The sequence below is a fragment of the Zootoca vivipara genome, chromosome 14 (assembly GCF_965207765.1).
Source record: "Zootoca vivipara chromosome 14, rZooViv2.hap1.1, whole genome shotgun sequence".
Taxonomy (NCBI): domain Eukaryota; kingdom Metazoa; phylum Chordata; class Lepidosauria; order Squamata; family Lacertidae; genus Zootoca; species Zootoca vivipara.
In genome coordinates this window covers 32,952,051-33,091,686 of record NC_142597.1, presented here as the reverse complement: position 1 = coordinate 33,091,686, position 139,636 = coordinate 32,952,051, and the positions used below count along the sequence as shown (strand labels likewise).

The following is a 139,636-nucleotide window of genomic DNA, read 5'->3' as shown; positions in this document are numbered from 1 at the left end:
AAGATGAGGACAGAGAAACGAAATCCTTTCTTCACGTAGAGCGTACTTGAACCATAGAATCATAGAGTTGGAAGAGACCACAAGGGCCATCCAGTCCAACCCCCTGCCAAGCAGGAAACACCCTCAAAGCATTCTTGACATATGGCTGTCAAGCCTCCGCTTAAAGACCTCCAAAGAAGGAGACTCCACCACACTCCTTGGCAGCAAATTCCACTGCCGAACAGCTCTTACTGACAGGAAGTTCTTCCTAATGTTTAGGTGGAATCTTCTTTCTTGTAGCTTGAATCCGTTGCTCCGTGCCCGCTTCTCTGGAGCAGCAGAAAACAACCTTTCTCCCTCCCATAAATGACATCCTTTTACATATTTGAACATGGCTATCATATCACCATGGCTATCATATCACCATGGACTTCCCTTCCGCAGGAGGTAGTGATGGCCACGAACCTGGGACTCGGCTACATTAGTCAAGAAACAGCGTCTTGAATGCGTTATAAACATGCAACACCAGGTGGTGCCAGAGAAGGGGGGGGGAATTAAGCAATTCCCCATAGCGTTTCCCCCTCTTTTGTTACAACGATTTAATTTCTTATATATTTAAAGCATCCCCCCCCACCGGTGCGTAGATCCACCCCCAGATGGCTTTAAAAGAGGATTAGGCAAATTCATGGAGGAAAGGGCTATTGATAGCTGCTAGCCACGAGGGCTATGCTCTGGAAACCATGGGAGGGGAGAGGGCTCTTGTGTTCGAATCCTGCTTGTGAGTTTCCCACAGGGATCTGGCTGGCCACTGTGAAAACGGGTGTTGGACTAGATGTGCCCCCAGGCTCTTCTTAGGCTCCTAAGTCTTCCCTTCTCCCCAACCGATCTGTTTTCGGGAGGAGGAGGAAGGAAGCCGTTTACCACCAAGAAGCAGCAGACATTCAGATGGGTGATCCCACGCTTGGTAAAGGTCACCTTCTTGAAGCCTTGCTGTTCGAAAGATAGCCACTGAAACTTCCTCCTCTCTGGTGGGTTAAGAGCAAACCTTTCAGCATCTTCACACATTCTCACAACGGGTGAGAATGTACAACCTCCTCTTGCTTCTGCCCAATGACCCACCCACCCACTTGCTATTTCACATTGTGCTCTGACAAAAGTATTTTGGCATGCACAGCTCCCTAATATATGCATGCTCTCCAAATATAATGAATTTTATTCGTTTATCTCCAGCAGTATAGGCATTTCCCCTAATATATACTTTTTGTTTTTTCTGGTTGGAGAACTGCACGGCAATATTTGGAAAGGGTGAATTTTGAAGAATGGCTCTGCACTCTTTTGGAAGGCAAGGATTATTTATATTTTTATTTATTTCATCAGATTTATCTACAGCTTGATATAGCAGCGTATGAGCGGTGTACAAAAAGGATAAAGCGACTAGGGCCGGCTCGAAGGCAAGGGGCTGCAGCGCCCGCCAGACAGCTGTGCTCGGAAACAGGGGGGGGGGCGCCGGAGGGATAGTTCGCACCACGGCACCAGATATGCTTAAGACGGCCCTGAAAGCAACAATATCATCACCAGCAAAAGCAGCTGTTTTAAACACACACAAACAATTAAAATGAATGATAAGATAAAGCCAACATTCTACAATATCTGGGTAGGCTTGCCTGGACGACAGACATTTTGAGCAGGCTCGGGAAAGAGCATGGGCGTAGGCAGGGAGGGCAGGAGGGGGCAGTTGCCCCCCTAGAAGCAGGGCCGCTGGCCAGCCTGCCCCGCCGCCCGGTGTCGTCTCCTTTCTCCCTGGCTGGCTGTGGGGCGGGTGGAGAGAAAGCCAGCCAAATGCTTTGGGCGGCTCTGGGACTTTCCCTCCACCCGCCCCACAGCCAGCCAGCTAGAAGGGACGTCTCCCTTCTCCCTTGCTGGCTGTGGGGCAGGTGGAGGGAAAGCCAGCTTTCCCTCCACCCGCCCCGGCGATCGTGAAGGGGGAGGAGGGGATCGGAACAGCCCGATATCGGGCTGATCCTGCTGCTCCCTTGCCCCTGCCTGTCGAGGAGGGGGAGGAGGGGGTCGGAGCAGCCCGATTTCGGGCTGATCCTGGTGCCCTCTTGCCCCTGCCTGTCGAGGAGGGGGAGGAGGGGGTCAGAGCAGCCCAATTTCAGGCTGATCCTGGCGCCCCCCTCGCCCCTGCCAATCACGGAGGGGGAGGAGGGGGTCGGAGCAGCTCAATTTTGGGCTGATTCGGGCGCCCCCTCGCCCCTGAACGACCATGGCTTTCCTTGCCCCACTGTGGCCCCTCCCCCGTGCCTTGGCCCTGCCCCTTGCCCCCCCTAATTTTGATCCTGGCTACGCCCCTGAGAAAGAACACAGCGGAAGCGTGGCTGCTTGGCGTCAAGAGGCAAGGAGTTCCACAGTGCGGGTGCCGCCACACTAAAATACTGATTTCTTCCAAATGCAGCTCCGCAGATCGAAGCAGTTGAGTGGGCTTACATGGGGGAAGGCGATCTCACATGTAAGCTGTGAGAATTAGGGTGGTTCCACTTTAAACGCACCCTGGACCCAGATATTCCTCCCACTCCAAATCTAAGTTTAAGAAGGCAGCAGCATTAGGTGCGAGTGATGTGACCTGGTGCTCAGTAAAGGCTGGCAGAGGGGGAATAAAAATCACGAGGGGGAATAAAAACCACCCGCAGCTTTGTGGATTCATGAGCCATTGGGGGCAGCGAAGCCACCCAAACAAGACTCCCAGGGAGGGTGAATTAGGGTAGCCAAAGCCTTGCAAATCTCCTTGGATGGATCCTCCCTACGAGTCACAAGGACCTGAAGGGGAGAACTCCCAGATCTCTCGCTGTAGTGTAAATATTTTTTTTCCTGCAAAATCATAGCAGGCCCCAGGAAAACGTCCTCTGTCCAAAGCTTGACTCATCGAGAGCCAGTTCAGGCCTGCCTAATGAAAACGGTGGGGACATTGAAGTCAGAATTAATGGGCAGCTGCGGAACCTGTGAAAGGATCCGTGAAAAACTTGGCTTGCCTCCGTCGGCTGACTCAGCAAAGAGGCTGGAAACAAGCCGGGGGGGGGGGGTGCGGCGAAGTGGCTCCACAAGGGGGGGGGGAGGAGTCTTGGACGCTGGGTGGCTAGGTGGTCCAGGTGTCGTAGAATGGGAAGGGACCGATTCTAGCATCTAGCGCAACCCCCTGGGACGCATCAGACTGGGGCTTTCAACCAGGGCTGGCTCTCAAGAGGCGTTTTTAAATGACACCTCCCATCTCCATTGCACATCACCGCTCACAAAAATAAAACAATGGGACAAATTCCAGTGGCGCAAGACGCTCCTTATGATCGGGGAGACCAGGGTTCAAATCCTCCTCTCAGCCATTAAGCTCACTGGGTGACCTTGGGCCAGTCACTTGCCTCCCTGCTTAACCTACATCGCAGGGTTGTTTGGGGGATTAAATAGGGAGCAGCAGAATTATGGATGCCCCCTTGAGCTCCTTGGTGGGAAGGTGGGATACCATTCAATGAATGAATGAATGAATGAATGAATGAATAATTCAATGACTCCATATCCCCAATTTCCAGGCCCATGAAAAACAGTTGTAGCCGAACTCTTGCAAGGAGGCTAAACGAGGTTCACATCCTGCACCAAGGAACCTGGTTTACGCTGATACCATCATCTGGGAAGGCAGAAGAATGACAGCTGGGAAGGGAAGGTGGATTAACCTCCTAACCCGGCCAGATGGCTGGGCATCCGCTCTTCGACCCAGACTTAAGAGCTGCCCCAGCTAACTCACATGTAAATACTCTGCAGCGCAGGTTAAATGCTGCCAAGGGATTATGGGACCATGGAAGGATGGTGGGTAGAATGGCGAGAGAGCCGAGCAACGAGACAATTGGGGGAAAGTTTTCCTAAAGGAGGAGAGGATCTCACTTGATAGAGACAGGCACAGAAATGGGATTTGCCAATTTCATTTAAACCAGGCATAGGCAAACTCCGGCCCTCCAGATGTTTGGGACTACAGTTCCCATCATCCCTGACCACCGGTCCTGTTAGCTAGGGATGATGGGAATTGTAGTCCCAAACATATGGAGGGTCGGAGTTTGCCTATGCCTGGTTTAAACACGGGAACAGATAAATCAGTCAGTTTTTGCTTTACTCGAGTTTCCCATTTTTCCAGTCCTAAGTTAAATTCAGCACATCTGTTTCTGTATCATTTGCGGGTGTGTGTGTGTGTGTTTTAAAAAAAGACAGAATCCTCACAAGAATTCTCCAGAAATTTAGTGTGCATTTCTCCTAGGCCACATTCGCATGGAATATTCAAGGCACTGCGATGTCCCTTTGCATTCTGGGAGCTGCAGTTCGTTAATGGAGCTGAGGGTTGTTTTATCATCATCATCATCATCATCATCATCATCATTAAAGCCTGTTAAATAAAAATAAACAACTCGTGATCTTTCCATCAGTTCTGCTAGGAGCAAAATGAGGCTTATTTCCTAGTTAGCATCCTTAGGATTAAACGAAGTAATACTCTGAATGGGTTTCTCTTACTTAACATGCCCTGAGCTGACACTCTAATCGCTCCACCCATACGATTATCTTTGCCTTCGCTTTCAACAGTACTGTTTTCACAGCTGGCACCGGACTTCAGTGGGCCCTCGGTGTGGCATCGTGGGAAGACCCTGCATGGCGCCAGCCTCCCCCTGCTAGGCTGGCACCCTTAACTGCCAGAGCCCCTGTGCCACATGGTGGTACCTCCTTGTCCCTCCACCCCACTGTCATGAGCCCCACAGAGACGTCTTGGCAGGGCTGGTCGGAGGTTATAGAATCATAGAAATGTAGAGTTGGGAGGTACCCCCAAGGGTCATCCAGTCCAACCCCCTGCAATGCAGGAATCTCAACATGTGAGGAGGAGGAAATTGACAAGAGTGCAGAATTGGATCCTGGGGGAAAGCCTTAAGAACCCATCAGGAATGGTGATGGTGCAGGCTTAAGGACCTCGCTTTGAGCGACAAAATTTTTAATTTTCCCTTTTCCAACCTTCATAGGATATGTTTAAGCAGAGTCTGGATGGCCAACTGTCAGAGATTTTTTAGCAGTGATTCCTGTGGTCCAGGGGGTTGGACTGGATGACCTTTGGGGATCCCTTCCCAATTCTGTTATTCTATGCTTCTGTGATCTTTTGGAAGAGCGAGCGCACAACAAAGCAGGAAAGGGTGCTGGTTTCAAACCGGAGAGATTGGCAACCACAACTGCCAGTTGCTTCTGAGGAAGTAGAGGAAGGAAGGGGGCGGTTGCTAAAAAGAATCCCAGAGAAAAGCGTGCAGTGCTTGCAAGGCAACCGTGAAGCCATTTCTCTCTCATGAGCACCCTGCTCCTTTTAAGAGCTGGGTAGGCTGGAGTCTCCTGTCCCCTTCAGAGGGGTGGCAGCAAACCCTAGAGTTTGAGAGCCTTCAGAGGATAGGTGCCTAGGTGGGGTGTGGAAAGAAAAGGCCACACATTTGCATTGTGCCATGCAAAGTGTTGGAAGTGCAACAGCAAGGATCATTCAGTTTGCAACTAAATGGTTAATTCTGTTAGTCTTAGCTAGCCAGGAGGGGAGGAGTGGGTGGAGGTGTTGCTTAGCAACCAGGTAGAGGGGCATGATCTTCCCTTGTGAATCTCTGAGGGATTCCCCACCCCACCCCACCCACTTCTGTATGTGTGCTTGAATGCCTTCCTGCTACGTACAAGGCCCGAATGAAGGAAGACAAAACCTCTACATCCTCCTCACATTAGACGCAGGCTTATTTCCCCAGTTTGCTCAGTACAGTATTACTTAAGTGAGTTTGCCAACACAAAGTTCTGTAGTTTAGGAGTCTCCGACATGGAGCCCTCCATATGCCCCATCAGCCTCAGCCAGAATGGCCAATGGTGAGGGATGATGGGAGTTGTAGTCCAACAACATCTGGAGAACACCATGCAGCCTTCCAGGCCTCTCTCCCAGGCCACGCCCCTTCTCTACAGGCCACGCCCCTCACTGTCCCAAGGTAAGATTTGCATTCCTTGCTCGGACCCCTTTGGCCTCTGGTCCCGCCTGCGAGTGGCATGTGGCCCCTGAAATGTTTCCCGGCCGGAAATGCGGCTCCTAGAATGAAAAAGGTCCCCCACCACAATCCAGATACAGGAAGGATCTATTGTACTGGTGGTTGTTACATTTATACATTTTCTCTAAAGAGCTTAGGGTGGCATACATACAGGTGAAACTCGGAAAAATAGTAATGCAACTTATTATTTTTAATTTTTCTTTTAATTTTTACAAATGCTTGCTTTTGGAAATTCCGCAGTAATAAAACAAATAGTTACAATAATACAAAAATAAACATCGCTATTACATTTCATTCATTCCATTCCATTTATAATTGACCCGCCTAACGACAAATAATTACAATTACAACAAATAAAGGCGTGACATATCTTGCTTTGCATGTCATGCATCTATATCCCATATATTGGTTTCACCTTTTAAGTTGCGTTCCTGAAATAAATGCACTTTTCGGCGACATTCCAATTTTCCGAGCTTCACATGTACCTTCTCCGTGTTACCCACACAACAACAACAACCCTGTGAGGTAGGTCAGGCTGAGAGGCAGCGACTGAGTTGCAAGGTCACCCAGTGGGCTTCATGGCTGAGGGGGGCGGATTCGAACCCTGGTCTCCCAGGTCCTTTTCCAGCACTCTAACCGCTACACCACACTGCCTCCCAGTACTTCTTCTGACTTGGGATTCAGACCAGAAGGCTCAAGTCCCGGCTGGCGTTGGGGGGGGGCACAGGAAGAAGCTGCTCCCCTTTCTTTCACCTCGCTGCCAACCCACACACGGCTTCCAGTCGTGAATTAAAGGGTCTGCGCTCTGTGAGTGTGACGGCACCACTTTGAGGCTGCGGTTTCGAAGGCAGGGAAGCCTCTGGCCGCACAGTGTCACGGAAAAGGACTTGGCAAGGATGTTGTTGAAAGGATGATGGATGGCTTCGAGGAAGAGCGGGGAACATTTCCCCCACGCCCACCCCATATAAAAAAGAGTTGACTCAGCCTTAGCACCCGAGTCCAGCCGGAGCGTCCTCTCCTGGTGTCTGCTGCAGCGCCGAGGCTATAAAAATGCAGACCCTGCTGGAAAGGTTGTGTGTTTTGTGTGTGTGTGTGTGTGTGTGTGTGCAACTTGCAAGAATAGCCTGCAGACTTCCCAAAACAGATTGTCAATTAAAAGAGGCTTCCCTGAAAACACATTGAGCGTGCAAAAATTAGATCTCCCAGTTTGTGGAAAGGTGGGAGGGGCTGGTCTTGCCCTCTGCTTAAATGAAAGGATTTGGGGGGATGAAAAGGGGAGTGGTGTGGGAGAATGGGCTTGAACTGAGAAGGCCTCACCAACCCTGGGAACAGGCTTTGGGTTTAACGTCTGAGTCACTTGTGCCGAGGCTGCGTTCCGTAGTCACACACCGTGTATTTAAAGCGCTATGATGCCACATTAAACAGTCATGGCTTCCCCCAGAGAACTCTGGGAGCTATAATTCGTTAAGGGTGGCTTAGAGTTGTTAGGAGACCTCTCGATTCACCTCAAAAAACTACAATTCCCAGAGTTCCCTGTGTTGTTGAACCACTCTAAGAACTTATCTTACTTACTTATTTTGGTAGACCCTCCTTCATCCCACAGGCTACCAGGGCAGTGAAATATTAATCAAATTACTGCATTGACCCAACAATGTATTTCAGCAGCAACAGCAAAATATAGCTATGAGACTCAGACCTCCCCTGAAAACCTGTGTGAACAGATGTGTCTGAAGCTGTCTTCTGAAAACCACCTGCGAGGGGGACAGTCAGGAATTCCACCGACAGGGGAACACCACAGATAAGGCCCCACAACACACCACCATATAATCAGAGTTGTTGTGATCCGGAGTCATGGGGGTCAAAGACCCATGTACAGTGGTGCCTCGCAAGACGAATTTATTTCGTTCCGTGAGTCAATTCGTTTTGCGAAAAATTCATCTTGCGAATCGCAGTTTCCCATAGGAATGCACTGAATTTTTTTTTTTGCCCAACCGCAATTCGCAAGATGAATTTTTCGCAAAACAAATTCGTCTTGCGAGTCACCATCAGATCACAAGACGCATTCATCTTGCGAAAAATTCGTCTTGCAGGGCATTCGTCTTGCGAGGTACCACTGTATTATATCTGCAGCAGGGTCCCTGTCTTCAGCTTCCTATAGCCACCCAGTGGGCATGAAAGGCGGCTGCGAATAAGTTTTCTCGCCCTTTATGTGCTGTCAAAAGCCAACCAGGTTGAAAGGAGGGAAGTCAGCCCCTGAGGGTGGGCTCCTTGGGTCTCTCTGCAGCAGCCACATGGGAAGAACACCACAGAGTTGTTAATTCAAAGTTAAGCATTTACATAAGAACCAAAGGAGGGGCTGCTGGATCAGGCCAATGGCCCACCTAGTCCGGCATCCCTCCTGTTCTCACAGTGGCCAACCAGATGCAAGTGTGAAATCCACAAGTGGAATTTGATCGCCCAAGCCCTCTTCCCTCCTGTGGCTTCCAGCAACTGGGATTCAGGAGCACTGCCGCCTCGGACTGTGGAGGCAGAGAACAGCCAGCATGCTTGGTAGCCGTTGACAACCCTCTCCTTCTTTAGGAACACAGACATGTTTGAAGTCCCCGGGATTCAGGTTCGTTGGAGAACCCCTTTCGGTCTTATATGAGAGGGAGGAAACTTCTACCAATGCAGAATATGATACACATCTCTACCTTGTCTCCTGCATTGCGGAGCGTTAGACTAGATGGGCCTTTGGGTCTCTCCCAGTTCTACAGCCCTCTCATTCCCTGCTTACTTGCCTTCACCGCCACCCCAGCTTTAAAGCTTCATGCTGCATGTGGCATCTGCACAACAGGGACCAAGGAGCTGCCTGCGGTCCCAGCCTTGAGTCGGAGCCTGTTTGCAAGTCCTTCCATAGCAGAAGGCAGGGCCCTTCAGTGCCACCCAAACGGCTTCTGTCTTTGTGAACGATGGCGAACCTAGCAACAGCCGCGTTCTCTTCTATATTTGCGTTGGGGTTTTTTTTCAGGACTAGCAGAAACGATGACACACGCCTCGAGCGAGCGTTGCAAATTCGTTACCGAGGCCATCTGAGCCTCCCACTCGCCGTGTTAAAATTAATTTCCCCTCTTTTTTCTTTCTTTTTTTTTTTGAAAAAAAACCCTGTTTACATTGATTCCACCACACTCCCTCCCTCTCTGCAAAATTGCCCATCTCCAGCCACTGGATCAGGCAGTGTTGAGATGGCTTTGCTAGAAAGCAGAGCCTCGCGCCAGAAATAGAAGAGGCGTCTTACTGTCGAGTGAGGGGATCAGCGCTAAGGGGCTTAGGACGAGCCGCGCCTCCCTCTTTTCAGTTAAGGTAAAGAAGCAGTGTCAGTGTACTAGTGTGGAACTGCAGGGCAGCATGAATCACAGAATCACAGAACCGTAAAGCTGGAAGGGACCGCCAATGGTCATCTAGTCCAACCCGCTGTAATACAAGATCAGAACTAAAGAAGGCCTGTTATGTGGCCTTAAGTCTCTCTCTCTAATCATCACATACCCTCCAAGTGTCCCGATTTTCCAGGCACAGTCCTGGAATTACAGAAGCCATCCCGGTTTCTGATTTGATCCCAGAATGTTCTGGGTTTTGTTTTTTTCTTTTTCCCTCCCCTCCACATCTCAGAGAACAATTAAAAGTGGTGGGTGCGTGGGTGCAAAAACAGAGTCCTTCTTATGCTGGAAATAAAATACCTGCACCAAAGGAAGGAAACGGTGAAGCTGGCATACGAAGCCCTTCCTATAATTTTGAAGGAAAAGGTCACCACTCCGCTTTAAATCCTTTCATTCCCATGCTTAGGCAGCCAGCCATTTCTTAGGAAACACATGGAGTGTTTATTCCTTTGTTGTAAATGGAGCCTTACACTGTCTGCTCAGGAATCCCACTGCATTCCATGCAGCTTGTTCCCAGGTAACTAGGTAAAGACTGGGCAGCCTTACACTGCAATCCTAATAATTTTTTACTCAGAATTAAGTCCCAATGAGTTCAATAGGATTTTACTTTCTGGTATGTTCCTATTGGCGCTGTGGTTAAACCACTGAGCCTAGGGCTTGCTGATCAGAAGGTCAGCGGTTCGAATCCCTGTGACGGGGTGAGCTTCCGTTGCTTGGTCCCAGCTCCTGCCAACCTAGCAGTTCGAAAGCACGTCAAAATGCGAGTAGATAAATAGGAACCGCTACAGCAGGAAGGTAAACGGCGTTTCCATGTGCTGCTCTGGTTTGCCAGAAGCGGCTTTGTCATGCTGGCCACATGACCTGGAAGCTATACGCCGCCTCCCTCGGCCAATAATGCGAGATGAGCGTGCAACCCCAGAGTCGGTCACGACTGGACCTGATGGTCAGGGGTCCCTTTACCTTTACCTTTACTTAATTTATTAATCGCCTTCTAAACCACTGTCTCAAGATCATCTACAAACAAGGTAATTCAAAAACAGCTTAGAAGCACGAAAACAGCAAATGCATTTAGACAAAAACTAAAACCCTAACGAATGGGCACTCGTGGTAAAGACCCCTTTATCCCACTGTGAAAGCCTGTTGGAACAAAATTATCTTCACTTGTTTCCAGAAAGTGCATTCCTTGGCAGGAATGCTATTCCGCAGAAACAGGGCAGCCACACTAAAAGCCCTGCTCCCACATGACCTGGAAGCTATACGCCGGCTCCCTCGGCCAATAATGCGAGATGAGCGTGCAACCCCAGAGTCAGTCATGACTGGACCTGATGGTCAGGGGTCCCTTTACCTTTATGTTCCTATTGGGGGACATGGGTGGCACCGTGGGTTAAACCACTGAGCCTAGGGCTTGCTGATCAGAAGGTCGGCGGTTCGAATCCCCGCGACAGGGTGAGCTCCCGTTGCTCGCTCCCAGCTCCTGCCAACCTAGCAGTTTGAAAGCACGTCAAAGTGCAAGTAAATAAATAGGTATCGCTACAGCGGGAAGGTCAACGGCATTTCCGTGTGCTGCTCTGGTTTGCCAGAAGCGGCTTTGTCATGCTGGCCACATGACCTGGAAGCTGTGCGCTGGCTCCCTCAGCCCATAGAGCGAGATGAGCACCACAACCTCAGAGTCGGTCACGACTGGACCTAATTGTCAGGGGTCCCCTTACCTTTATGTTCCTATCATTCTCAGTTCTTCTTCTTCTTCTTCTTCTTCTTCTTCTTCTTCTTCTTCTTCTTCTTCTTCTTCTTCTTCTTCTTCTTCTTCTTCTTCTTCTTCCATCATCATCATCATCATCATCCCATCTTTTCCCCTGACAGGGACACAAGGCAGCTTACCCCTGAAATCCTATTTCATACATTCCCTTCCCTCGCACCTTTTTTCTTTACAACAATCCTGCAAGGTCGGTTTGGCAGAGAGGTCTTTGCCGGCTCAAGGTGACCGATTTAGATTTGTATATTATTCCTGTGCGTGTGACGAGATCAAACATGGGAGAAGCTTCTCCTGATGTCCCTATTTTCACCAGAGAAATGTTGGAGGGTATGCCATTCCTCTGAGCACTTGAGTCAACCTTCCTTTCACAAATATGCGAGTCAGCAATATGGCCATCTCCTTTCTCCATTCTCCCTCCTCCTGCACAGCAGTCCACACACACACACACACACACACACACACACACACACACACACACACCGGGAGTTCTCAACAATATGACATCACTTCTTCTTTTTTCATTTTAACTACTTTGCCAGGAAAGCAAAATGACCACTTTGGAACCAGCTCAAGCAACCATTTCGACAAAACAACTGAAGGAATGAAAATGGGATTTGGGAAGGGGGTTGTGTGTGCTTCTTAATGTTTCCACTTACGACTTACCTCTCATTTCATGCCTCTGCTTTTTAAATTTCCTTCTTTTTTGCAGCCATAGTCATTTTGCTTTCACAAGGCATAAGCCAATTGCTGTGGTTCCTGTACTCGGGGAGGGTTGGAATAGATGACCCCTTCTAACTCGGCAATTCTATAATCCTAAACCACATGGAGCGCACACACACACACACAGAGAGAAAAACCACATACGGAACATGGAAGGGCAGCACTCGCCTTTTCCGAAACAGGTTGCAAACTGACGGACTCACAAGCAAAAGGGAACAAGGAGGGGTTGATGTGAAGTGTCGGTGCTGACCTTTAAAGCCCTAAACGGCCTCGGTCCAGTATACCTGAAGGAGCGTCTCCACCCCCATCGTTCTGCCCGGACACTGAGGTCCAGCGTCGAGGGCCTTCTGGCAGTTCCCTCACTGCGAGAAGTGAGGTTACAGGGAACCAGGCAGAGGGCCTTCTTGGTAGTGGCGCCCACCCTGTGGAACGCCCTCCCACCTGATGTCAAAGAGAAAAACAACTACCAGACTTTTAGAGGACATCTGAAGGCAGCCCTGTTTAGGGAAGCTTTTAATGTTTAATAAATTATTGTATTTTAATACTTCTGTTGGAAGCCGCCCAGAGTGGCTGGGGAAACCCAGCCAGATGGGCAGGGTATAAATAATAAATAAATAATTTATTTAATAATAATAATAATAATAATTATTATTATTATTTGCTCAGAAGCTAACTTTCTGATCCAAACCCTTCCGATCGGAGGAACTTCTTCCACAGATGCTGGTGGTTTTCTTCAATTAACAACACCAGTTGTGATGTTTAAGGCCGTTTGACTTGGTCAGAACCACAGCGGCTGCTGGGGAACCCACCAAAAGTCCCCAGGCCTGTAAATCACACAGACATCCCCTCGCTTTAGCTTTATGCATGCGTAGAAATGAAGACACGTTCTCAGAGGGAAAGCATGTCTGTATTATCAAAGGACTGATACCGTGAGAAGGACAGGGAGCCAACTCTCTATCAGGCTCGCTCAAGGCCGAGTTTTTCCTGCACAAACATTCTTCACATGTTCTTTAGACAGTCTTTTGAGAAAGTAGATTTTCCTAACAATAACCTTTCACACGCACTAGTTACAACTTTTCACATGTAATCCACCTATTGTAAAGTCATACCTTGGTTTAAGTACATCTCCGTTTGAGTATTTTCAGTTTAAGTACTCCGCGGACCTGTCTGGAACGGATTAATCCTCTTTCCATTCCTTTCAATGGGAAAGTTCGCTTCAGGTTAAGTACGCTTCAGGTTAAGTACAGACTTCCGGAACCAATTGTGTTTGTAAACCGAGGTACCACTGTATACGTCAATATGTTTATCCATCACACTGGTTGAGGTGAGGACTTCTTTGACCCAGGAAAGGAAGATACTGCAGGACTTAAACACCTCATGTTGTGGTACCAGAATTTGTGGTCTCTGGCTATCATGGAGGAAATAACTCATGCGTTTCTCAGAGTAAGGAACATTTCTAGGCCATTGAATGCAATTTTGTTTCTTATGTGTCAAGTTCAGATATACTGTACAAAGCTCTCGCCCTCCATAAAATGGTGAAGTTTGGCTTTTATTGTGCATTTTGCTGCTGTTTGTTTTCCCTACTTCATGTGCTCTCTGATTATTTAGAAAATGCAGCCAGTGAGCCAGTGGTGTAGTGGTGTCGTGGTTAGTGTGTTGGATTCAGACCTGGGAGAGACAGGGTTCAAATCCCCACTTGAGCCATGAAACCACTTGGGTGTTCTTGGGCCAAGTCACTGCCTCTCAGCCTAACCTACCTCACAGGGTTGTTGTGAGGATAGGATAAGGAGGAAGAAAACCACGTATACCATATTGAGTTCCTTGGAGGAATAACAGGATATAAATAAAATAAAATAAATCTAGCCTTGGTACTATTCTTATGTTCTGTAACTTTGATTATGTGTTTTATTTGGTGGTGGTCTTTTTGTAATTTTGATTTTACATTAACAAAAAACTTTATTACAATTTTCAGAAAAGAAACTAATTTATTTTCCTTTAAAAATATACTTCCCCCGCCCCCAAATTCTTCCTTAACTCTTGCAGAATGTCAGCCCTTCCCTGGAGAATATTCAGTGAAACGTCCTCCCTGATTATGCCACCTGTGAACTTTGGGCACAACTGTAGATCCACTTTTGATTTTGTTTAACATTATTTTAAGATCAGTGAAGGTAGAAACGGGCTTAGCTCCTACTTCCTGCCCTCCTCTCATAACCCCCACGACTTCCTTCACCCACCAATATGGACCAAGCACCAAGCTTCATTCAACACTAGCAGCTTAGGACCAAGTGTTGCTTGGAGATGCAAAGAAGCCCCAAAAATATATAAGAGCAGTCTTGAAATCAGTAGTTAAAATCAGTGCGATTTGAAAGTTTCAGTCCACCATCTTGATTCACCTGGTTGTATCTAAACATAGAGGAAAAGCCTGCTTATTGACCTCAGGAACCAACATGCAAAATTTTATGAAGAGCAGTGGAATTTCAAAAAGTTCAGTCCGCCATCTTGATTCAAAATGGCGTCCGAAAATAGACCAAGTGCAGCCTTGACCCAGCCTAATCTACCTCACAGGGCTTTTGTGAGGATAAAATGGAGAGGGGAGGATGGGCCATCTAAGCAGTTGAACTACCGGTAATTGGCAGAAAAGTGGGAAAGAAATGCAACCAACCAATAACTGATGACAAAGAATATGCCTTGGACAACCTTCTTGTGGCGCTTGCTCAGATTTGATTGATTTTAATTCCTTCCTCACAGCCTACTAGTGATTCCTGGCATTTGGTTTGAGGGATCAACTGGCTCAGGAGTTCCTTTCTCAAAGACCATCCTGATTAAATGAGTGTTTGGACCAAGGACTTGGTTGGACTTGGCTGTCAGAGTCATTTATCCATTTAGGAGGTTTTGAACGGGACTGAGTCACTCGCCAGAGGCAGCCAGGAGCCCAGGTTCCAGCATCCACCCAAAGTGGTTATGGACGCTCACGTGAAGGGACAATTGTCGCGAGCTCAGCCAGCTGGCAATGGTCCACCTGGCTGCAAGATCTGTAGGAGGCTTGAAGCTGGATTTTCTCAGTTAGGCCTGTACTCAGATTCTGGCTGGAACGACTGAGGCAAGTCCCAGGTCCAAAGGAAACAGTTCTGTGCCTGAGCGAAAGAGGTGGATGAAGGAATATTAAGACGTTGCCCTATACAGAGTCAGACCATTGGCCATCTTAGCATTGTCTACCTGAGGGGTTTGAAGCCTTTTGTAACTCAAGAGCTACACTCTCATGTGGGCTCAGGACAGTCATCAGAGCCAGTGGTTAGAGCAGTGTTTCCCAAACTTGGGTCTCCAGCTGTTTTTGGACTACAACTCCCATCATCCCTAGCTAGGAAGAACAGTGGGCCAGGGATGATGGAAATTGTAGACCCCAAAACAGCTGGAGACCCAAGTTTGGGACACACTGGGTTAGAGTGTTGGACCTGGGAGAGAACAGAGTTCAAATCCCCACTTGGTCGAATCTCACTGGGCAACCTTGCGGGCCAGTCGCTGTCTCTCAGCACTAACCTACCTCGCAGGGTTGTGGTGGGGATTAACTAGGGAGGGAGATACTCACGTACTCCACCTTGAGCTCCTTGAATGCAATAATAATAATAGTAATAATAATAATAATAATAATTTATCTTCCCCTAAATAACTATAAGGAGGCGTGATTCTTACTAGGAAGTACCCAGTGAGGGGGAGCTGATCTTTTCTCCCATCCACCCTGTGATTGGAGCAGAGTTTAGGAAAAATCCTGCATTAGTACTGAGAGTGAGTTCCTTCCCACCCGAAGACTCTTAGTGGGACACAGTGGGAGAGCGAGCAAACCAGTCTCCTTTCTCTGGGCACTGCCTTCCCAGTAAGGCTCATAGGCCCCCATACGCTAATTATTCAAGGAAAAACAAGAAAGGTAACTTCAAGGCTTGTCATGACCCCCACAATTGGTCAGTGGTCAGGACACTGACACAGAGGCTACGGCAGTCATCCCCAAACTCGGCCCTCCAGCTGTTTCGGGACTACAACTCTCATCATCATCCCTTGCTAACAGGACCAGTGGTCAGGGATGATGGGAGTTGTAGTCCCAAAACAGCTGGAGGACCGAGTTTGGGGATGCCTGGGCTACGGTGTCGCCAGCCAACAAGCCAGGCTGGAGTCCTGGCTCTGAGACTGGCAGGTGGGTGGCCTTTGAACTGGATCCCACAGCACCCATAGGATGAGAGCTGGGCCCTCATGGGTGCCTATCCTGGACCCAAGGAACGGTGCACCTTGCTCAGTGCTGCAGCGCTTTGTTGTTTAGTCGTTTAGTCGTGTCCGACTCTTCGTGACCCCATGGACCATAGCACGCCAGGCACTCCTGTCTTGCACTGCCTCCCGCAGTTTGGTCAAACTCATGTTCGTAGCTTCGAGAACACTGTCCAACCATCTTGTCCTCTGTCGTCCCCTTCTCCTAGTGCCCTCAATCTTTCCCAACATCAGGGTCTTTTCCAAGGATTCTTCTCTTCTCATGAGGTGGCCAAAGTATTGGAGCCTCAGCTTCACGATCCGTCCTTCCAGGGAGCACTCAGGGCTGATTTCCTTAAGAATGGATAGGTTTGATCTTCTTGCAGTCCATGGGACTCTCAAGAGTCTCCTCCAGCACCATAATTCAAAAGCATCAATTCTTCGGCGATCAGCCTTCTTTATGGTCCAACTCTCACTTCCATACATCACTACTGGGAAAACCATAGCTTTAACTATACGGACCTTTGTCGGCAAGGTGATGTCTCTGCTTTTTAAGATGCTGTCTAGGTTTGTCATTGCTTTTCTCCCAAGAAGCAGGTGTCTTTTAATTTCGTGACTGCTGTCACCATCTGCAGTGATCAAGGAGCCCAAGAAAGTAAAATCTCTCAGTTATTCAAGCCCCTTCATGGATCAATGCCTTGTCGTGGCGAAGGGGCTTGAATAACTCAGAGAAGCTATGAGCTATGCCATGCAGGGCCACCCAAGATGGACAGGTCATAGTGGAGAGTTTTGACTAAACGTGATCCACCTGGAGAAGGAACTGGCAAGCCACTCCAGTATCCCTGCCAAGAAAACTCCAAAGACAACAGGCTGCAGCGCTTACTCCAGGTGAAAGACTGGAGAGCAGGAGAAGTGTCCATTTTCTGGCCAGAGGGCTGACCCTTTAATAGTCCTCTGAAAGGGGTGGAAGCTAGGAGAGGGGGGCTGAAGTCAGGGCTGAAAAGGCCTGTTTCCTTCCAGCCCTCATTGGATCCTGTTGCCCTTGAGGAGCTCTCCATGGTTCTGCCTTGCCCTGTGGGCTCCTCCATAAGACCAGAAGAGAACCTAAGAAGATCCTGGCTGGATCAGGCCAGTGGTCCATGTAGCCCAGCATCCTGTTCTCAGTGGCCAACCAGATGCCCCTATGGGGAATCCGAAAGCAGGATCCGGGTTCAAGAGCACTCTCTCCTCCTGTGGTCTCCAGAAACTGGTATTCAGAAGAGGACATGGCCACATATTAAGTGAAGGGTTCTTTTATCCCCTGGGATCCACTACCAGGGTAATATCCTACTTCTGTTCAGGGAGGCTTTTAATGTTTAATAGATTACTGTGTTTTATTTTTCTGTTGGAAGCCGCCCAGAGTTGCTGGGGAAACCCAGCCAGATGGGCGATGTTGTTGTTTAGTCGTTTAGTCGTGTCCGACTCTTCGTGACCCCATGGACCAGAACACGCCAGGCACTCCTGTCTTCCACTGCCTCCCGTAGTTTGGTCAAACTCATGTTCGTAGCTTCGAGAACACTGTCCAACCATCTTGTCCTCTGACGTCCCCTTCTCCTAGTGCCCTCAATCTTTCCCAACATCAGGGTCTTTTCCAAGGATTCTTCTCTTCTCATGAGGTGGCCAAAGTATTGGAGCCTCAGCTTCACGATCTGTCCTTCCAGGGAGCACTCAGGGCTGATTTCCTTAAGAATGGATAGGTTTGATCTTCTTGCAGTCCATGGGACTCTCAAGAGTCTCCTCCAGCACCATAATTCAAAAGCATCAATTCTTCGGCGATCAGCCTTCTTTATGGTCCAGCTCTCACTTCCATAGATGGGCGATGGGTGGGGTATAAATAAATTATTATTATTATTATTATTATTACTACTACTACTACTACTACTTCTGATGCTCTCCCTTCACTGTCACCTGTTTAGCAACAAGAGGAAAACAGCAAAAATTAATAGGGCATCTTTTAATGGAAGATCACCTTTCTATAGCTAAGTATTGGGGGAACATGCAAGGAGCTCCTTTAACCTACTGTCACCCAAAGGTTTGGTCTGTTTATGGAATATGTTTGGTACATTTATGGAAAAGTGGACACATAAGTTTAGCGTCTTGCGCAGCATTTCAAAGCCCGACAAATTTATTAAAGTATGGTTTAACTCTGTTACGTGCATATACATTAAGGATAACAACATCAACCACCCACCTCAATCACCATGTTCACATCCTGCATTTAAAGCACTATGATACCATTTCAATCAGTCACGGCTTCCCCAAAGATTTATGGGAGCTGTAGTTCAATAAGGGTCCTGGAAGTTGTTAGGAAACCCCCTAATAGTTCCCAGAATTCCTTGGGAAGAGAGCTTTATTGTTAAACCACTCTGGCTGCTGTAGCTCTGGGTTCTACAATTCTGATTTTTATCTTTCTGGTTTCTTCACTTGCCGTCAGGAAGGATCGAGAGGTTAAAAATTGGGCTGGGTAAATGTTTTGAGCTGGGGAGTCTTTCCATTGGTCGTATTCAGTAAAGCTGCAGCTTTTTACATTTACAATAGTAATTAGGTGTTTGTTTGTTTTATAAAAAAGCAGTTGGAAGGACTGTAGAAACTTCCAAGTGATGGAGGAAGGACCTGATCCGAATTGCAACCAGTGTTCAGGCCCAACCCAACTCTTGCTTGACTAGACTTCAAGCTGAGTTCATTCAGAACTGGGCCTACCCTGTTTCCCCCTTTTTAAGGCGTAGTCATAAAGTAAGCCATGGCAGGATTTTTAACCTTTTGCAAAATATAAGACATACCCCGAAAATAAGACATTACCTCCATGCCATGTGGAGTGAGACCGCCGAGCACCCCAGCCAGCCAGTGGGACCCAGTATGCCAGCTGCGGCAGCAGCAGCAGCAGGAGGAGGCCTGCCGCCCCGCCGCCTGGAAACGGGTGCTGGAGCGTGCGGAGCGCCCAGCACCTCAAAGCGCCCGGCAGCGGCACATGCAGCGCCCAGCAGTGCCCTGAGCCAGCGGCCTGGCCCAGCCGAGGAGACCATAAGGTACCGTAAAAACCGTAATAAATAAAAAAAGACATCACACCGAAAATAAGCCACCCTGTGGTTTTTTGAGGGGAAAAAAGTAATAAGACGGTGTCTTAAAAAAGGGGAAACACAGGTACCTTCTCGTCAGCATTTCTGCCCTGACTTCCATCTGCAAGCTCTTTGGAAGCCCTCAAAGAACTTGGGCTCAAGTAGACTCATAAAAAGAACAAAACACCAAGGCACAAACTAAGAGAATGCAAAATAATTGGGGTCATTTCAGTCTAAAGGCTGCACAAAAATGTAACTTTGGTGCCCGGGCATTGATTCAATAGGCTTCCATAATCTGTATTGTTTCAGAGATGTTGAGCCGGCCAGATGCCACCCATTACAGTGCCAAGGGAACTTTCCTCATTGCCAACGGAAAGAAATTTACTTTGCACATTCCATGACTCAGCATTAACACCAATAGCCAGCTTTTCATAATGATCTTATTATATATATTCCCTCTTTTCTCCCAAGAAATTCGAGCCAACATACACGATTCCCCCACTTTCCCTCTTACAACAGTTCTGTGAGGTAGGATTGGGCTTGCTGATCGGAAGGTCAGCAGTTCATAGAATCATAGAGTTGGAAGAGACCACAAGGGCCATCCAGTCCAACCCCCTGCCAAGCAGGAAACACCATCAAAGCATTCCTGACAGATGGCTGTCAAGCCTCCGCTTAAAGACCTCCAAAGAAGGAGACTCCACCACACTCCCTGGTAGCAAATTCCACTGCCAAACAGCTCTTACTGTCAGGAAGTTCTTCCTAATGTTTAGGTGGAACCTTCTTTCTTGTAGCTTGAATCCATTGCTCCATGTCCGCTTCTCTGGTTCGAATCCTCATGACGGAGTGAGCTCCCGTTGCTCTGTCCCAGCTCCTGCCAACCTAGCAGTTCGAATGCACGCCAGTGCAAGTAGATAAATAGGTACCACTGCGGCGGGAAGGTAAACGCCGTTTCCCTGCGCTCTGGCACTCGTCATGGTCCTCCATGCGCCAGTAGCAGCTTAGTCACGTGACCCGGAAAACTGTAGACAAATGGCCTGAAAGTGAGATGAGCACTGCACCCCATAGTCCCCTTTGACTGGACTTAACCGTCCAGGGGTCTTTTACCTTTTTACCTTTATTATTATTATTATTAATAATAAATTTCTTTTATGAGTCACTTCCCATGAGGCATCTCAAAGTGATTTACAAAGTAAGCCGACCAAGAGTGTGTGTACCAGCCTCACCTGTTCTTGATTACAGGTAACTGTAACCAGGTAAATAACCGCCCTCATTTTTTGTTTCGGAAATGACCTGTGGAACTGAGCGTGATGCAGTTGGAAGCTTTTTCCTACTGGTGGATCTCCCCCCGCTTCCTTTGTAAATGCGCCCATGAAAAGTGTTTTGATGGCTGCCACCATAGACCAACCTAGCCTGGGGAAAGCCCTAGAATGTTCCACTTTTTTGGCTGGGGGGATTTTAATTCTCCCCCGCCGACGTATAGGAATAATAAAAAAGAAGGAAGATTTGGATGTACTTTCCATAGCTTAGAGGACACTGAACTTAACAGAAGCATGTGGAATAAATCCTGAGATCACAAGTGGACTCTAGTGCACAAGGAAGATTGTAGCCAGGAAATCAGAACATGTGGACATCCAATCAAGCTGAGTATTGGAAGATTAGAATCATAGAACTGTAGAGTTAGAAGGGGCCACAAGGGTCATCTAGTCCAACCCCCAGCAGTGCAGAAATCTTTTGCCCAATGTGGGACTCAAACCCACGACCCTGAGATTAAGAGTCTCATGCTTTACCGACTGAGCTGTCCTGGGAATAAAAGGAAGTCCTCCTTCACACTGCACATAGTTAAACTATGGAACTCTCTCCCACAGGAGGCAGTGATGACCACCAACTTAAAGGGCTTTAAAAGAGGATTGGACACATTCATGGAGGAGAAGGCTATCAATGGCTACTAGCCATAATGGCTATGTGTTGCCTCCATGGTCCAAAGCAATAACGCTGCTGAATACAAGTTGCTGGAAGCCACAGAAAGAGAGCACTCTTGTATTCGGGTCCTGCTTATGGGTTTCCCACAGGTACCTGATTGGCTTATTGATTTTATACACATGGGGAAATCAAGAAATTCCCGCTATACTCACTCCGCACATGTGGAAGAACCAATGCTGTTATCCTTCTGAAATTTGGCAGGAATCATGTCTTAAGAGGGAGTTAACTTGCCTGCAAATTTCATCCACTTATGCCCCAAGGGTTTTTGTTGGGGTTTTTTAGGGGAAATAATGTAGCAACACCTGAAAGAGGCAGATCATGCATTGTAAGCCAAGAAAGACTATCATTCAAGAAAGACTATCAATCTGTGGCTCTCTTGGTGCCACAAGGTCCTAGCTCCTTAGGGAAGAGCCCCAATCTGCAGCATTGCTGGCTCAAGTTTACCAACCGCTGGAAACCACAGGAGGGGAGAGGGGTCTTGTGTTCAAATCCTGCTTGCGGGTTTCCCACAGGCATCAGGTTGGCCACTGTGAGAACAGGATGCTGGGCTTGATGAGCCATCAAGCAGCCAGGCTGTTCTTATCTTCTTAACGTCACGTTGCTCATAAAAAATATATATGGCCATCCCCCCACCATTTCTTTTTTAAGAACACGCTTATCTTCTGCTTTTCCCCTTGACTTGGTGGAAATAAATAGCAGAAACCTCCAAACAGCTAATTATTCCCTAGACAAGGGCAATGCCCACGTCTGATACGGCTTGGTAGGACGGACCCTAGAGCTGACTGTTGACATTCCCCCGGCTAACCTCAACCAACTTCCTCCTCTCATCTCTTATCTCCCAAGTCCAGGGTGGCCTTGCGGAAATGTGCAGCCCACTCATAGCAGCTGCGTAGAGACAGATTTGCAAAGGAGTTGAGATGTGGGTGGGAACAGAGGAAACTGCTTTCCGCCCAATCAGAACCTTGGTCCATAGAGCTCAATATTGCCTACACAGATTGGCAGCAGCTCTCCAGGGTTTTAGGCAGGGGGGGGGATATTCCCAGTCCTACCTGGAGATGCTGGGATTTGCATACCCCTCTACTGCCCCAAGACATCCTGGTTCTTCCCACGAGAGGACAACAGCCCAAACGGCCGCTGCAATCCTGCACAGATGTGGGCTGCACTTTTTTTCCAGGCACGGCACCTGAAAACACACATTTTTCGGGTGCCAAGCAAAATCGCTGCCCTGAAGAAAGCACTCTTCGAGGCTGCAATGTTTTGGGGTTCTGCTTCCGAAAAAGCATTGGGGGGGCAGCGATCTTATGCAGATGATGTGACTCACACAGGAGTGCAGACCCAGAAGATGGCACACCAGATTTGGGCTGCATCGTGTTGACCTGGACCATACGATGCAAAGCTATCAGCCTTGTCCCCAAACGTCTAGTGGCCGCTCGCAGTGGCTTCATATAAACATTAAGCGACATTGGAGATAAGGTCGTGCCTTGTGGCACCCCATAACCTACCCACCAGAGAGCTGAAAAGCACTCTCTGGGCTCAGTCCCGTAGGAAGGACTGGAACCACTGTAACACAGTGTCCCCAAGACCCGGTCCAAGAGGATACCACGGCCAATGGTATCAAAAGCCAACGAGAAATCAAGAAACAGGAGCAAGGCTGCACTCCCCTTACGCTACTCTCTGCAAACATCATCCATCAGGGTGACCAAGGGTGACTCAGCCCCATGACTATGCCTGAACCCGCACCTAAATAATATTGGATGCACCTTTAATAATTAGCGACAACAGTCATGGTGGTAGGAATTGAGTAGGAATGATTCCTTGGTAGCGTATACATTTCTTACCCTTTTTATTTTTTAATAACCATGCTCAGGTTTGACCATGAAGCCCTTACCCTAATTCCCAGCATATACGCCAGATAAAAGGCCTTGACCCAGTCACGTGGTTCCATGAGAAGATGTTCGGGTGTTTGCATTTCTTTCAGCCATCACAAAGTTCCCCAGGAAATGAGAGGAAGGGAATTGGCTCCTTGGGGAATCAGCCTGGGAAAGGGGGGGAGGAGGAGGAGGAGGAGGAGGAGGGATTAAATCCTGGATTGATCAGAGGGTTTGGGGTTCAAGAGAGACATATGGGACTCCGCCAGGGGGTGCGGAAACACTGGAATCTGCAGCCCCAGAGCATCCTTCTTTAAATTTTTTCTTTCTGTACTTTGCTTGGAGAAATTAGACGGGCTTAAAACCCTGCCATTTTCTTTAATGAAATAGTTGCCTTGGCAACCATCTTTGTCACATTAGGGCAACGTGCCGGTGGAGACAGATGCTGAAAGTTGGGGCTGAGGAGGCAGCCAAATGAACAGGTGGTCAAAGGAAGAGGTTAGCCGATGAGCAAGGTGTCGGCGCAGTGAGTGGGGTCAGGGCTTGCCTCGGGTGGCAGGTGATAGGGGGTGGTCGAGTGGACTGGATAGGCTAGTGGCTCAATATCAGCAGGCTCACCTTACATTCTTAAACACTAAAGGCTCTTGTGGTACCTTTGAAGACTAGCACAATTTTTGATGGCATACATTTTCGTCAATTGCCCTCTACACCCCATTGGGTGGATCTGTGAAGTGGACCTTCCTATAGGGTCCAGAGCTGGGGAACATGTGGTCCTCTCTAGCTGCTTGTTGTTTGCTGTTTAGTCGTTTCCAACTCTTCATGACCCCATGGACCAGAGCACGCCAGGCACTCCGGTCTTCCACTGCCTCCCACAGTTTGGTCAGACTCATGTTCGTAGCTTCGAGAACACTGTCCAACCATCTCGTCCTCTGCCGTCCCCTTCTCCTTGTGCCCTCCATCTCTCCCAACATCAGGGTCTTTTCCAGGGAGTCTTTTCTTCTCATGATGTGGCCAAAGTATTGGAGCCTCAGCTTCAGGATCTGTCCTTCCAGGGAGCACTCAGGGCTGATTTCCTTCAGAATGGATGGGTTTGATCTTCTTGCAGTCCATGGGACTCTCAAGAGTCTCCTCCAGCACCATAATTCAAAAGCATCAATTCTTCGGCGATCAGCCTTCTTGATGGTCCAGCTCTCACTTCCATACATCACTACAGTACTGGGGAAACCATAGCTTTAACTATATGGACCTTTGTCGGCAAGGTGATGTCTCTAGCTGCTACTAGACTACAAATCCCACCATCCATACTTCCACGGTCAAAAGTACAGTAGTTTGCTTCCGAACACCAGATATTGGGAATTGCAGGTGGGAAGAGTGCTTTCGTGTTTGGACCTTGCTCGTGGGTTTCCCACAGGCACCTGCTGGGCCATTGTCTTTTTAAATATGATTTTATTAATTTCCAGTACATAACAATTACAAAAAAAGAGAGGGGGAAAATACAAAAACAAAATCCCAACTCGCCCCCTCTCCCCCGATGAGGACGGATCAATCTAAGTTTGCCAAAGTCCAATCTGTCATTTAGGTTGTTGCCATTTCAGTAAAGTATTTTATAAAAGGATGCCATATTTCAAGAAAGTTATCTACACCAGTGTTTCCCTACCGGGGGCCATATGGCCCCCTTGGAGCCCCAGGATATTCCAAGGGAGCCACAGGTGAAAAACGCATAAATGGGAGGGGGCATACAGGGCAGTCTCAAGCAGGTCGCGCGCCCTGGTGCTGAGGGGCGGAGATCGCTCCGGCGTCTCTGCCCTTGCAGGGTGCAGCATGGTTTCCGCGCAACTTTGCCGCGCGGCGCCCTGCCTACTGGCCCGGCGCCCTGGTGCGCTGCGCCATCGGACGTCTACCTAGAGCCGGCCCTGGGGGCATAGCACAAGGCTAGAGGGCCACAGGCTGGGCCCCTTTAGGCAAACTTACCTTCCTGTGTGTCCCTTGCCTTGGCCTCTAACTAGGCTTTCCTTCTCTCATCGACGTCCCCAGCCCCAAACTTGACCTTGCATTGTGACCTGACCATCCTGTAAGTGGGCTCTGATTCCTGGCACCCTTACCTCCTCAAGAGGGCTTCAGTCAGGCTTACATAAGACCTTGCCACAGTTGGCAGGAGGCGGCTGTCGGAGAATATGTTGGGCTTGATAAGGCCACCGCTTCAGAAGTCCTTTCATGTAAGACGGTCCCTCACAATGGAAAAGGCGGCTGCCAATTTTCCAATGTGTAACAATCATGGAGATGGAGAACTCAGACTTACTGTGAGCTGGGCTCCTCTGGGAGGAAGGGCGGGGTTTAAATTTAATTAATAAACTATAAATAAATTAATTGAGATGGACTCCCTTTACACACATACAAACATACAACATTTTATTTCTGTGCTGCTGCTAAAACCGGGGCTTTTTTTCCCCAGCCAGAACTTGCCAGAACTCATTTCCGGCACATCTCAGGTGGACGCCATTCTAAGAGAACAAGGGAGAAGTTTGTGGGGAGCTGCAGAACCATCGTAATGATAATTTATTTCTTGTCTCCTGCCCACCTGGCTAGGTTGCCCCAGTTACACTGGGTGGCTTCCTTTAAAAATAAAATAAAATAAAAAATAATTTTTATTCAATTTTCCAAATAAACAAACAAAAGAAATAGAAAAACATTTTTTTTATACAATTCATCTTATGTTCACCCATCTCATTTCATTTCGCTCTGCCGAGCTATGACTTCCCTCTCTCCCGTCATTCGGCTTTATTTCTCACTCTTCTCTCGCAGTTCCTTTTTACCCACATTTTAAACCAGTTCGTAGGATTTATTTCAGTCCTGCAAGTGTCTTTAAACTTCTACAGTTTTTCTCCATATAGTCAATAAATTTACTCCATTCCTTCTGGAACTTTGTCTCTCCCTGGTTTTGGATCCCGCAGGTCAACTTTGCTAACTCTGCATAGTCAATCATTTTCGTCTGCCACTCCCTCAATCATCGGTATCTCTTGCGATTTCCATTTTGGGGCTAATAAAGTCCTTGCCACGGTTGTAGCATACATACACTGGGCGGCTTCCAACAAAATTGAAAACCCACACTATTACGAACAGAACAAAAGTAGTCGTAAAAAGTAAAACATCAAAAAAGTACACAATCAAACTGAACTATTTCCACATAAATCGTAACGCGATCTAAAATGAAGATGCAGGAGGGGTTCTGGTGCTGTGGGGCTTCTTGCAGGTATCCCACAGGCCCCCGGTTGGCCCCTGTGGGAACAGGATGTTGGACTAGACGGGCCATTGGTTTGATCCAGGAGGGCTATTTGTATGTTCTTATGTAACTCACGAGAGTGGTGCCAGTTTGGCTCTGTTGACTCCTGGGGTGGCAGGAACGGGTGGCAGGAAGAGGAGGGAGAAAAAGCTGTCTGAGGGCTGTCCTCTGGGTGAAGAGCTCCTCTGTTTGCAGGGCTGTCTAAGTCAAAGCAAGTTCAGATACAGTGGGACCTTGGTTGTTGAACGTAATCCATTCCGTAAGACCACTCGACTTCTGAAACGTTCAGACAAGCAAGGCTCAATAGGTGGTTGGCAAAATCCATTGAAAAAACATAGAGAGACGGAAGCATTCACTTCCGGGTTTCCGGCATTCGAAAGCCGAAATGTTCGACTCCCGAAGTGTTTGACAACCAAGGTTCCACTGTATAAGGGAGGGATTCAGGGACCTTGAATTGGTTCATCATCACCCTAGACCAGGCAAAGGCAACCTTGGCTCTCCAGATGTTTTGGAACTACAACTCCCATGATCCCTAGCTAACAGGGCCAGTGGTCAGGGATCATGGGAGTTGTAGTTCCAAAACATCTGGAGAGCCAAGGTTGCCTATGCCTGCCCTAGACCATGGGTAGGCAACTAAGGCCCGGGGGCGAGATCCGGCCAAATCGCCTTCTAAATCTGGCCCGCATGACGGTCCGGAAATCAGTGTGTTTTTATATGAGTAGAATGTGTGCTTTTATTTAAAATGCATCTCTGGGTTATTTGTGGGGCATAGGAATTCTTTCATTCCCCCCCCCCTTCAAAATATAGTCCGGCCCCCCACAAGGTCTGAGGAACAGTGGACTGGCCCCCTGCTGAAAAAGTTTGCTGACCCCTGTCCTAGATCAGTGATGTGGGAGGTGCTGGTGGACTCCAGCTCCCAGCATCCCTCTGCGCTGGCCCCACTGGCTGGGTCTGATGGGGGCTTGAGCCCAACATTTCTAGAGGGTGGCTACTAGGGTGATGACTTTTTCATTTCTTTTCTCAAAAATTATTTCCTGTAGCACAAATGGATGAACTTTTGCCTATTAATGACTAAAATGAGGTGTATTCCATTGAAATATTTAAAAAGGTTACGCACAAACCGTTTTAAATTTTTTTGTATGCCATTTTACCATTTCATAAAATTGTATTAACAATTCTATATATATTTCGTATCAAATATGGACACAACACCACATTCCACAATGGGGAGTGTTCTTAGCAACATAGGGTATACAAATGTCACACCTGCGCAAGGTAAAAGCCCCTTTTTGGGACCTCAAAACTCAGCCAGCAGACCCTGCCGGGCATGCTGGGAAAAGAACCTACAGGAGAGGTAGCAAAACATTGTCCTCTAGCGGTGTCTATACTGTTACTGCAGCTAAAAAAAGCTTCCTTGTGTGTTTGATGACCCTAAATAATGTATATATGTGGCAGTGAGAGATTTTACCGTACTTTCTTGGGCTCCTTGATCACTGCAGATGGTGACAGCAGTCACGAAATTAGAAGATGCCTGCTTCTTGGGAGAAAAGCAATGACAAACCTAGACAGCATCTTAAAAAGCAGAGACATCACCTTGCCGACAAAGGTCCGTATAGTTAAAGCTATGGTTTTCCCAGTAGTGATGTATGGAAGTGAGAGCTGGAGCATAAAGAAGGCTGATCGCCAAAGAATTGATGCTTTTGAATTATGGTGCTGGAGGAGACTCTTGAGAGTCCCATGGACTGCAAGAAGATCAAACCTCTCCATTCTGAAGGAAATCAGCCCTGAGTGCTCACTGGAAGGACAGATCCTGAAGCTGAGGCTCCAATAATTTGGCCACCTCATGAGAAGAGAAGAATCCTTGGAAAAGACCCTGATGTTGGGAAAGATTGAGGGCACTAGGAGAAGGGGGTGACAGAGGACGAGATGGTTGGACAGTGTTCTCGAAGCTACGAACATGAGTTTGACCAACTGCGGGAGGCAGTGCAAGACAGGAGTGCCTGGCGTGCTATGGTCCATGGGGTCAAAAGAGTCGGACATGACTAAACGACTAAACAACAACAACAACAACATGTGACTCTAAGGCTTGGGTTATATCTGCTTGCAGTGACTTCAAAAATGGTAAAAAACCTGATAAATTTTTTTAATCATTTTGTGCGTGAGGTTTTTTTTTTATCAAATCTCTTTGAAAGTAAGATTTTATCTAATCTTTAATGAAAGCTCATCAAATTATGATACAGGGAAATGAGGTTGTAAAAAAGTCATCACCCTGGTGGCTACTCATAGGTGCCATCTCGTGTCGAAGATCGCGGGTGCCCGCAACCAAGGGCTTCCACTTTGCCCAGCCGCCACAAATATATTATTGTGGGTGCCAAAGTACCCCCCCCCCGGAGTTTTCTCCAGTGCTACAGACTCTCCATCCCTGCCTTCGGCTGACGGTTCACAACCTGCTGATAGCTGACTAACCCCCCCCCCTTGTATTAAAATGGCGACATTCAGAAGGAGCTGACCAGGTTGATGTAAGCAGAGGCTGGGTAGCCATCTGTTAGGGATAATTTAGTTGAGATTCCTGCATTGCCGGGGGTTTGGCTAAATTACTCTCGGTTATCCGAGATCTACATTGATCTACAGTACATTGATCTACATTGGCTCCCAGTACGTTTCCGAGCACAATTCAAAGTGTTGGTGCTGACCTTTAAAGCCCTAAATGGCCTCGGTCCAGTATACCTGAAGGAGCGTCTCCACCTCCATCATTCTGCCCGGACACTGAGGTCCAGCACCGAGGGCCTTCTGGTGGTTCCCTCGTTGCGAGAAGCCAAGTTGCAGGGAACTAGGCAGAGGGCCTTCTCGGTGGTGGCGCCTACCCTGTGGAACGCCCTCCCAACAGATGTCAAAAAGGAAAACAACTACCAGACTTTTAGGAGACATCTGAAGGCAGCCCTGTTCAGGGAGGCTTTTAATGTTTAGTAGATTATTGTGTTTTATTCTTCTGTTGGAAGCCACCCAGAGTGGCTGGGTAGACCCGGCCAGATGGGCAGGGTATAAATAAATTATTATTATTATTATTATTATTATTATTATTATTATTATTATTATTATTATTATCCCTTCCAAATGTACAATTCTGGGGCGACCATATCTGGGATAAACTTCCTGTGTTTCTGAAGGAGTCCCTGCTGTGCATGTCCCTTCAGATTAGAAAAAAGGCTTATTCAGAGCAGGGATTCATACAGAGACACAGCATGAAGCCTCGTCCTTCAAGTGGTTTGGACTTCAATTATTGAATTTAAACTATTTCTCGTGGCAGATGAGACTCTGCTTGAAAATCACAACGCTGGACATTATTCCTACAGGATATTTTTGCCTGTCAAAAAAGTTCCACTTTGGTACAATTCCCTCCCCCGCCGACAAAACAACTCAAGGACCACCTAAACAAATTGTAAATCAATCTGACCTCGCAGTTTCCACAGGAACTAGGCAGGCCCGGCGGGACGGCTCGTGCTTTATTCTCGGTGGCCTCGCGAAAACAATGTGGCATTGTTCAAAGTCTTGCCGGGCCAAAAGACGCAGAAGCAGAGCTTGCCTTGGACACCAGGGCTTTCTCAGACAAGTCTCTTTGAGCAGGAAGTCCCGAGTCCTTGATTTTAAAAAGCTGTTCTGAAAAGGTACACACACACACACACACACACACACACACACACACACACACAGAGCCAGCGGTTCAACTATATGCAATCTCACCGATGGAAAGTTTGTGCCTAGCCTGGGTTAGGCGGTGCCAGGGTTTGCTCTCCGCTCTGCAGTTGGCTGAGCTCTGCGGTGAGCCTAAGAACCCAGTAAGAATCCTGCTGCATCAGCCCAATGGCTGCATAATAGCCCAGTTGGTTAAGAGCATGGTGCTGATAACGCCAAGGTCGCAGGTTCAATCCCCATATTTCGGCATTGCAGGGCGTTGGACTAACTCAAGTTTTCCCAAACCTGGGTGCCCAACTGTTTTTGGACTACAACTCCCATCATCGCTAGCTAGCAGGGCCAGCGGTCAGGGATGATGGGAACTGTAGTCCAAAAACAGCTGGAGACCCTAGTTTAAGAAACACTGGACTAGATGATCCTCAGGGTGCCTTCCAGCTCTACGGTTCTATGGTCTAGTCCAGCATCGTAAGAAGAGCCCATCTGGATCAGGCCAATGGCCCATCTAGTCCAGCATCCTGTTCTCACAGTGACCAAATGCCTTTGGGAAACCCACAAGCAGGATTCGAACACAAGAGCCCTCTCTTCTCCTGTGGTTTCCAGCAACTGGTCAACTTGAGCCAGCAGGCTGAGACTAATCTCTAAGCCAGGGATGGGGACTTTGTGGCACCAAGAGGGCCAGAGATTCTGCACCCCTGAATGAGAGTCTTTCTTGGCTTATGGTGACTATTCTGTCTCTTTTTCAGAAGTTGCTACATTTTTTCCAGAGGTGGGGGGCAGCAAAACTTTGAGGCGGAATGAATGAAATTTATAGGTAAGGTCCCCATGTGAAGACATGAATCCTGCCAGATTTCAGACTGATATTGTAAGTTCGGAGTGAGAGAAAAAAGGGAATTTCTTGGTTTCCCCTTGTGTTGTTTAGTCGTTTAGTCGTGTCCGACTCTTCGTGACCCCATGGACCAGAGCACACCAGGCACTCCTGTCTTGCACTGCCTCCCGCAGTTTGGTCAGACTCATGTTCGTAGCTTCGATAACACTGTCCAACCATCTCGTCCTCTGTCGTCCCCTTCTCCTTGTGCCCTCCAACTTTCCCAATATCAGGGTCTTTTCCAGGGAGTCTTCTCTTCTCATGAGGTGGCCAAAGTATTGTAGCCTCAGCTTCAGGATCTGTCCTTCCAGTGAGCACTCAGGGCTGATTTCCTTCAGAATGGATAGGTTTGATCCTCTTGCAGTCCACGGGACTCTCAAGAGCAGGCACCCCCAAACTGCGGCCCTCCAGATGTTTTGGCCTACAATTCCCATGATCCCTAGCTAACAGGACCAGTGGTTGGGGAAGATGGGAACTGCAGGCCAAAACATCTGGAGGGGCGAAGTTTGGGGATGCCTGCTCAAGAGTCTCCTCCAGCACCATTATTTAAAAGCATCAATTCTTCGGCAATCAGCCTTCTTTATGGTCCAGCTCTCACTTCCATACATCACTACTGGGAATACACTACCCTAGTGTATAAAATCAATAAAAGGGGGTTGCTGAGGAAGGGAACACAAGCACTGCCTTATACCGAGTCAGACCATTGGTTCACCTTGTTCAGTATTGTCTAGACTGATTGGCTGTTGCTCTACAGTGCCTTAAACTGGGATCCCAGCCCACCTGAAATTTCTTTGAATAAAGGAAAGGGTATGTGTATATGTGTGGCTGTGAGAGAGGGATTGGGGACCCCCCTTTCACTCTGCAAAAAAAGGAGGGGAAACACATCCATCAAAATGGAGGTCCTTGGTTTGCATGAAATTTGCATAAGCTAATGTTTTTGCATCAGCTAAATTTTGCAGCCATGCTACGTTTTGCATAAGCCAACGTTTGCATCCACCTAAGTTGGCTTTTTGAGATAGAGATATAGAAATAGATTTAGATTCCAGGAAGCACCCTATTCCAGGCATAGGCAAACTCGGCCCTCCAGATGTTTTGGGGCTACAACTCCCATCTTCCCTGACCACTGGTCCTGTTAGATGTTAACATCTAGATGGCCAAGTTTGCCTATGCCTGTTCTATGACCTCCCCAGAGATTCTATGTAGTTATTTGCAGCTGGCTCCTGCCAGGCTGAAAGTTGCAAGTTGCATATGCTGCAACAACAACAACAACAACAACAACAACAACAACAACAACAACAGACATTCTCACCCACTTGGTGATTCAAGCCTCCCTCTGCCACCTGGAGGGGCCAAGTAAACCCGAAGACTTCAGGCCAGGCAGTCCCGCACACGGCAGATTTCTCTGATTTCTGTTCTAATCTGATTGACTCCAGCTCCCATAGTCCATTAGCTGGTGAGAGCTGAGAGTCCAACAACATCTGGCGGGCTCCCTATGTGTGATGCAGATGCAAATAAGGATGTAGTGGTGTAGTGGTTAGAGTGTTGGACTAGGACCTGGGAGACCATGGTTCAAATCCCCACTGAGCCATGAAGCTCACTGGGTGACCTTGGAGACGGGTCACAGCCTCTCAGCCTAGCCCAGCATGCTGTTCTCACAGGGACCAACCAGATGAAGTCCTTGGACATAAAGGAGGGATAGGAATGCAAGAAATAATCATTAAAAAAGGACATTTGTGTCCCTGGTGTTTCCCATTCCCCTGCCAGAAATGGAAGGAACTCGATCGACAAAAGAAACGTCAAGCCACCTCCAACCTTTGCTGCCAGATGACTCTGATGTCTTGAAATATTGATTTGACCTAAATGCTCCTTGTTTCGTATTTTTTGGCTAGTTGCCGGGTTCCTACAGGAAGTCCTACTTGGAAAGGGAAGATATCCGAGAAGCAGATTCAGATGGGCTCAATGCGGAAGTTCTGCTAAGCCAAGTATTCAGCGTGTGCCGCTGTCACCTCTCCAGCATTTGCACAGGGGAGGAGAAGGAAAAGGGATACCCTCCCCACTTTGCATAGTAGGGAGCGGGGAATTCTCAAACTGGGCCAACACCAAGACTTGTGTGCTTTCAAAAACATGAAACGGCTTGCCCCCGCCCCCCAACAAAATTTCAGGGAATGGGAGATGCTGCTCAGTTTACAGTCCTTTCTTAACCACCTATCACCATAACTTCCCATGGTATGTTCCTACTATATAAAAATACAAGATTAAAATCAGTTAAAAACTATGTGCAACCAAAAGAATAGGGCAGGTATAGGCAAACTCGGCCCTCCAGATGTTTTGGGACTACAACTCCCATGATCCTTAGCTAACAGGACCAGTGGTCAGGGATGATGGGAATTGTAGTTCCAAAACATCTGGAGGGCAAGTTTGCCTATGCCTGTCATAGAGTAATAGAACTGTAGAGTTGGAAGGGACCCTGGGATCATCCAGGAATATGCAGCTGTCCCATCCAGGGATCGAACCTGCAACCTTGGCATTATCAACACTGCACTCTAACCAATTGAGCTATCCAGGTCGGTCCTCCTCTGCCTTTCCTCTTCCAGTTAACCTCGTTCTCCAGGGCTCAGTGATGGGAGGGAGCACAGACGAAGAAGCACCAAGTCTTAGGTTTGGGCCCTGCAATCTGTGGGTCTGGGGTGCTCCTGAGCTGGCACCCCTATAAACCTATGAAAGTTGTTCTTTTTCTGCAGGATCAAAAAGGAACCGGTCACTCACTGCCTCTTGGGCAAGGTCGTTTTTAAAAACACAGGCAGTTTCAGCTCAGGCACGTCAAGCTAAGTGAGGCTAATCTAAAAATGGCTTTTAAAGAAACAGCGTTCACAAAAGCCACCATTGCTCCAGGAAACACAGCAGCAGAAGGGGCTCAGGAGAGAACAGCTGCTTGTATTCTGCAGCTGGGGACCTTCACCCTGCGGATGGGGGAATGGCTGCACCAGGCCTCATGTTAAGATCGCAGTTCAACAGGGAACAGGCAGGAGCATCCTTGGCCATGAGAGCTGGCCTTTCTCTGCAGGGATGCATTAAAGCAGACATCCCCAAACTTCGGCCATCCAGATGTTTTGGACTACAATTCCCATCATCCCTGACCACTGGTCCTCTTAGCTAGGGATCATGGGAGTTGTAGGCCAAAACAGCTGGAGGGCCGCAGTTTGGGGATGCCTGCATTAAAGGAAGCTGGTAAGATCAGGCTGCTGGACTAGATGAGCCACTGGCCTGATCCAGCAGGCTCTCCTTCTGTCAAAGAGCTCAGAAACCCGGGTTCAACCCCCCACTAGGCCAGGAAGCTCAATGGGTGACCTTCGGACAGTCGTTGCCTCTCAGACTAGCCTAACTCACAGGGTTGTTAACCTAAGAAGAGTCTGCTGGATCAGGCCAGTGGCCCATCTCATCCAGCATCCTGTTCTCAGTGGCCAGTCAGGTGCCCCAGTGGCAAACCCACCAGAAGGACCCAAGCACAAGAGCCTTCTCCCCTCCTGTGGCTTTCAGCAACTGCAATTCAGAAGCACCCCTGCCTCGAACTGTGGAGGCAGAGCAGAGCCATCACGGCAAGTAGCCATCAATAGCTTTCTTCCCCATGAGCCTTCAATGAGGGAGGATTAAATGTTTTGGGGGAATAGAGGAGTGGGGACTAAGAACCATGCATGCTGCCTTGAGCTCCTTGCAGGAAAAGGTGGGGTATAAGGTAAAGGTACCCCTGACCATTAGGTCCAGTCGTGACCGACTGGGGTTGCGGTGCTCATCTCGCGTTATTGGCCAAGGGAGCCGGCGTACAGCTTCCAGGTCATGTGGCCAACATGACAAAGCTGCTTCTGGCGAACCAGAGCAGCACACGGAAACGCCGTTTACCTTCCCGCTTGGAGCAGTATCTATTTATCTACTTGCACTTTGACGTGCTTTCGAACTGCTAGGTTGGCAGGAGCTGGGAGCGAGCAACGGGAGCTCACCCCGTCGCAGGGATTCGAACCACCGACCTTCTGATCGGCAAGCCCTAGGCTCTGTGGTTTAACCCACAGCGCCACCTGCATATAAATGCAAACAAATATTAAAGTTTCACATCACACACAGACCCAGGCTCAGCAAGAGGGTTTAGTGAAGTTCCATTCATGCCTTTGAAACCCCACCCAGAACTGGGGCAGCCCCACTTGTGGATGAATGCTGACTATGGAGAAGGGCTGCTCTGCACCCGTATGGCAGTGCAGCGTGGAGGGTCAAGTACCGCAGGTGGTTTGAGAAAAGCTGGCTCTGAAACGTACCAGCGGCAGTGGGCTGCTGTCAGATTCGTGAGAGCTCGTTGCTATGCTAACACCGATAGCAGCCTTTCAGCACCAGGCTTGGTGTCTTAGCTACAAGGGGGAGAGGGAGAGATACCGCAGAGAAGAAGGGAAAGGCTTAGCCAGTCTGGACGGAGACCAAGCCAGTAGAGCATGAGACTCTGAGCCCCAGGGTTGTGGGTCCGAGCCCCATGCTGGGCAAAAGATCCCTGCATTGCAGGAGGTTGGACTGGACCACCCTTGTGGAAACTTCCAACTCTACAATTCTAGGATTCTGTGATTCGGTGGCACTGAATTTGAAAACCAGACACAACATTGACTCCATGGAGAGAATGAATAGTGCAGTACAAGCTTTGGGGTTGAGGGACAGGCACAGGCTGTCGCATTCAACCAATTCCTACTCAAGTCAATCCACTGAAATTGCCAAACCTGTTAGTCGTGTGAAACTCCTATGAATCTAGAGAAGGGCCGTAACTCAATGGCAGAGCATCTGCTGTGCATGCAGGTCTTCCAAGGTTCAATTCTCGGCATTTCCAGGCAGGACTAGGCAAGATCCTGCTCTGAAATGTTGCAGAGCTGCTGCCAGTCAGTATAGACAATACTGAGCTCAATGATCTCAGTATAAGGTAGCTAATGGTCTATCTATCAACTCTCTCTCTCTCTCTCTCACACACACACACACACACATTCTGTAGGACTAGCGTTGAATACCACCCCAAATTCTATATTCAGAAGAGCCTGGAATCATTTTATAGAATGTAGCGTAAGGTGAGGGTTGTGGGCAGAGAGAGGAGATTTAAGGGATGGCAAGAACAGGTGCAGTGTCTGAGAGAGGGGAGTTTGTTGCTTTGAAACCCGGCAGAGGCGAGTTGAAGCGGCTCACTGGCAAACAGGAGCCCATGAAAGGCCATAACCTAAAGCACATGCTTATTTTATCATCATCAAATTTATATACTACCCTTTATTGGAAGATCCTGGGGCAGTGCAGATTAAAAACACATGAAAGAACATCAATGATACTGTATAGATTCCCTGACCAGTTTTTCCATACGTGACATTTCCACTTAATAAGGATCAGGCTGTCAGAGATGCAGAACACCCTCTTGTGGGCATTTTCGCCACTCAGAAGGGACTGGGCTGGGGGAACTTTTTCAGCCGCAGCGCTGGATCAAGAATTAGTCCAGACTCTTTTGTTACGGGCCAAGTGGGGGTGCTGGCCTTGCCAGAGGAGTGGTTGGCTCCAGGCAAGGATCTAGTGGGTTGGAAAGGTTTCTAAGCTGGGTTAGGGGAGACCGAGGAAGAAGATCCTCGGAGAGCTCCTAGTGGGATATACGGAATGGGTTAGGAATAACTTTCTGGCGCTAAGAGCTGTTTGACAGTGGAAGGGATGACCTAAGAAGGTGGTGAGCTCTCCTTCGTTGGAGGTGTTTAAACAGAGGTTGGGTGATCAACTGTCGGGGATTCTTAGCTGTGATTCCTGCACTGCAGCAGAAGGGTTGGGCTAGATGACCCTTGGTGTCCCTTCCCATCCTATAATGCTATGTGATTTCTGCGCTGCCCACCCCTCCCCTCTCTGCAGGAGCTGCAATTAAAGCTCCAAAATCCAAACTGCTACAAATCCAGCCAACTTTGCAGAACAGCATAAACTATGGCTCCACCCGCAGCAAAATAACCACACACACATAAACAGGCATATCCTTGTACTTCCATTTTTAATAGTTTTTTTTTACAATATATCTCTCCATTTGCATATATCCACTGCATCTATATCTTCTTTTCCTTAAAATACACATTAAACCAAACAAGAATAAATCTAAGGGGTTCCTTTTAATAATGTTAAACCAAAAACGGAGGACCCCCCCCTTCCAGAAGTGATTAGATTTCATGACGCCAAAATAAAACAAAGGAAAATTAACAACCACCCATTTCAAATGTTTATGTCAAAAAAGAGAGCTATGTTTGAATGTCGGTGGTTTCTTAACAAGATGCAATTCGACACACACAATAATCGTTATAGGCACAATTTATTCTCTTCCCCCTCCCTCATTCAAATCTGGGGTTTTGCATTTTCCTGAAACTGCTAAGGATTTCTGAGGAACTGGGATGTTAAAATACTTTAGTTCAATTCAAAACCTACCTCTTCACACTGCTGTTCTAGTAAAAAGGAAGCTCATAAATCTCTTTAATTTTATTTTATTTATCTTTGAGGTGTGGGGCAGAAAAGAAAAAGAGCAGCCAATGTAAGGCAATGGCAGAAGTCATCTTCGTCACTGGATTAGGAAGTTCCAGAAAGAAGCGGGGTTGAAATGCAAGGTCTTTACTGGCTCGAAATCCCTTCACCGGGTGTAGGGAGCAAGGACTGCACAGGGGCCAGTCCCAGCCAATCAGAAATGGAAGTGAGGACAGCAGCCATGACAGAGACAATGAGAGGCCTTTTGTACAGACCATCACTCTGCAGAATGGGTCTTTCTTTGGGGGGGGGGGAGGTTGTTGTTGAAAGGGAGCAGTGGGAGAATTAAAAAGAAAAAAAGGAGTGGAGATTCCAGCCGTTGCGTCCCTTGACGAGTCCCAGTACCCTTCCAACAAGTTGCTCCTCCTGCAACTGACATCGCCAGAGGTCAAAAACGTTTCACAAAAAGTGATCCCTGTGAATCTCTTTGGATGCAGCCAGGGTGAGCTCCACAAGACCCCGGCCATTTTGCAGTAATTGACCCTGATGCACCACTGATAGGCTTAGCAAGACCACACAGAGTTTTGCTTCTCGCAGGGGGGGGGGGGTGGGAAGCTGCCCAAAGAGTCACCTTTCCTAAAAACAAAACAAAAACCCCAACCCTGATATTGTGGGTTGTGTACATGAGAGATAAGGCGCTATGAGCAAAGAGCCACCCTGGAATGGGAGAAAGCTGTGGCCCAACACGTATTGTTGGACTCTGCCCCAACCCAGCAAGGTGGGTGGTCTAGTATGATGGGAGTTGTAGTCGAAAAACACCTGGAGGGCCCCGAAGCAGAGCTCCCGCTGTCGGAGGGAGGACTTCCTGTAGCTGTGTCTCCAGGGAGCATGTCCTGCCCAAGCACCATCTTTTGCGGCATCTCAAGCCAGCAGGGTTCTTCTTGCTCCTTTTCCGAGCCACATTCCGCCAGCCTTTAAATACAGGCTCTCCCCGGAACAATCCTTTCCGTCTCATCGCCTCTCCAGTCACTGCCGCAATCACCTTCCTTTCACTCAATGAAGTCATGGAGAAACCTGCCGCCGCCTTTAAATATTGTCACGAAAACTACAGCATGGGTCCCCTCCCCCCCCCTGTGGTGCGCTCTCTGCCCTTGGGCAGAGGCAATGCTCTTTGGGAAGAGTGTCCCCTTGCCAAACAGGGCCGGCTACCTTGCTGTTCCTGCTCACCCAGCTGCACCGTTCCTCGGAAACTCCAAAAAGAGACATCAAAGCAGAGGAGAGATGTCTCTTGCCAGCATGGCAAAGGGCAAAGGAAATTAAAAAAAAATAAAGCTAGCGACTTGGGGGCAAATGTGCAACACCCTTTTCTTCCTGCCACACACAAGCACCTTGCTTTTCATGCCCTTGGAGGGGAGAAGCAACTCCTCCATCCTGGCTCCCCCTCCCAGAACAAGAGATTAAAGCCCATTTATTTCACCCAATAGATTTACCCTGCGCATTCCACATTCAGGAGGAACTATGTGGTTATTGCTGTGTGAAGCCAGACGGGTTAATTCGCTCATCGCTCGAGAGCCGGACACATCCTGCACTGCCAGCATTCAGAGTGGAGGGGAAGAGAATTCCCACTGCCTGCCTCCGTTCCCCCTTTCAGATGCCATCTTGGAAGAAGCGCCTTTCCCTTTAATCGTGGCTCATCGCAGAGCATCCAGGACAATTTCCAGGCCACAACTTCTACTACGTCACAGACAAGAAACTGTGGCTGCCAGCAGCATGAGAGCATCTAGCGGCTGTCTCTCACCAAGGGTCTCCTCCAACATTCCTCCAGATTCCTCCTCCTTTTTCCTCGGCTGGGGTTGCAGCCAGCTTTTCAGAGAGGAGGGGGGGAAACCCAAAGCAGCATCATTGAGGATTCTTTCAGCCTTGCTATACTTCCAGATTCCTCCATTGCTTCCTTGGCCAATCCAATTATCATGGGCCAGACCCGCTTTTGAGTTTGAAATGACGCTACGACCAGTCCATTTCAGTTCCTTGTTCAGCTTATATAAGGAGGGGCGAGCGGGGGTGGTGGGGAGATGGCAAGAGGGTGGGGTGGTAGCCAGAAGGAGGACCTTCGGGGGAGGTCTTCGTTCCCTCTTGTTCCCCCCCCCCATATCATTCTTCCGAAATTCAGAGAAAGTAAATACTGTTCCACAGACATGCTACAATAGAAGTGCATACATAACTCGAGGTGACGCGCAAAGGTGCTCCAGAGAGAGAGTGCGCCCCTTTTTCCTTGGAAGTGCGCTGTTTGCTTTTACAGAATCTACATCGGGGCGGAAAGTTGACTGGCTGGCTGCCCGCGGAGTGCACATAAACGGAAGCAGAAGGGACCCCTCTTTTCCTTTCTCTGGTACCCGCACCGGGCGAAGGATGCTCACCCCCATGGTTCCTACGGGCAAGGACCATCCCCGCTCCGAGCTGGAAAAGAGCCTGTGGTTAAACGTTCCAGGGGCTCGTCGATTTGTTGGGGTAGTTAATGGCAAGGCTAAGAGCAGCGATGTTTTTCAGGGCCTGTTTGGGAAAGAAAAGGAGCGTTGAGCATCAAGGCTTGCTGAGGTTCAGCATATTCCCATTCAAGGAGATTTCTCCGGAGAAGAGGAGACTGGGATATGATAATGAGAGCTGTTTTCAGATACCTGAAGGGCTGTTACATGGAAGATGGAGCCAGCTTGCCTTTTGCACGATCTGAACCAATAGATTCAAATACAAGAAAGGAGATTCTAACTAAACATTAGGAAGAACTTTCTAATGGTATGAGCTGTTTGACAATGGAGTGGGCTCCCCCAGAAGACGGTAGACTCTCCTTCATTGGAGGTTTGTAAGCAGAGATTGGATGGCCACCAGTCAGGAATTCTTTACCTGTGATTCCTGCATTGCAGGATCCTTGGAGTCCCCATCCATTCTGTTTTATGATCCTAGGACAGGGGTCCCCAAAATTACCTGGCTTCAGGCTGGTGCCCGCTGGGCCGATGGTTTCGGCGGGCTGGAGGGTGGGGGAGCGCGTGTGAGCGTGCACCCATACGCTATTTCCGGCGCACTTCTGGGTGGGAGGAGCGCTGGGAATAGCTTGTGCGCATGCGCACGGGCCTCCTCCAACCTGGAAGTGCACCGGAAATGATGCTAGCGCATGCGCGCAAGCTATTTCCGGCGCACATCCAACCCAGAAGTAGGCAGCTGTGTCGCGCTGCTAAGAGCGGGCGGCAGGGGTTGTTGCGGGTCGGATAAAAGAGGCCTTCGGGCCATATCCAGCCCATGGACCTTAGTCTGGGGACCTCTGTCCTAGGAGCACAAGAGCAGCCCTCTCCCAACCTGTGGCTTTTGGTATTCAGAAGCAGTTACTGCCTCCAGTCATGGGGGCACAGCACAGCCATTCTGCTTGAATAGCACTTTTCTGCTTTGCAAGCAACACGGGGGCGCTCTGCCTGTGCCCACCACCAATCATGGAGCCTCAAGGGCAATGGCAGGTGCGAAGCTCAAGGGAATCTCCAAGCATGCAAAATAGTCTTGTGAGGACAGTGGGGGAGAGCGAGCGCTTCCCTACCCCCCCTTCTCCAATTTCATGGCTCCTGTTCTAAAAAATGGATTTTTGCCTGGGAAGTCATAATTTTGTTGACAAAGGGACAGCAGTGTGCCTAGAGAGGGCCATCATATGTTTTATTTGGGCACAGGGCACAAAATACTGATGTAATGCACACCTCAAGTTAAATGGAAGCAGAAGGTTTGGGGAGTGTACCCCCAAAACAGCAGGTGGGAGAGTGAGGCAAACAAGAAGAAAAGGGGGTTAACTTTGTGCCCTTTCTATGAACCTCCCAGAGAATTCTGGGAACCATAGGAAATCAGCTGCTGGACCAGATGGGCACAACCCAACAGACTTCCATTTGTATCAGGGACAGGGGGACCCTGCAGATGTTGCTGGCCTACAACTCCCATCACCCCCTGGGCCCACTGGCCATGCCGGCTGGGGCTGATGGGAGTTGGGAGCCCAACGTCATCTGGGATTGGGAAAACAGCCCCACCCCGACCCCTGTCCAGCCACCAGTCAGGCTCAAACTAAATCTGCTTCAGATTTAGAAGTCGCATCACGTGCCCAACTGTTTATTCTCATGGCGCACCTGACTTTTGAGTTTCAAAATTTGTCTTCTTTTGGTAAAATAATGTGAATTATCTCGAGCCCAGAGGAGACAAGAGCCTGCTGTGGTCTTATGAGAACGATGCCCAATTAAAATGCTCCCAAGAGCTTCACCCCTCCCCATTCCTAATACTTTCTGTCTCCCTGTGGAATGTTTCTCCCTTGCCCAAACTCAAAACTCTGCTCCTTTGCCTCAAGAGTCTCCAGGGCACAGCAATTAATGCAAACCCGTCACAAAAGCAGCCTCTGCTGAAGAAGTTTGGGGACAGGAGGGAAGATCAGCAGGGGCTCCTGGAGGCTTTACCTGCGCTGTACAGCGGTGGAGATGGTCTTCCGTATTTAAGGCAAGCAAGTAATCCTGCAGAGATCCAAGTTCCTAAAACCAGAGAGTGTGAATGAGAGCTAGGAGCAAAATCCAGGAACAAGCTTTCACAGCAAGTGCGTTTTCATAATGGCATTGCATGAGGGAAAGAAACTAACTCACCCATGGATCCCAACATCCAGAACAAGTTTTGCAAGTTCTTTTCAAAGGTACGTGGGGGGGGGACGACTACAAACTGATCCTGAATTGCAAAATGCTTCAATAGGACCAGAGTGCTCTTTTCAAACACGTTTTGAGAATGGCATTAAAACAGGAGCCCTCTAAAAGCAAAGTCATCATTCCATTACAACTGGTGGGAAAAGAGCATGACTAATTTCAGTCTAATCGCAATCTGTACCCAATAAAGCCCTGGTTTTTCTTAAGTAAAACAAAAAGTGAAGGGGAGGGAGGAAGGACAGTCTAAACCAGTGATGGCCAAACTTGACCCTCCAGCTGTTTTGGGACTACAACTCCCATCACCCCTAGTTAACAGGACCAGTGGTCAGGGATGATGGGAACTGTCCCAAAACAGCTGGAGGGCCAAGTTTGGCCATCACTGGTCTAATCCAATAGCTTGGCAGCTGTTCCCAGCACCAGGGAGAAGGGAGAAGCGCTTACACCAACTCTGCTCTCGGTGACAAAGAAAAGCTCGGTCAGCGCCCGGTGCAGCGGGAGGAGGATCCCCGACTTGGTCACATCGTGGCGCATGCTGTTCTCCATGCAGCTGAAAAGGTGCCAGAGCGGTTTCAGCAGAGTGAGGTCACAGTCCCTGAAAGAAAGAGGAGGGCTGAGTTCACAAATTGGCTGCCACTCTGAAGAATAGCTGTCCTCAGTCCCAGTCTGATTGCAAAAGCCCTCTTCACTTTCTAACTACATAACGTAAGTGCCCGCCAGATCAGGCCAGCGGCCCATCTAGTCCAGCATCCTGCTCTCACAGTGGCCTGTGGGATTTGAAAACAAGAGGTCCCGTAGTTTCTAGCAGCTGGTATTCAGAAGCACTGCTGCCTGCAACTGTGGAGGCAGAGCAGAGACATGATGGCTAACAGCCATCGGCAGCCATGAAATTGTCCAATCCTCTTTAAAGCCATCCAAGTGAGTGGCCATCGCTGCCTCCTGTGGGAGGGAGTTCCATAGTTTAAAGAGGAGCTACCACCTTCCCTAGGTGTGCTGATTTCTCAAGCTCCTGATTGGAATATATTCATGTACTAGCGGGAACCGGCCATGCGTTGCTGTGGCCCAGTCAGGGCCCCTGTACCCCAGTGGAGGATGGTAGGATACCCCCCCTGTTGTCCCTGGGGAGTGTTGGCCCCTCCCCCCTGTATCTCCACACCTGGGAAGGAATTTATTTGTATTTTTTAGACTGTGGGCCTGCAGGGCAGGGACTGCATTGATCGTATGTAAGCCACTCTGGAAGCTTTTCTGGCTGAAGTGCGGGGAAAACAAATGCTCTAAAGAAGCAAATAATAAAAGCAGGTGCTTTGTACGAGGGCCTTGAATATATCCCAGTATTATCTGGCTTACAGAATGACTCTTCTGGTCGCTGATTTTAAAAGCAGAGGCATTTGCATGATAAACCACATCCTACCACTTCCTTGAAGTATTAGCTTTCCCGAACACTGTGGGTAGACCAGGCCTCCAATGGCCAAGTTCTTTGGCAAATGGGCCAGAGCTTATGGAGAGAAGGAGTAGCAACACAGTCATTTGTGGCTCAAATCTGTTTCAAATGACATTTCTTTTGCCTTTATCACTAACCAAGCCCATCTTTCTGCACATCAGGCAGGGGAAGCAGATCTCAGCTTAAAAGAGTAGCCTTCAGAATCATGAAATAATATTTCAAAAGAAATCACGAGACACAAAAACATTCCTATCTTTGTGGTGGGGATGGGGGGGATTTATGTTTTGTTTTGTTTTTTTGCTTTTCATGAGGACTGGAAGCTTAGTGGGGGGAAGCAAAGCTGAGTCTGGCAGGCATACCTCTCACTGCAGCACTGGACTATCCTAAGGAGCAGGTGGATGGCCTTCAGTCGCTGGTGGCCAGTTTGCCTGCAGGCCACACCCACCTGCCACTCCCAGATTTTGGCCAATGGGATGTGGGGGACGACCCTTTCCTCCGACAGCATCTGCTTCAGGATCTCGAAGCCTGGAATTCAAAATACGTACATTGCATACTCCGTAGTGCCATTCTGCTAGTCCAATAAGATGTGCTCCTTCTCCTCACTGCATATACAGTGTAAATGACACAGTCAAATGCTAAGCAGGTCATACAAATTGTTTAGAGCTGGTGTCTTTTGGTCTCTTGTCTTAACAGACTGTCCTGAAGCGAGCCATGGATACTGAGGAGACCAAACTACCATTTCCAGTGAACTGAATAAACATGGACCTTACAGTTTCAAAATCAGGTTTTTGGGGTTTTTTAGGTCTTTGTGTTTCTTAGCACTTCCTACGTTTTTCTGCAAGAGCTATGTTCCATAGCCTAACCCCACTGTGTCGCTAGAGTTGAGTTAGTAGCTGCTTCCCAATACAGTATTGTGTCAAGAGATTTCTAGCTGCAGATATGGAAAAGTTTTAGTAGGTTCTGAAACAGAAAGTCCTCTATAAACATATTTAGTAAAGCTAGCCTCAGAACAGGTTGTATCACTTGTCCCGTAATAGAAGAAACTTCTTACTCTTAACCCTAACGCAGGTACTTATTGTCTAAACCAGCCTTTTCTCCAGATGTTTTGGGCTACAACTCCCATCAGCCCTAGCCAGCTTGGCTGTACGGTGCTGGGCGCTGATGGTAAGCCCAAAAACATCTCGAACAAGCAAGGTAGGCAAAGGCTGGCTTCCATGTTTTCAACCACGCCCGTGCATAGAACTATGCAAAACCAACCAACAATTAAAAAGGCGGAAATCGAAAGAGCAGACCAATAAGCAAAGGCAGCTAGTAAATAACAGTTGATTTATTAAGGGCAACGAGGGGGAACGTGTAGCTTCTGGATGATGCTGGACCCATCATCATCCCTGACCTCTAGCCATGCTGGTTGGGGCTAATGGCAGCTGGAACCCAGGAACATCAGGAGGGTCATAGGTTTCCCAGCCCTGAGTTAAGATATTGTAAACTGCCCTCCCTCAAGGGTTTGCCCCAGGTGGCACATAGGACAGTGAACTCTTATGGAATTCATGGCAGAGAAGGCTACTGCAGCCTACAAGCCACGACGTCTATGCTCTCCCTCCACAGCTTCTGAATACCAGTTGCAGGAAACCCGCAGGAGGGGAGAGCGCCCTTGTGCTCGGGTCCTGCTTGTGGGTTTCCCATTGAGGCATCTGGTTGGCTGCTGCGAGAACAGGATGCTGGGCAAGGTGGGCCACTAGCCTGATCCAGCAAGCTCTTCTTAGGCTCTTATAAATGAATGCTCCCATTTGCATGAATTGTAATGTTTTATTTCAAACATCCTTTCGACATCAAGCTTTTGCGCTCTGCACAGAAGAGGCACGCATGCTTGTGTTAACACCTCCTTGGGTTATTGTCCCCTCTCCTCCACTGCCCAGTGTGATCTTGAGAAAGAAAAAACAACAGGCTTTGCTCCAAGATTCCCGTCCCGTCACAAGGAAAGCAAGACGACAATGATCTTTTGACTCGTGGCTCAGAAAAGCACTTACCTGTCTGGAACCTCCCCAGGTGACCTGCCGTCACTGTAAACTTATAACCCCATTCTGTGTTGCTCATGTCCGTGGTGAATCGATAGTAGAGGGTATCCCCTGTTACAAGAGCCAAGGAAAGCATTCTCTTAAGCAGGGACACAGACAATCTCGCTCAAAACGCACACTATAAGCAAAGGGGCAGGGGCAGTTTTGAGGATCAGGCAAGCTGCATGTCTGTGTTTTCGCTGTTTTTAGGATTCCTGGCAGTATCCTGTGTTACATGGAGCAGTATCACCTCATTTAAAAAAAAACACGTTAGAAGAAGAAAAATGTCATGGTCTAAAGGGTTTTTTATAACTGAGCAAGTACTGTCTCCTGAACACACCTCAAACACAACCCTAAAACCATCTCGACTTTACAAAATTCAGCATTGCAAAGGAAATTGCTCAAAGATTTCTGCACTGAGGAGCGGTTTGTTTTTCAAAGGTAATTTGCAAGACAAAACAGGATTCTGATCCCAGATGCTGAAACGTCTGCTATTAGCAAATCGCTAATACGTTGCCATGTTTTCTGCATCTTTTAAAAATATTTTTGACAGGCAACATGTTCTGAACAAAGGCAGGATTTTATGGAACTCTCTCTACATTAATAAACCTCTCCCCGACGATGCTAAGGAAGCGATGACTCACAGCGCAGGACAAGACATATGGTGTTTTTTGTTCTCTGCCAAGCTAAAAGAACGAAACACATGAGAGCTAAGGGGTGGTGGGGAGAAGAAATTAGGTCAAAACTGAGCCCACTTCAGAAAGGGGAAAGGGAGAAAGTTAAACTGTGGAACTCGCTCCCACAGGAGGAAGTGATGGACACCAATTTGGATGGCTTTAAAAGAGGATGGGACACATTCATGGAGGAGAAGAGGGCTATTGATGGTTGCTAGCCATGATGGCTATGCTCTGCCTCCACAGCTGGCGGCAACAATGAGGACAGAGGAACTACCAAGAGGGCCTCCTCTGCTGATCTCAGCACCCGAGAGGGTCTGTAGGGAAGGAGGCAGCCTTTCAGGTATTTGAATGACTTGGCACTCCAATACAAATATGGCGGGCCCTAAAAATATACACCTCAAGTGTCAAAAGCCAGGGTATGGAGAGGGCCTCCTCTGTAGTGGCCCCGGAATTGTGGAAACTCCCATCTTCCAAAGAAGCACCTTCATTGTACAGCTTCTGGAAGATCCTGAAGATGCACCTTCTTCCCCTGACTTTTGACACCTGAGTTGTATATTTTTAGGGCCCATCAGATTCGTATGATAGTAAACAGCTTTAAACTGTTTTTAATGGTATAAAGAGGTGTGGGATATAGTTACTAATGATAAATTAACGTGCTAATTTAAGGTAAGGCAGGGAATATGCAGGAGGAGTAATGATTTTGAGGAGATATGGAGGGTATTTGTAGAATTTGTACTGTTAAAATGGAAAGGGGTTAAATCATCGTAAGAGGTGTGGGAAGTTTTGGGAGATTGGATAGTTATAATGGAATGGTCTCGGAGGTGGGGGTGCACATTTTTACATTTATTTATTTATTTGCCTTTATTAAAATAAATAATAAATAAACAAATAAATAATAAACAAACTGTTTTTAATGTTGTTTTGATGTCTTGATGTCTTTGATGTCCCTCCATACTCTTGGAGGGAAGAGCAGGTAATAAAATAATATAAAAATATGCAATTCATCCTTCAGGAGGTTTCAGCTATAGTCTCTCAAATAACATTGCTGAACCCACTTGCTGGCCCACTGAGGACACCCAACGAGTGACCAGTAAGGCTAGTTCTTTTTCTTCTGGCAGCTACAAAATTGGAGATGTCTCGCCACTGGAGAGTCTGTTCTGCATTCATGATGGACAGTTGGGGAGGGGGAAGTGTTGGGTCTGATGTTGTCATAGAAGTTAATGCAGTGGAACAGACTGTGTAGGGAGGTGACAAGAACCAACTCCCTCTTTTTTTTATATAGTATAGGATGGCCACTGACAATATTTGTCAACCGGAGATAAAAGATGCTCCTACTAAACTGCCAGTGTCTCAAACTACGCTCTTGAGAGACTTGCTTCTGCCCTGTGGAAGGAGCCCCTTCATCTGAGCATCACAGTTCATGTACGCCCAGTTTCATTTAGTACCTAGACGACTTTTGCTTCTTAAGCTGTATCAATGTTTCTGGCATCTAAGTACTACCAGAGAGTGTCAGCACTATGTTTGCTAGCTTATTTAAGGGTCTCCCTCCCCTCAACAATGCTGCGAAACTTTACCTGGGAGCTCGAAGTCTGTCCACTTGTGCGGAGGCCCGCTGAAGGTGTGGCGATCATGGATGAAGTCACAGCTGCTGGCTACAACCAGCTCATCACAGCCCTCTTCAGTGTTACACTGAGAATCAAACTTGACGGAGAGGTATATAGCACCAGGGATGTGAACCTTATCCTGCGGGAGAGAGCAGGTGCCCAAGCTTAACAGAGGACCAAGACGCACCACAAAGACAGCTGAGCGCATGTGAGGAATTGGGTTCACAGCCCATCACTGGAGGCAAGGGCCCCAGAAAGCTGCTCAAGGTGAGAAGCTGGGAAAGGTTCCTAACCACCACTGTAAACAAAAACGGGAAGGAATCCAACAAGAGAGAACGCTGGCTGACTCAAAATTAGAATGGCGGCCGGGGTGGGTGTTTGGAGTGACAAACCTGAGGACACAGAAGAACCTTGGTTGAAAGGTAAACACCGAAAGGGAAATGCTATTCTATGGATTCAAGTATCATATCCTGAATCTGCAGGCTGGGAAGTGAGGACCAGCTTAGTTTAGTTCTCGCAGCAAACAAGCTAAAAATGAAAGGCTCCGATGAGCCTGGAACACCAAGAGGTGGCTGCTCTTCAGAACAATTCACTCCTCCAGCTTCTCCTCCATATGGATTTTTCTGCGCTGAGGGTGGCTGAATCATCCCAGGGCTAAGATGCACCAGAACGACCCATGTTCTAAAGAGGACTCTGCTTGTTCTGCTCAGGAATGATTCACTCCTCTGGAGGTCTCCATGGTGCATTATTAAGAGCTGAGACAGGTAAGAGTGATTCATGTGGAGAAAAAAGGTGGGCTCCAGGGGTGGGAGGCTCCTCTAGCCTGTGGGGCAAACTTGGGCCTCCTCATTTGGCCTGCCGGGCCATTCTGGGGAAGTCATACCTCCTGCTCCACAATGTCTTTGCACAATATGTCAAGTGCAGTGTGGATAAGGGGAAGGCTTCAAAGGAGCAATCGAGAGGTTAAGATGGGCTCCTGGTTTCTTCGCTGGAGCAAGGCACACTCAGACCCACCTCTCAGCTGATAACTGGTAGGAGCACACTTTGCCCAAAGAGGGAGAGGCATTTTCCATTCAACAAAAACCTCTTCTGCCTCCCAGCGCTGCTCTTTGGAGCTGCCCCGGTGTGGCTCCTTCCCACCTCCCACAAAGGAGCCACAGGTTGTTGCACCCACTTGCAAAATTCCCTTGTGCAGAGGTTCCCAAGCTTAGGAACTGCAGTGCATATGCCACCCTCCGAGCATATCTCATTTCCACCTACACATAAATTATCTCAGTCATCCAACCCACCTCAGAAGGTAGGCAAGAACTGCTATACCCCGTTTTGCACGTGGGGAAACTAAAGCCAAGACCCTGTTACTCATCTTAAGGGTTTTTGCCTGGATGGAATGTGTCCTTGTACTCTGATGATGTCGCTTGCTTGCAAGGGTGGAGAACAGAGAGGGTTGTGTGAGGGCATGTCATAACTAGCTGGCACCTGCTGCCTGCCCACTCTTGCCTCTGGCCACGCCCACCACTGGCACGTAGCCCCATCCCTGCCCAGAAGAGAATGTGGCTGAAAAAAGGTTTCCTGTGCCTGTCCCACTTGGAAACCTGCCTTCGTAAGTAAAGCCATTAAGGCCATTTTCTCTCTCCTGTCCATGTCCTTGCTCTTGGTGAGCTGCCACCATAATTTCACACAGGTGATGTCAAACTGCTGGGGGGGGGGGAGTACCTCAAAATTTGTGTTGTTGTTATAGGGGTGCTTGGACTCCCGCACTTGGACGGCCATCCCGGGCTCCTCCATGAACTGACAGGCCGTCAACGCCATTGTCGCCAACATGCTTTCGTTGCAGCCACGGAGCACTTTCAGGAGAATCTGCAGAGAGAGAGCACAAGTTAAACCAGCTTCAGAAGGCGAAGGCTGGTTTGCAAATGCAGCACAGTTGGTATCATCGTCACTCCATCAGCTCTGCTGAGGCAGGCCAGCCCCATCAGACTTCTCCCCTCAACTGGCACCAGGGGGCAGCCATTCCCGCAAGCTGCCTCTGTGGGAAATGGGGAGCAACAGGCTCATTCCACCAGCTTTGCTGAAAGACCAGCTCCGTCAGGCACCTCCCACCCTTGAACTGTGCCAGCTGGTCAATATGAGAACAGCCCTTTAAGAACTGGTTCCTCAGCTTGATTTCCCTCCCTGTCCCTTTTCCATGGTGTGCCATGGGGGTAAGCTTGTGGGGCAGGGACTGCCTCGTTTTAATTGGTTGCATGTATTCTCTGGCAGCTTTTAAAGAGCCCTCTCCAAAGTCTTTCAATATGCCGGGGAGGGGTGTGTGTGTCTCTCTGTGTGTGTTTCTTTCAGGAAAAAACTGCTACCTTCTCGCACAGCTGTTTCTCCTCCAGCTGCAAAAGCATATCCAGGATGTACGTCATGTGAGCCGGACCGCTGAGCTCCAGCATCTCCTCGCTGATCGCCACGTCGTCGGGCCACTTGGCCAACAGCAAAGCAAGGGCGTGCCTCGCGTAAAGGACGGCGGTGGCATCGTTGACCCTGTAGAGGTAGCCGCGCACGGCCTTCTTGCTCCTGGAGTCCAGCTCCTTGTGCAGGAGGACGGAGCTCTTGGTGCGACGTTGCTTGGCGTAGCTGAGCTGCAGGTCGCTTTCCGTGTTGGTGATGAGCTTCTGGGTGATGGGGTTGGATTCTTCTGTGGCCTTGTTGCAGGGGGCAGGCTTGGACTGTAAAACAGGAGCAGGCTGCAGAGATTCGGGGTTATATTTCACTTCAAAATCCAACACCACTTACCACTCTGGGGCTTTTCTAGGCAGATACAGCCCACATATTTTGGGGAGGCTGTTTTCCATAGCTACCATGGACTAGAAACTAACATTACTGTGAGCCAGCTGAGGCTGAGGGACAGCCATTCTTAGCCCAACTGAGCATCCTGGCTGAGTGGGGGTTTTAAACTGAAGTCTCCCGTGCCCTAGTCTAATCACTACACTTTACCGAATCAGCCACACTCATTTGCCACCAGAGACTTGTGTGCCTCTTAACAAAATGATGACATGATGAATCTTTCTAAACTGAATATTTATGTATTGCTTCTTCCTTCTTCTGTATACTCCCAGTTCCTGGGATTCTGCAGCAGTTTGAACATGCTGGATTCATTGCTATTTGCCCACCTGAATACTTCCAAATGTTTTATTTTTTGTGCATTATGTTAGGTGCTCCTAGTACACTGACGTACGTGGAAGACTCACCAGACATGGCACAATGATCATGTCCGTATCGAGTGCTTTGGAACTCTGCTCCTCCGACCGCAAGCACTTGCTGGGCTGCCATTTCTGAGCCAATGTCCGGATCCTCTCATCCGTTGTCACCACGTCACCATCAAACCTTTAAGGGCACACCCAAGCATTTTGCAGTCAAATTCCAGAAACGTAAATAAAAAACCAGGATCTTTGCATGAAAAGCCTTCTCCATTTACATTCCCAATGCTACTTCCCGTGGAAGGCTCTTGTTTGCTGAAATCTTGAATACGCTGATTGCAAAGCAGTTAAGTATTTAATGCCTCACAGCTTTAATTTGCAAGATGCAAATGGCGTGGAGAGCTGAGTTGGTTGACAGCAAGAAGCCAACCTACCACTTAGCTGCTCTCCAAGGGGAAGGAGTATACAGCGCAGGGAAAGCCTACAGGCTGCCCACTAGATGATGATGGACTCCAACTCCCAACATCCCCAGCTACCAACATGGTCAATGGTCAGGATTATCATTATTCTACTTAATTGATTAATCGCCTTCTAAACCACTGTCTCAAGATCATTTACAAACAAGGTAATTCAAAAACAGCTTAGAAGCACGAAAACAGCAAATGCATTTAGACGAAAACTAAAACCCTAACGAATGGGCACTCGTGGTAAAGACCCCTATATCCCACTGTGAAAGCCTGTTGGAACAAAATTATCTTCACTTGTTTCCAGAAAGTGCATTCCAGAAAGTGCATTTCCGCAGAAACAGGGCAGCCACGCTAAAAGCCCTGCTCCCAAGTTGCCACAAAGTGGGTTTCTGAGGCCTTTGGAACTTGCAGGAGAGAAAGCAGTGAGCTACTGAGACTGCAAGGGATGAGGAGGTCGCTCAAGCAACCTGGTCCTAAGCTGGTCCTAAGGTGGTGTCCGACACACATCTACAGTGGATCACATTGGCTGCTCTTGTTATAGTGGAAGAACCTGACACCAAGGCCTGCGCCTGGACTACCTCCTTGGCTGACTCACTTCAGAGCAGGAATGCTCCTCTGCACAATGTAATTCCCTGAATGAACTACATTGGGTGAATACTGTCCTTTAGAAAGGTACTCAACTCTTCCTCATAACAGTTCATTAAAACACACACACAAACAACCCCTTCTTCCCCATCCCTCTCCTGGAAAGGTGGTATCCATAGTGCTCTTTCCCTCTTTTATTTATTAGTCCTTTTATGTTGTTATCTCACCTTTCTTCCATCATGGAACCCAAGAAGGCAGACATGCGTTTCCTAGGCAGTCACCCACCCAAAGCACTGGCCAAGACCCCAGATGTGCTCAGCTCCAGCAAGGTGGTGGCCTCATACACCTTCAAAACATGTCCTTTTGTTCCAACATTGATCGGTCAAGCCAGTGCATGCACCCACCCAGCTTCTCATTTCATTTCCAGCTAGCCTTGGGAACTCCTTTACCTCTTCTGGACCTCCAGGAAGAAAGAATCGGTCCTTTTCATTTGCAATTCGTACATGGCCCGAAGGATATGGAGAGGGGCGTCAAGGGCATCGTGGGTCATCTGGAATTAAGTTCAACAGGGGTAAAAAGCGAGGAAAAAGGTCGGTGCTTTTACACTTTGCTTCTGGGGGACAAAGCTTCAACAATGGGTGTGTGAACTGCACATGCTGTATGTGTGAGTCAGCCTTTGGAAGTCCCAAATTTGAAATTGGGTTTCATGAGCACATTTAAGCGATGCATTCATTAAGCTTTCTTTGTTAGTATCTTGTGGGGCCACAGAAAGGGGAGTTCCTGTTGCCTAATCTATCAGTTCATCCTGAGAACCATCAGAACTTCACCCAAAGCTGCTGAACAAAGATGTAAAAACAGCATCAGCAACTGTAGTCCAGTAGTAGCTCAAAGACTAAGGGGTTTCCTCCTATGGACTAGAGTTCATTTCAGAGAAAGACAATTCACACATCTGACGAAGTGGGCTCCAGTCCTTGGGTCTGGACATGTTTGGAAACTAAGCAACTGCACAAAGGTAAATGTTACACTTCTTGCTCCGCCCACTTTTGCTTCTGGCCCTGCCCACCACTAGCATGTGTTCCATCCCCCAAAGGCTCCTTAGAAGGGAATGTGACCCCACAGGCTGAAAAGGGTTCCCCACCCTCAAAATAAGGCCTGATCTGTGCAATGTGAGCTAACATACTGTACTGCTTGGTGGCCTGGGGTAGCTCAGTTGGGAGAGCATGTGACTCTTAATCTCAGGGTCGTGCGTTTGAGCCCCACATTGGGCAAAAGATTCCTGCATTACTGGGGGTTGGACACTTGTGGCCCCTTCCGACTTCTACAATTCTGAGATTCTTGCCTGTTGCTAAAGTCCCCCACAACCCACCAGATAAATGTCAAAAGCGTACCAGGAAGCATATTTTGGTGGTTTCGTCCAAGCCCTCCAGTGGATCGAGCCTGTTCTGGTCAGCATCCGTGGGAGTGACAGCAGACTGATCCAATGCTTGATCCTGGTCCCTTTCACCAAGGTCTGGGCCCTTGTGATCCGCCAGGGAGCTTATCTCCTTTTTCGAGGAGTAAAGCATGATTGACAAGATCTACAAGAGACAAAATGCAACTTGAATGTTGGTGGCAGACCAACCAGACCTTCGTCAACCTGGTACTCTGGGTGGTTTCCAGCAAATAGAAAAAATAATAAAATGTCAAACATTAAAAACTTAATGATACATCCCAGCCAGCATAGCCATATCTGATCAGAGTTGTGGTCCAAAAAATAAGGAAAGCACCAGGCTGGTGAAGGGTGCTATAGAGCCTTTTTGGCAAATGCCTTTAAATGCAATTGCAGCCAATATCTGAATCAATGCAACATACGTGGCTGCCCTGTACAGAGTTAGGCCATTGGGCCCACCCAGCTTAGCACTGTCTGAAAGGACTGGCAGGAGATATAGGTTATTATGTTGATATGGCAGCGTGGGAAAGTCTTTGGAAAGGAGATTTAAAATTTACAGCATGCTTACACATTAAAAGAAAACCACATGAAGATGATGTATAGATGGTATTTGACGCCTAGCAAACTGGCAAATGTGTAAGTCTAAATCCATTATATGTTGGAAGCATAAAGAGAAAGAGGGTACTTTTTTCACATGTGGTGGTCTTGGAAGGTTGCAAAAGCCTTCTGGGAAGTGATTTATAATGATCTGGGGGGGAGGAATGCTTAAAATAAATAAGATCAGCATATTTATCTATCTATGCTACCACGGCTGCCCAAATGATATATGCACAAAACTGGAAAGAGGAACTGACCCCAAAAAGAGATGACTGGCAACTAAAATTGACGGAATAAGCAGAGATGGCAAAACCTAGCAGAAGATTCAGAGATCAGGATGATAAACTCTTTGTAGCAGAATGGGGAAAATTTATTGAATATATGAAAACAAACGGAAACATTAGCAGGATTGATATAAACATGGGCAGTAAGGATTTTAAGGGAATTAAAAACAGATAAATGGGTAAAAAGGATAAATTCAGATATGGAGTAAGAGAATCTGATGGAAAAATAAGAAACTGCAGAAGAGGAGGGAGGGAAGTCGCAGAAAACATTACTGGATTTGTGTGTGATTTATATTTATTGTTGAATAATGTAAAATGAGAAAAAGTGAAATAAAAATGTATGAAATGACTGGCAGGAGGCTCAAGAGGAATTAGTCCTGTTTAGGTGTTCAAAATAAGGCTCAAAATGAACACAGTTAAGAGTCTCCCCTCCAGACCTCCATAATTGATGCATGAAAGGTCACAAGAAGAAGAAGAAGTCAAGATTGGTGCAAGGATCTCCTCTACACCCCTGCATAGCTTGAGTCCTCGTGTGTTTTCTTTGGAGGACTGGAAAGAGCTACCGCAGATGAGCAAAAGGAATCGTTTCAGATGCAGGGGATCAGTAGACCCGCCAACTTGGAGAAGCCCCTGCATTACCTCCAAGTCTCGGAGAAGCCAGGTCTTACTGAAGCCTGTTCCTTTGCTGCACTTCTTCACCAACAATTTAAGCAGACCCGTCTGAAGGAAGGCGGTGCGAATTTCTTCAAAGGGATGCATCTGCCAAAGACAGGGGAGAAAAGAAAAGAAAAACCTGTTGAAACCAGATGTATCGCAGTCCAGATGGAAAACTGCTTGCATGATGTGACTTTCATGTAATCTTTACATCTTAAACCTTACACTTGGCTGCATGAATTATACTCTTTGAACCACTTTTTTTCTGCCTCTGAACAACAATATCATATTCAAAAGGCATTGGGTGCACGAAAAAAATAGGGAGTGACCAGGAATAATGCAAATCTTCTTCCAGCACCTTTTCTGAGGTTTGCCCCCTTTTTTCTTTGGACTGAGATTGGCACCATCCTACTTTCTTCTACAGGCCACTTCCAAAGTCAAACGGATTTCACGTTTGTTTCCCCCTCTTCCCGTTCTTTTCCCCTTGTGTGCTATGTTCTCTCTTTTTAGACTGTAAGCCTGAGGTCAGGGGGCATTTAGTTTTAATGGCTTGTCTGTAAGCCGCACTGGGAGCCCTTTCAGCTGAAGAGTGGGGAATCCTAATGCTCTAAACCAGGGTTTCCCAAACTTGGGTCTCCAGCTTTTGTTGGACTACAACTCCCATCATCCCTAGCTGGCAGGACCAGTGGTCGGGGATGATGGGAGTTGTAGTCCAACAACAGCTGGCGAACCCCTGCTCTAAATAAATAAGATGTAGTGAAGACCACAGGCTTCGTCGCCTATATCCACCACATATAGTACCTGCCACGCTATACTGTACCTTAAGCGTCCTGTATAGCCCCTTCAGGGCAAGAGATAAGACCCAGGTTGCTTCCACAGCCTCTGCAAAGCTGCTGTTGATGCTGGTCTGGAGAAGATGGCTGGTGATGAACACAAAGTGCTGGAGGTACTGCCGCAACTGGCACCGAGACTCGTCATCACCTTGTCCGCATGGCTGAACCAGCTGGAGGTCTTTCACTAGAAAGGAGAGGAAGGAGGTGACTGTGTAGGTCTCTGTTGGGGATCATGGCTTGGTTCAGTATTCGGGCCAACCTTGACCCAACACCCCAAGTGCTACACGGAGAGCATCAACCGAAACATTAATTCTGTTTGCTTAAAAAATAAATAAAATCTACTATACATAAAAGTGGAATGCTGATTGTGCATCAGAATAACCCCAACGCAGGCAGCAAGGTAGAATGTAGAGATTTTGTGGCGCTGCAGCATTTATTTTGCCAAACATGCCACTGTTTAAGCATCACCTCTGAGCTTCTAGCAAGGTAATGCATAAAAACTGTGATGTGTGCAAAGAACAAAACACCTGAAACCCATTCTCAAATCCCATTCCATTAATTTCCTGCAACCATGAAAAATGAGCTGCCTTAGAAATAATAAAAAGAAAATAGGATTCATGGGGTCTTTGTGTTGTGTGACCATCACTCTCATTCATTCATTCATTCATTCATTCAAACATTTTTATTCCTTCTGCCTGCCAAGGTCATTTTTACTTGTGATCTCTGGCATCATTGCCTTTATATGGATTTTTAATGATGTGTATTTTGTTTGTGGGTTGGTAGCATGCAACTAAGTTCCATTCACAGCAGACCCGTTGAAATTAATGAACGTGACCTCATTACAGCCATTCATTTCTACTTTGAGTAAAGCTTAATTTGAATACCAACCTGGGTGTTGCATTCATTTTTACTGTTTGTATTCTAACATGCTGTTGTGGTGCTGTGATTTTAAACTGTTGCCCTGAATGGCAAAAGGGCACCAGAAGGGCAAGGCAGAAATTTCCATGTGAAGGAAGTTAAACAATTCATTCATTTGTTAACCATCTAACACACGTCACTTTAAAAAAAAAAAGGAAAAGTGTGTGTGTGTTCTAGCCCTTGTGACTGTGAAGGCAGCTAAGAATGCAAAACCCAAGTGGTGCAAGAAAGGGGGATCATGCTGAGATTAAGCTGAAGAAAGTGGTGTAGAACCTGCTTTTCTCTTCCGTGTTTTCATGTCCACAACCACCGCCCTGTTCTTCTCTGTGAAGTGCTTGAGGATGATCACGTTGTGGGCCTCATTTGCGTTGTCCATATACACAGACCGGGTCCCCATGCACAAGACCTGTAGGCAGGAGGGAGGGAGGGAGGGAGGGAGGGAGGGAGAGAGAGAGAGAGAGAGAGAGAGAGAGAGAGAGAGAGAGAGAGAGAGAGAGAGAGAGAGAGAGAGAGAGAGAAGTCAAACTCCAGGCAAGGATTGACCACGACTAACTTCTATGCAAAATGCATTTTTGTTGTTGCCATTGTTGCAATTGTGGCAGCGCCATCTGGGAAATGGTTCCGCAGCAGCGGTGCTTTAAAGCTCAACACACTCACCTCTGGAAAGCCGACAAGTACCAGTAAGGTAAAGATGTTGGTGTGTTTCAACTGGAAGGGCAGCTGCTTGATGCAGTGGTCTGTGAACGCAGCAATCACACTGTGCCACTGTGCAGAGGCGTTCAGGGCTCGGAGGATGTCGGCCATAGTGCATGCCCAGTCTAGGCCTACACGGCTGAAAAACAAAAGTTTGGGGGTTTCTTAGGCTAAGCAGCCCATTTAGCTGTGTGTCTGTGTGTGCTATCCATGCACCAGTGAAGTTTCAAAAATGAGAAATGACTCCAATGATCAACCAAAAGGCACCCTTCCCTCTGATGCTTAGCAGAGATTCCTTAATCAAGGGTGGCAAAGCTTTCTTGAAAATGACAGCTGGCCTCCTCCCATAGAAACAGCATGCTTGGTACACTCTAGGGCAGTGGTCCCCAAACCTTTTTGGGCCACTGCCCCCTCCATGGGTCCATAAACTCATCCCCATTGCCCCCTGCCTGATAAAAAGCATTATTCAGAATACTGGAGTCGTTTACCTGGCCCACTAAGGATGATAATAACACAAACAAAATCAAAACAGTAATGATTAACTGCACATTCATTCAAAATCCAATCAAAACTATTTAATTAATTCAACAAAACTGATGAACTACATCCAGCGATACCAGCTATTACCAATAATGAGATACTGTATCCTGTGACAACTCAGAACCGCAAATACAAAGAAACGTGACTATAGCTTTGAAAATCAAGAGCAGTAGGTGTTTCACTTCAGGCTCTAGCCCCACCTCCGATGCCACCCCTGCCACCCCACTGCCTCTTAACACCCCCTTGGTAATTCGACCACCCCTTGGGGGGGGGGGTACTGCTCACTGCTGCAGCGCAAAACCGTCATCTTCTGAAGACCTACGAAGCTTAACCACAAACCGTAACAGCCTCCACTAACCAGCTCATATTGCCAGGATGGAATGGGGAGGGGGTAAATGCTCCCTCACTATGCCAGAGTCCAGGCTGGTGCAGCAAAGAGGCCTGGATCAGGCCCACTGTAGTCATATGACAACAGCAGGGCCTGCTAGGGACTCAGTGGATCCTGTGCTTGCCCAGTGCTCCAGTCCGTGGGGGTGTCTTGCACTGGCTATTGCAGGCGGGGAAACCGGCTGCAATAACTTCTGCCCACCTACCATTCCCTAATCCAGAGGTAGGCAGGATTAGGCAGAGGAAAACTTTTCTCTATGTACCTGTCCAGGCAAACTGCTCCCAAGCTGAAGAGGAGATGAGTCGTCTTCCATCCTTCTGGCACAGAGGACCCATCGGCAGCAACGAGGCCGTGCTTGGCTGATAGAACTGTGGTCACGGCAGCGTCTACTTCTGCAGGCATCAGCCTCCGAATCAACTGGCCTAGGAGCCCCAGGGTTAAGTGGTAGGTTTCATTCAAATGGCCGGCATTCGAGATCACAACTTGAAACATGAGCGGGAGGATCTGGTCCAGGTTCATCAGAGACATCGTCGAGTCCTGCAGAGAGGGGAGAAGGGGGCAGGAAATCAGAGGACTGGGGGTGTGGTCCACTCCTTTTCTCCGTTTCCAGTTTTTGCCTACTTCCAGCTGGGAATGGACTGCTGTGTTTGTAATGGGTGTCAAATCAACACCTGGCCTTCAAGGCAAGAAATGTTCAGAGTCAAGAGCACATAGCTCTTTCCTGTCCTCACTCAGTATGTTTCCTGCCTTCATCCAAGGTCTATCCAGATGTTTATTCACCTCTGCTTTTTGGGAGCAGGCCCAAGGTGGATGGATCAGCCTCAGGCTGTCCCGTTCAGCAGTCAGCTGCACTCTCCACACCCAGTTCCAGGTTCAGGTGGTTTGGTGGAGTCCCAAGGATGGGAAAAGGACAACCCACCAACCAGTTCTTTCTCAAGCCTCTGCCCTCTTCTCCTCCAGCTGCTTTACCCGCATCCTCCTTCTTGCCACCCAGGAACTCCCTGGCTCCCCTTCCCCATTTGTGCATATTCTTACGGATTGCAAGCGAGGCAACATGGCAGCCAGCAACCCAAGAATCCTCTTCTGGGAGCACTCGGCAAATATCTCCTCTTGGCTGGGCATTGCCTTCTCTTCAGCTCGGCATGGAGTCAAAATGTCGGTAACTTCAGCGTCTGTAAAAAAATAAAATAAAGCAACATAAATTTCTCCAAACTGCAGAATTGTCATTACTGTTGAGGTAGCTGGTTCACAGTGCTTGGCTTTCTCTCGCTTTCGGCACTGACCATGGTGCAGCATTACATCTGCAATGTGATAACCATGGTTAGCTTTAACTTTCCTTATGCCCTGCAAGATCAGAACAGAGGACCATCCGGTCCAAGAGTCCTGTTTCCTACAGCAACCAACCAGATGCCCCTAGGAAGCCCCTCGCAGGAAATGAGTACATCATGGTTATTCACCAGCAGATGTTATTTAGAGGCATGTCGTCTCAGATCCCTGAGGATAGAGTCATGGATTGATCTTTGAGTACATTGTCAGCAACATGCTAGTGTCACACAGCTCTACTTCTCCTTTATATCTGCAGGTGAGGCACTGGATGTGCTCTTGCCTTGGTAATGGGCTGGATGGGAGCCAACAAACCGAAGCTCAACGTATGATTGAGCTGGGTGGTTCCCTAGACCAAATGGATGAGAGATGGCCTGCCCCTGATGGGCTTACACTCCATCTGAAGGAGCAGGTACATAGTTTAGGGGTACTCCTTGCTGGGGGCTCAGGTGGCATCAGCTTCGGGTGGTGGTCCAGCGGTGCCACTATCTGGACAGGAATAGGCTAACTTCTGTTGCCTATGCTCTAGTAACCTCGTAAGTTAGATTGCTGCCACACGTTCTACACTGGGCTGCCCCTGAAGATGGTTCAGAATATTCAGCTGGTGAAGAATTTGGTGGCCAGAGGCAAGACAGTTTGAGCACGCTACATCGATCCTGAACCAACTGCACTCCAAATTAGTTTCTGGGCCCAATTCAAGGTGCTGGTTTTAACCGATAAAGCCTTGAATGGCTCAGAACCGCAATACCTCAAGGACCATCTCTCCCCACATGGAGCAGCCCCAGACCCTGTGATCATCATCTGAGAGCCTTCTTTGTGTGCCTCCCCCACAAGAGGCCCAGAGTGTGGCTCCCCACTCATGGAATGCTCTCCCCAGGGAACCTCGCCTGGCATCTTCATTATATAGCTTTAGGCACCAGGCAAAAGTGTATATTATTATTATTATTATTATTATTATTATTATTATTATTATTATTATTACTAATTTGGCTGATTAACATTCTATGTCCTTCTAAACGTGTTTGTAGGAGGGGGCGGTGGTTATTGATTTGTTCTTGTTCTTATTATGTATTTTGGGTTCTCGTTTTGTATTTTTATGTTGTGATCTTCGGATGAATGGCGGGCTACAAATTTAATAAATAATAATAATAATCCCCCTTTAAAAGTGCACTGTGTGAAGCAGCACTTCTTCGAAGCATCTAGCCTCAATTTAGCCAGCCCTCCAAGCCACCTTGGGAGGCCTGTGCACTCCCTCATCTGCACTCCCAAGCACAGCATCGCTTCCTATTTGCAGTTTAGTGCTAATCAAGGCTTACTGCAATGTTCATATTGGTAAACTATGACTAGCACTTACCTTTCCTCTATTAAGTTCTCTGAACATGCATAAACTTCTGCTCAGAAATTATTCCCTCTCCTTTCACCAACTCATTTCTCCACATTTAAGATAAATATAGTTTGTAAAGCTGCTGGCTGGGGTTGTCTCTATTTTAATCTTGAAAGGCACTTGGTACATTTTAGGCAATTTTAAAATGATTACTATTGACTACATGTTATTACCAGCTGCAGGCGCAAAGTAATTTTGATACCAAACAATGGCAGAGCCACCGACTTAGAAGAAACATGTTCAAATGATAAAGGAGAAAGACATTTAAAAACAGAGTAGTGACTTGTAATTCTAGGAACCAAAAAGGAAGTAATCTTTACCTGCAGATATAGATTCCTTTGCTTGAAAATCTGAATTAAGGGCAAGCTTCTCTCTCTCATATGTTACCACCTCTTTCTTCAGCGGAAGGCCGTTGGAGGGCTTGCCCTCTGTTTTCACTTTCTGTGTTCGTTCGGTATCGGCAGAGGCCTGGTTTTCATCAGCGTTTCCATTCCCCTACGAATAAAGGAAAGGCGAAAATTGCAACGGTGCTCTTATGCAGTTGGCAAGCCTGACTTGTCAAAAGCTACAACAAACAGCAGGGTGGAGCACCTGCAGGGTTCAACTTCACCAAACTGGGCTGCCTTAAGAAGGTTCTCTCCCTTCAGCCAGAGGGATTTGTTTCCACTGAATCCTGATCCAGGTGGGTCCCTAACTTCCAGAGAGCAAGGAATTTGATAAGGCTGCACTCCATCCTTCCTGGGACGGAGGAAACTCCCCAGCTGAAAAGCGAAGGGAGTGGGTGGTGGTGGTTGGCAGTGTATATGGGCAGGAAAGAGGACATGTGCGCTCAATGAATGGGTGCGCTTGCCATGCTCCTTGCGAGATGAGACCTTCTTCCCTACACCTGTGAACTATTAGCTATCAGTCTGAAATTAACACAAATCTTAAAATTTACGCAAAACCAAGGTGAAGTCAGATTCAGGCCCTGGGAAGCCATCATTCGTTCCACCCATCGCTTATGCCTCTTTGTTAACAAAAATAGGATTCTTCATCAATGACAATATTCACATGTGAAGGTATACCCCGATTAATCATTTGCTGTGAATGTGGAGCTCACTCCTACCTTCTAGAAAACAGGAGTCAACATCCTCCTGTTCTGCCTTATCTGCTTATAAGCTGCAAGAATCTGCAGTGCAGGGTAGCTTTTGCCTACCTGGTATATCCTACAGCTGTTTTGGTTTATAACTCACAGCAGACCAAGCCAGCGTGGCCACAGGATGCTGGGGCTGAAGAGAGTTGTAGTCCAAAACATCTGGAAGGTACTATGTACACAGAAGTTGATATAGGCAGTCATTACAGCTGCACAGAATCATAAAAAGGGACACCAAAAGAGGGACCAGTTTGAAGCATCCTTTAATTTAAAAAAAAGCATTTACACTGAAGCATTTTAAATATATATATATATTTACGTTGCAATGGGTGAAAGATGCAGACGTTGCCTTATCGGTTTCCATGGCTCTCTCACCAGTGCTGTCTGTGGAATTTTCAACTGATAGTATCCCCTTTTCGGGTAAAGATTCACTTTCTGGCAACATGCAGAGCAGAGTGAGGCTTTTCAAACCTGGATGTGGGGGAAGGAAGTTAAAGATGATCCAAAAGCAGAACATGAATGGACCAGATCCTAAATGTGTACTGGGGTGAGGGTAGGGGAAAAGAAGGAAATAAATCCAACTCTCATCATAATTAGAGCAAGCTCTGGAACTTGAGGGTTAAGAAAATGAACTCTGTGCCTCCCTCACACACACCCAGCAGTGTTCCAAGAATCCAGACCAGCTCATATGGGGTTTACTGCCACTGCTGACAGCCTCCCTTCCAAATTATCCTATTCCCTAGCCACCAGGGATGGGGAAAGGCAGCCTTAGGGACTGCACAGCCCACACTGGGTAGGGAGTAGTTTAGCAAAATGAGCAGTGCAGGTGCAACATGTTTTGACTGTGGGAGTTTTAAATGCTGGAAGAGGGTGTCCCAACAACCCCGCCCCTCCAAAAAAATCATTTATTGTTTAAATTTCTTAGGCACTTTTTCCCTATGGCAACTCAAAGTGACTTACAATATTTTAATCAAAAAACACATACACCAGCAGAAAACCAACCCGTACAATAAAACATCCCACCCACGCAAAAAGTTACCCTCTGCAATCTCCACCCTGAAGCAGAATCCAGATGCAGACCTTACGGCAGGGTGCAGGGAACCCCCGGTCCTCCATAAGCTGCTGAACTACACTTCCCATCAGCCCCAGCAGGCATGAACAGTGGCCACGGATGAGGGGAGTTGTAGTTCAATAACACCCAGAGGGCCAAAGGCTCCTTACAGCTTCATATCAAAGCAACAGGCCTTAGCACGTGTGCAGAATCCGTGCTTGCATCTGAGCAGCCATGCCCTGGCCTTCACCTTTCCCATGCTGCACTTTCACCAGGCAGTCCCCAATCAGCTGGATGCACTCCTGCTGCAGGGTCCTGGCGTGGGCGACGACCTGGGGGTCAAGCGCCTCCTCGCCATCCCCTTGCTTGCCGCTCGACAAGTCGGCGCTGTAGAGAGCCAGGGCGGAGAACAACAGCCAAGAGTAGTTGTGAAGGTAGGGCTGGATGAGCCGATGGCGGTCACTGATCCGGATGGTCATCATCGGGTGCGCTGTGACGCTGTGGGTGGGCAGGTGGCTAAAATGGAGGGGAGGGGGGAAGAAGAGCAGAACTTCTTGTTACGAAGGATGGTTGACACCTGCTACTAGCAAAATGTCAACAGGATGGATGTGACCACCTCTAGGCGCAAAGTGGGGCTGTGCTCTGCGGGGCGCATGGGCACAATATAAGTCTCTGCAACCTAGATTGTCATCTCCTTTCTTGCTTCTTATTTTCTGAAAATGCTTACAACATACAATCCTCGTATACCCCCAACCCCCTCAAGAAATGCTCCATCCATATGGGCTCTGCATGGTTCCTGTCACTGGAAACAAATTCATAGGGTAAGGATGTATTCAAAGGTACGCTATTCCTAATGTGTCAATTCCAGCTAATTAGTAGATCTGGGGGTGGGGTGCTAATAAAATAAACCAGGTACATCCGGCAAGTCTGTAGGCTCCTGATCTACTCAAGGTAGATCAGGAGAAGCGCTGAGCAAATTGCACCTGTGGATTAGCCCAGATTTGCCCCCACCCCTCCACCTGATAATGCCAAAAAGCAGAGGTGCCTGATCACGTTAAGATTCAGAAGGTTACGAAGGCACAGTACCTCTCGGAGTACTTCTTGGCGGAGTAACACCCAAAGCAAAGGTCAAAATCTTCACACACGTTGCAGTTCATGCGCTGCCCAACGATAATGCCCTGGCAGTGGTCGCAGGCATATTCCATGTTGACCATGTCATGGTTCGCCTCGTGGCCTTCGGGTCTCACTCCGCCTACATGGGATGCAAAGGGACAGCAACAGGTGTTCAAAGCAACCATCGTTCAATCTCTATTGCAGCAGAACTGTTGAATAAAGCGCTTTCCTCAGCCTCTGCTGCCTAGTACCTTCCAGATCTTTTGAACTACAGCTCCTATCAGCCTCAGCCAGCACAGGGGGCATAAGCTGTCTTTGACAATTCCAGGTCCCCTTGGAGCAGAGGAATGGGGAGCCGGTGGCCCTCCTAATATCGCTAGAATGCAGCTCCCATCAGCCCCAGCCTGTATGGCCAAGGGTCAGGGATGATGGGAGTTGCAGTCCAGCAACACCTGGAGGGCCACAGCTTCCTTATTACTGCACTAAAACACAAATAAGCTTGGGTTGGTGAGAGTTGGGAGTTTAGAGAATAGCTAGAGGGCTGCAGGTTCCCCATTCTTGCCCCCAGAAATAGAAAGAGGAGAGGCAGGAGAGAGAGAGAGAGAGAGAGAGAGAGAGAGAGAGAGAGAGAGAGAGAGAGAGAGAGAGAGAGAGAGAGAGAGAGAAGAGAAGGTAAAGGGAGTCCCTCTTCTCTGCTGGGAAAACGGGCCAGTAGTAGCTGATGAATGTACTGGGAATCCACGTAACTTCAATCCATCTATACACATACACACCACAACCTGCAAATTATAGAATTTCCATGTTTTACACCCTACCCCTCCTTTTTCTTGTGTGGGCAATATTGCCTGTTTCAAAATTCAGAAAACTGGTGCCATATATTTTTTAAAAGTTACTGCAAAAGGATCTCTTTGGATGTCTACTTAAAAAAAGAAAAAGGAAAAGAAAGTTGTTAAACTACAGAAAACTGATCACCCCCTTTGAAGAAGAAACAATGTCATTTCTGGCCTACGGGCTTACCCAAAAAGCACGTTTTGCAAAGATCCATGTCGTTGCACTGCAAGCAGCGGTAACGATGCCAAGGAGCGATCTCATCGCACCCATCACAGGATATGTCCACGTGTAACAGGTCGCAGTAGCGGGCAATGAACATGTGCATCTGGAACGAGACATGGAAACATTGTTCACAAGCTTGGTTTGCATAAAACTTTAAACGATAAAATGCTACTATATTGGCTCTGCCCACTGCAGGTCCAACTCAAGAGCCATCATCTGCAGCGTGGGCAGATCAATATATTTCTGATGGAAATCATTGAATTAAAGAGTTGGAAGGGGACCACGAGGGTCATCTAGGCCAACCCCCCTGCAATGCAGGAATCTTTTGCCCAATGTGGGACTCAAACCCAGGAAGCTGAGATTAAGAGTCTCGTGCTCTACCAACTGAGCCATCCTAGCAAGCCCAGTTTTGCATGTATTAATTAGCCTAAAAGCAAGCTACAGTGGGGGAGAGCGTTGCTCTTGTGCTCGAATCCTGCTTGCAGGTTTCCCACTGGTATCCAGCTGGCCACTGTGACAACAGGATGCTGAACCTGATGGGCCACTGGCCTGATCCAGCAAGACAGCTCTTGTGTTCTTAAACCCATTATGTCCTGATTATTCATTAATCTGCAACAGCCAAACCTCCAATATGATTTGGACTACAACTACCATCAAGGCAGCTGGAAGTGGCAGTCCAAAGCTAGAAGACACCAGTTTGGAAAAGGCTGATCTACAATTATTTTTTAACCTACCCCAAAAAAGCTATGCATTTGCAAACACATTTTCTCCCAAAAACGCATCTCAGAATGCATGTTATTCTTAAATGCATATTTTTAATGTGCATTTTGCTTTGTTCTTTGAGCTTTGAACAGCACTGCAAAATCCAGAGAAGGGCAAAACCTGAGAGGTGACTGTGTTCCAAGCCACAATTAACTTCAGGAGGCACAGCATCAGGTCAGTCCACATTACAAGAAAATGAATTTCTTACAAGCTACAATGCCTCTAGATCAGGCATGTCCAACAGCTCAATCGTGATTGATTGCTGGGTGCCCTCGGTCGATCCCCCCCCCCAGCTAAAAACTTTGGGTCTTCATCCCCCCCCCAAAAGCGCAACAACTTTGGGTCTTCCTCCCCAAAAATCCAATGGGTAGATCACTGCCAGTTATTTTAAAGTGGGAGTAGATCGCTGTCTCTTGGGAGTTGGACATGCCTGCTCTAGATAATGGAACAGGAACTGGGAAGAAAGCCCATCACAGGGAAACCTCAGGTGGGAAGAACATGAGTTTTGTAAAGCCTGGAGGGCTTTGGAAAGAAAGCAGATGGATGCAGGATTGCTTCTCGGAATTTTGCGCTCTCTCTCTCTCTCTCTCTCTCTCTCTCTCTCTCTGCACAAACAGAGCTCTCAATTAATGCCAAGAGAGAACTTGATTTCAGCCCCAATGAGGCTTCTGCATATACAACTCTTCCAGGTACAAACAAAGCTGGTTACACACTCCCCGCACCCCCAGATTCAAAGCTATCCTGTGAACTAAGTACCTAAGCATGCACATTCTGAGTTCCCAACTCTATCCCCCTATCAGTGTTTTCAGCCAATGACTAAAATGTGTTTTTTAGTCATGTAGCTCTGCTGCGAAAGGGTTTTAAACCAGTTGAACCATATATTTTAATGAATTTCTGGTATTCTCCTCTCACCGCTTCCGCCCCCACATTTTGAAAGTCTCACAATCATAATAATATACTAATGTTGTTCTTATACGGTTGTTTTTAATTTGCTGGCTTGGGTGGATTTGATCCCGAAAGGCATCTTATAAATATTTAAATGCATAGGTAACATAGAAGGCAAGTCAAAAATTGACAGCTAGCTAAAAAGTCGCAAGAAAAGGAAACATAAATATGCCTTCCGAATCCCAAATGGTGGGGGGAACAGATTGCATGCTCCCAGGGCCACTGGATGGACTTCATAGTTCAGCAGGTTTGAAGGAACATCTTCCAAAGCCAATGTCAACCATCTGCCTTCTTGTGTTCAGGATACATCCTCCCTTTACCCCATTCCCACAATGTCATCTCCGGTTTTCAGAGTAGGGTCCTTGGGCCTCTCATACGTGCCGCCCCAACCCCTGCTGGCTACAATATGCCCATCCATGCCTGCCCACTTCACCAGCTCTGCTTCCACCTGCTCTACCTCTTGAGCCCTTCCACCAAACCCAGACAAAAAGTTCTCATTCTAATGACCTTCCTCTGCTTCTCTGGGTCAGCCTGGCTTATCTTGTCGCACCAGCTTTCAAAGACTCCTTCTTGACACTCGTCCATCCACTCAGAGTTCTGCTTGTAGTCTGCGAGTTCCTCTTCCTCGCTCCACTGACTAGGAACAAAGGCACAAAATAAAATGCTTTCTACTTAGAACGGCAGGACCAAAATAATGGGGGGGAAAGGATTAAAAGCCATTTGATTCAAGTAAAAAGAGGCTTCAGGTGAATATGCTTCAAATATCTTAACTGTAGCCTGGTGTTCCAGATTAAGAGCCGAAGAGAAGAATTGTTCTGTGAGTCGCCCACACTTGCGCAAGTTAATTTCATTCATTTCATTATTGTACAGGATTCCCCCTGTCCCTTCAATCTGGAGAATGTGGCAAGCATGGAAGCTTGGGGGGGGGGGCAGGGACATCTCTTCTACAGTCCTGCTGTTCTTTTGAGGGTCTGCATCTCAGAATCGCAACAAGCACAGGTCAATGCGTGGTCAGGAATAAGATCCTGCAACTTAGGGAGAGTGGAAGGGGCCTGAGAACACAGCACCACTGAGGGAGGGCTTTCAGTGGTAATGCCCTGGTTTGTGGGGTGCCCTCCCCAGGCAGGCGTACATGGTGCCTCTGCTGTCAACCTTTCAGCATCATGGGAAGACCTTTTCATTTCCCCACGTTCCAGCATTTTTTTTAAAAAAAACTGTTTTCTGTTGTTGTCTTGCTATTTAATGGTCAAAGGTTTTATCTCTGTCTATGTTCTATTTTTTAAAACTCAAGTCAACTATTTTTTACACTTTCACATGATCACATTTGTTAATGGGTGGGTGGCACAGAAAAACTTTGTATATTCCCATTTGTTTTCATAATTAACACAAGCACTAAACCTATCAATTTAACCCTCTTCAGGTTGCCTATTAAAATTAATGCTTTAAAAATAATTTGGTCTTCTTCCAAAGAATCTCCTTGGAGTGCCTGCTCTGAGTGTCCCCCATTGAATTATCTGAGGCCAGTAAGAGGGGTTTTTTTCGGTGCTAGCACCATAATTATGGAACAGCCTCCCCAGGGAGGTTTGCCCAGTGCCAGCTTTGTGATATTTCCGGCGACACCCAGGTCTTTTAAAGAGCTGGTGCAGTATGACCTCCTATGTTTTAAAATCTGTTTTCTAACTTTGGAGGAGCAAGGATGTAGGTTTTGATTTCATGGTTTTATGACCTAATTTGCATTTCAAATGTGTTTAGAATTGTTTCCTGTTAAACCACAAAGAGAACTTTATGCTGTACAGCATACGAATGCCATTAATAAACAAAGTTTTAAAAAGTGGGCTACTCAAATGCCTAGCCCTACTGGAAACGCACAACCCCTATGAACCATAGGAACAAATGTGGAATCCTGCAATGCAGGCAGTTGATATATTAATCCAAACAACAAACATCTCAGTCTAAGGGGAAAAAGAAAAACAAGGCATCTGTATTTTTTAGAGAAAGCCAGCACTTGTAAGAAACAGTAACTGCTTTGGGAAATATCTTTATTTTGCATTATTTATTCACTTGTCAGATTTCTATCCCACCTTTCAGCCAAGATCCCCTCAAGGCAGTTCTGGGCAATTCCTACAAATGCACCAGCTACTTCCCAGCCAAAATTATTTCACAGACTTTTAAAGAATCAGAGTTGGAAGAGACCCCGAGGGTGATGTAGTCCAACCCCCTGCATTGCAGGAATCTCAACAGGTGGTCTCCCATCCAATTTGAAACCATACCAGACCCTGCTTAGCTTTGCAAACGTGCTAGTCATTTTGCTGCGGCACCAATAGGAGTGTCAAAGCAAAACAAACCCAGGTACTTGTCCCAACTTACCAAACTATGCTGTCATGTGTACTTATGTTCTCTCGTGACATGCTGATAAGGAGGTGTGGCAGCTGTATATCAACAAAGAAGGAAAGGTCACTTGGCTCCCAACCCATGTCCAAGAGGTGAAGGAGAGACGTCTGCACGCAGGACAAGGCAGGGAGCAACGATCTAAACGAACAGGGAAGACAAACCAGGGCAGCGCAATTAAAACACGGAGGAGCTGCAAGGTTGCAGGTGGCAAAAGCGAGGGAGAAGGGACAAACGGCCTTAATTTCATTTGGGGGTAAAGGGGGCTATGACCAAGGGAGAGAACATGATGGAATTTGCACATAGTGTGGAGGAAAGCAACATTGGAAACAACCTGATTTTTCTCCCTTGTTCATAATACAGGGCTTTTTCTGTGGCTGCTCCCCTACTGTGGAATTCCTTCCCAAGAGAGATCAGACTGACTCCTCCCTCCCCTTGTTATCCTTCTGCCAGCAGGCTAAGCAAGACCTTCCTCTTCAGACAGGCCTTTGAATACTAAGGTGCAGACGAAGACTGACCACTGGGCTGCTGTCAGGGCAGACTGCATTTAAATTGCTGGTTTTAAATGTGTTTTATTAGTTTGCTTTTTGTAACTTTGGGTTTTATAATGTTTTTAACAGCTATGAGCTGCCTTGAGTCCCAGCCTGGGAGAAAGGCAGGATATAAATACCTTAATAAGTAATAAATGATACTGAGAGCTCAGAGTGACGCAATAAAATAGATTGATAGCACGTTATGGTCAGACAATGGGCTCCTCACACAACACCAGGGACAATTACCACGGTGGTTGGAGTAAAGGAGTCTTACAAAAAATAAAACAAAGGATCTTGTATGCTTTAAGAGAAAGAGAGAGAGAGGGAGAGAGGTCCATACTTCTCATCGAGGTCGTTAAATCCTTTCAGAGCGTTGACCAAAAAGAGAAGAAGCTGGTAGTAAGATTCCCGTATTTCCCGGTGCAGCTCAGCCCCACAGCCTTCTAAGTGTGCAAAATAGCTGGAAAAGAAGATATATAGGCTGTTGAATTGCATTTTATAAGCCTGCCATTGTGTAATATGTCCCAACAACAATAGCTACTTCAATCTACCATTGCACTGACACCAGAGCAGAGGGGCAATGAGAAGAACCAAAATGTCCCCCTGCAATTTCTTTCTGTTGTTGTTAACTCTCAGCTCTGGTTCAACCTATGTTATCTCCACACCAGATCCAGCCCACCTGCCTGCTTTCCCTTTCGCAGCAAAATCTGGGATATATAATTAACACACATACATCAGGGTTTTGCTAATATTTGTTAAGGCTTTCGTTTTCTTAAAAAAATAACAGCCTGGTTTAAAATCAAGCCTGAAAGCAATACGAAGCCTGCGCGTATGAGCTAATAAAACTGAAACGTCAGTCCTCCACTGTCATGTTTATTTAACATAAATCCTCCCTTTTTCTAAACAAAGCATTGAATGTGGGTGGGGGAAATACATAACTTGAGCTATTCCCAAGACCATCCATTAAAATATTACAATGCTAAGTGTATGACAGGTTATCCGTATTTATTTAAAAAATAGTTTTTATTAAATATTCTCTTTGCAGGGTGGATAAAAATCAAAGATTTTTTAAAAAAAATCAAAAAAATCGGATTTTTTTTATTTAAAAGAAAGGTAAAAGAAAGTCCTTCTTCATGCAGCGCGTAGCTAAAGTATGGAACTCATTCCCACAGGAGGCTGTGCGGACCACCAACTTGGATGTTTTTTTAAAAAGGACCGGGCAAATTCATGGAGAAGTCTATTCATGGGTACGAGCCACAGTGGCTCTGCCCCGCCTGCAGGTGGAGGCGGTATAATGTTTCTGAGCACCAGTTGTGGGAAACCACGGGAGGGGAGTGTGCTCTTGTGATCAAATCCTGCTTGCGGGTTTCCTAGAGGCATCGGGTTGGCCCCTGTAAGAACAGGGTGCTGGAGTAGATGGGCCAACAGCCTGATCCAGCAGTCTCTTTTTATGTTCTTACTTACTGGGGCAAATTTTATTTGCCTCTAAAATCAAGCTCTCTCCTTCCTGTATTCCAGCCACCCAAAAACTGGTGCCTCCAAATGTTTTGGACTGCAGCTGAAAAATGCTGGCCTTGGGTAAAGGGGTAGCCATACTAAGATAGATGGACCAATGGCTTGACTGGACGCATTCCGCTCTCTGCTAACCTGAGCAAAAAATGAACAACTGCCTATGCCTTAAGTGCAGCTTCCCACGTCTTACTTTGTGAAGTCTTTTTGGCAAGCCAGGAGTTCCAGCAGGAAGATGATGCAAGGTGGGGTGAAGCAGTGAGGCTGGCTGAGGGATTCTAGGCACTGGAGGATCATCTTCAGCACTTCCAAGATGCTTTTGGCCTGAGCTTTCCTCAAAGCAAGGACTTTCAGAACACTAGGAGAAACACACACACACTTTCCAATTAAACATTTTCCTGCATTGGCACAAGGGGATGGTGCAGTAACCCACACCGATGAGCTTCTCCGTCAAAAGAGAACTGGTGACGTCAAGAAGCCTAACAAAGCGGCAAGCGGTGGGTAAAACGTGGCAGCAACGTGATGACAACACACTACCTGGCTTTATGGTTTGTTATAACAGGGTTTCCTGATATATACACAAAAGCAAGAAACGCTCTCACATACACTAGCCCACCGGGATGGAATTCTTAACTCAAGAATATATTTCTATACTTTTTTGTACTGCTTAATATAACGTAACCCCTAGGCAGTTTACGTAACGTGTTAGAAACACAAACAAATACTTCTCACAAAACATTCACTGTTGAGCATATATTCTGAGGCAAAACACACCTTGTGCCATACTGCGGTTCCTCGTATCTGATTGGCCACTGTGAGAACAGGATGCTCGACTAGACTGGCTATTGGACTGATCTAGCGGGGCTCTTTCTTATGCTCTCATGGCATCCTATTGTTCAGCAATAAGCACCACAGGCCAAGAGGTAGGAGCCGAACAAGCAAATCTCAAACGCGCCTTGAGGTCTTTCTGGAGCCTCTATTTAATGAGACGTTTGGTTTTTCTTTCACCCAGAGTCTTACCGGCACAAAATTGGATCTGGCTCACCTTTCATGAGAAAGAGATTGGTCCTTAATGAAGTCCAAGGTGTGTTTCAGGATGGGGTATTTCTCCTTAATGCTGGGCACAGGCCTGGACTCCTCCATGGAGCGGAAGGAGAGGAGCCGGAGCCTCCCCCGGCTGAATGGAGGCTTCCGAGTGGGAGTGGAGGGAGGGGACAAGGCATCTTCTTGCTCCGACAAGTTACTATCAAGGGATTTGCTTTGGGACACAGGAGACACTTCTGTCTGTGGCGAGTCTGGCACCTGCTTCCTCTTTGAGCTGGAGGCGGCCTGACCTGCCTCTGGAAAAACAAAACCAGTCATTCCAGAGATGGGGGAAGAATCCGATGCTTGGAAATCCGCTTCAACGACAGAGCTCGTCCTCTGACGTCTGTCTTTGTGGCATCGCCCAAAGTCCTCCACGTGATCCGAGTCGTGGCCTTCTGCCTTGGTCCGTGCAGGCAGAAAACTGAGCAAGAGATGACTTTTCTGGATGCACTGTTGCGCTGCAATAGAAAGGCAACAAGTGCATCATGAGAGCGGTGCAACTGGGCTCCTCCTTCTGCTCTGTGCATCTCGTAGCAACAGATGAAATGTTAAGTATTTCATAAGTGCACGGCCTACCTTACAGCTCTCGCTGTAGTGTGGCCTGCCACATGCATTGGGTCAATGACATGCTGGGGACAGCATGGGATTCCAGAGGTGTCATGACGGCCACAAAGTCCTGAGCTGCCCCAGACTTAGCGGCCTTGGTGTGAACGTTGAAGTCCTCCAAGACCATCAATGCAGGCGTTCTCAACATAATTACCATTTATTACCTGCCCTTTACTCCAGGACAGGTTACAACAGTAATATTAAAACACAGTAATAAAAGGTGGGTTCTAAAAAATATACAGTGGTGCCTCGCTAGACGAAATTAATTCGTTCCACGGGTCTTTTCTTATAGCGAAAAATTCGTCTAGCGAATCCCATAGGAATGCATTGAATTTCTTTGAATTTTTTTTTGCCCATAGGAACGCATTAATTGAATTTCAATGCATTCCTATGGGAAACCGCGATTCGCTAGACGAATTTTTCGTAAAACGCATTCGTCTAGTGAGGCAAGCTCCGCTCGAAAAATCCTTTTGTTAAGCGGAAATTTCGTTAAGCAGGGCATTCGTTAAGCGAGGCACCACTGTACATCTCAAGTGTCAAAAGCCAGAGTAAAGTGGTGCATCTTCAACATTCACAAAAGCTATGTAATGATGGTGACAAAGACAACTGGGGAGGGAGTTCCACAACTTATGGGCTACCATAGAGAATACCCTCTCCCTTGAGCTTCTGAGGGCAGAGAAACAACCAAGAGGGACCCCTCCACTGATCTTAGCAGCTGGGGGGGGGTGTATAGGGGAGGAGAGGATCGATCTTTCAGGTATTTCACATCATCCGTATTTCACCATCGTCCGCTCAGGCAGGAAGACTGCTAGACGATGAGGTGGGCAAGAGACCAACAGACCAAAGCTGTCCTGGGTGCCCAACACAAGGCACAGACACTCTAGGTGGACAGGAAGCCTGGAGAGAAAGATTGAATTCCTATATACTGCATGTCAAGATCCGGGGTTCAAAAACCCTGGGAACCAGCCCAGAGTTGTAAACGAACCCACAGTCGCCTGGGCCCAGTGACAAGAGCTAAAAATGAGACTCTTTTTTCCTTCAGAAGCAATAGCACTGAATACACTATACACAATTTGGCAAAAGAACCTACCCCACATACAACAATGGGCCTACTCAAGGCCTCAGCCATTAAATGTTACGTAGGCAGCCATTACCCTTTATTTTGGGTATGTTTGGGAGTCCTGATTCTCCAGGCTATTCCTCCAAAAACCTGCTGTCCTCACCCACCCCAACAAATGATCTAAGACTACCCTTCTCCCACAGAGTCCAAGAGTGTACCCCTTCAATAATTTGAGCAGAAGTGAAAAACTCCACTCACAACTCACACCCAAAGTAGAAACAAACATGAACAGCAAAGCTGAGGTTCAAATCTAAAGAACAAGATCTTGATAGAAAACTCGACAGACAGTCCACATTGGCTAAAGGGAGGAAATGGACTCGGTTGTGTAAATCCTAAACTCTGAACACTTCCTGCCAGGGGGTGATATTCATCAAAGTGGCTGTCTGCTGCCCATGGGAAAAGCAAGAGGAGCAAAGAGAGGCAGAAGCACAATGACACTTACCAAGGGACTCCGGGTTCACCTCGCTCATCTCAATGGCCTGCTTCTCCTCCCCATCGCTTCCCTGGTTCACGAGGAACTTCTGTTTCATTTCTAGCTGTAGAAACACACGTATTTTTAATAGAGTTTAAAGTACTTTCAAAATTTGCCAATCCTGGAAATATTTTTTATGCAACCATAGAACTGCAGATCTGAATGAGAGTCACCAGATCATCTAGCCTAACCCTGCAATCAGCTTGCTGAACTGTGAAATGAGTCCGCCAACAAGAAGCTCCGCTCCAGAAATAAACAGGTTGCATGGAAAACCAGAGGGGAAATTTTAACTGCTACTGATTTCCTGCCTCAGAAGGTCTTCCTTGTGTGAATGAACGCCAGCATGCACACTAAACACAAACATGCACATACAGATGACTCTGTTTGCCGGTTTCCCCACTGGACTGGTTCACATGTCACAGTTAGAAACAAACTTATGGCTTATTGTGAATGAGCAGTGTGCCAGTTCACATTGCTCAAATCGTCGCTGCCCCAGTACTCCTCCTTTGTCAAGCTGGGTGGAAGTAATTCACAGCACTGGCAAAATAGAAAAAAAATTCCTTCAGTAGCACCTTAAAGACCAACTAAGTTTTTATTTTGGTATGAGCTTTCGTGTGCGTGTGCATGCACACGAAAGCTCATACCAAAATAAAAACTTAGTTGTTGTTTAAGGTGCTACTGAAGGAATTTTTTTTCTATTTTGCTTCGACTCAGACCAACACGGCTACCTACCTGTCACAGCACTGGCTTAGAGATATACACGAACCAGCACACCATGAGCAGAATCTCAAAGGTAATTTTCCTCTGTGGTTTACCATGAGATGCAAAAGGGGCCGGGGGTGGGGGGAGGAACATGTGCACATAACTAATAGTAATAATAATAATAATAATAATGGTGGTGGTGAAGATTATGATGCAGGCTTCATGGAGTTTCTTATACATGTAGGAGGTATGTAACTTGTGAAGCAAACCTTCGTAAGTATGAACTGCCTTCAGTATCGGGGGTGCTCTGCCTCTGAAAACCATATGCTGGGAATCACAAGTGGAGACAGTGCTGCTGGACTCAGACACTGAGACCAGGGTGTACAACTGGACAGGCTTTGAACCAGGCCCAGCTACAAGGGCTCTCCTTGCATTCTGAACCAGAGGACTAGCTGAGGTGCTAAACCTGGGCGTGGGCTATATATAGCACTTCAGACCACAGATAGGAGCTCACGTGGAAGATTGCAGCTTCACGTGTAAAACTAGCATCTCAGGGAGAAGGATTCTAGCTTCTCCCTGACACGTTAGCTTTCCACGTGGAGGGATATCTTTCTTGCGTGGAAGTTCACGACAACACCCATCTGCAGCCTAGTGGCAGAGCGAAGGAAAAGGAGTAGGCCTGACTTGACAAGGTGGATAGAGGAGGTAGGGGGGACAGCCCATTTGATGCTACTTAAATGAATTCAGATGCTTAAAATAATCTTTTAGAGGGATTTCTTTGCACAGTAATGCTGAGACCGACTCAGGAAATGAGGAACAAATGGGGGAAATTGTATGGCAACTATTTTCTGGGCCCCAGGGTAAAGAGAGGAAATCTTACCATCCATATTCTGATCCCGTCGGCCAGGGAATATACCTGTGCAAACTCTTCGCCCAAAGGTGTTTTGCCTCCACTGTTGACTGTGGGGAAAGGAAGAAGAGATTTCTAAGCCAACTTGAAGGTGTAACGAAAGAATTGCAGAGGCCACAGTGGACTTCTGCCACCACCTCAAACCAATAAAAGAAACGTGGTTGTCTTTGGGGGCCAGTTTATACGAACAATGGAACTGAGGGCCAAAAATCTCCCTGGACTGGATCAACTTCAGCCTGCAGGTGGAAGATCAAGTGTTTGATGATTGCATAGCCGCAGAGGATAGGGGTGGAGGGGGAAACAACCTGCCCAGCTCACAGAAACTTTGACAAAGAGAATAGCTCTCTGAAACATTTTTCTATACACAGGGGAGATTGGTCCCCACCTACCATACAGCATGGAGTGGTTTGCCACTTGTTTCTGCTGCTTGTATAAAATGGCCCCCTAGGCTCACTTAGGTATAAAAACACTTCTGTAGAGACTTCTGTAGACAATGTCATAAAATATCAGGGCGGTGTACAACTAAAACACCATTTAGGGCAATACGTACAAATGATTGTTAAATTGACTGGCTGATCAATTTAAACAGCTGCAAAGGCCTAAGAGGTCCCTAAGAGATGCCTGAAAGTCAAAAGCAAGGGTGCCAGCCCCACATCACGGGGCCAGTGACACTAAATGCCCAACTTTCAGCAGAGGCCAGTCAGACCTCTGGAACACACATAGGGAAACTCAACTCGCCCTGATTTTTTCCAAACTAAGGGGCTGCAGGTTTTTCACATGTACATAAAACTGATGCGAGCAAAGTTGTAAATATTATTATCTAGAAAGAACGTACAAGTCACACTTTTACAACTGAATCATGTAAATATGAGCAGTCGTCTTCACTGCGAATGTATGTTCACTAAGGTAGGAGTTACCATATTTCTGAAGCTTCCCATACAAATCTGGAGAGATATAGACCAGAGCAGCAAATGTAGACTGGACAGCTTGATCAATAGTGGAACCAGCAACTATATCAGTCTTTGGGGCCTGTTTTTTACATGCCTGCACGAGTCCTTTGAAAAGCTCAGAATTTGGCCCACAGAACTCCTGGGCAGAGTCTGACTTTGCGAAGTCAAGGAGAAAATTGTGACAGTTGTTGGCATGAGAGTTTGTGGCCTGAAAAGAAGATTAGAAGAGATTTAGTTGGTAACAGTACACTCTGATTTAGTGTTACAAGCATGAGCCTTGTCTGCCCTCTACCTGGGCTCATATGCTTCCTCCCTTCCCTCTTGGCATAGTCACAAAGAGACAAGAATTTTCCACTTCCATTTTATATTAACTGTAGTTGCCATATTTGATGTGACTGAAAGGGAGTAAGCAAGCTATGTTATGGGTAAGAAAACATTTGGAGACATCGAGAAACTTGGAAAATGCAACAAATCATGCTGTAGAAGCTTCAAAGAGAAATGTAGATTAAGCACTTGTGTAGCAAAGCTGATGGTGTGAAATGAGGTGACAACAAAAGGGTCTAAATGCAGGTGTCAAATAGTGTTGCTTTAATGATGCTTTATGACTGAATAAACTAATGTAATGAAGGGAAGGGTTTGATTGTTTTGCGCTTCTATACCTATGCATATACTGTGTTTAATTCCTTGGTAGAGACTTCCACACAGGGGGTTCTACCTTGCGCATGCAATCAATGAACATTACTGAATTCTTCGTCTTGTTATTATTGACCCACAGTAAGGGAACCTCCTAACTCCCCCCCCCCTACTTAAATCCTCACAGTTGCACTAGAGGAGAAGCAAGATAACATGTGAGCCTGGAGAAAAGCTAGGGCTGCTCTCAGTACTGTAATGCCAAACTATGGTTTAGCTTTCCGTTTTAATCGAAAGAAACAGATCCCTAAAGGAGCAGGTATGCAACCAGGAGGTGCTTCTGGATCCAGCTTTGTCACTGGAGGCTCAGGGAGGCTCAGTGGCTTGAAGCACCTTTTACTAGCTGTACTCGGTACAACAGCTTTTACCATTCCTGCGACAGGAGGGCTTGACCACTGGGCACTGGTAGCTTCAAGACTGGATTCCTACAATGTATTCTATTGCGCGGCTTCCCTTGTATGACCTGGAAACTGCAGTTGATGTAGAATGCTGCAGCACAGTTGTTTATAGGAGCAAGACCCCATCAGCATGCAACTCCTCAGCTCAGAGGTCTGTATTGGTTCCTTGTTTCTTATTGGGCCGTGTTCGAGGTGTTACTATTGATATATAAAGCCCTTAACGGCTCGGGGCCACTTTACTCACACCATGTATGCTTAACCAATCACTTTGATCTGTGGAAGTGGCACTGTTACAGGTGTCAAATAATACTCATTCCACAGCGGTGAGAAATCGATTATTTTATTGTGGCAACACCCACATTTCTGAATTCTCTGCCTATGGACATCAGGCAGGTGCCTTCACTATATTCTTTTTGGTACCTGCTGAAAACATTTTAGTTTAGGTGAGCATATAGATTGTTGATATGTTTTAATATTTTTTTCTTTTTAAAAACCCTGTTAATTATAATTATTTCAGTATGTTTGATTTGTCTTTACTGTTAGTTTCGATATTTCACGTATACCGCTTACAGGTTTTGTTATAAGCAAACAGTAGATTAATTGTTAAATAAATAGAATAAGATAAAAGGGGCAGGCTACTCAGGATGTCCTCCTCTACAACTCCACTGAATTCTCTTGCAGTTACCACACAGAAGTCCCAACAAGTGCCAGCAATAAACCTGCTTGGTGACCAGAGATCAAATGAAATATATCCCCATCATGTTTCTGCCCCATCTCATCCTTAGCCTTGGTCACGCTTCCCCTGTGATGTCTGGTCATAGCTACCTGTGTTGGCGTAGCACCTGTAGGTGGTCATCTGACTACTGTACAGTATCAGCTGAGGAAGCATTGAAGAGAAGCAGAAGGGTTCCATGCATTAGTGCAGGCACCCCCAAACTTCGGCCCTCCAGATGTTTTGGACTACAATTCCCATCATCCCTGACCACTGGTACTGTTAGCTAGGGATCATGGGAGTTGTAGGCCAAAACATCTGGAGGGCCACAGTTTGGAGATGCCTGCATTAGTGCGACTAGATTTAGGAAGTTGGCTGAAATACCTCTTTATCTTCCTGCGGCATTTGGCTACGCTCTCTAGCTCCCAGCTTTTGCTCAGAACGCATCTGATGCCTGAAGACCGGCTTCCACAGAGGAGAGTTAAGAACAGACGCCACTTTTGCAGGAGACAATTCTATTTCATTTCCTGCCTCTGGGGAAGAGGGGGAAAAAGAGGCAGCGATATTAGAAAAGTAAAGGCTATACATCTGTTATATTAAGCATCTTAAATTTCTAGCCCCATAACCTTTAAATCAATGGAAAGTGAAAAGGAAATAAAATACAGAAGCCAGCATTGTGGATTTTACAATATGATGTAAGCACCTTGGATGTAGGCACTCCTACTTATGATGTAGGCATATGATGTAGGCACCAATATGATGCAGGCACATGGATTCTAGGGCTCAAAATATGCATATAACATTCTTGCTTTTGGTTGTTTTAGATTACATGTTTTTAAAAGTCACCTTCAACTATTGGGGGAAGGGAGAAACAGGGTATACACTTATTTATTTTACTGTGTAGGTAGCCAGACGAAGGAAAGTAAAATTGGCTAAAGGGATTCAATCAAAAGTCATCTAAACCTGGGATTCCAATATCAAAGTTTCACATGCTACTCAGTGTGGTGGCTAGAGGAAGAACAAACTGTTAATTGCTCTGAGCTTTTTGAAGTTAAGAATGGTACGTACACAAACCTAATGAATGAATAAATAAATCACCAGGAAAGAACTGGAGACTGAAGACAACTACGTTGCCTCAGTTTATAGAAAAACAAACCCCTCCTTCCCCTTCCTTACAGCTCATGAAGGATCTTCACCACAGCTCCACACCCTGAACACATTTCAAGTAATGCTTGAACTCAACGCACCTCGTTGGGATTTCAGCACCATGCTCTGAGAAGCCAGGCGCCCCATGAGCCTGGCCACGAGAAGGTGCAGGTCCAGGCCCCACGAAACTTCCACATCTGGCAAGCCATATGCAGTGACTGAGAATTTGTAGCCCCACTCGTTATTACTGCTGTCGGAGTGAAAGAGAAACTGCAGCCGAGGGCCAGCCTTAAAGGTCACTTTCTACAGAGCAACAAAACAGGTGAGGTTTTTGCCAAGCGTCACATGACAGGAAGTCACAGCAGGGCTATGAATGATAACCCAACATTCCTCCATCGTGCTCGCAGCGCTCTCTCTCTCTCTCTCTCTCTCACTCACACACACACACACACCTCCCCAGCCAAATGAAATGCATCGTCTTTTTATTAGGTGAAAGCCACCCTGGGAAGTTTTGACTGAAGGATGCAATACAAAACTTCCTATTTCAAGAGTTCTGCAAAAAGCCGGGTAGTGTGTTCGATGCTAAGGAATGGATAAAGCAAATACCATCGGATAGTGAAACTTAAGTTCAGAAACCTGTGTAGCCCTGCCCGTCAGGAAAATGACACTGCCCAACTGGAATGAAGGCTTTAACCCCCTTCAAGCCATCTGAAATACGTTCTGGCAGTTGTGAGTTCATACAAGTCTTCAGTACAGGAATGACCAACTTGTGGCTCTCCTGACATTGGAGGACTACGATTCCTATCACTCACTGACAATGCTGGCGGGAGCTGATGGGAGTTGCAGCCCAGCAACATTTAGAGCAGTGGTGGTATCATAGCCAGGGGGGGGCGGTGGGATTGCCTTGGGGGGGGGACGCTAAGAGGCAAGAAGATGGCAGGTGGTGGTGCGGGTGCAAATGATTATCAGTCTTTAAAAAGCTGGTTTCTCTGGATCAAGTTCATCCATTTTATTGACTTAATTAAACTAAATAGTTTGAATAAATGTGCACGTACTGTACTTGTTGCCCTTTTGAATTTGATTGTGTTATTATCTTCCTTAGTGTGTCATGCAAACTGCTATTCTTTTTATGCGGGGGGGGGGGTGCACAAGGGATGAGTTTATGGAACCAAGTGGGGGTTGGCAAAAAAAGAATTTGGCATTTGCTGATCTAGTGGGTCACACATTGGCCACCCCTACTTTAGGAGTATGTTGTGAAGCAAGATTTGATGCTGAGTCCCCAAAAGGCAATATTCTTCATCTCTCTTAAATAACAAGGTATGTGCTTCTCCATAAAGAACCTCCCAGTGCAGTTGCAAGAAAAGCCAGGAACAACTGAATGTGGTGCCACCGCAGTGGGTTTTTTGCTTCACACAGAAGTCTTGCTCGTTCTCAGTATTTGGAAGCCACTCACCTTGGGCCACTTGTCTGTGCCAACTTTGGTATCGTAGCGAGTTTTTCCACCTTTGGCATCAGTAAATTCCAGGTAATCGTACCTATGAAGATGTGTTTGTGCAGCATTAAAAGAACAGAATTTTTCTAACTGGTGCGTTCTGGCAACCTTTGGGGCCCTAACTGGGACAGCTCAGATGCATTGAAGAGATGTGCAGAACAATCCTGAAGGTGTGGGATTGAGGGGGCACCCCTGCCTAGCTAGACCTTCCCAGGAATGAAAGGGGCTGGGCTAACAGATGTATGAGTGAGCCTTCAGCAATGGGGCCAAAAGAGAGGTGCTAACATGGAAGTCACACCCGAGATGAAAACTGCTGCAAGGTTACCTCCTCTCCGTTTCACATCTTTCGTCAAACTCCACCTCGAAGTAAGTTGCCCCCGGACAAAGGAAGACGGTGACATCATGGCAGTTGTTTTCGTAGTTATGGGGGGATTCTGCAGCCCATGTCCGCAGCACCACCGGCTGCTCCTGCTGCCAACTCTCCATGCCCACCTGGCACAAATGAATAATAATAATAAACCATTATAAAAGGAGCCAAGGGTGGTTCGGCTCCCCAGATGCCAATCCAAGAAAAGGAAGTCCCGAATAACCAGGTGTCTGGTGCACATCTGGAAGCTTAATCCAGAGGTAAACAGACAACATGAAAACTGGTCTCTCTAAAGCGTTTTTGACATGGATGTTGGCTAGGATTTCAATAGCCTAGAAAGGAAGAACACTGAAAATAATCTGCATTTGCCTGTGGGATGTAAGAAACTATGGACTTTGGCTATTGCAGGGGAAAATTACGCACATAAACTGAAGAGTTTCCTGGGGGAAGGAGGATCCAAAATATTACTATGCCATCTCATGGGGTTTTATTTCTCAAGCTTCAAACCCAGGTGCTCAGTATTCACTACGCACGCTGGCTTGGGAAATGTGGACGTCTTGGTTTGTACTGGTGTGTTACCACTTCCCTTTCTCATTGTTCATTGCTTGTTTGCTTTGTATAAGGCATGATCGAATACCCTACCTACTGCAGTTTGGGGCTGTTAATAATGTCAATTAAGAAAATAGAAGAAAAACACTGTATGACTGGATCCCTTGGTAGCACTAGGCAGGCCGACCTAGACAGATATTTCTTGGCATGGTATCTGCATGTGCCGGGACTTAAAGGCCTCAGATTCTACAGCAATGTTTGTATTATTCGAACTTTGGGCCCCTTTGTCAATACCCATCTTTCGCATGATTTAACAGAGGAAGAGTCAATTTTCATTTCCTTCTTATCCTACTTTACACAGAAAATGCACTCAATGAGGTTAACAGCAGAGTTAATATTGTGCACTGAAAGCATCAGCACCTGTCCCAAGTCTACCTTATTTGGGCCATCTCCTGGCTCTGCAGACAGGTCATTCAGTAGCTTTGTCAAAATGCTGACATCCTGCAGGAGGGTACGATGTGGAATGTCTAAAGTGCAGAAGTCCTGCAGGAAGGTCATCTGGGGAAGGAAGAAAGGTGCCCTGTTAGAATTACAGGTTTTTTTTAAATATATCAATAAACACCCACCCACAGCTGTCATAAGCACCTCATAAGTTCACTCACCAGCTGGCGAGCTACCATGGAAAATACAGAGTTGCTCAGTTTTTCCACTATCGTTCTCCCACTGTGTTGGGACAGGAGCGACTCTAAAATTGTCCTAACGCTCAGCAGGAACTGCTGCACATCTAGACAGGAAAGAGTAAAAGATGGCTTACTAAACTATGCGGATTAGCCTTCCCCCAACGTGTTGCTCTCCAGGTGTTTTGAAGTACAATTCCCATCAGCACGTTTGGGACTTTTTATAGAAAAGGTAAGTTAAGAGGCCGCTCCTGGTCAGATACTTACATTTTGTAAGGATTTCTACGGCAAGGCTCTTGGGTGCTGCATCACTGCCCTTAAGTTGCAAGTAGCACCAGGAAAGGAGGCTGCCCTGAACAGACCAGAATAAGGACGAGAGCACAGGACCTGTGTCTTGCTGGGCAACACCCATCATCAACATTTCACACTGCAGAATGCAAAAAGTTTCATGTCAGAAATGCTGGCCTTGAGCGACTTAAACAGGGTGGCTAAGCTTTTGCAGGCTGGGCAGCCTTTTGGGGGCTATACATCGGTGATGGGCAAGAGCAACTCACACCATTTTTACATTTGCACAGTAGGCTGGTTTACACACACACACAGCTCTCTATCCTTGATGCTCTCTATCCTCCATCCAGGCAAACAAGAGGCATTCTCAGAGTTCAAAGAAATATTTCAGCCAGGCACAAACACTCAAGGTGGGTGGCGGGCCTTGGGAAGTGTCCCAAAGGCTAGATAGGGAGGCTTGGTGGCCAGGGGTGGGGGAGAAGAAGGGTGCATTTTGGTCCCCAGGTCTAAGGTTTCCCACTTCTCTAACACACTGTTTTAATTATCCTGCTTTTCTATTATTTGTCTAGGTCTTTGCCTGTTGGTTTTTGGATTTCTTTTAAGACTTGGGCTTGCCCAAACTGTTGCAAACTGGGGAAGTGGGGTGTTCAGCAAACTCCCCTGGCAGCTGTTATGGCTGGGGAAAGGCAGTCTATAAAGAAAAAGAACAGCAGTGATGTATTGCAACAATAGGTAGAAACCAAAAGGAAGACACTGGATATGACCGGGGGTGGGGTGGGGAGTGCCAGATAAGAAAAATAATAAATTAACAGGTGAGGAATGATCTTAATGAAACATTAACAGCCGTTTAGGTTGTAAGTGTCAAGGTGCAGCTAATGCAAAGCCACCTATTTATAGACTTAATACTAAATTGATCCATCTCACTCAGTACTGTCAACAATGACTAGCAAGGGAGATTCCCAACTCTGCCTGGAGATGCTGGGGATTGAACTTAGGTCGTTCTGCAGGCAAAGAAGGTGCTCTACCGCTCAGCTATGACCCTTGCCCGTAATTTATCCAGTCCTGAGGACTTTGCTGATAAATAAAAGTTTAGCCGTTCCACGCGCAAGAACTACCCCAAAGACCAACCGGAAGCACTACCTCTCTCGATGTCACTGCCAGGAGTGTTTCTGTCACCGCAAGCACTTTATCAACATCAACATCTGCAGAAGGTCCTTTGTCTGGCAACAAGAGGAGCCCACCTGGATCCTGGTCACTGCCAAAGAACAGACATTTTCACAGCATGGCTCTTAAAGGCACCCCAGACGCAACCATTCCAGACTGCAGAATCCATCCGCTTCAATATCCCAACCTTCAAGCAGAGCAGATGTAACTTCCCCACCCCCCACTCCTTATGGTTGCAGATATCGGGGTTGTAACCAGCTAACTCCTCCTCACTACAGATCCACTGCAAATTAGCGCCCCTTAAGTTAACTGCTTCCACTCTCCTTCTTTAAAAAGAAAACTGGAACATTGCATTATTAGTAAAACCAACTTGTTTCTCCTAAACTATTCGAGAAACAGATCTTTAAGATGGACACTGCTTATATTGTTTTATTATTCATTTGTTCAATTTGTAACCCACCTTTTTTTTCCAAAGAAGCTCAAGGGGGTGTACATGGTTCTTCCACTCTTTAATCCCAACAAAAACCATGTGAGGTAGGCTGGGCTGAGAGGCAGGGAATGTCCTCCAAGGTCACACCCAGAGAGCTTCATGGCCAGATGGGGGATTTGAACCTGGGTCTCTCAGGTCATATAATCTGACACTCTAACCAGCGGAATTTGAACTTTCAAAATAAAATGCAACTATTGGGGGGGGGGGTATTCAGAGTTGATGTACTAAAATAAATAAATTCACTTCAGTTACATAAGCGCTGATTTCAGTGAGTCTCCTCTGAGTATGACACTGGATATCACCAGTCTCTTTTTTCCCTATCCTGCAACTATTAAGCTAGTTTTCTTAAAATCAAATAACTCTATTGTCTAATATGAGTACAGTGGTACCTTGGTATTCGAACTTAATCCATGATGGAAGTCCATTCCGACTCCTGAAACTGTGAAAAACCAAGGCGCGGCTTCCGATAGGCTGCAGGAGTTTCCTGCACTCAAGTGGAAGCCGCGTCGGACATTCGGCTTCTGAAAAACGCTCGCAAACCGGCACACTTACTTCCGGGTTTGCAGCGTTTGGGAGCCAATTTGTTCGACCACTAAGCCATTTGGAAACCAAGGTACCACTGTAATGGCAAAATTCTCAATTTCTCCCATGCCATTTGGTCTCAATTCTAAGGCCTTTTTTTGTCTATTACTTTACAATCATCTCTGAAGCGTTGATCGATTCTAAAGAACTCAGTGGGACTTATTCCCAGGTAAGCGCGTATCAGATTGCAGCCAAAGTTGCTTACCTGAAATATGCACAGAGGGATTTGAAAGTAAGATGGACAGATGCCTTGTGTTCCTGCTCTGTTATGTTTTTCTGGAAATAAGAAAAGGCTTGATTTAAAAAAAGAAAAAAAAGCTCACATGTAAAATATGTTAAGGGTGGGGTAAGGTTTGTGGCAGCATGTATCAGAAAGTGATCAGAGAGTTCGACATAAACTGAGAAGACATGAGTTCAAATGTTATATCCACAACACTGAAATAAGTGCCACTAAACCCTGCAGGACTTACTTCTTAGCAGATTATGCAGATGACAGAGTTCTTAATGACGGTGCTGCACTCTGGGCCTAACCTACCTCACAAGATTGTTGTGTGGATATAAAGTAAGGGGGAGGTGATGTACTAAGATCCTTGCAGGGTGGGGAGGATAAAAATGTAGTCAGCTTGCTAGAGGTGGCCCACAGGGGTTTTGCAGAGAGAAAGCAAAAGCTAAGGGTCTGTTCTAAGATTTCTATGTCCACAACATACCAACATTGCAAAAAGCTGCTCCCGCCGGGTGTGTCTGTGGGGGAAAAAGATGGCTGCTCCATTCAGCAATGTGTTATTCACTTCCTGCTTCAAGGTCTTCAGTGATGGGGACTCACTGTCGCTGTCTACAACTGCTCGTAAAAAAAATAAAAATGCAAAGAGAGGTTTATGCTTAAGTAAGAGCACACCTGAACCTCATTTCCTTACCTGCATTCCCAAGCTTTGGCATTAAATTCCAATGCCTCCCAGCGCTTTACAGTGGCTGGGCTTTACCACCAGGCTATGCTACCCCCCCTCCCTTATTAATGGAAAATATGGGTTTTGAGGCAATGGGGTGGGGTGGGGGGTTAAAGTGAGGCGATCACCTTCACACAGATGCTTGTAGAGTTCCTCTGCTGCTTCTGCGCTGTCAGACGTTTTGCTCTGAGCAGCTTCCTGAGTCTTCGCAGCTTTGCTATCCGATGTGAGCACTGAAAAGCAGCTCTGGAGAAGCCGCAGCAACATGGCTTGGGCATCAATGCATTCTTCTCTTGAGCTACGGTGGAAGGAAAAGTCACAACCTGATGTAATAAAAATCCATTCATAACCACGTGTGCAACATTGTCATGAAGGACCAATTGGAGGCAGGCAAAGTAATGTGATTTTCATCCCATCCTAAGAGTGGGTTTCAATGCGGGAGCAAAATAGGTAGAAGCAAGCTCTACATTAAACTTCATCAGTTGGGCTGGGGTGGACATGTCTCAGATGTTTTGAACAACACCCACCAGCCCCAGACAGCGAAGTCACGGCTTGCACTCTCACTAGCCCTCCAGGTATTTGTGGACAGCTTCTCCCAAGAGCCCATCAAGATGTTTAAAGCTGAACAAATGCCTCCATATTGCATTGCTAAGAGAGTCAAATGCCTCCAGAAGGTGCTGTCACTAAATCCAATGATGGAAGACGACTACCAGAAGGCTCCCGACCTGCACTCAATACATGGAATCATAGAACTGCAAAGTTGGAAGGGACCCCAAGGGCCATTTAGTCCAAGCATCTGCTATGCAGGAGCCACAGCTAAAGAATCCCAGACAGGTGACCACCCAACCTCTGCTTAAAAACCTACAATGACAGAGAGTGTGCCACCTTCTGTCGAGCAGCTCTTACTGTCAAGGAAGTTCCTTCCAGCTCCACAATTCTACGATTCTAGGAAAGTTCTTCCAAATGTTTAGTTGGAATCCCCTTCCTTGTCATTTGAATCCATTGGTTTGGGTCTTCCCTTCTGGAGAAGCAGGAGAAACAAGCTGGCTCCATCTTCCATGTGAAAGCCTCTCAGGTATTTAACAATGGCTCTCACATCAAGTCCCCAATTCTCCAGGCTAAACAACTCCCTCAACTGTTCCACATAAGGCCAAATTTTCAGACCCTTTATCATCTTGGTCTTCCTTCCTCTGCACACATTCCAGCTGTGGTGCCCAGAACTGGCCAGTTTCCGTAAGACTCATATCAGTACACGTGTACAGTAAGTAAACTACAGTACATACCACGCTTCTATTTAACAGCAGTATTGAGTCTGTTGGTAACTTGTTACTCTCTATTACTCTGTTCCTTCACCATAACTAGCAATAAGCCTGCTAGTGTCTATATGGATGCATCTGGTGAGACCTAATGCTAAGCACTAGGGCCTGGAATAATGAGTTTGGTTGTACAAGCCACACAGGCAGACAATGACCGAAGCTTCTGCCCATCACCAATACACGCCACAGCACCAATGACTCTCAGCATTCAGCCAGCTTCATTTATTTCCAACTAGTTGTAAATGATGGGAGGACTTACTTTTGGTGAAGTTTACTATAGAAATTCCAGAAAAGCTTTAAATCCAGGCCCGCAAAGTCAAGGTATGACCTGTAGCGCAGTCCGCTTGCCTTCTTCTGAACCTAGAAATAAAAAAATATATATTTTTTAAAGCTGGAAAAAGAAATAAATTCATGGAGGATAAGGAACAACGATGTGAATTTCCCCCCCAAAAAAATCTGCACTGGAAAGCTTTCGGGGGGGGCAGGGTAATTTTCAGTTTGCATCAGATATCTTTCTGATGCACTAAAGATCCCCAATTTTGGGAGGCAAACAAGCACAAGTGCAACTTGGAGAGACTGTTGCGGCCAGCATGTGTGGACACACACCTATTCTATTGGCTATGAGAGAATGCTTCTCTCAAGCCTAATTTCAGAGTGAGGGAATAGAAATTTGAGGGCCTGGGGGGGAATTGGAAATGCTTTGAGAGGAGATTCCCAAATGTTGTCCATGTTTTCCTAGCTTTTCACATATCTGGTGGGGGAAGGAGACTGCCTGCAGGCATCAAGGAAGACATCTATATGAGCACCGCTGACCACGCTTGCCCTAGAGAATAACCTAATTTAGCCTTTAGAATACGGTCCAGACCAAGGAGAGAAGAGGCAGCAGCAGGCAGTGTAAAACCTACCAAATCCTGCGCAAGCTGCTGGATGAAGCACAGAGTCTTCAGCAGGAGTGTCATCCCACAAACGACGTCACCGCTGGGCTTGCCGCACTCCAGGCAGCACTTGCTTCTGTTGGGCTCGGCCGACATGGACCGGAGGTAGCCGAAGACGCTCAAGCCTTGCACCCCGAGCCTCTCGGCTTTGTCTTGCCTTGTGCACAAGAACTTCACCATCAGATACTGAAAACGGGAAAGGGGCATCATGACCAAATCATTCTTTTTTAAATTAAAAGTGCCAACCCTGGCGACTATGCACCTTGTGTCCGAAGTCAACTGCCATTATGCAGTCAGACATAATGGCATGTGCTCCACCCCCTGCCCACCAGAAGAGAAGCCATGAGGGAGTGTGGCCTGCGAGGGCTGGAAAAGGTCTCCCCACCCTTGCTATATGGTCATGACTGGATGAACTGGGATGAAGTTTTACCTTGGAAATTCTGCACTGCTGCATTTTGACTTCCATTTCATCCCATTCCTCTTCCATTTCAAACCAGCCAACGGGATCCTCCTCTCCCAGTTCGTCTCGTGGAGTGCTGCTCCTACAAGTGTTTAATTTGATTTTTTAACATACATATATACAGTAGTACCTTGGTTTTCAAATGCCATCCGTTCCAGAAGACCATTCGACTTCCGAAACATTCGAAAACTGATAACTCAATACGAAAGCCTCAAAACGCACAGAAAACTCAAACAGAAAGCCAGCTTGGAAGTTCAACTTCCGAGGCGTGTTCGAAAATGGAAGCATTTACTTCCTGGTTTTTGGCAATTGAGTTCCAAAACATTCGTCAACAGAGACATTCGGAAACCGAGGTACCTCTCTCTCTCTCTCCCTCCCTCCCTCTCTCTCTCTCTCTCTCTCTCTCTCTCTCTCTCTCTCTCTCTCTCTCTGTGTGTGTGTGTGTGTGTGTAACAAAATTGTATTAAATTAAATTAATCTGTAATAATTTGGAAAATTTATAAAAAGAATTAAAAAAGAAAAAGGCCACTGGGATTGTGGGTTCAGATCCTGAGCATTATCAAGCCAAAGAAAGCTGCTGCAGTTTGAGTTTCAAGGTAGGGTAATAGACCAATATCGGAGTATACACAGAAAAATTCAGGTTCAACCACTTGCACCTTCAGTTAAAAGAATCAGGTGGCAGCTGATAGATTGCATTTACCTGGCTTTTAAGAAGTGCCGGAAATCTTCTAGCTTCCATCTGTCATAGCTCTCGAATCTCTTGAAGTGTTCCTCCGCGTGAAATTTCTCTGAAGCGGAGTTGTAAGCAAACACCAACCCACACCTGGCCCCAATCGCTCCCCTCCGTACCTAGGAGAAGAATGAAGCTCTAACCATGTATAGAGAAAGCAATTTCATTCAAGACTACCCGGAAAGCTGAACAGAAGCACCCTTACCTTTATTCTGATTTGTGTGACCTGAAAGGCTGATTCAGTTCCGGTCGAAAGAATGACACTGGCCTGTCTCTTTCCAGTCTCAGTAAGGAAACCTTTGAACAAAACAGCAAGACTTGAAATTTATTAAGAATGTTCAGGACGATGCATGTTTGGGCTCTGGATTGGGCCAACCAGGGGAGGCAGCCTAACACTGAGGCACTGTTTGGTTACAACAAGGCATGTGTCTGGAAGCACCTTGCTGCCCAACCATCCCCCTGCCTGAACTAGAGGTGGTCTATCCCCATTGATACCTGTCTCTACCAATTCATCATGCCACACATTGAATGAAGGTTTTCAAACGGGCTCACAGAACCTGCGTGTACCTGCTTCACTATCCAACTGAGGATTTTAAGTGAGCTCCAGGACCCAATTTTATCCCTCAATACCATGCCTTTGCCCGGTGTGCCAGTTGGGCACATTTCACTGAGACTGGATTACTTCCACTCATTCAAAACTCCATGGTGAGATTGCTTACTGGGCCCAGAGATTTGCAGCAGGTGATTTCTCTTTTCAACTTCCTGCAATGACCTCCGGCTTATTTCCAGGCTCTATCAATGCCCCAAATGGCATGGGATGCCTAAAAAGGAACAGGTCCTACCACATGCCTGTCTGTTCTCGCAAGACGCCCTGTTGTAAATCCCGTCGCCATCAGAAATTCAACTGGCAAATGACTTGTTGTAAGAGTTTTCTATATTCTTGCACCTAGATCAGGCACCCCCAAACTTCGGCCCTCCAGATGTTTTGGACTACAATTCCCATCTTCCCCAACCACTGGTCCTGTTAGCTAGGGATCATGGGAGTTGTAGGCCAAAACATCTGGAGGGCCGCAGTTTGGGGGTGCCTGACCTAGAGTGTACAACATTTTGCCCTGCTCCCCCTTCAGCTGCTGTGCATCTGCTTTTCTGCCCAATTCCCTGCAGCCAGGCTGCTTTATACTATCTGTTATCTCCTGCTATGTGTAAGTTAGTTTGTTTTAAATTGTTACTGTCTAGTAGTTTCTTATGTAAGCTACAAAAGGTACGATAAAATGAAAGAAATACACGATTGGAATCAACGCGAGCCCTTACCGTCCCCTGTCCATGGCTCTATAAGGAGATTTTCAGGCCCTGATTTGTCTTCCTTTCCTTTGACATCACAGGCCTGGAGCGTCAGCCTCAGGGGGGTTCCTGGAGACAGCAACAGACAAGTCTGTCAACAACACAGAGAAGCAGCCCACTCACCCTATACTTTTCAATTTGAGGATGGGATTAGGGAACATAGTGCTCCTCTGTGAATAAATTAAACACAGTTTAAAGAAGGAACGCACCAATAACCCCACAAAGGTGATTCTTTTAAAACACAAAATCTGAAAAACCATGTTTCAGTTCAAGGATGCAAACATTCCTAGTTTCTGGTTTCTTTTAGCTTCAAAGAAAAGCAGAGGACAACTGCTAGAAGTTTGAAAGAGTTACCAAACCTGTATCTACCCAAGCCTAAGAAGCGTCTGCTGGATCAGGTCAATGGTCCAGCATCCTGTTCTCACAGTGGCCAACCAGCTACCTATGGGAAACCTACCAGCTGAACCAGAACACAAGAGCCCTCTCCCCTCTTGGGGCTTCCAGCAGTCAATATTCAGAAGCATTACTGCCTCCAACATATGAGGTGGAAAATAGCTAACATAGCTAGTGGTTATAGACAGCCTTATTCTTTATGAATTTGTCCAATTCTCTTTGAAAGTCATCCAAGTTGGTGGCCATCCCCGCCTCTTGTGGGAGTGAGTTCCCGAGTTTAGCTATGTGCTGTGTGAAGAAATACCTTCTTTTACCTGTCTTGAATTTATAACCTTTCTGTAGCCACTTTTTCAATGCCATGCATAGGTTTAGAAACAACTATATGAACATTCCCCAGCAATTATTTACCATATTTGTACAGCAGGTTTTGCCTGACCGTGGCCATGGAGACGATGAGTGAGGCAGCCTTGTAAGGCGTTTCCAGGTGGTCGGCGATCGTGCAAAGCGAACTCAGCACTTTGCCAATGCTGCCCCTGGCCAGGGAAAATGCCAGCAGGGTAAGCTCTACTTCTGGGGAGGCACAACGACTGGGAAGAAATGGAAGGAAAACAGGGATTAGACAAGTAGGCTTGGGCTATTGTTTTCTAACCACCACAACATGCTGTAATGCAGGATATGGAGGAAGCACAAGTTACATAAGGAGACTGGAGGGAAAATTCCCAGACTCCTCAGAATTGTATCAGCTTCTAAAATGTTTCCCCTTACTCCTGTGCTTTCTTGTCTGAACTAAAAAGCTGCAGTTTCCATTGCGTCACAATGCGGTGGGGGAAACTAGGCCCTGGGGGGTTAATGTGGCCCTTCAAGCCTCTCCATCTGGCCCTTGGGACTCTCTCCAGGTCATGCCCACCACACCTCCCACCAGCCCAGTGATTTTGCCTGGCTAGAATGTGTGTTTGAATTGTGACAATGCCTCTTGCTTGTAAGGATGAAGGGTGGAGAGGGGTGTGCCAGTGTGTATAGAAACCAGCCTACAGAAGTAAAATTTACATTTGTTGTTTTGCACTCTTTTGCCTCTAGTCCTGCCCACCACTGGGGTGTGGCCCCCAGAAGGCAATGTGGCCCTCAGGCTGGCCAAAGTTCCTCATCCATGCTCTAGAGCACGGGTGTCAAACACAAGGCCCGGGGGCCAAATCCGGCCCGCCAGACCTTGTCATGTGGCCCGCCAAGCGCCCCAGCCAGCGGGACCCAGCCGACAAAGCGCCGACAAACAGCTGGGGCCTGAGGGGGGGTAGAAAGGCGGCCGGAGCAGCACTGCGTGGAGCGCCCCAAGCCACAGCAGGAGAAGGAGGCGGCAGCTTGCCAGGTCAGCGCCCAGCAGCGCCGCACGGAGAGTCCCGAGCCTCTGCGACGCAGCAGTGCTCTGTAGCACTTTGAATCCTCCTCCTCCTGCCACAGCTCGGCGCCTGGAAACAGCTGCTGCTGCTGCTGCTACTGCTGAAGCACAGACAAAGCACCCAGCAGCGCCGCGTGGAGGAGGAGGAGGATTCAAAGTGCTACAGAGCACTGCTGCGTCCCAGAGGCTCAGGACTCTCCGTACGGCGCTGCTGGGCACCGACCCGGCAAGCCTCCTCCTCCTCTTGCCTCACCTCCACCTCCTCCTCCTCCTGCCGCGGCTCAGCCTCATGAACGTGAGCTCAGCAGCGGCTCAGCCTCATGAACGTGCAACTCTGAGGCTTTACGCACGTCTCCTAAAATGGACACCCGCTGCCTCATGCTGCACGGGAAATGCTTTTTGCCCCTGGGTCCCTTCGCGCTCTTTTCTGGCGCTGAATCAAGGCGGCGACCCCCCCTTCCCTTTCTTCCTTCCTCTCTCTCGTTCTAATTCTTTCTTTCTCTCTCTACTTCCTTCCTTCTTTCTCCCTTTCTGTCTTCTCTCCCTCTTTCTTTTTCCTTCCTTCTTTATTCTCTTCCTTCTTTCCTACTCTTCTTTCTCTCCCCTCTTTCCTTCCTTCCTCTCTCCCTCCCACTCCCTCTTTTCTTCCTCCCTCCCTCCCTCCCTCCCCTCCCTCTCCCTCTCCTCAGAAACATAGGATGCTGCTTTATACTTCTGGCCCTTAAACCCTGGAACCAGGAGAGCAGCTCCAGTGAGTCAACCTCAGCCAGTCCCTTTGGTGAAGGGTGGTGGCTCACTGGCAGAACATCTGTCCTGCATGCAGAAGGACCCCAGCATCTCCAGGTACCAGTAGCTCTGCAAAGCTCCTGCATGAAACCCTAGCGAGCCTCCACCACCCAGTGCAGTTACCAAAAATCATTTTTCAATAAATTGTACAATAATTGTACATTTGAATATCTACTTGCCATTATTCTGACTATGTTTCTGCTTTCAGAGCTAGTTATTACTTACATTATTACAAAAAACAGTAATAATTGAATGCAGTGACAATAATTCATGATAATAAAGAGTGGACACACAGTCCTACAGATACAACCGGCCCTTTGAGGGTGACCAAACTGCTGATGCGGCCCCCGATGAATTTGAGTTTGACACCCCTGCTCTAGTCTAGGGATTTAACACGGACTTGATTTTTGTTTAAGCATGAGCTTGGCAGTCCTATGTGACATGCGGACAAGTGAGCGGAGACGCCATGGCTAAAATGTGCATGGGTTGCTCCGCCCACTTTTGCCTCTAACCCCACCCACCACTAGCATGCAAGCGTCCAGAAGGAAATGAGGCTGAAGAATGGATATTTGCTCCTGGTGTACCACTTATTTGCTGTATTTATGCTCTATTATGACCGCACCTGGTAATTCCCAGAAGAAAACTGTCCACTTCTTCCAAAACGTTGGGAGATAGGAAGCTTGAGAAGTCTATGGAGCCTGGTGACAAAGAAAGTGGCGGCATGTGCTGCAGGGCCTTCCTGGAGAAAGAAAAGGGAAGAGAGCATCCCATTAGAAACAATGGCAAGCAGGAAGTGCTGCTGGAAGTCCAGTGTGGACAAGGTTGCAACACAGCACATCATGGAGAACAAGATGCCAATGTGAGCGGCCCAGCTACGCCTCTACACGGTTCAGTTACATGTTTCCCTTTTAAAGCAATTGTTTGTCCACTGTTGTTATCGGCTCTTGAATAGAGGAAAAGCAATGCAAAATTCTAAACATATAAATAAAATTAATGACTATGCCTTAATAGTCCTGCCCTTGTCAGAGCTTTGCCTGTGGAAAATCTAGAAGGCTCCCTCCCTCCCTCTCCCAGACAGAGATAGAAAGATGGAGGGGATAGGTAAAAACTATTACACTCCTCTTTGCAGCGAAGAACAGTTTCCAAAGCAGCGTACAATTAAAATCCACACATAGGTGCGTTCTCTCTGTGTGTATGTTTGTTTGAAGTATTCTGGTCTTATCCTAAGGTAGCCTGCAGCCTTTTACCCTACTCCAAGGGAGAACGGTGGAAAAACAGTGAATCACACCCTTTGCTCCCGAGACTAATAGGAAATGGGAGTTGGGGGGGGGGGAATATGTACCTAGTTTTACAACAACTTTTAAGCTGCTGTTTCTAAAGCTGTGCATAGGAGACTCCTACACACAAAAAGACAGTGGTACCTCCAGTTACAAACTCCAGTTATAGAGCACTTCTGCGCATGTGCGAAATGCACAGAATACTTCTGCGCGTGCGGCGAAACCCAGAAGTATACACTTCTGGGTTTGCCGCGTTCACAAACCGAAAAGACGCAACATGAACCTAACACAACACGAGCTATGACTGTACATCAAAATGGAGGGGTTTATTTTTTTAAAAAAGTAACAAAACCCATCCCCTCCACCAAGGCAGAAACACGGACTATGAGTTGTATCCAATGCTAGCCCAACTCAGAGTAGACCCACTGAAAATAATGAACATGACTAACTTGGGTCCATCCACTGAAATTAAGTCTACTCTGAGTTAAGCATAGTTGGATACAACCCTGTAACATGAAAGGTTGATTTGGTGTGTCCCCTCCCCCCGCCGCCCTTATTTTTGTGAATGTAGTAGTTTAGCCCTTTTTAATTCTGAATTTAACCCACCCTAGGGCATGCTAGTGAAGGGTGGGCAGTGAATTTAAATAATAATAATAATAATAATAATAATAATAATAATAATAATAATATGTTAAGACCTTGAAAAAGCAACTCCTGACCAGATATAAGCATTGGTGTACACTCATAAGAAGGAAAAATGCAGATGGTAATGTAGCTAAGCAGAAAAAGGAAGGAGAACAAAAACTCACTGAGTATTTTGCAGGATGGCATGAACTATCGCAGGGTTGGTGTCCATGGACGCCGTAATCAGAGAGGTCAAAAGGGACCAGTACCAGATCGCCGAAGCATCGCAGACCGAGACACCCCCCTTCTTCACTCTTTGGTAGCCAATAGCCCTGAGCCCGTGGATTCTGGTGTCGCACCCATCGCTAAGGCAACGCTTGATATTTATCTGTACATCTGTCAAAAGCATCAAACAAATAATTTCTTCCAGCCATGGGCCAATTTTAAAAAAATGAAGTTCTACAACTCAAAGTGAAGCTGCTGATTGTCCAATAACGTTTAAGAACAGCTAACAGCACAAAACATGCTATACGTATGTGTAGCAGAACATCCTTTGCTGTACATTACCACCTCAACCCCTTTGAGCTATATTCCAAAAGCATTTTCTCCTGCAGTCTAGAACATGACTGCTATTCAGAGTACAATAAGCATGAATCAATAAACTCCTAGGTCTAGGTAATCGGTAGATTCTACAAGCTATTAAAGGAAAATATCAAGTGAGGGGAAGAAGGCCCATCATGAAGGATGTTGCTGCCAAAACAAGTTTATTTACTGGGGAGCAGAGAATGACACAAACAAGCTTCCTGTGCCAGGCCTGAAAACTTCCTGCACCGTCTTTCGGGTTCTCCAGAGCAGGGCAGCTGTAAAACAAGCATAGCTAACTGCCAAGCCACAAAAATGAAGGCGGACCTAGTGGCAGGAAAGCTTAAATTATTGGCTGGGAATCGTATACCAGATTCAGAGTCAAAACAGACATGCGGTTATGCATAATTTGAGATTTCAACTAGGTCTAGCACTTCCACATATTTTAAATAAGATTTGGCATCCCTTTATTACATATACAGCACAAGCATTATTTTCAAAAACAACCCTCATCACGTGCCTGGCAAATCTAGAACTATATGTGAAAATCAATTAACACAAATATTCTTTCTTCTATGTGAAGGCAACTTTTATTCTCTCTTTTTTTCTTTCATGACTTTGTTACTTAACCCATATGTATCTGTACTTATTCTATGTGCCTATCTGGGTATTTTGTTTTTCATCTGTTGTTGTCTCGGTTTTATAAACATTGTAAAATGAAATAAAAATTATTTACCAAAACAAAAACAAAACAGACAGGAGGGGAATCCTTATGTCTAAATCTCCCCATAGAGGTCTTATTTTTCATTTAATCCTAGTCTTCATCTGATGCATCAAACCAGTTTATCTTTTAACTACAGTGGTACCTCGGTTTTTGAACATCTCCGTTGTCTAACATTTCAGAACCTGAAAGTAAATGCTTCCATTTTCAAACATGCCTTGGAAGTTGAACAGCCTCTGCTGCGAGTTTTTCAATTTGCTCAACTGCATTTGCAGCCAACCCTTTGCGCCTCGGTTTTTTAACGTTTCGGAACTCGAACGGTCTTTCGGAACAGATGCTAGGGCACATCTCTCTACTCTCTCCATTTTCCTCCCCGCCCCCTGCCCTATTGCACAATGCTGGCGTGTAATTATCCATGTTGTTTATCCTGGCACTTCAAAAGTCCGTGGATCAGGCCACGTTTCTTTTCTTTTTTCTTCTCCCCCCCAAAAAACTTACAAACCTCTGTATTAGGGAGTCCCACGAATATCCAGAAGCCACTCCTATTTTTAGGTGGCAACATTTCTCTCCCAAATTCTCTTCCAAAATGGTAGCCAGTGTGATGTAGTGGTTTTGAGTGCTGGACTAGGACCTGGGAGAGAAAAGGCTTCAAATTGCCACCCGGCCATGAAGCTCACTGGGCGATCTTGGGCCAGTCACGGCTCTTTGCCCAGTCTACCTCACAGGGTCGTTGCAAGGATAAAATGGGGAAAGAGGGATGCACACCATCTTGATCTCCTTCAAGGAGAGGCAGGATACCATTGTATTAAATCAGTAATTAAAACAGATTGACACTCAACTAGCTTAAGTGTGTGATCTGTATTATATACAAGGGTAGTTCTGGCTTTAATGTGCTTTAAAAACAACAACTCTCCTATTCCCTGAGCAAGTCAGAATTCCAAATTCAATTCTAGATAATGAACAAACCTGCAATCATGCAAACCACAATAATTGGGGGGGGGGCTGTCAAAATGTCCGAGAGAACCATAGGTAACTTGCTGAGGTGCATTGTGCATTTTAAGCCAGCCATGGCATTCACGGGTTTGCATGGGAATTAGGATAATACAGACACTGAATCTTGCCTGAAGAGTGATGTTCACAAGACATCCGATTTCAGTGGTTTCCAAGTATTAAGCTTCACCTTTCTAGTGGCACAGTTATATACACACTTGGGGCATTAAAACCTATCAATCTGAACTCCAACACTCTTTTAAATAATTTTTCTAGCTGAACCCTAGAACCTGCACTCAGATTCAAAGGCTTGGCCCCAGAACACATGAAAACTGTCTCTGAGCATGGGCATCCACAAATATTGAGAGCTCAACATCTAGAGATGTAGGCAAAAGTGTCTATGTGGGGTTTCTTGTCTGTTTGGTGGGCTGATTGTAAGTCACTTTGGGTTGACCTGGGTAACCCAAACTTCCCAACCCAAAGAACTGCTTCCCCCGCCCCCCTTTTACCTTTCAAGCCATTCAGTTAAAATATATTTTGTTTTATTTAAAAAGAGAGAGAGAGAGAGAAGAAACACCAATTGTATTGTTATTGACTCACACATCTGACTAATGTTAGCGTTTTCCAACAATGTCACATATCCGGTAACATTGCTGGGAATGTGAACATCGCGGACCTCCTGGAGATTGCTGGCGGTCCTTCCAACAGCTACCGTAACCTGCTGCGGCATGTAACTCTGGTCGTTGGCTGCGACTGCAATCGAGAGGTGCCTCAGAATGACGTCCGGTTTCATCTTTAAACTGGAAGGCAAAGAGATTTCATTGGGAATGTGGGGGGTGAGAACAGGAGATTTTGTGGTGCCTTACGCCAACTTGAGCTTGCCCGACTTGCACTTATTCAGTAAAGAACACATTTATAAAAGGATGCCATGCTTATGTATCCATTGGGCCATACATATCGCACCAGTCCATGATAAAGATCAAACCCAAGGCAGCTTACAATTAAAACAGAAATCATGAGAGAATTAAAGGCAAAGGCTTGCATCCAGCATTAGTCATGCCTATTAGGTCTTCTGGGCAGAACTTCGCTTGAATCACCCTAAACCAGGGGTCCCCAATCTAAGGCCCGGGGGCTGGATGCGGCCCAATCGCCTTCTAAATCTGGCCCGCGGGCGGTCCAGCAATAAGCATGTTTTTACATGAGTAGAATGTGCCCTTTTATTTAAAATGCATCTCTGGGTTATTTTTGGGGCCTGCCTGGTGTTTTTATATGAGTAGAATGTGTCCTTTTATTTAAAATGCATCTCTGGGTTATTTGTGGGGCATAGGAATTCGTTCATTTATTTTTTAAAATATAGTCTGCCCCCCCCCACAAGGTCTGAGGGACAGTGGACTGGCCCCCTGCTGAAAAAGTTTGCTGACCCCTGCCCTAAATCTAATAATAAAACAAGCAGCACATTAAAAACTTTATCAACAGTTAAAATCACAAGCAAGTTTACACTGGCTGTCCATCTATTATCAGGCCAGGATCATGTCTTAATTTAGAAAGCCCTTAGCATCTTCGGCCCAGGGTACTTCAGGAACTGCCATAAGCTTAATAATATCCCAGGTTGGTCACTGAGATCATCTGCATGACTGTCATTGGTCATTCCCCAAGTTGGCAAGGCTCATTTGAGAACAACAAGGAACCAAGCCTTTCGTGTAATCTGCCCAGCTCTGTCGAAACCTCTGTCACTAAAGATTCAGCAGACACCATCTGTTTCAACTTTTAAATGCCTGCTGAAAACTTTTTTATTCCTTCAAGCTTATGCAGGTGTCAGGGAGCCTCCACCTCTCCTGCTGACCAGCACAGTGCCCAGTGAGAGCAGCAGCAGCTGGTCAGGTGGGGGGGGAGTTAGGGGGATGGAGGAGAGAGGGCTCAGCGATGCTACAGAGCCCTTGCACCGCCCCTGCCAACAGGCTGAGGGGACGGGGCAGCCACTTCCGTCACCCCAATTAAGGCACGGTACTAAGCGTAAGGAGGGGAGGCGGCGTTTCGGGGTGCCCAAGCTCTTATGCTGGTCACGTAACAGGAAACATCCACTCCCGGATTCTGCGGGTGACTAGGTCATGTTTCTTGGCGTCTCTGCACTGCAAATACTATGCACAATAAACCTGTTAAAGACATGGCATCTTTACTCAAGAGTAGCCACACTCAAGCCCTGACAGCAGGCAATTAAGAATATATCTTTCCACAATAGTTATCTGATTTTAACTTTTCAATATGGTTTTTATTGTATGGTTTCATGTGTACTTGTTGTGAAACACTTTGATATTTTCTTTATGTATTAGCGGTACAGAAATATTGTTATAAAAATAAGTAAACAGGAGGAAGAACCATAGGAAAACATAGTGGTAGAAAAACCTCCTGCAGAAAGTCTTTCACATCACTGTTGTTTATCCATGCCGTAACCCTAGTGGGAGCAATCTAGCTTTTGACAGTTAAGGTATTTTGTTTTATGGGACCCACCCCTTCTGTTCAAGAGAAGCTTCTGTTTTGGTTGAAATGGTTTTACTTGCTTTTATAACCATATGTTTAGATAGTTGTAACCCATCCTGGGGACCTTATGGTGAAGGGCAGCTAAGGAATTTTATGAGTAAATGAAACAAACCACAGTTCCTAGGCTCAGAATTAAGTCCAAGCCAGGGATAGTGGTTGGAGTCCAACATCTGGGCAGAACCACAATACCTCTCTTCTACATGCTTGAGAGTCTTATGTTAACCAGTTTCCATCCAAGTCAAACAAAGAAGAGGAACGTTCTGCTCTGGAAATCCCAGAAGCCTTGTTAATAATGAAATTCAGCCTGTCACTTACCGTATCCAGTGTGACCGAGCACTCCCGTCAGACTGCCAGAAGGATGAGGTTTCTCCATTTGTCATTTTGTCAATGTCTGCTGAATTGGAGGAAGTTTCTATGTGAGTGTAGCACTTTGAAACTGATTTGAGCTTGTCTAATTCCTGGTTTCCATTTAAATCACTCGGACATTCTGTAAAGAGATTGGAAGCAGCAGCAAAGACAGGTTAAGTAAAAACATTCATACCAGCATAATGACTTCTGCTTTCCTCTTCCTCCGTGACCCCAACTTTCATGGCAATCTACGAGACCTTTGAGGAAGTGATTCTCTTTCATTTCCTTGCAACACACTCATTGAGAATTTGGCTAGAGGAAAGGCAAGTAGCCTCTCTCGCCTCGTGTTTCCTTTTCTCTTTTTTTTAAGGGCAGGTATTGAACTGGCATCCAAATATTACAAGCATCATCCACAGACTTAACTTTTAAGCAGACTGTGTGGATTTGGCTTCTGGTTTCTTTAGATCCTTTCCCCTCTTTTGTTGGGAGCTCAGTCGCGCAGGTTCACTATTAAAGGACTTATAGAGCTGCCAACCCTTAGGGAAGCCCTCTCTGAGTTCCCGCATGAATTACTAATCTGGGCACATCTGAGTGATTGGATTGGGGGGGGGGGTGCCCAGAGCAGACACTCATACAGCATTGCAACAGGCAGCCTCCTCTGAAGGTAGGTAATTCTGCTACGCCTCTGTATTCTGAGTGACTGAATGACCCACATCACAACCTATGGAGAACAATTACAGGTGCCTAGTGAAGGGTGATCTGGAGAAGACAAAAAAAAAGGGGGGGCGCACCCATAGTGACAAAAATGCCACACGTTAGTGAAATCAGAATTTAAACATGGTTCAAATAAGAGAGGCATAGATTAGCATCTCCACCTGCAGAGGAGCTTTGCCTCCAAGCACGCCTTGATACGGAACTGCTCAAGAAATTATCCTGACATGGATATTCAGAAGATTGAGGGGAAACACAATTAAGATTAGAATTGCACCTCAGTGGCTGGCCCTGATTATAAAACATTTTAGGTGAGAAGAGGACAAATCCAACTTCCAATACCTTTTTCTTTTAGGAGGAGTCGGTCTAAAGAGTCCTTCAGTACGGAAGATCGCATGGTGCAAATATTGTTGAAGTACTCCAAGACTGGATATGGGATGACTGTGCTGGCGATACGGTGCCGGTGCAGGAACCTCAGGATCATGAAAGCGTGGAGACTAAGGCGCTCGTTCAACTCTGAAAATATGTCTACAAAACCTTGAGACAGAAAGGGAAAGGCGCTTAATAAGGTGCATACATATTTTGGTAGAGACAGAACATTTCCTGCTTCAGTTAATTAAGTGGCACTTATTTCGATCATTCGACTGGCCAGAACAGGAACAGAGGAATCGGTCGCCCCTCCAGATGTTGGTCTACAACTCCCATCATGATGGGAATTGTAGTCCAACAACATCTAGAGGGCCACAGGCTCCCAATCCCTGGGCAAAACATGAGATTAGTTAAATAAACCCCACTCTAGTCACGACTTAAGTGCTTCCAAACTATGCTAGTGGAAGGGGGGAAAGAAGCAGCAGTGCCCCTAAGAAAGTAACCATATGAAGCTACTGATAATTAAAACCAGAGTGTGAGGAGAAGCATATTCAATCAGTGTAAGTGAGGAAGCAGATTTGGCCCCAAGGAACAGGCTGATTGATGGCTTAACTCCTAGCTGCCAAGTTTTCCCTTTTCTCGCGAGGAAGCCTATTCAGCATAAGGCAATTTCCCTTTAAAAAAGGGAGAACTTGGCAGCTATGTTAACTGTGTGTGAACCAAGTAATCACTGTATCCTAAACTACTGAAACTGTTTTGATATAATCCCTACAGAATGGTATGAGCTGGTAGTAGCATTTTCCCATGATGTATGATCCTGGAAGTTTCTGGGACTTGGCATGGCACTTGTTTAAAAATCCTAGTCCATTCCTAGGTTTGGGGGATATGCTTATGAACATGGGTGCAGAATCTCCCAAAATCTCCAGTGTTCAGAAACTGGGAGTAGCCACACTCTTTATGACTACTGTATCTGTTCCTTACTTGGTACCTTGAACCATATCCTTAACCTCTTCTCGCTGCGAAAGACTGCTAAGACCTCCTTCAACTCAACTATGGGGCTCAAATAATGCACACAAACTAGTGAAACACGATGGGGGGGGGAGAGACCCGCATATTCTGTTCTTTTCTCAGACCTTTTCCTAGCATGGAACTCACAGCCCTCTCGCAGGCTGCCTGAGGTTTTTTTCCAGATTTAACAGTTTTCATATATTTTAGACATTGGTGTGGTGCAGTGGCTAAGAAGCTTGAGCTACGAAGCAGAAAATTGCTACTCTGAATCTTGCCTCTTCTAGAAACTCAGTGTGGACCTTCAGTAAACGTCAATCTCCCTCTATCAACATTGATCTCCTATCTGTAATATGGGGTTTATACTGGCCTTACCTTAGCAAGACTGTGAAAGCACTATGAGTACTTTTATACCCCGACTGTTTATTTTGGGTGTGCCCAAACAAAGCTACTAGAAACCTCGCAAAGGTTTGCCACTGCCTCATGAGTCATGACCATGCACTTCTCAGGAAAACACGAGCAAGTTAACATGACAGCTCCTGAGTAAACAAGTGATTAAAAATGAACCCCTTGAATGGTTCATGGTGAAGTTAGCAAAGGTGATAGAATTGCACACTTGAGCTAAGTGTGATGCCCAATCCAAGATTCCTTCTGCTATTGGATACGTTAGTTTTCGCCAACCTGGTCTTATCCATATGTTTTGGACAACTCACATAGCTATAAATCAACTGGAGAATGTGAAGCTGCCTTACAGTGGCAGAAGAACCATCCTGTGTTTACTAGGGAGAAAGGCTCACTGCAAAGTCTCTCCCAACCCTACCTGGAGATGCCAGAGGTTGAACTTGGGACCTTCTGCTTCCTCTACCATCGAGCTATGGCCCTTCTTCATTTGCTCTAACACCGGGCACCTTCCCAGGGAGTTATTGTCATGCTATCTTAAGTCTGTGGCACCTTGCATTAAGATAAATCCACAGAAGCCATCTCCCTTCTTCCTTCCCATTTCTTACCTGGAACAAGCGAACAAGCCTGCAGCTGCCTGATCACATGACTAAGCTCCCCTTGAAGATTTGCTCCGCTGGAGTTCTTGAGAGCCTCCAGCATGTTCTCCACATCCACTGTGCCATCACCCTCAGGATCAAACTGAGCAAAAGCCTGAAGGGGAAGAAAAAGAAGATCAGCAGTTAGATTAGCAAAGAGGGGAGATCCCCGTTTTATCATGCCCACTGTCAACGGTCTTTAACTATCTCAAATGGAAAAAAGCAATTTTGCCATAGGTATAGCACACTGGCTATAACTTGATTTAGAAGTTAATCAATCACCTACAGTGAATACTCATCTGATACTCTCTAGATCATGGGTCCCGAAACTAAGGCCCGGGGGCCGGATGCGGCCCAATCGTCTTCTCAATCTGGCCCGCGGACGGTCCGGGGATCAGCACGTTTTTACATGAGTAGAATGTGTCCTTTTATTTAAAATGCATCTCTGGGTTATTTGTGGGGCCTGCCTGGTGTTTTTACATGAATAGAATGTGACCTTTTATTTAAAATGCATATCTGGGTTATTTGTGGGGCATAGGAATTCGTTCATATATTTTTTCAAAATATAGTCCGGCTCCCCACAAGGTCTGAGGGACAGTGGACCGGCCCCCTGCTGAAAAAGTTTGCTGACCCCTGCTCTAGATGCAGCTGGCCTTTAGTGTGGCGACACTTTGAATTCCCTTCCATTATATCTCGTTATTGTCTTTTTTGGCATCTAAACAGACCTTTAGCTCTGTTGGTATCTGTGGGATTGATTCTATGCATACAGTGTTGTTTTTTCAACGGTTTATATATATAATTGGCTTTTAAAGCGGGCAAACGCACGCGCACACCACTTGTTTTAACTTGTGTTGCCTTTTTGACCATTGCCTATGGGAGCTGTAGCTGAGTCAGAGAAACAGCAAGTAGTTCAGAGATACCCTCCGAGTCCATGGTTTCAGCAGAGATCTGAAATGAGCCCCAAAACTAGTAACAGAATCTCACTGGTCGTTTATCAGTTATTGCTTTAACACAATCTTAGACTGGACATGATGGTCTGTTTTCTTGAGCTAGCTGGAATATCAGTATGCTCCTGCAAACCTATTAAAAGTAGTAATTAACCAGTATTCTCCCAAGCTGCTATGGCACTAAGGTCCTGCTTTGGGGTTTTCTACAGGCATCTGGTTGGCCGCTGTGATAACAGGATGCTGGACTGAACGAGCCACTGGCCTGATCCAGCAGGCTATTTTTATGTCCTTAGGAAGGACATTCTTTTTTAAGGTATCAATTTTAGCTTGTTCTACTTTAAGTCTATAAACATACCTGCAGTGTTTCTTATGTAAGCAACAAGGTTGCTTGCTTTCACCAACTAAAGCTAGTTTCCCTTCTGGTCCTTTAACTAATCTGTGATGGCCAAAGGTATACACATGGCATCAGCTTAAAGGCTCAAGGCCTACTTGTTTGAGCTAAAACAGCCATTTGAAAAAAGGGCAAAATACTTTCTTTCCATGCCTTAGATTATGCCAGCCCATTTTGTACAACTGACTGTAACTTGTTCTACACACTGTTGCGTGTGCATCATTGCTGAGCATGCTGCTTGTAAATGGATATGGATTATCCTCGTTTCAAAGGTCAGCAGTGAAAACACTAGTCACATGCTTAACCACAGCATGGGAGGACAGACTATCTGTTGGCAACCAGAGTGGTGTTTGGCTAAGTTACCTCCCAAGTAGCACCATTTAAACAAAGCTGGCCAGGTGCCTTGTTTGCTGTGTACTACTGTCAACAAGTACATCCAATCCTAGTTTGCATGAAAAATTATTGTGATTTGTAGCTAGCTTTAACTGCAGAGACAGGGAAGTCAGTGCCATTTAGCTCTGGAAGCATGTGTATTTACCTGCTCTGCAGTTGGGCTATAACCTTATTTGAACATGTACTCTCTTGGTGAAAGGCAGGGAACAGTTGCTAGGGGAAGTGTGTGCACCTGTCCCTTCAGTTCAGCCACAATACTCTCTCTTGATATAAATTTGCTGAGCTGAAGCCATGTGGTGATGGATTTGCTGGCTGATTTCTGGGGTGCCAAAGACCTCAGAAGTGACAGGTGTTTCATTTTAACATGGTGAATGCATCTTCCAATTACTGTCCTACATTGGTTGACAGTTTGTTTCCATGCCTGATTCAAGGTGCTCACATTCTAAACCCTAAGCAATGTTGGTCCCAAATATCTGAAAGACCGCCTCCTTCCCTACAGACCTGCCTGGATGTCAAGCTCAGTAAAAGGGTCCCCTTGGAAGCTCCACCACCCTCAGAAGGTTTTTTGAGGGGAGCGGTGGCCCAGGAGAAGCCATTCTCTGCTGGAAGGCACTAAACTGTGCAATTCCTTCCGCGAAGAAATGTGTCCAGCCTATTCAGTATACAGCTTTTGGTAAAGCTTTCCCCCCTGACCTTTGATACCTGAGATATGAGTTGCAGGACCCACCCTATTCTAGTGAATGTAGTCTGTTTTAACTGTTTTTAATTCTGACTTTTAAATTGTTGTAACCCCCCTGGGACCTGCAGGTGAAGAGCAGGTAATGATAAAAGTAGGTGTGATTGTAAGTTTTTGAATTCTCGCCATCGGTCTCAGATTGTGCCCCTATATAGCACAATCAGAAGTCAGGCAAAATTATTATGGGCATGAGTGGTTGATTGGTAAAGGTGTTGTACGAGGTCAGGAAGGCTTCCACTGGTTGTGTGAATGGATAGAGAGGAAGGTTGTGCAAACCTTATGCTTTCATGTTGGTTAGGAGTTTACATCATGCCACCTTGGCAGCATTATGGGCTGAGCGAAGTCCGGCTGCTCAGCCTCACTCGCCTCAGAGCTCCTCAGTGTGTCTGACAACACCAAGATCAAGTGGGGGAAATGCTCCCTGAATAAACCTGACACCAAGTTATTTCTGATTATATGTACAAATCTTTTTGAGTACACTTGTATATGACTGTTTACACAAATCCATTGAAAAAGCAACATCTATGTGCATGTGCTCTCCTCTACTGTCTCTGTGGGGTGTGGGTTGGTCCAGGGAGAGGGAGACCAGACGTGAGCAGAGGAGCTGGCAGTCATGGCATTTGATAAAAAATTCTAAATGTGCTCACAGGCCTGAAAAAGTTGGTGCCTGCTGTCAATACTATAGTCATCTTAATACTGTGTGGACCATATTAGAAGCTCTTGTGAGGAAGAACAGTTCCAAATAAATTGTTAATAGACAATAAACAAACAAAAGATGGAAGAGGAAGAAGATGGGCTCAGGAGAGATTTGTGGAATGAAAGGTCTGAGGGAAGGCTTCCGGGTTCAGCGCCAGCGCCGATCGGCGGGGTTTCGTCTCGTCTCCGAGACGGCCCGTCCCTGCTAGGAGTGGGGAGGGCAGCGAGAGCGACGCTGCGCCCCTTAGAACCTCGGGAAGGGCGTCCCGGGGGCAAATTTGCTCGGCACAGCCCCAATCCGGACTCCCCAACCCTTCGGCTAGCTCTAATAAGAGCTCCGGAGCGAGGAGGGTAGAAGTCGCGGGGGCCATTTTGAGCGGCAACGTTATTCTAGCAGGGAGAAGCTTCAAGCCGAAGGCGGAGAGCGCTGGATTCTTCCGAAAATAAAACGATTGGAAACAGACTGTAAGTAACCTCACGATTTGGATTATAAAACAATTTGGATCTGGGAGAGAGGGGAGAAAAGAGGAAGCCACCCCCCCCCACGGCAACAAAAGAGACAGTAAATAGAAACCCGAAGCCGTAAACAGAAGATTTGCAATTCAAAAGGATCCCTCAAAGGCATCAAAGAGAATCTCCCCTTTGATGCAGGGTGAAAGGGGAGAGAGACTGTGGTTGTGAGTGCCCTGCAGCAAGAGGTAAAGACTAAGAAAAACCTTTCTTTTCCTCGGGAGCCGGCAGCCCAGACAACCCAGTGAGTTGATCAGGATTTATAAGTCAATTTTTATTTCACTTTGTATTTCTGGACTTTGTGGAATTTCTTTTTTGGTCTAAATGTTTGTGAAATGTGAGTTCGAACTTTATTGTTAATAAGACTTGAAGAATGCAGCCAGTTTGTTAAAATGGAGTCGAGAAAATAAACTGTGATCATATTCCACCCCACGTGACAAGTTTTGACCTTGGCAGGATTGAACTATGTCAACAAAAAAGTGTTCCCCTGAGTTCCAGCGGTCTGTTTTGACCTTAATGTGGGAAACAAGAATAGAATTATGTCAAGAGGAGACACGACGGCAAGAGTTACAGCAACAATTTCAGATGGTGATGGCAGAATATGATTTTTTAGAAGATGAAGCTTTTGACACTGAAAAAGATGAATGTGAGAATGACAATGATGGTGACTGTGATTTGGAAGGAAAAGAGGAAGATGAGGACTGTGATGATTCAACACAAAATGAAGCACACCACGAAAAAAATGATGACTTTACTCTACAAAAAGTTGGATGGAGTGCCCTGCCTTTGAGGGGGGCACGATTGGTATTACTGGAACTCCAGAACGCCCACAGGGAAGAAGGAAAAAATATGCAGAGAAGAGAAGAAATTCAGGGGTCCCGTATGGTGGCCTGGATGGCAAAAGACTGTAAACAGGGGGTGGGGTGAAGGGAAAGTGATGTTGTGATTATAAGGATGGATTAACAGGTTTATAACTGGTCTGCTGATTATGGAATTTGCTGGATTGGGGGGGTGGAGCCGGTAATCGGGGATGTAAGGTTAAATTGAGAATAGTTATAGTTTTAAAAGTGAATGGATTTTGGAAAAATGTGAAAATATGGAGGCTTATAGAGGGAGTAAAAATTAGGCACGGGAAGATAAAATGGGAGTTTGATTTTTCAGTGATTTGAATATTAGATGAAAATGTTAACAATTGATTTATAAGTTGTATAAGATACAAAGGTGTATTTTTATAAAGTAAGAAACTGTTGCAGATGATAAAAAAGGGATGAAAACCGGGGAAGGGGGGGAGGGGAATCCCACAAAATATGGTTTTACAATTATGAATGTAAGAAAAAATTTTCTGTTTTGTATTGTTTTTTTCTCTTTTTTTGCCCTTTCTTTTTTCTCTTTTTTCCTATTTCTATTTTTCTCTTTTTTTGGTATGACAATAGATGGTTGGATGGATGGCCTCCTGCGTACTGCCCTGGTTTGCTGGAGCTCCCTGGTGGCAGGGGGGGGCTTTGGGGTCAGGGGAGGGGGAGGAGGACAGAAATCCAAGCATAAAATGGACCATCTCTGACTGTTCACATACATGGGATACTTCTGTGGCAGGGGAGGACCCATGTGGGTGGGTAGGAAGGAGGTGGAAAAGGTGTTTATGTATGTACCGTTTTTTTTTTTGTATTTTGTAAAATTAATAAAAAGTATGTTTATAAAAGAAAGGTCTGAGGGAAAAGGAAGAGAGATGTTTTCTCCACAATGTCTATCTGTGATGCCATGTGGGAACACCCCAAACTTCTCCACTGATCCTTGGAGTTGGCTAGTCAAGCCACCATCAATCACCCCACCCAGATTGTCAAATGACACACTCCAACTCATGGGAATGAACAAGTGCCAGAGACTCAAAGTATACAGAATGCTGTACGGAGAATTCTTCAGAGCTGGAAGCATCCTGAGGCTCAACCTCTGAAGTGGTGCTCATCAACCACATGCAGGTTTACAGACTCAGCTAAAGTAACTTGGGCTCCTGAGAAGTGAAGTTTTTTCTTCTTTAAAAAATGAATAAATCTCTGCATATATTATTTGTGCTCAAAATTTCAAATAAATATATGAAATGCACAAGCAAATCATCTGGGACAAAAAAACCCACAAGTGGAGCTTTGACCCAAGCTTGCACGTGGCAGAGCTTCAGAGCCAACACACCCCTTTTTCCATCCACTTAAGCAGGAGGAATCACTGTTCAAGGGCCCACCCAGGCAAAAGCACTTCAGGAGGGTGCAGAGCAGGGGCAGTGAGGAGTGTGGCCTGGGTATGAGGCCTGACCTGCAGAGAATTCTGAGGGTTGAATAAAGAGGCCTGGAAGGCTGTGTCTGTGGTCCTCAAGAGCATATTTGCAAGTGAACAAGGAAGTGTTGCAAAAAGGCAGAGAGCTCTGTGCATTGTTAAAAGCCTAAGGGCCAGCAAAATCAAACAGCTTCCCTGCCTGAGCATCAAGTCATGTTTCTTAACAGGGTGTTGTCCCCTGAACCTTTGCCCTGAAGTGTTCCCTTTCTCTTCATACTATCACCATTGCATGTTACATAAAGGTGAAACTGTCCACACCCACTCTAAAGGCAATGTACGGTAGGTGTTTGCAGGCTCAAAGCAGGCATTTTTCAATCAGCCCTTGAACTGCTTTTTGCATTTTCCACAACAACTGCTTGGATGTGTATTAATTTTAAACCAATTCTCTTCCATTTTCTGCCTCATATAAAACACACTGAGGAAACAGATACTGTATTCCAAACTAAAACAACCCCTAGCATCACTTATGAAAAAAACAACCAGCATCTGTTCTCCCTTGTAGGCAAACATTGTCATGAACCCTGTTAAAATGAAAGGAGAAGGATTATTTAATACTTCCCATAATTAACTGTCTGTGAAACCAATGTCCCATTCTACATGCATTGCCCCATTTGACATCTCACACGCTTGTGAAGTCCTATACAGCAGAGGAGAAGCACAAAATTCAATCTGGGTTCTTATGTAATAATAAACTCAGTTTAGAAACTCCCCTAATTCCCAGTATAACATTCTGTAACTTCTAACTTCCTTTCATGAGCAGCAGCTTCTACAAGAGATTGTAGGATGCCTTTTAAGGACAGGAGTTAAAAGCTCCAGCGTATATGCTTCAAAACCACAGACACTCCTTTTGATTGGAAGAGGGCACTACATTTAACAGCATGGGAAAATATATCCTTTGGGTCATGCTTTCAACAGAACTGCATATTATTAATGGACATGGGTCATATGGGGAAAAGGTTGCTTGGAAACAAGTACTGGACCAAAATGTGCAACGTCAGTATTGCAAGTCTCCAAAACACATTCAACCAGTGCACTACCCTTATCATTTTATTCCCTCCTCTCAACCCCATATTTATGCTAATTACCACAGATTCCATTATGCTACTTCAATAATCTGAAGCATTTGTAAATTCTGATTCTCATATTGGTAACTTCTAAACCAGGCATAGGCAAACTCGGCCCTCCATGTTTTGGGACTACAACTTCCATCATCCCTAGCTAACCGGACCAGTGGTCAGGGATGATGGGAGTTGTAGTCTCAAAACATCTGGAGGGCTGAGTTTGCCTATGCCTGCTCTAAACCATCACTGGGGAGCCTCAGAGCTCAGGGCCAAATTCTCTGTGGCCCCTGCCAACAGCAGCATCTTAAATCTGCTTCAATAGGCCACACAGAGCCACTGCTGCGGGAAGGAGACCCAGGTTCACACCTGTCCACCATCAGCTCAGGGCTCACAAGTCATACTCTTACCCTAAGATGCATATCTGAAAATGCAGCAGCCCACCACAGAAGATGGTTGTTGAGTAGACAACACAGGTAAAGTAATATAAAGCATTTCACCAAGCCACAGAACTGCCATACAAAACTGTTAATAGCAATACTTTCATCTCCAATCCATTCCTGGGCAAGACTCAATAAACACATGGGAGCTCACTCCCAAGTTTCCATAGAGCTGAATCGCAAGGCTACAATCCTACAGTGTTGTACGGTTCCTAAGAGGAAGCCCTGAAGTGAACACAATAATCTTTGCTGTAGAGCCCACTCTGCAAGAGGAGGTTGCTGTCCTGCCTTGTGCATTCCCTGAAGGAGAAACCCTAAACTGAACATATTGGAGCTTACAGGTGAGTAAATACTTGACACAGGAGAGCACTGCAAGGCCGCAGCTGCCATCCCTGAGCACCCTTCCCTGGGGAGTTAAGGCCCCAGAAACACGGAGTAGTTCAGTTCCAAGTATACATGCATGCAAATAAACAAACGGAACCCAGTCACAATATGTTAAGAAGTAGAACACACGAGGAGGGGGATAAGTGATAGAGGGTTTTTTTAAAAAAAATATTTGTATCTTCAACTTTTCAAAGTTGCATTTTTTTTAAACTTGAATTTTGAATTTGTTTGTGAACCTCTCTGAGCTGCTTTGGAGACCTTTTTTTGGCAGAAAGATGGCACAGATATAAACTCTAACAGCACAGAGAGGCCTGCACTGCAAGCCTGCCATCCTACTTTGCTTGCTTCCTAAACACAAGAACACTTACTTGGGAGTAAACACCACAGAATAGTGCATTGCAAGGCTGCCCTCTCTACTTTGCATAAGAGGAAGTGCCAGAACCAAACACAGCAAGTATTACATAAGGGTGCACTGCAAAGCTGCTGCCCTTGGGCACCTTTGCCTAGGGCAGCAAACCCTACCAAGCAGAGATTGGCCCTCCACCCTTCCTTTTGGGTGCATAGGCTATGCTGCTCAAACACACTTATGTAGATGCAATCCCCTCAAACAGAGAAAGCTGCCATGTTGAATCAAACCACTGGCCCATTTGGCTCTGTATTTTCTACAATGACAAGCAATGGTTCTCCGGGATTTCACTCAGAAAGGGGGGTCTCTTTCCCAGCCCTATCTGGTGATACCATTGGGAATTGAATTTAGGAGCAGGTGCTCTGCCACGAAAAGGTGATCCTTTGCTTAAAAGTAAAACAAGATTCTAGTCCTCATTTTTCTGAACAAAGAGCTGATTTAAAGAGGAATGTACAAAGCTGCCTTATATTGACAGTTCGTCCATCCAGCTTAGTATTCTGGACACTGACTAGCAGCTGCTCTCCAGCGTTTCAGGCAGCGTTTCAGTCTTTCTCCAGCCATATCTAGAGATGCCAGGGACTGAACCTTGGACTCTGCACGCAAAGCAGGTACTCTAACAGTGCTTCAGGTTTAAGTGCAGTTTGGACCAGGATCTGCAATAGCTAGATTCAGAAAAGCTTTCTCCTTAAACAGCTGGAGGGGATGTGTGACATGTCAAGAAGGAAATGCCTTACTTGTGAGTGGTGGTGATAAACATGACATCTGTATAGCACTATCAGATTGCTCTACCATTTTTAGGGATTCTAGTCCTCATTATTCTAAATAAAGGTCTAGTTTAAATAATAACATAACAAGCTGCCTTATACTGAGCCCATCTGGCTTTGTATTCTCTACAACTATTTGTAGCGGCTTTCCAAGGTTTCAGGCAGGGAGCCTTTCCCCAGCCCTGCTGGGATATGCCAGAGACTGAACGTGGGACCTCCTGCACACAAATATGATGCCCCACCACTGCCCTGTGCACTTTGCCCTAAAAATAAAGCAAGACTCTAGTCCTCGTGATTTCAACATAGGCTGCTTCAAACAGGAACCTAGGAAGCTGTCTTATACCAAGGTAGACCTCCGGGGTCCACCTACAGGCGGTCCCCCCCCCAGCCCTGCCTGGAGATGCCAAGGGCGGAAAGTGGGGCCTCCGAAGCACCTGCTCCACGCACTGAGCTGCCACCCATTTCCTCATGGGGGGGGGGCTCCCGCTCACCTCCTCGCTCCTGGCTCGTTCCTCAGCGGCGGCGGCGGCGGCTTCCCCTCCACTCCCGCCTCCTCCCGTGGCGGCTGCCCCGGCGGCGGTAGCTGCCCCCGCTGCTCCTCCTCCGCCTCCTCCTGGCGTCGGCCCGGCGCGCGCCTCCAGGGCCTCGCAGAGCTGCTCGAGGCTGACGGCGTGCTCCCCGCGGCCCAGGCGCTCCTCCAGCCAGCGCACCAGGGCGGCATGGTGGCGGGACAGCAGCGGTTCAGCTGAGGGAGCCTCGCGCAGGCGGGCCGCGGCCTCCTCCCTCAGGCGGGCCTGGCCGAGCAGCACCGACGCCGCCGGCAGCAGCGGGGATGGGGACGGCAGGGAGGCCGCCGACGGAGGCGCCGAGGGCCGGGCGGCGGCGGCCGGAGAAGAGGAGGACGAGGAGGCCGCCGCCGTCTCCATGGCGCCCGGCGAGGAGGCCTCCCTGGCGGCGCTGCCGCTATTCCGGGCGCCTCCTGCGGCGGTGGCGGCGTCGCAGGGCACCGTTTCCTCCTCTTCTTCCTCGCCCTCGCTGTGGCTGCCCACGTTCCCCATGGAGCGCTCGAGCCCGGCTTCCCTCTGCCGGCCGCTCCTCCTTCAGCTCAACCCTGCGGCTTCCCTCAGGCCGCCGAACTTCCGCCAAGGAGGCGTCGCAAACGCCCGCTCGCTTAGCGGCCGTTTTGCGTCACCCGGCCGCAAAGCAGCGCCGGGGACACTAGCGCGCGTTCAGAAGGGCTCGGTGTGGCGCTTCGCTTGGGGGGGGGGTCGTGCTTTGCGGCAGCGTCGCGCACGCAGTCCTTCTAGGGAGCGGAAGGAACCGTAGCCTCTATGGTTCGGAATATTGCGGCGGCCGCTTTAACAGCCCCGCCGCCAAGAATTACAGTAAATACAGAATGGGAACGGCCCCCTGGTATCGCTTTACGGCAGTGTCGTAAACCAAGCCTCTATGCTGTAATAGGCATACAGTACAGTTTTTATTAAAAACATAGGAACAGGTTTTTTTATGTATTGGTATTTTTTCTTATTTTTTGGCGTAAAAAGGGAGAAGTTTGTTTATCGCAAGAGATGCATCATATGTGTGTAATGCTTTACAAATTTGTTAATAAAGATTATTTATTTATTTATTTATTTATTTATTTTAAAAAAACATAGGAAGCAACCTTATACCAAGTCAGAGAATTAGTCTATCTAGCTCATTATTGTCTGCACCATTTTGGGCCAAGTCTGAGGGCCACATTCCCTTAAGAGGGCCACATTCCATTGTGGGCAGAGCGAAAGGCAAAAGTGGGCGCATATGCAAATTTTGCACTTGTACAATAGGCTAGTTTCTACATACATGCCTCTTTGATTATGATTATTACTGTAATTGCATTTATAGCCCACCTTTTTCTCCAAGGTCAAGTTAACATACAGAGTTCTCCACCTCATTTTAGTCTCCACAACAACCCTGCGAGGTAGGGCAGGCTGAGGGGCAGTGACTGGCACCCAAGGTCACTCAGCCAGCTTATGGCCAAGTAGTGGATCTGAACCCTGGTCTCCCCCAGGTTCTAGCCTGCCCCTCTTTAACCATTACCACAAGGATTCTGAAATCCTTCCTCTATCCATCCAGGCAAACGATTCAGTGTCACATTTCAAGGACTCATTCCAGCCAGGCAAAAGGACTCAAGGAGGGTGCAAAGCACAACCCAAAAGCTGTCAGAGTCGGAGAACAAGCAGGACCGAAGAGCAAGACCACAATTGTTGCTTATTCGGAGCATCTGGTAACACCGCTGCTCATCCCAAAAGACTCCCAGAGTGGCTTACTACAGTCCGTTGAAAACCACACAGCCCCTGTCTGGCAAACTTACAATATAAAACAAAAAAGCCCACAACACACAAGAGAAAGGGGGTAGGTGGGGGTGGGGAGAATAGGGTGGAAATCAAACTTGGCCATCAGTTCCTAAAATGACTAGTTGGCACAGTTCTGAGCTGGGAGGTGTTGTTGTTGTTTAGTCGTTTAGTCGTGTCCGACTCTTCATGACCCCATGGACCTTGGCACGCCAGGCACTCCTGTCTTCCACTGCCTCCCGCAGTTTGGTCAGACTCATGTTCATAGCTTTGAGAACACTGTCCAACCATCTCGTCCTCTGTCGTCCCCTTCTCCTAGTGCCCTCCATCTTTCCCAACATCAGGGTCTTTTCCAGGGAGTCTTCTCTTCTCATGAGGTGGCCAAAGTATTGGAGCCTCAGCTTCACGATCTGTCCTTCCAGTGAGCATTCAGGGCTGATTTCCTTAAGAATGGATAGGTTTGATCTTCTTGCAGTCCATGGGACTCTCAAGAGTCTCCTCCAGCACCATAATTCAAAAGCATCAGTTCTTCGGTGATCAGCCTTCTTTATGGTCCAGCTCTCACTTCCATACATCACTACTGGGAAAACCATAGCTTTAACTATACGGACCTTTGTCGGCAAGGTGATGTCTCTGCTTTTTAAGATGCTGTCTAGGGAGGTGCCCGGGGTATTTTTGGCAGAGCTGAGGCATGCCTCCCGTTGCTCCAGCACTAGAGCTCTCTTAGGCCTTGCTGCTCAAGCAGAATCCTAGGTGGCAGGAGAACACTTTTTTATCCCCCTCCCAGCCCAGGAGGAGCCAATGGCCACCATGGGAGAGCCAGCCAGCGGGGCAGGTTCTTCCCTGAGAAGCTGTAGTGGCACTGCTGGCCACGTGGGGCAGTGGTCAGGCAGCTCCCGGCGCTTTACTGAGAAGCTGCAATGATGCGCCTCACCACTTGGGGCACTGCACAGCCGTTCCCGATACTTTTAACAATTTCTAACATTTTCCTCCTCGCTTATTCTAACCTCGGTTACTGACTGTTCAGGGGGTGGGGTAGGTGTTACAGGGCAGATTTGGCATCGAACTGGGCTGTAAACCGTTAAAACAATGGCCTTGCTGGGTATGCCAAAGCTTATCAAAGCTATTGGTCATAGAAGGGTCCCTAAGAGTCATCTAGTCCATCCCCCTGCAATTCAGGACCTTTGGCACACAGTCCCCCATCCAGTTTGAAACCATGCCAGACCCTGCTTAAGCTTTGCAAATGTGCTAGCAATTTGACCACCAGGGTCAATCTAATTCTGTTATAAACATGACTTTACTTAAATTACAGTATTAAAGGATAACTAGTTTTGATCCATGTTTTTAAAAGCATTATACTGTATGTGGCTATATCATAAGCATAAATGTATCTAATAAACATTAACTTGCTAGGTTACCAAATACTGTACAGAAGTTGGCCCTACTGCTGCTGCTTATTCCTGCTACATTAGGGATGCAAACTTATTAAAACCATGTATTTTTAATTATGATAGTGGATGAGATTAGGGAGGAATGCTGTTTCTGGCCAGAGAGACTCAGGATTGTGTATATAGGTGTTATACAGGTGAAACTCGGAAAATTAGAATATTGTCGATAAGTGCATTTATTTCAGTAACGCAACTTAAAAGGTGAAACCAATATATGAGATAGATGCATGACATGCAAAGCAAGATATGTCAAGCCTTTATTTGTTGTAATTGTAATTATTTGTCGTTAGGAGGGTCAATTATAAATGGAATGTCATTAATGAAATGCCATAGCGATGTTTATTTTTGTATTATTGTAACTATTTGTTTGATTACTGTGGAATTTCTAAAAGAAAGCATTTGTAAAAATTAAAAGAAAAATTAAAAATAATATGTTGCATTACTGAACTAAATGCACCTTTCGACGATATTATAATTTTCCGAGTTTCACTTGCATACACACACAGAGAGAGAGAGAGAAAGAGAGAGATCTGTGTGAACTTGAATCGCTTTATCATTTGTTAATTTTATATGGGCTATTAGTTCCCACAGTAAATTACTGCTTTGACTAAAATCTAATAAAACCAATCTGATTTTGTCATGTGGAGGCAGAACTGGTTTGTCCTGGATTCCAACAGTGCCCCTTTGTGGGAACAGGAGTTCACAGCATGCTCATTTATTTATTTAATGTACTCCAGATCAGGGGTTCCCAACAAAATTTTCTCGAGGACCCCTCATCGAGCCGCTATTGTGACAAGGACCCCCATTAATTCCTAATTCTAAAATTAAAAAGTGAGAGCCAAATTAAGAGTCTTTTTATATTTTATATTTATACTTTTTTTACAGTTACAACAGAGTACTCCATCCGTATACAGTTAGTTTTAATTTTCAGTTCTTAATGAGATGAACCACTTTTTAACCAACGGTCCATTTTTAACTACGCAAACTGTAGCTTCCACGAAAAACAACGCTTTGTTTACAAACACTACTGTTTTGCAAAGAGGCAGCGCGCGCCAGGGAGGAGGGAGGGGAATGGAGAAGACAGGGTACCTGCGCAGTAGCGCACAAATGAAGCCGACGTGCACAAAGCATCTTGAGGTGAGCGTTAGTAGAATGCGCGCGCTGCCTCTTTGCAAAACAGTAGTGTTTGTAAAGCGCCACCTAACGGCATACAGCAGAACTACTGCCTCTATCTAATTCTAGTTTTGCGCTAGACTCTGCTCATGCAGGAAGCGACCAAAACAAAAAATCTGTTATCATACGAAATATATTTAATATATTTTTTATTCTAATAGCATCTTGCGGACCCCTCTGGCATAGCTCGCGGACCCCTGGGGGTCCGCGGACCACCTGTTGGGAACCACTGCTCCAGATAATTTTCCAGAAGATAGGAAAAATATACTCTTGTACGCCTGCGCAGCAGCTAGGCTTCTCATTGCCCAGAACTGGAAAGGTGAAAAAATTCCAACAATTCTTGAATGGCAAGAAAAGCTGGTAGAGTTTATGAATCTCGCCAAAATGACTGCTGCAATTAGGAATATTCCCAAACAGAAGTGTAAAGCTGAATGGAAGTATGTTGAGGACTATTTGATCAAAGAGGATATGAATATTGAATTGGTGATTTGCTTGAATTGAAAGAAAAGTAGGGTAATATAGAGAATCTATGTAAATAATAACTTAGATAAAGCTGTCACGGCTAAAAATTGGCCGCTGTTTCTTTAATGCTGGGGGAGCTGAGTCAGCATGAGTCAGCGGCCTGGGCCTGCAGTGACTCATGCAACCTTTCACCTAATTGCATTGTACCAGTATATATGTTAGTGGTGTTTGCTGGGGTGTTGGTTGGTTGGAGCTGGTGGTGTTGATGTCTGTATAGTTAGTCGTTCTGCAGTTAAAGGCTTTTAAGAATAAAAGCAGAATATACTCTGCAAGGACACTCTTTTCGTGGAGTCTTTTGTGCCAGGCAAAGCAGGTCAGAAGGTTTGGCCATATTTTTCAAAACACTGACAGGTTATGGGCCCAGTGTTTCTGAGCATGTGCAGAGTGCAAAACGACTGACAGCATCTCAGCGGGGAGCTGGTGAGTCCTGGTGGTGCATTGAGCCAGTGGCTATGCCTTGGATCAGTTGGTGACAAGCTGTAACTGTCTGCAGCGACGCTGGAGCGGCAAGAAGGCACCCAGCATCGGCTACTGGAACAGCTTGACTCACTACAGGACCAGGGCAGGCGACTCACAGAGCGGCTACATTGGTTGCAGAGCCAGGTGGAACCTGAGGGTCAACAGAGGCAGCAGCTAGAAGCCGGTGAGTACCAGCCAGGACCATCCAGTCGGACTCTAAAGAGAGAGTCTGGAGAGATTGCTGGAGGCCCTTCTGAAGGGGCTCAGCAAGCACCAGCAGAGATGGCAGATTTCCAGTCTTCCCAAGTTGTAAATATTGGGGGAGGCATTCCTTTTGACCTTCTCTCAGAAAGCAACTGGCTGAGTTGGTCAATAAGAATGGAGTTGTTGCTAAGGAGAGATGGACTATGGGACTGTGTTGAGACTGAGGTTTCAAGATGGGACTCTGCTGATAAAAAACGACTGGATGAAAGGGCTCGTACTCAAATTATGCTGTGTTTGAGCAACTCCCAGTTACTGCATGTTGCAAATGCCAGCACAGCGTTTGAGTGCTGGAATTTATTAAGGGCAGTGCATGTCAGAGAAACAGCTGGAACTATAATTTCTCTGGCCAGAAGGCTGTTCAGGACTGTTATGAAAGAAGGTGAGAGTTTGAAAACTCATCTTCAAACGCTGAAATCTCTGTTTCTGCAACTACAGCAGTTAAAGGCTTTTACCGTAAGAATAAAAGCAGAATATACTCTGCAAGGACACTCTTTTCGTGGAGTCTTTTGTGCCAGGCAAAGCAGGTCAGAAGCTTTGCCATATTTTTCAAAACACTGACAAAAGCAAGACTAGGGAAAGTTAGGCAAAGGGAAGCGGTGTACAAACTTTAGGGAGTCAATTTATGTTTTTCTTTTTTCTTTGGTATGTTTTGTCCTATTGGCTTTGGTTTTTTTCCCTTTTCTTTCTTTTTTTTGCTAAGGGTATTGGATTGGAATTTTATATTCTATATGTCTCTGTTTTTGTTATTATTCTGTATTTATTTATTTTCTACATGTTATCTTTTTTCCTGCTTATCTGATTGTATTTTGTAATATTTTTTTATATAAAAAATATACAAATAAAGAGATATTTTAATTTAAAAAATTATTTAATGTACTGTACTATATTTGCAACAAAACAAAATTCTATACTGCCTACATTAAGGAGGGGGGGGGGAATCACAGCAAGTGAACAGCATAAAACAAAAACCAGCCATGAACTTGCACCCATGAAACAAATACTGCCTCTTCCCATATGAATTGACTTGGACCCTGCGATCATCTCCTGTGGCCCTCCATGAGACGTCCGGAGATTGGCAACACAAGAACAGGTTCTTTCTGCTATGGCTCCCTATTTGTGGAAAGCTCTCCCCAGGGAGGTTTGTCTTGCTGTTGGCAGCTTCACTCCACCATATCTTCAGACGCCAGGCAAAAACATTCCTCTTCTTCTCCAAGGCCTTTGACTAATTAGAAAAATCTGCCTTGTGAGCTTCGGGTGAAGGGCGGTATGCAAAGTTAGTCAATAATCATCATAATAATAGTCATAAATATAAGGCACATCACAAATCAATAGATCGCTCAAGCCATTAAGCCAGGCACCCCCAAACTGCGGCCCTCCAGATGTTTTGGCCTACAACTCCCATGATCCCTAGCTAACATGACCAGTGGTTGGGGAAGATGGGATTTGTAGTCCAAAAATCTGGAGGGCTGAAGTTTGGGGATGCCTGCTTTAAGCCCAGCGGGTGACTTTGGCTAAAATCAGGCTAAACTGTCTTCCTACACAACCTCACAGGGTTGTAGCGAGGATAAAATAGAGAGGGGGAGAAGTGTGGGGTATAATTCTAATAACAGATAAATAAATAAATAAAAGAGTAATACTGTTGTGTATTAAAGTAATAGCACAGCCAAGTATGTATTGTAATATAGTTTATTGTATTGTATTACATAGTTTATTTGAATGTACAAGTTCCAGCGGGAACGCCTATCATTTGCTGGTTCAGGGTGCAGGATTTGGATCCTCTGCCGGATTGGTTTCCGCGGGAGGGTATCCGTGCCATTGGTTCCCGCCAAAATGTATCTTTTCCCTGCTAGTCTTCTGTTATTATATTTTCCCCATTCCTGTGTTCTGGCTCTTACCTGTTCTTTGAAGTAAAGAGATGTTGTACCAGATCCTCGCCTCCAGCTTATTATCTGCACCGGGCTGAAATCACTGAATAGCCACTACACAACAAATACACTAGTGTGTACAAGTTAGGACAGGGGTCCTCAAACTAAGGCCCGGGGGCCAGATGTGGCCCAACTGCCTTCTAAATCCGGCCCGTGGACAGTCCAGGAATCAGCATGTTTTTACATGAGTAGAATGTGTCCTTCTATTTAAAATGCATCTCTGGGTTATTTTTGGGGCATAGGAATTCGTTCATATTTTTTTTTCAAAATATATTCCGGCCCCCTACAAGTTCTGAGGGACAGTGGACCGGCCTCCTGCTGAAAAAGTTTGCTGACCCCTGAGTTAGGACATTCTCAATGTTACCCACAGCAAGACCTTAAACTTGCCCTGTAATCCAATATTACTGCCTTAAATTATTCCCTCTCCCCATGGAATTCTGGGACCCGTAGTTCTAGGTGGGAAGGAAGGAGGTTAAGAACCTCCAGAATTTTCAGCAGCCTTGCTGAACTGCAATTCCCAAAGGTGGAAGCCTTTTTAAAGCGGCATAAACCCTAAAGCGGCAAGCCTGTTTCGTTGCCGTGTTGTCTGGCCGGCAGCGGTGACAAATGGAAATTAAAGCCAGGTGAATGTAAAGAGATGGTTTGGGGCAGGTTGGTGAGCAGAGGCTGCCTTAGCGGGATTTCAAGAGCTGAATCCTTTGCTGCAAAGAAGTGAGTCAGAGAAATAATTAGCATTGCACAGTCAGCATTGCAAAAGAGGCAGGCTTATTTACAGTGCCAAAGTACAAGAAAGGGGGGGGGGGACATTCCTTATTTGTTAAACATTTAAAGGCGCTGTAATAAATTCTTTCGATGTCAAACATTTAAAAACACCCAGACGCAGAAGGTACAAGCTGTGCTTGCAGAAGGTACAGGCTGTGCTCCGTGGGACCATGGCCACTCGTCTGTTTGAGGATAGGGCTCACGCTGCTTTTTATCAGAAATACAGGTTTTCCCCACAGGAGAACCTACAGGGCGTGATCTTCTCATACCTGGAAGAAAAGGTAAGAACATAATAGTGTGTGTCAGTCTGAACTTGTACCTGTAGATCATTGCATTCGTAGAGTTGGCATAATTTTATGTAAAAGGAGAGCTCCATTATGAACTTTCTTGACTCTGATACTAGTCTTTATCCTGAAGATGTCCTGGAAGACTTCCTGGCCTTCTTAATACTTTAGGAAAAAATTAGCATGGGAAGACCCTTTTCATATGGACCCTTTCCATAACCTAACATTGGTATACAGTGGTACCTCGGTTTATGAACACAGTTGGTTCCGGAAGTCTGTTCATAAACTGAAGCGTTCATAAACTGAAGCGAACTTTCCCATTGAAAGTAATGGAAAGTGAATTAATCTGTTCCAGACGGTCCGCGGAGTACTCAACCTGAAGCGTACTTAACACGAAGCATGGGTGTAATTGGTTCCGGAAGTCTGTTCATAAACTGAAGCAAACTTTCCCATTCAAACTTCTAGCAGGCATAAGGCGAAGGCTAAAAACATATTCATAACAAACAAACATTGGTGTCATGTTTTGGTTTAATTTGTGTACTGTACATGAGTTTCTCTGCTAGTCCCCGTAACTACCTTTCCTGCTCCAGGGCGATTCAAATGGGTGCGGTGACAGTTGCTATTGGTTAACTTGTTAGCACATTTTGGATCCTCACTCTGATAGGGTCCTGCCAAAATCTAAATGTATCCTTTCCCCACCCCCTGCTTCTGAGAGTATAAAAGGAGCTCACCCTTTCCCCCCAGTCAGTCAAGATTCCTACTGCAATAAAGAAGATTGTTTTTGTTATACCTGACTCCTAGCAGTTCCTTGCTGGTATGCTGACTTCACGAAGAGCTGGAATCGCACTCACGACATAACAATTAGAACTCTAGCAAAAGGTCTTAGACCTCTTGGTAGTGTGCCTAGGTAGTCACAAGGGGGTGGCAGTGATATAAGAAGAAAATGGGGTTGGCTTTTACAAGCCAACTCCCCATCAAAGGGACCCAGTATCCCTGAAGTTCATTTCAGAGAAGAACGAGTGAAGGCGGGAACCAATTGAAGAAAGCAGTTTTCTGTTACCACCCCGCCCCCCCCCCATTGTGCAAGGAGGCGAGAGGGGACCCAGAACAAAGGCGTGTAACAACTTTAGAAATCGCACAACTCCTTAGCCAAACACCGTCCCAAAAGCGTCACAGATAAGTCACGAATTGGGTTGTACGAGTAAATCAGATCATGTTCAGAGCTCAGGTTTCTGCAACCACCACTCCCCGGGCTCTGAGCCTTCTTCCCTTGGGGGCTACCCAGCTGGTTCCTCCCGCCATTCTTCTGCGTCCAACCAGCCCGTGACATTTTGTGATAATTAACAGCTGGTTTCACTGTGTTTGAGTGAAAACTGCTCATGTATCGGACCTAGATGGGTACGGCCTTGGGTAAGTCAGGAGTGGGGAAGCCGTGTCCCTCGCGATGTTGTTCCTTTGACTAGAGCTCCCATCCATGCTAACTGTTGGCCATGCTGGCTGGGGCGGACGGGGGGGGGGGGCTGTACTGTCCTAACAACATTGGGGTGGGTGGGTGCGAGATCACAGGTTCCCCAGCCTTGCTGAAAAAGACCTGGCGATGCCTTTCTGAGATGTGTTGCTATCTTTTGTCAGAGAGTGAGCCCCGGGCAGCTGGCAGTGGACGTGGGTTGTGGCTCAGGCCAAAGCGCTCGGATGCTGGCAAAACATTTTGAGAAGGTGGTCGGGACAGACATCAGTGAAGCTCAGATCGAGCAGGCCAGGAGAGCTCCACACCCGCCCAATGTATCTTATCTGTAAGTAGGAGCTGATCTCGCACATGTATGGCTGGGAGAAAGCGGGCAGGAAGACCTTTTTTCGAGAGGGGTCTTGCACAAGGGCGGAGGAAGGGGGTGCGGTGGGGGACGGGTCGCCCCGGGTCTCACCACTGAGGGGGTGACAAAATGCCGGGCAGCACTCACCGCGGGGCCTGCAGCGCGCCCGAGCTGCGTATCTCTCCTGGGAGTAACGCGGTGGCTTGGGTGCCTGCAGGCTCCGCGCTGCCCCCCCCCCCAGTTGTAGGGCGGCTGAGTGAGAGGTGGCAGGCAGACTCCAGAGGCCCCGTGGAGTGCCCTGTCCCTATGGATGGCTCACCGCACCCTCGCCCTGCTCTCACGGGCGGCGCACCCTGCCCCTGGGCACACCGGTCCGAGCGGCTTCCTCTGCCACTGGTCTTGTACCCAGGTTTTGCTGGAAGGTTTCCCATTGGGGCATCTGGTTGGCCACTGAGAACAGGATGCTTAACCAGATGGGCCTTGGGCCTGATCCAGCAGGCTTAGAACAATCACCTTGCCATCTCCTCACACAGGGTGTGCCCTGCCGAAGAGCTCCCTTTCGAAGACGGCTCTGTGGACCTGGTCACGGCGTTTGCGGCTGCCCACTGGTTTGACGGGCCTCGCTTTCTGAGGGAAGTGGAACGAGTTCTCAAGCCGTCAGGCTGTGTGGTCTTCAGCTCCTACAACTTGGACATGCGGTTGTGTTACAAAGATTGTTCAGATGAGCTAACGGAGATCTTCAGAGAGGTCAGCCCATCGCACAGGCCTGCCCAGATCTCTGCCCTCAGACCAACCACACATTTCAGGGCCAATCCTGTCAGTTTCCTAGCCCTAAATGTCTGTTGGGTATTTTTTTTTTAAGTGTCTTTCCTGCAGAAGGACAGCAGAGTCCTTCAATCTATGTTAATTGCGTAAACCTACAAGTCCTGGATTCATTTTAATCCCGCCTGCAAAACACTGGCACTATGGAACAGAATATACGTAATTTCAGGGCCCAGACGAGGACATGAAGGGGATAAGAAAAATCCATCCCACCCTCTGAAATCTGTGCTATGACAAGCTCTTATGGCCAGCTTGCTTTACGTTTTTTGGAGAAGTTTTAAGACCTTCCTATGCAGAAAGATTTGTGGCCGTGTGGCTATTTTCTGTCAGTTTATTACAGTAATATTTATAAAGCCAGTTTCTACATAGCACCATGACTTCCAACACTTTTACCAACCCCCGCTCAGTAATTAAAATATTCCATATACTTTATATACAGTGGTACCTCGGTTTATGAACACAATTGGTTCCGGAAGTCTGTTCATAAACTGAAGCGTTCATAAACTGAAGCGAACTTTCCCATTGAAAGTAATGGAAAGTGGATTAATCTGTTCCAGGCGGTCCGCGGAGTACTTAAACTGAAGGGTTCATAAATTGAAGTGAACTTTCCCATTGAAAGTAATGGAAAGTGGATTAATCCGTTCCAGATGGGTCCGCAGAGTACTCAACCTGAAGCGTACTTAACCCGAAGCATGGGTGTAATTGGTTCCGGAAGTCTGTTCATAAACTGAAGCGTTCATAAACTGAAGCGAACTTTCCCACTGAAAGTAATGGAAAGTGAATTAATCCGTTCCAGATGGTCCGCGGCGTTCGTAAACCGAAAATTCATAAACCGAGGTGTTCATAAACCAAGGTTCCACTGTATATATATACACACACACACACAGAGAGAGAGAGAGAGAGAGAGAGAGAGAGAGAGAGAGAGAGAGAGAGAGAGAGACTCTTACCACATAAAACAAAAGACATCCACGTGGTTTGCAAGGCAGTTGTCAGGGGTTCTTGCGGCTACTCTAGAGTAACGACATTCCGCATGCTGGTTTTTAAACAGTTTTTATTAGTGCAGTCTATTTACAGTGAGACAGGTGTGTAAAAGCATGTCTGCTCATTCCGATGCAGAATCCGGCACTGAACCGCCCCGTGACTTCCTCCAACATAAGAGTCTTGGGACAGTAAACCTCCTTCCCCTCCTTCTCCTGCGTAATTCCGGAACCGGAAGAAAGGGTCTACGCTCCATGTTTTCCTTCTCCCCCCTTTCCCCCTCACTCTCTTCCTCCCTCCTGGGTCATCGGGGCTCTCCCGTGCTGCCAGAGCCCTGGCCCTCTCTCTCCACTTCCTGACTGCTCTCCTCAGCGTCCTTGCTGCCATTGCTGCTTGGGGAGGAGCTGCTTCTGATGAGAGGGGGAGGTTCTCTATACTCTCTTCCCCTTACAGCAGTCTAAAATATTACAGTCAAACCTCAGTTGTCGAATGTAATCCATTCCGGAAGACTGTCCGACTTCTGAAACATATGACAATCGAAAGTTGAAAGCAGAAGCCTCAATACAATAAGGAAACTCAAAACAGAAACCGCGTGGCATGTTTGGCTTCTGAAAATCGTTCGAAAACCAGAGCAGTTATTTCCGGGTTTTCGGTGTTTGGGCACCAAAACGTTCCAAACGGAGACATTCGGGAACCAAGGTCTGACTATAATTTGAAATACCAATTAAAAAAAACATGCTACATAAAATAATAAAACTGACCATTTCAAACACTTATAGCTACTAAAACCTAGGCAGGCATGCGGGAATGAAAAGGTTTTTAGCCAGATATCAATGGGCAGGGAGTTCCAAAGTGGTGCCACAATAAAATATTGATTTCTTGTAAGTGCTGAATGAATGTTATGTGATACTTGTGAAAGGACCAGTTTCACAGATCCCAGCTGTCAAAAGGGCACATACTGGGGGACAGTCTTGAAATATGTTATTCTATAGGCTGCCACACCCACACATTTCCCTCAATGCTTTTATTATTTCCATTTTTCTGCTCCCGATTTCTGCACCTTTAACAGCTCAGCATCCTCTTTTATGCAGCATACTTTGAACAGTGAGATTTTGCAAGCAGAAAAGAAATGACTGTGGCTTCCCATCCACCTCTCTTCCCACCCATATCTCTCTCCCATCTCTCTCTCTCTCTCTCTCTCTCTCTCTCTCTTTCTCTCTTTCTCTCTCTCTCTCTCTCTCTCTTTCTTTTTCTCTTTCTCTCTCTCTTTCTCTTTTCCAGATCCAAGCCCAGCTTTTCAGCTTTAAAAATGAAAAGATCAAATTAGTTGAGAATAATTACCAAGAAATCTTTGATTCTTTGCCATTTCAGGAGAAAAAGAGGTGAGTGGATCAGGCCCTATTGTACAATGCAGTGCATGGACCCAGCCATGCCAATCTTTTCAATCTTCTGCTAAAAACTTTTCTATTCCACCAAGCTTATGCAAACTACCGTATTAAGAACGCATCCACAGTTGTTAAATGATACCCGTTTTTAACCTTTTTTTTACCAACTTACTGAATAGTTGTATGGTTTTGTTGCTATAAACGGCTTTGATATATTTTTATGACACAGCAACATAGAAATATTTTTGTAACTAAACAAATACAAATTGGAAAGTGCAGAACAATGCTGTCATAGTCACTCAGTTGAACAGCCACACTCCCCTGAGCAAACATACATATGATTGATACCACTTTCATCAATCTGGATCAGAGAACTTAGTCAAAAGATGTTCGGACTCTCAACTCAGCACCGCACCTCTCCTAAAGCTTTCTGCTTCTTTCCAGGATGACGGATATTTTCGATAAGATTCCCCTGAGTGTTGCTGAAATAATAGGATTTATCCAGTCACTCACATCGTACCGACGTCATCTGAAAATCCAGCCTGAAGAGGCGAAATCACTTCTCCAAAACACAGAGCGAAGGTGACAAAATCTGTTCGCTGGAGTAAGCCAAATGTGGAAGGGCCAAGGAACCATGCTTAAGTCTGTTAGGAGAGTCGCGTTGAAGTCTTTAGCCTGTGATATTGCATGTCTTTTCATAGATGGCATGCAGTAGAATTTAACGGTTCTCAGCCAAGAGTATGAGATACCAGCAATGTGGGAAGGCTTGGATGTCCATATTTTTTCCTGCGATGAAAATTCAGCTCCAATATGCACGTTGTAATTTTTAATTCAAAAAATTCCCATGTAGAATAACAGAATTGTAGAAGCGGAAGGGGACCACCCCCCCCCCTGATTAGCCCAGGGGTGGAAGGAAGAGATAACCGCGACTAGAAAAGAAGGGCAAACCAAGTTGATGGACTATGCCAAAATGGCAAAATTAACTGGGAAGCTCAGAAATCAAGAGGACGAGAACTTTAAGAAAGAACGGGAAAAGTTTATAATTTATCTACGAGGCCGCTGTAAGCAAGTTAAAACATTAGCAGGATTTTAATCACGCTTGTAAAGTAACGGAAAGTATGGATAATTTAGAAGGATAAAATTTTTGATAAGTATTGATATGCAGTTGTAAATATTATCATTAGGAGCCATGGGAAGGGATGGGTGGGGAAGTCAGGAGATTCAGAGTAATCTTAATATTTGGATTTTGGTTGTTGTTACATGTTTATACTTTTTTTAAAATCAAATTTAAAAAATATTTTTAAAGGAAGGCACTTCTATTTATATTGAGTCTTGAATTTTTATTGGAAAATTTAAGGAAAGAAGAGGAAGTTAAAGGAATCAGAATTGGGGGAAATGTTTATAAAACAAAAGCATTCGCAGATGATATTATTATTACAATTGAGGAACCGACAGAGAACATTCCCCATGCACTTAATATAATAAATGATTATGGGAAATTATCGGGTTTTAAATTAAACATGAATAAGACAAATATGTTAATTAAAAATTTAACAATACAAGAGATCGACCAATTAGAAGCGAAAGTAGGGTTGAAGGTGGTGGAAAAAGCAAAATATCTTGGGATTTGGATAACCAATAACACAAATAATTTAATAAAGGATAATTATAATAGAATTTGGAAAGAAATAAAAAAGGATTTGGAAAATTGGGAACGGTTAAATTTGTCATTGCTCGGTAGAATTGCGGCCGTAAAGATGAATATTCTCCCTAAAATGATTTTTCTGTTCCAGATGATCCCGATTTTAGGTACAGGGGATAATATTTTTCAACAATGGAACAAAAATTTGATAAAATTTATATGGAAACACAAACCTGCTAGAATAAAGTATAAGCTATTGATTGATATTAAAGAAAGAGGGGGCCTGGCATTTCCAGACCTTAATCTCTATCATGATGCGGCAGGCTTTGTGTGGCTAAAAGATTGGATTAAATTGGAAAATAACAAATTATTGGATCTGGAAGGGGTGGGGAACAAATTTGGATGGCATGCCTACCTGGTAGATGATAAGGTTAAAGTACACAAGGACTTCAATAACCATGTAATTAAACGATCCCTTTTAAAAATCTGGAATAAATCTAAAGGATTGTTGGAGCCTAAAACTCCCAGGTGGGCATTGCCAATAGAAATAATTACAGTTAAAAAACTAAATTTGGGGAAAAATTGGGGGAATTATAGGGATTTATTAGAGGTCAGAGAAGGAGATATCAAATTAAAAGAATACGAGGAGATAAAACACCAATTAAATGGATGGTGTCAATATCATCAAATTCATAGTAAATTTAGAGAACATAAACAAAGATCAGGCTTTTTGGAAGAACTCTCTTTATTGGAAAAGAATTTAATACAACCAGAAACCAAAATCATATCAAAGATGTATAATGTGATGTTAGAATGGGAAACCAAAGATGAAATGGGAAAAGAGGCAATGACAAAATGGGCTATCAATATAGGGAAAAATATACAGGTCGACCAATGGGAACGTTTATGGAACAAAACATGGAAATTCACAGCCTCAGAGGGAGTCAGAGAGAACATGATCAAAATGTTCAATAGGTGGCACCTAACCCCGGTCAAAATTCATAAGATGTATAAGACCAAGGATAACTTGTGTTGGAAATGTAGGGGGGGAACGGGGACATACATACATGCATGGTGGCACTGTGAGGGAATTAAAAAAAATTGGAATCAAGTTTTTGAAGAAATAAAAAAAAATACTTAAATATAATATAAAGAAAAGCCCAGAATCCTTTCTGCTGGGGATTATAGATAATACGATTAAACCACAGGATGAGACACTGTTCTTGTACGCAACAGCAGCGGCGAGAACTCTGATCGCATCCTATTGGAAGCAGAAGGAAATACCCAGCATATTGGAATGGCAGGAGAAGCTATTAAGTTATTTGGATTTAGATAACCTGACCAATTCAATTAAAGGACATTTGAATAAAAAATTTCAGCAAAATTGGGATAAATTCGGGGAGTACATAAAGGGACAGTGCCCCATGGTAAAGTCTTGGGTCTATTTTTAGCACCCCATATTGGGCCATAAGAAAACAAAACATGTGGAGATAAGGGATAAGAGAGATTTATTATTTTATTATATTATACTTTGTCTTACAATTTAAATATCAATTGAGGTGATATCCTACAGGAAGACTACTGGACTTGCTTACTGAATTATATTTAATTGGGAATGCAGTAATAGGAAATAATATCTAGAGAAATCTGAGAATAGGGATAAGTGGGAGTCTTTAATGGGAGGAACATAGGTATTAGATCGAGATCTTTAACGAATCCAGAGAATGCTGATATTGGTTGTTTCTGGATGAGAATGATGAGATAAATGTATGTTTTTTCCTTTCTTCTTCTTCTTCTTCTTTTCTCTTTCTCTTTTATTCTTTTTTCTTTCTGCTTTTTTTTCCTCCGGTCTCGGAATATATTCTTTCCTTTTTTCTTTGTTCTTTTCTTTTTATTATTATATAATTTATATAATTTTGTATGTTATGATTTATACGATTTTGTATATTATGATTTAATTTTGTATACATGAATTTGTGTTTGGTATGACTGGGATCTCCGAGTATGTATGGATTGTATTTTAATCTTAAATCTTAATAAAGTCTATTTTAAAACTTTTAAAAAAATAGAAAGGGACCCCTAAGGGTCATCTAGTCCAACCCCCTGCAATGCAGGAATCTCCGCTAACGGATGTGAGTGGCAAAGTCAGAGGTGTTGCCAGATGCCAGCTATCCATGCTTCAAACCTTATGCCAGCTTTATGTCATCAGTCCCATTCCCCCCCACCTGCCGTTTGCCGCATTTTATTGTACCAGTTTGTCACAGAGGCGGCCTCCCAAATTCTTCTAAGTATCTTGCCATTATGCGTCTGGCAAAAGACAACTTATAAGCGATTTGAACCATGAAAAGATTGAGCGGTGCCAGCTCTGGACATTCGGAGACGTTTCGTCCAGTAATTGTTTTCATTTCAATTAACCCCAGAACTAAACCCTGGTTTCTCCTCTCCTGCTTTCCTTCCCCTAGGTTTCTGGAGACGATGGGCGTTTCTTCTCGGGATACCCAGCTGGAGTTGCGCACGAACCACGTTTGCATCTTGGGCTGCAAGAGCTCCTGAGAAGAATGTCAATCTAAATGCACAGGGCAGGGCACATGCGTAGGAAAGCCAGATTTGGACCCCAGCTCTATCAGTCGCAGCAGGTGTGATTCCAGCCATCCATTAATTTCAAGGAGAGTGGGGAACTAGATGCTATCAAAGGGCCAGGAGCTTTCTGAAGCCATTACTTCCTTGCAGCAGTGGCTAGTCTGTCTCCTTGGACCTTGTTCCAAAAGCTCTCTGCAAACGATCCGTTTAGCCCACTGATAGGAGCTGGCAAGCTGTTGGGTGGGGAGGAAGAGAAAAGGGCGTCAGCCCACGTGTTGAAACAGAAAATAAGAGAGCTGGAGGAATCATATCCTCACCGGGAGCTTTACCATTCTTGAGTGTTTTAATTAGCTGTAAACATTCTAATTCGGTAACAGGATCCCAGCCCATTAACAGATCGGTTTTAAGAGGAGGAAACTGGCTCGGCTTAACACTGTTTGGAGCTGTATAGAGCTGGGGAAAATGTTGGTACCATAAGTTAGATGAGGTACTGTTGGTTACAATTTTCCCTTTGGGTGAAACTCCCTGAGCAATTATTTCCCAGAATTTTTTGTCGTCCCGCAATTTAATCACTTTGTCAAGTGCCTCCCATTGTTCCTTCCTGTAGAGGAATTTCTTAAGTTTTAGAGTATTTTATAATGAGAACGCCACCTGTGAAGGTTTACCATGGAGGTCAGAGTCCCTTCCTGTTTTACCTTATTTTGTAGTTGCCTAGCCCAGGATGTTCGAAATGATGGCTATCACCTTCCTTTACACAAATCCCTTCCTGCCGCAGCCGATGCGTCAACCCCCCCCCCTTTTCCAGGAAGAGAGATTATCGACTTCGAGACACCCTCGCCAATTATGCTTCAATAAACTGCCAACATAAAGAATAAATTGTTTATTACTATTTTTACTAAGGTTTTCCTCCCATGTACTCTTCTGAGCTGAGATTTCGTTTACTTTGATACCTTGTTGCAAGCTGTCAAAATGTTCCTTCGAAGTGTCAGCGTAAACGTACCATTGCTGTCAGAATGTAGCCACTCTTTTCCCCCTTACCCGTTACAATATTTATGTAACCCTTCCCTAGAACAGAACTTGAAATGTAACCCCTTGATACCTTTTATTCAATATTGTATCTATTTGATGAAGCATTGCTGCAGACTTGAAATATTGTACGTAGCCCTGTATATTCAGTGGTTCCCAACAGGTGGTCCGGGGACCCCAGGGGTCCGCGAGCTATGCCAGAGGGGTCCGCAAGATGCTATTAGAATAAAAAATATATTAAATATATTTCGTATGATAACAGATTTTTTGTTTTGTCCACTTCCTGCATGAGCAGAGTCTAGCGCAAAACTAGAATTAAATAGAGGCAGTAGTTCTGCTGTATGCCATTAGGTGGCGCTTTACAAACACTACTGTTTTGCAAAGAGGCAGCGCACGCATTCTACTAACGCTCACCTCCCCAAGATGCTTTGCGTGCGTCGGCTTCATTTGTGCGCTACTGCACAGGTACCCTGTCTTCTCCATTCCCCTCCCTCCTCCCTGGCGCGCGCTGCCTCTTTGCAAAACAGTAGTGTTTGTAAACAAAGCGTTGTTTTTCGCGGAAGCTACAGTTCGCGTAGTTAAAAATGGACCGTTGGTTAAAAAGTGGTTCATCTCATTAAGAACTGAAAATTAAAACTAACTGATGGAGTACTCTGTTGTAACTGTAAAAAAACGTATAAATATAAAATATAAATATAAAATATAAAAAGACTCTTAATTTGGCTCTCACTTTTTAATTTTAGGATTAGGAATTAATGGGGGTCCTTGCAACAATAGCGGCTCGATGAGGGGTCCTCGAGAAAATTTTGTTGGGAACCCCTGTTCTATGGACTTCTTTCATGTACCTTTCCCGCCTCGACATCCCCTAAACCACACTGCCATCTAGCTGGTCGCGAACAAATGACACTAATACACAAGTTCAAGGAAGAAAAACAACTTTATTTAGAATTCGATATCACCGACGTCTTCCGCACCTCCGCCCAAGTCGCCCTGAAACAATAAAGGAAATATACGTATGCATCAACTGGACTATCACCGAGAATTATCACCTTTTGTTTTTCCCCATCAAGGACTGTCAATCTTTTGTACATGCCTGATTACCTTTTTCCCCACCCGCTTCCCGCCTTTTCCTCCGCAACTGTGTAACATGGGGAACCGTTCTTATAAAAGTCCAATGCTCCTTTTGTTCTGGGTTATTCACTCCATCTTGCTGTGTGAGGGGGAACCGCTGTTGCAACAGCTTTTTATTTCTTTGTTTCTTTGTTCGTGAATAAACTTTGCCTTGCTTTTGACAGCCCTGGCTTGGTCTCTGTCTTTTCGCAAGCGGTAAGCGGCAGTAATTGCGCTTGCTTGCCGGGATCCCCGGACTCTCCCTGGGTCAGGATCCGATTCACTGGGTTCATAGGGACCCCCCAAAATTTATACAACACCTTATTTTGTAGTTTCCTGAGCAAGGATCTTAGATTCCTACAGTCTTTGTCGAACCAGGCCCTCAAATTGTTTTGTTGTTTGGGAGGATTGGAGTTCGTGAGTAGTGGGAAGAGCGACTCTGAGACCCACTGGAATGTTGAGAAGGGGTCAGAATTAAATTAAATAAACTGGTCCCTCAAGGCCAGTAAATCTGATGAATGCAAGCGTTGTTTGATTTTAGATTCCAGATCGCTGTTCCATTTACACCTACGGGGGGCCAGAATTGGAGGTAGGTCTGCACAGTGATGGTGTTGCGGTTCCTCCAAACCAAGGGGGATTAATGAGATTGCTATAGGAAGATGATCACTCTCAATTCTATTGAAAGTGCTGAAGCCCTGTGACCTCTCCAAAAGTTTTTGGGAGACCAGGATATAATCAATAACACTCACACCCCTAGGCCCAAGGGAAGAAAAGAAACCCACTGCTGTTGCTGGACCTTGCATTTTAGCTTGGTTGAAACAAAAGTGACTAAACCAGCACTAGGTCGGCCCCGGATATTTGGTTATATCGCAGGGGTAACAAAGGCTTCGTATCCCTGTAAAGAAGGGACATGGAGATCTAGACACCGTGTCTCCTGTAGACATATAATCTGAAATTTTGTAAGAAAATCCAGAAGGTCGACATCACCCTGCTTAGATAACCATCCCGCCACATTCCAAGATAGAATGTGGAAATAAGGTGATGGTGGAAATAGTGGCAGTCAATCTCTTTTCCGATGGTTTGAGGCTCCTGGGTTAGGCTCATCCTCTTTCTGCCCTGCTTGGTGTTTCCAGGCTTGAGGTCGCTGGTCCCTAGGTGGGTGTGATAACTTTAACTGAGGGGCCAATAAGTTGATATGGCCCAGGGGATCTTCGATGACACTATTACAAATATCAAGATGTTCAGCTGGTTTTTCCAGAGCAAGGGCTTTGCCGACCCGTATAGGTTGCAAAGGTAACAGGTCCACAGCTGTATCTTGCGTCGATACTGCTAGCGGGTCAGAATTTGACAAATGCTGTGAATCTTGATTGCGTATTGGGCTTAGAATAATGGAAGCCTCCAATTCCGGCATCGAGGCATATGAGGACGAGAGCATTTCAGACTGGTCTTGCTTGGGTAGTCCAATGTCAGGCTCGTTGCACGTAGAGACCAGGGTACCAAGCGGGGGGTGTAGAAAATCAATTAAGTCATTTGCAGGCAGGCTTGCCACTCCCTGTGGGGTAATAGATTTGCCCTTGTTTGGGGTCCCCGGCTCCATTCCCCCGTCTATTTGTTCTTTGTGGCACACAGGCCCAGCATCAACACAGGCAGCACTTATCCTGGTGCATAGCGGTGTACGGGTCAGATTGGAGAATACCCTTGTAAAATAGATGTACCATTTTCCTGTACTGTTTCTTAGTTTTAGAATCTTTGCAACGAGATGGGCAGATCTAAAGTTAATAACCATACGTCTCATATAAGGTCCAGAAGGCAACCATGAGATGTCCATGATATCTACGGGGCGTAGTGTCTGCCCCAACAGTTGGGTCAGGGAATTTGCGACCGAGTGTTTATCCACCCATTTGTTATAGTTCAAGGGGTGGTTTCCCACCAGTACTGCAGGTTTGCTGTTCTGGAGTTGCAGATTTGAGTTTTGTACTTGGTTGGGCAGACATCTCACTTGTTTTTGTAATAATAATAATAATAATAATAATATATTATTATTATTATTATTATTATTATTATTATTATTATTATTAATACCCCGCCCATCTGGCCAGGTTCCCCCAGCCACTCTGTGCAAGGTTGGCCTGCACACTTGGGCAGGGATGAGTGGAGTTTGCAATATTGTTAAGCTGAGGAAGTGAGGGGGGGCACAACTGAACAAGCCAAAGGCTTTTTCAAGCTTCTTTTCGATCCCATCCAGCCTTTTATATAAGCTGGTGATGGTATGTGTTATCAACTCAGTCTGGCAGATTAGCAGTTCCAGTGCCTCTCGGTCCTAATTTAACTGGGCTGGTGACTGGGATAATTCAGGTGAAGTTTTTTGCAGGGACTCAAGAGTCTGTTCCTTCTGTTCCTTCATACACAGGCTCGAGGCTAGTTGTGGGCTGATATGGAAATCGGGGTACACAGTCCAATCCTTATGAGTCCAGTAATGAACAGAGAGGGGAACCATTTCCTTGGCCAAACAGGAGCCATATTTTATCCACTGTCAAAGTCCGGTCAGAGGGAAGCCAACCCTGATACAAAGGAAAGAATAATCCTTTCTTGACCCAGACTTACCCTCGGATACGCCTCACCCTCTTTGCATAAGCTGATTGCCACAACCCCCTCAGGAAACTCCTTGAAAAAGCACACATAACAATCCCTAGCCCAGGATGTTCGAAATGATGGCTATCACCTTCCCTTACACAAATCCCTTCCCGCCGCAGCCGAAGTGTCAATGCCCCCCCCCCTCCCAGGGAAGAGAGATTATCGACTTCGAGACACCCTCACCAACCATGCCCCAATAAACTATGCCAACATAAAGAATAAATTGTTTTATACTATTTTTACTAAGGTTTCCTTTCTATGTCCCCTCCTGGGCCGAGATTTCGTTTTACTCGATACCTTGTTGCGAGCTGTCAAAACATTCCTCTGAAGTGTCGACGTACTGTTGCTATTAGAATGTAGCCACTCTTTTCCCTCTTACCCGTTACAGTATTTATGTAATCCTTTCCTGGAACAGAACCTGAGATGTAAACCCTTGATAGCTTTTGTTCAATATTGTATCTGTTTTTATGAAGCATTGCCACAAACCTGAAATCCTGTACGTTGCCCTGTATATTCTATGGACTTCCTTCATGTACCCTTCCTGCCCTGCCATTCCCTATACCACACTGCCATCTAGCTCGTCGTGAACAAACGACACTAATACACAAGTTCAAGGAAGAAAACAACTTTATTTGGAATTCAATATCACTGACGTCTTCCGCTCCTCCGCCCAAGTCGCCCTGAAACAATAAAGGAAATATACGTATGCATCAACTGGACTATCACCGAGAATTATCACCTTTTGTTTTTCCCCATCAAGGACTGTCAATCTTTTGTACATGCCTGATTACCTTTTTCCCCACCCGCTTCCCGCCTTTTCCTCCGCAACTGTGTAACATGGGGAACCGTTCTTATAAAAGTCCAATGCTCCTTTTGTTCTGGGTTATTCACTCCATCTTGCTGTGTGAGGGGGAACCGCTGTTGCAACAGCTTTTTATTTCTTTGTTTATTTGTTGGTGAATAAACTTTGCCTTGCTTTTGATAGCCCTGGCTTGGTCTCTGTCTTTCCGCAAGCGGTAAGTGGCAGTAATTGCGCTTGCTTGCCGGGATCCCCGGACTCTCCCTGGGTCAGGATCCGATTCATTGGGTTCATAGGGACCCCCCAAAATTTATACCTCATGGGCCATCCACAATGCCGGCAGGCTCCTCATTAGTAGTACTGGGAGCAAAGACCTCATAACTGTTTGCGGTAGGGAAGTTTCTACAGATCTCATTTAGGTCATTGTCAGGCAAGAAATCCCTGATATTTGTCTGTTTTTTGACAGTGCTCGTAGCTTCATTGGAATGCTGCCTGCAGCGTTTCTTCCCTCTCATATCGGCAAGAAAATAAGGAGAAAATTTCTCAAAACTGCAGGGTCAGGGCAGGTTGTGCTGTTAATGAGCCCCGCTCCCTTTAACAGTTTTTATCTACAGCAGGGGTTCCCAACAAAATTCTCTCGAGGACCCCTCATCGAGCCGCTATTGTGACAAGGACCCCCATTAATTCCTAATCCTAAAATTAAAAAGTGAGAGCCAAATTAAGAGTCTTTTTATATTTTATATTTATATGTTTTTTACAGTTACAACAGAGTACTCCATCCGTATACAGTTAGTTTTAATTTTCAGTTCTTAATGAGATGAACCACTTTTTAACCAACGGTCCATTTTTAACTACGCGAACTGTAGCTTCCACGAAAAACAACGCTTTGTTTACAAACACTACTGTTTTGCAAAGAGGCAGCGCACGCCAGGGAGGAGGGAGGGGAATGGAGAAGACAGGGTACCTGCGCAGTAGTGCACAAATGAAGCCGATGCGCGCAAAGCATCTTGGGGAGGTGAGCGTTAGTAGAATGCGCGCGCTGCCTCTTTGCAAAACAGTAGTGTTTGTAAAGCGCCACCTAACGGCATACAGCAGAACTACTGCCTCTATCTAATTCTAGTTTTGCGCTAGACTCTGCTCATGCAGGAAGCGGCCAAAACAAAAAATCTGTTATCATACGGAATATATTTAATATATTTTTTATTCTAATAGCATCTTGCCGACCCCTCTGGCATAGCTCGTGGACCCCTGGGGGTCTCCAGACCACCTGTTGGGAACCACTGATCTACAGCGTTTTCTTGCAGATTTATGGGAGAAGTAGAAATAATCTGAGCCATAAAACCATAAAACTTCTAAAATAAACGCCCCAAGGCATCTTAGAGCCTTTAAAACCCTTCAAAGCAGAAAGAACAAAAGCTTTACCGAGCATAGAACAAGGCTACCGTTCATGTCGCCATATTGATCACGTGCCCCTTTGTGGGAACAGGAGTTCACAGCATGTTCATTTATTTATTTAATGTACTGGACCATAAAGAAGAACTGATCACTGAAGAACTGATGCTTTTGAATTATGGTTCTGGAGGAGACTCTTGAGAGTCCCATGGACTGCAAGAAGATCAAACCTATCCATTCTTAAGGAAATCAGCCCTGAGTGCCCACTGGAAGGACAGATCGTGAAGCTGAGGCTCCAGTACTTTGGCCATCTCATGAGAAGAGAAGACTCCCTGGAAAAGACCCTGATGTTGGGTAGGATTGAGAGCACAAGGAGAAGGGGACAACAGAGGACGAGATGGTTGGACAGTGTTCTCGAAGCTACGAACATGAGTCTGACCAAACTGCGGGAGGCAGTGCAAGACAGGAGTGCCTGGCATGCTATGGTCCATGGGGTCACGAAGAGTCAGACACGACTAAACAACAACAACAACTATATTTGCAAAAAAATAATAATCACAGCAAGTGAACAGCATTAAAAAACAGCCATGAACTTGCACCCATGAAACAAATACTGCCTCTTCCCATATGAATTGACTTGGACCCT

The 139,636-nt window shown here is 46.3% G+C and overlaps 2 protein-coding genes across 4 annotated transcripts; one reads left to right on the top strand and one right to left on the bottom strand.

The window, feature by feature from the left end:
* Positions 1-36,977: 36,977 nt before the first annotated feature.
* Positions 36,978-114,864, bottom strand: ZZEF1 (zinc finger ZZ-type and EF-hand domain containing 1). Of its 2 annotated transcripts, none has more exons than XM_035138951.3 (55): positions 114,136-114,864; positions 104,565-104,709; positions 102,526-102,720; positions 101,440-101,611; positions 99,187-99,386; positions 96,479-96,689; positions 95,015-95,131; positions 92,622-92,800; positions 91,791-91,889; positions 90,685-90,776; positions 90,450-90,598; positions 89,720-89,831; positions 89,260-89,475; positions 88,614-88,714; positions 87,167-87,336; positions 86,802-86,932; positions 86,300-86,370; positions 84,999-85,113; positions 83,841-84,000; positions 83,559-83,680; positions 83,332-83,454; positions 82,306-82,472; positions 81,942-82,023; positions 80,590-80,791; positions 79,727-79,875; positions 77,510-77,750; positions 76,563-76,642; positions 74,951-75,044; positions 72,742-73,240; positions 71,890-72,054; positions 70,528-70,647; positions 69,634-69,795; positions 67,774-67,903; positions 65,524-65,662; positions 64,480-64,645; positions 63,644-63,909; positions 62,662-62,813; positions 61,531-61,705; positions 59,539-59,675; positions 58,766-59,040; positions 57,540-57,714; positions 57,156-57,288; positions 55,952-56,148; positions 55,117-55,236; positions 53,556-53,744; positions 52,617-52,717; positions 51,167-51,302; positions 50,285-50,662; positions 49,647-49,790; positions 47,904-48,072; positions 45,626-45,724; positions 43,958-44,123; positions 42,602-42,752; positions 41,927-41,998; positions 36,978-40,004 (listed from the first exon to the last, which is right to left on the bottom strand). In XM_035138951.3, the coding sequence occupies exons 1-55, from the start codon at positions 114,700-114,702 to the stop codon at positions 39,930-39,932; spliced, it is 9,153 nt and encodes a 3,050-aa protein (XP_034994842.1). In that variant the 5' UTR covers positions 114,703-114,864; the 3' UTR covers positions 36,978-39,929. The 2 variants fall into 2 exon arrangements, with proteins under 2 accessions (XP_034994842.1, XP_034994843.1); XM_035138952.3 differs by having other exon boundaries at positions 50,285-50,644.
* Positions 114,865-122,644: 7,780 nt separating this feature from the next.
* On the top strand, positions 122,645-134,349 carry LOC118096884 (putative methyltransferase DDB_G0268948). Of its 2 annotated transcripts, XR_004693980.3 has the most exons (7): positions 122,645-122,808; positions 124,444-124,604; positions 125,156-125,369; positions 127,704-127,804; positions 128,252-128,389; positions 131,912-132,085; positions 133,799-134,349. XR_004693980.3 is itself a non-coding variant. In XM_035139223.3 (6 exons), the coding sequence occupies exons 1-6, from the start codon at positions 122,698-122,700 to the stop codon at positions 132,000-132,002; spliced, it is 816 nt and encodes a 271-aa protein (XP_034995114.2). In that variant the 5' UTR covers positions 122,645-122,697; the 3' UTR covers positions 132,003-132,905. The 2 variants fall into 2 exon arrangements, 1 of the variants encoding a protein (XP_034995114.2); XM_035139223.3 differs by lacking the exon at positions 133,799-134,349 and having other exon boundaries at positions 131,912-132,905.
* Positions 134,350-139,636: the final 5,287 nt, after the last annotated feature.

What these genes read in the sequence shown, in the direction of transcription:
- ZZEF1 (XM_035138951.3), bottom strand. Translation starts at nt 114,702, where the DNA reads ATGGGGAACGTGGGCAGCCACAGCGAGGGCGAGGAAGAAGAGGAGGAA. An exon ending in AACACGGAAGAGAAAAGCAG is followed by an intron (nt 56,149 to 57,155) that starts GTTCTACACCAC and finishes TCTCCTTTCTAG; the next exon opens with TGAAAGACCTCCAGCTGGTT. An exon ending in CCACCAAAATATGCTTCCTG is followed by an intron (nt 52,718 to 53,555) that starts GTACGCTTTTGA and finishes ACTTAATTCCAG; the next exon opens with ATGACCCACGATGCCCTTGA.
- LOC118096884 (XM_035139223.3), top strand. Translation starts at nt 122,698, where the DNA reads ATGGCCACTCGTCTGTTTGAGGATAGGGCTCACGCTGCTTTTTATCAG. An exon ending in TAACGGAGATCTTCAGAGAG is followed by an intron (nt 125,370 to 127,703) that starts GTCAGCCCATCG and finishes TCTCTTTTCCAG; the next exon opens with ATCCAAGCCCAGCTTTTCAG. An exon ending in CCATTTCAGGAGAAAAAGAG is followed by an intron (nt 127,805 to 128,251) that starts GTGAGTGGATCA and finishes GCTTCTTTCCAG; the next exon opens with GATGACGGATATTTTCGATA.